Raw genomic sequence first — 131,344 nt, 5'->3', positions numbered from 1 at the left:
TGCCCAGGAGTTGGAGAAGAGGACCTGCCACCCCCCATGAGAGGCTCCTGTGGCTGTCCCTTGGCCTCAGGTCTGTTCAACAGCCTCCCTCCACACCGCCCCCGTGCCAGTAGGCCAGCCCCCAGGTGGAAGGCGTTGGGAATATTGACGGTATTGGGTGATCATAGCTGTATTTATAGGGCTTGGAGGAGATAAAAATAAAGTGAGGAGGAGCCCGCTGAGTCACGGCAGCATTAGCAATGTGGTCTCCATCTCTCGTCTGATGTTGAGTCTTGGCCAGGATGGGGTGTGGGGGCCAGGGAAAGAAGATCTGCCGGTGTAGCTATGTGCTCCAGCAGCAAGCACCCACAAAGCACCGAGCAGAGTCAAAACCAGCCCCTCTGTCCCTCAGGCCTAAGTTCCCTATACAAAGGCCTGTGCCTGTGGGATTCCAGTGACTTCGGACTCTGTGTGTGAACAGGATCAGGGCTCAGTGTGACCAGGCTCAGGATTCAGAGTGTGACCAGGGTTATGGATTCAGTATGGCACTAGGATCAGGCTCAGTGTGTGGCCAAGGTCAAGGCTCAGTATGTCACCAGAATCAGGGCTTAGTGCCTGAACAAGGACAAGGCTCAGAGTGTGACCAGGACCAAATCTCAGTGCGAGAGTCCCAGGTACAGTGTGCAGTGTGTCACCCAGATGGAGAAGGGTCAGGATTGATGAAGGTCAAGATTCTGTGTGAACAGGATCAGGGCTTAGCTTATGACCAGTGTGATCCTAGTCAAGTTTTCTGTGTTCAGGGCCAGGACTCATGTGCAATCAGGTTAGAATCCCATGACCAAAGTCAGTGCTCAGTGTGTGGCCAGGGTCAGAAATCAGTGCATTACCAGGTTCAAGTCTCCGTGTGTGATGAGGGCAAGGGCTCAGCACATAACCAGGGATGAGTCTCAGCCTGGTCCGGGAATGGGGTGCTCCTACAATCCTCTTCCCCAGGTAGGATTGATCCTTGGGTCCTTTGAAGTGTCCCTCCAAGCGCTCCCTTAGTGGGGACACATGCCTGTCATGGGGTTGTTGGGCTGGTTCTGTGCAATGCAAGGGCTGTTCCGACGCGGGGTGGCTCTCTCTCTGTGAAGAGGCCTTGCTGCGTCTGGAATTTTGCTGCTGTGAGGGGGGTCCCACTAGGGTGAGCAGAGCCCCTCCACTGACAGCTGCCTCCTGGGGGTCCTCAGGAGTTTCTCCCTCTGGCCGCAAGCCTGTCCCTGCCTTGGTCTTGGAGCTTCATGGGAAGTACAAGTCCTCGTCAAGCCAAGGTACCTGTCCTCAGCTCTCATGCATGTGCCTGCCCAAGCGAGTCCCTCTCTAGAAATGGCCTGTGATGAAAGGAACTTCTTCATCATCCCAGAGGACAGCCCAGCCCCGGATTGATTGGCCCTGCTCCCAAGCCCCTCACAGGTTGACGTGAGGCCTGAGGACTCAGCACCTATACTTCCGTGTCCTCCCCGCACTGACCCTGCCGGGAGCTGCCAGCCCAGCTTTCCCAATGAGCCAACAGGAAACAGCCCCCTCAGTACCTGCTTCCCCCAAACCATCTCCTGGCCTTTGGAGGGCCCTTCCAGATGCTCCCCTACCCTGGCCAGGCCTCCTCCCCTTTCATGCCTTGCTTTCTCTTGTCTGCTGCGCCATGGCCACAGTTGGGAAGGGTGAAAGTTGCCAGCCTGCCTGCCGCCAAGTGAGCTTGTCTGAGAGCTGGAGACTGAGGTGTGTTCAGTGGAAGGAACAGCTCACGGCCTCCCAGAAAGGCCCAGCCTGGGAGCTGGCTGCTTCAGGAGTTGGGGGTTCCTAGTCCCTGCTTGAGCTGGGTCCAGTCTGCCTGTGCTGTCTGAGCAGAGCTGTCGCCTCTGATCCCAGTGAACTTCCACCACCAGTGCTGAAGGTCTCTGTTTGGGGGAGGGATGTAAGCGACCCTTCCACCAGCTGGCCAGGGTCCCTTAGTGAGACCCCGTAGGAGAAATGTGACCACACCAGAGCTTGCTCAATAGCTCCTGGGTGGATCAGGAGCCCACAGGCTAGGTAGCACAGGTAGACCTGAGGGGGGCAGTGTGGAGCTGCAGAGGGCAAGGCAAGATGTAGGCACCCTCCAGGAAATGCCCCTTCTGTGTAGACCTCTGAGGCTGGCCCCTCATGCAGCTCCAGGCTCTAGACAGGATCTGACCACCTACACAGCTAAGAGAAAAGCGGAGTCCAGACATGGTGGTGCATGCCTTTAATCCCAGCACTTGGGAGGCAGAGGTAGAATTGTCATGAGTTCAAGGTCACCCTAAGACTCCATAGTGAATTCTAGGTCAGCTTGAGACTAGAGTAAGACCTTAACATGAAAAAAAATCAAGAAAGTAAAAGCAGATAATTAAAAAAAAAAAAAGAGGGGCTGGAGAGATACTTGTGCTTTAGGCACTTGCCTATGAAGTGTAAGGACCCAGGTTCAATTCTCCAGGACCCATGTAAGCCAGATGCACAAGGTGGTACATGCATCTGGAGTTCGTTTGCAGTGGCTAGAGAGCCTGGCATGCCGATTCTCTTCCTTTATCTCTCTCCCCTCTCTGTCTCTAATAAAATAATAAAAATAAACAAAAAAATTTAAAGTGAAGGACAGAGCTGCCCTGGCCCCAGGGCTTCCCCATTCCAGGCCATGAGTGCAGCCCCTCATCCCTGAAGCTCGTGCCAGCCCAGAACACCATTCTGTTGACAGACGCGCAGAGGCCAGTGGGCCAAGAGGTATGATTCCTTGAGCCCTTCAGCCGGCCCATCTCCCCTCTCCAGGCCTACCCACCCCTCAGGACAGTTCCTCTCCATGCCCTGTCCCTCATGCGCCTGCCACCAAGGGAGCTGTGGGGCTGGGTTGGTGGTGGAACACTGAGGAATGTTCTGAACTAGGTGTCCATACCTCTCCTACAAATGAAGACAACCGAGGCACAGAGAGGGAAGGGAGCTAGTAGCTGGAACCAGTGGAGCAAACTTCCTGGCTGTCTTGCTTCTCAGGAACTCGAATCTTCTGGACCCAGCCTCTACCAGCATGCCTTGCTCTCTGCAGGGAATGGGGGGGCGGGCAGGGGTTGGGAGCACTGGCCATGCCAAGGTGTGGCCACAGTTCCCTGCAGTGTGGACCACACCTGAGAGGTGAGAACTGAGCTGTGAGGTAGAGGAAGGGGGCCTCAGAGACATGGACCCAATTCAGACTCTAGACAGCCAAGGCAAGAAGACAGGAAGGGTTCTGGAGGGCCAGGGCTGGGAGGCAGAGCAGTTCCCCACACAGGTGGTACAGAGCCTGCAGAATCCTATTGCGCAGGGGAGACAATTTGGCCCCAGGGTTGGCTCCCAGGGCAGAATCACCATGGAAATGAACCTGCCCGCATGTTCATGAGGGAGTTTCTAATCAGGTTAATGGACGTGAGAAGACCCACCCTAACTGTGTGCAGCACCATCCATGGGTGGGGTCCTGGGCTGAATAAAAGGAGGAAGTGAGCTGAGCACCCGCTTTCCTCTCTCTCGGCTTCTGATCGTGGCTGGAATGTGACCATCTGGCATCCTGCTTCTGCTGTCATGCTGTCTCTGCTATAATGAAACACATCCCCCCAAAACTGGAAGCTAAAAGAAACCCTTTCCTTCCTTACGTTGCTTCCTGCTAGGTGTTTGTACACAGCAATGAGAAAGGCAGATAACAGAGGTATTACCCAACCCCCGCCACACACACACACACACACACACACACACACACACACGTGAAGACCCAGCCCCATCACCTTCCCAGTCATCTCACTAGGGCACGCTGGTCTGGAAGCTTCTTCAAGTGTCTGTTTTGCACACCAATTCCACAGAACTCCCACAGCTGTGACTAGACCACACCCATACCACCACCCTGGCTAGTGGCTTTGTGGCATGGCACAGAGATGGGGCTGGCCAGTCTTGGTTGGCAATTGGCTTGAGGCAAGATAAGGCCAAAACAAGATGGTAGGCACTGGCCTTGGATGGAGTCCTCTGGTCAACAGTGCTGGACTCCTGGACCCTAGGAAGATAGAAAGAGAAGTGATAGAGTGGACCTTGCCTCTTAAAGCTTTCTCCCTGACCCTAAAAAATTGAAGCAGAAAGAAGGGAAAATGTCTATTCAAAGTATTAGGGTCCCAGTCCTAAGTAAGCTGGTGCAAGCATACGCCACCCACCATTTCCCACTGAATGTGGCTGCAAAACTCAGAGAGAATGTGGGGAGAAGCCACATGAAAGCAAAGAAAGGAAGATACTGACATGAGGATAGAGCAACACTGGGAGGCAAAGCACTCCAAGCCAGCATGGGCCCCCCTTTCTTCTGGGAGCATCCAGCCAGGTTCAGGCAGCCTGTGGCTTGGATGTGGGTATCAACACCAACAGCGAGATGAAGACATCTTTCCAGCACTGGCTCAGAGGATAGGAAGAGAACTCCAGGTGCTCATAGAGAGAGATCTCCACTTGAGGTTCACTCTTCTCTTAGCTCCCAGCCCAGCCCCTGGGCCATCCACTGCAGAGGCCAGCATGATGAGGCATAGGGAACAGTGGCCCTAGGAGCTGGGAAGGAGGAATGTCCTCCTGATGTGTTCCCCACTCAGAGTTTGGTCAGCGTGGGAAGCGCTCAGAACTTGTGACAAGCCTTCTTGGGATCAGAGAACTAAAATGAGAAGTTCTGAGAAGACGGGGTACCTGAGGAGAGAAGGGAGGGCGCCTGGGAAAAGAAAGGGTGCCAAAGCTCTTTCCGGTCCTCTGCAGATGACCCCAGGGACATTCAGGGATGCTGTGGCAGTTTGAATGGATGGCCCCCAATATATTCAGTATTCAATACAGTTTATAATTTAGATCTGCAGCCGCCTGGCTGGAGGAGGGGTCACTGTGGGTGGATCCTTAAGGTGTGGGGTTGAATCTGGAATTCCAGTCTAAACAGATACAGAGACCTTGAGCTCTGCCTGGAGTTCCTGGAGTGTGTTTGCTTGCTGCTGGTGGCATGTGGCCTTCTCTTTCTCTTTCTCTCTGTCTCTCTCTCTCTCTCCCACCCTTCTTCCCTCTCTCCCTCTCTTCCTCTTTCCCTCTCTCCCTCCCTCCCTCCTTGGATGTGTGAAGGCAGGCCAGCTTCTGCCGTTATGGAACTTCTCCTGGACCTGTAGGCTTCAATAAATATCCCTTCCTCCATAACGGTGCCTGGTCTGGACTTCATCTCAGAGACTGAAGCTCTCTGTTACAGATGCTAAAGAGTGGAGCACACACGGGGGAGCACAGAAGATGAAGAGTGGAGCACACACTGGGGAGCACAGATGATGAAGAGTGGAGCACACACTGGGTAGTACCAACGCTAAAGAGTGGAGCACACACTGGGGAGCACCGACGCTAAAGAGTGGAGCACACACTGGGAAGCACCGACACTAAAGAGTGGAGCACACACTGGGGAGCACTGATCCCGAAGAGTGGAGCACACACTGGGGAGCACCGACGCTAAAGAGTGGAGCACACACTGGGGAGCACCGATGCTGAAGAGTGGAGCACACACTGGGGAGCACTGATGCCGAAGAGTGGAGCACACACGGGGGAGCACTGATGCTGAAGAGTGGAGCACACACGGAGGAGCACCGATGCTGAAGAGTGGAGCACACACGGGGGAGCACAGATGCTGAAGAGTGGAGCACACACATGGGGGAGCACCGATGCTGACAAGTGGAGCACTCACTGGGGACTGCAAAGTGTGGATGGTGTTTAGACAGTGACCTGGCACAGCCCACAAAATGCAGGTAGGCTGACTCCCGAGACCTGCCTGGGTCAGTAAACCAGGATTGCTTCTATCTCCATCACATTTAGACCAGATCCAGGTCCTTATAAAATAATGCTCAAATGTCTAGGGTACAATCCAGGATGAACTGGCATGGTGGGAAAGGAAAAGAACAAGTTAGGTTTTGTACAGAATAAAACAATGAAGAGAAGGTAACTTGGAGTGACATATGACATGGATGTTGGGCTTTAAATGCCTTCAAAGTGGCTGTTATAAAAAAAATGCTCCAATAAGCAAAGGCACCCCCCCCCCCGAAACAAAGGAAAACTTACACAGGCTGGGGGAAGGGTGCAGAGTCACACAGAAACATGAGAATCAAAACCACACAAGCAAGGGAAGGCACTCATGCTATGTACTTGAGAGCAGGGAAATCACTAGTAAGCAGGGTTCACAAGCAATGGCAAGTCCCACATGAACGACAGGAAAAAGGCAGCAACAAGAAAAGATCCTGCTGGGACCTGTGGGGCGATATTGAAAGTTCTCCCATTCATGAAATAGGAGTCTCAAAGGGATAAGAATACTGTGGTACAGAAAAAAAAAAATGAAGAAATCATGATTGAAATATCTCACATTTAGTAAACACATAAACCTACAGATTTAAGAACTCCAGCAAACCCCAGTCTAAATCTGAAGAAATGTATTCTCACATAGAAATTTAACTGCTAAAAACTAAAGGCAGAGAAATCCTCCAAGCAGTCAGAGAAAAACAGGCGCAACTCTGCAAAGTTTTGTGTGACGCCCAGCAAGAGAAGAGCGCTGCAGACCAGAGCCCCAGACCAGGCCAGCGTCCTTTAGAAAGGACAGCCGCCACAGCAGTGCCAGCTGACGCTCACCGCCGAGACGCCACTACTGGCTTTGCAACTTCCTGTGAGACTGACTTGTCTTTGAAACAAAAAGGGGGAAAAAAGAGAACTAAAGACCTGGCCAGACTCTGCACCAAAGGAGACATTGGGAAGACACCCAGCATCCTTAGTCATTAAAGACGATCTGGATTCCAGCCACGATGAGACCCAATCTTACACCGATTAGAAAGACTGAAATAAAGACATGCCGAGCTGCAGGCTCTAGTGAGAACTCCGAACAGCTGGAAATCTCGCACACTACAGTGGAAGTGCAAAACAGACCAGCTACTGTAGAAAATAGCTAGGCAGTCTCGCCCGAGGTGAGGCCATGGGACCCAGGAACGCTACAAGTACGCTTTGCTGCGTGAGACGAGACGGCACCTGTATTCACAGAAACCTGCACACGGGCCTCCCCAGCACCTTCCTCGGCTACAGCCCCACAATGGAAACGGCTGTAATCTCCACGCAGGTCAGTGGCTACAGGGAACAACCAAGCGGCGTCCTAGGGCAAGAGCCCCAGGGGCAGAGATACTGACTGGCTATACAAGAGCAAGGCAGGTAGCCTGCAGGAGAATGCTGAGTAGGAGGCAGCCCTTTGCATGGTCTTCACAGTCTGGAGCACAAAACTAGCTCAGGACAGAGGTGTCGGTGGGCCAGGGAGGACTGAGAAGGTGGCCACAGGTGAGTGGCACATGGGAGGAGGGCTGAGGGTGACAGAGGTCTTCTGTATCCTGACCGTGCTGACAGTCGCATATGAACATACCAGGATGGGCTGGAGAGACGGCTCAGCAGCTGTTGCAGTCAGGTTCGCACTGCTGGCAGGAATCACTGGACCAAGAGCAGCCTGTGGGAGAAAGAGAGGTTTATTTTGGCTTACAGGCTTGAGGGGGAAGCTCCATGATGGCAGGGGAAAATGATGGCACAAGCAGAGGGTGGACATCACCTCCTCACCAACATCAGGTGGACGACAGCAACAGGAGAGTGTGCCCAACATTGGCAAAAAGAAACTGGCTCTAATGCCCTTAAGCTTCCCCCAACAAAACACTCCCTCCAGGAGGCGTTAATTCCCAAATCTCCATCAGCTGGGAACCTGCATTCAGATCACCTAAGTTTATGGGGGACACTTGAATCAAACCACCACAGCGGTTAAAGCACTTTCCTGTGGAGCCTAAAATTGCTCATTCAAATCTCCAGGTGCATTGTAGCCAGACACATGGTGACACAAACACACAATATTGCACGAGTACCACAAGGGGCACACATATCTGGAGTTCATTCACAGTGGCTGAAAAGCCCTGAGGTCCTCTCTCTCTCTCTCTCTCAAAAATAAAATTTAAAAATATATAGAAAAACCCACAGAACATCATGCTATAGTTTTGCTACAAGGTGCCACTGAAAAGCTTTATGTGTTTGGTCCCACATGGTAATGTATTCACAGGGCCTGGATTAAGGGGGCGCTATCTTCATGAGGGGGCTAATCCACTGATGAGCTCATAGCCAAATGGACCGTTAGAAGGTGGGGCCCATCTGGTGAAAGTAAGTCAGCTGGGAGTATGCCTTTGAGGTTGTGCCCTGGCCCCTTGTCTCTGTCTCTCTCTGCTCCTGTCCTCCTCCAGGAGCTTTGCTCAGCGCCATGACAGTGTGCCTCACCATGGGAGCACAGACCAACACCCCCGTGATGCTGAGCAAGCAAACATCTCTTCCCTTCACTTGTTACTTAAGTATGTGGCCACAGGGCTGAAACTCAACTTACACACTGCCACATGGGAATCAAATTGTTTAAACCACCTGAGATGAGCTCAGTGCTTAAAGAGACCTAATTACAGGCTGGAGAAATTGCTTAGTGGTTACGGCACATGCCTGCAAAGCCAAAGGACCCAAGTTCGATTCTCCAGGTCCCACGTTAAGCCAGATACACAAGGTGGCACATGCATCTGGAGTTCGTTTGCAGTGGCTAGCAGCCCTGGAGTGCCCATTCTCTCTCCCTCTCTCTGTCTCCAATAAATAAATGAAAAATAAAATGTTTAAAAAAAGAGCTGGGTGTGGTGGCGCATGCCTTTAATCCCAGCACTTGGGAGACAGAGGTAGGAGGATCACTGTGAGTTCCAGGCCACCCTGAGACTCCATAGTGAATTCCAGGTCAGCCTGGAACAGAGTGAAACTCTACCTCAAAAAACAAAACAAAACAAAAAGATACCTAATTGCAAAGCCCTCTAGTTCTAGGTTCAATTCCCCAGTACCCTGTGCAAACCCAGATGTGTATAAAGTGGAGCATATGTGTGGCATTAATTTGCAATGTCAAGAAGCACTAGTATGTACACACACATTCACACGCACACACATATATATGTATAATTTCTTTTAAAAAAAGAAAGAAAAAGAGTACCTGAGGTGTGGAGAGATGGCTCAGCAGTTAAGGTGTTTGCCTACAAAGGCTAACAACCAGGGTTCGATTCCCCAGTACCCATGTAAGCCAGGTGCACAAAGTGGTGCTTGTATCTGGAATTCATTGCAGTGGCTAGCATGCTCATTCTCCTTTCTCTTTCTCTCTCTCCCTCCTTCTCTCTCTCTCTCCTTGAAAAATAACTAAATAAAGTATAAAATAGAAGACCTGAATTTTTTAAAAAATGAATAAACTGCCTTAGTTGATGGCCTCAGTCCCAGGAAGTCCTGGAATCCAGGGTGCTGAGTTCTGCAGTGTCCCTGGATGTAGGAAAGGAGACAACGGAGGTTTTATCATGATGGCACCATGGGAGCCAATGCTGACCCAGCTACACTGATGCCACCTATACCGTACAACATTCTTTCTTCTTGTCCACCTTTTTGTCCCGCTGGTGTGAAGGAAAAGAGTTCATTTGTGGTGGCTGGAGGCTGTGGAACATCCATTCTCTCCCCCGCCTTCTGTCAAATAAATTAATTAAATAAAAATATTTTAATAAATTAATTACATAAAAATATTTTAAAAAGAGATGGAGACTGGTGTTTAATGAGCAGTTCCTGCCCTCCAGGAGCCTTCATGCCATTGCCTCACTGACTTACGGAGCCCCTGAAGTGATTGTCGCTGTGCTTCCTGGAGGAGCTGGGCCTGGCCGAACGCTGAGACAGGCGTGGAGGGACCAATGGCTTTGAACACAGAGTTCGCCGTTTCTCTAGGAGCATGTAACACCTCTCCTCAGACCTAGGCCAGGTCTCCACCCATCACCCACTCTGGCCACTTCTGCTGAGGTAGGGGGCCAGGGCCAAGGGACAACCAGCGAAGCTGGTGGGAGAGAGAAACTGAGGCAGGAGTTCCACCAGTCAGGAGCCCCCGGGGGGGATAGCTTTTGCTGTGGGCAGGCTCCTTTCTGCCAGGGGCTCGTGAGTAATGGTCAAACCAGGTTGTGGTGCCGTAGCAGAGGACTTGCTAATGAGTTAAATGACACTTTGGCATCCTGCATGGCCAGGGATCAGAGGGCAGTATGATTGTAAGGCTGAGCCTGGCCCTCCCTGCTGGCCTCCTGGTCACTTGGTGGACACACTGGCTTATCCTGCACATTTTGTCTATTGAAGACCACCGTCCTCTCCTCCTGACAATATCCTGGAGCTACTATTGAAGGGCAGCCACTGAGGGTTCTGTCCAGCATAGCATGAGCCAAACTTGGGATGGTCCTGTCTGGGTCTGCCATGCCTCTTCTGCCCAGAGCATCTGCATGACCCTTAGCTCCCATCCCCAATATCCTCATGACCCCTGCTTTGTCTTCACCTCACCCAACTGGGCTGATAGAGGACAGACAGTGTCTGGGCTACCTGTGTCTGCCACTCTTACCGTATGTTAGGAAAGGGCACCGAGGCCCTGCACCCACCCTCCTAAGGCCCAAACAGCCTCAGGGGACATGTCTGAAGCAAGAGCTACTAGTCCTCACTACCTTGTCCTCAAGGGCAGAACCTGACAGAATGAAAATTTCACTTCCAAGGCTGTCAATGAGAATCATGGGAAGTGATGTGTGCATCTGCTGGGAAGGACCTTCTAGAGCAGTATGGACCTTCTCTTCTGCTGCTTTCTAGTAGCCAGAAGATAGATGGGACAGCCAGAACGCCAGCAGCCTTGTGGGGTCATGAGGTACAAGACACAGGATGAAGAAGGGACATGTGGAGTTCAGGTGACAGCCAGGAGCTCTGGCGCCATCCTGCTCCAGGATGGGAGCCATTATGAAGACAACCTCAACACTGGAGCTTCGCCCGAAGCCCACAGCAGCCCAGGCTGGCTGTTTACAAGGCCAGTGGCTCCCTCAGTAATAAGCCGGCTTGAGTTGAGTTTTCTGCCGGAGGCCAAAGGCGCAGGTGCCGTGAGGCATGCTGCTCAGTGGTCCTGGTAGGCGTAGGAAGGTCCTTGAGTGGAAAGGAGCCCGGGGCTTACAAGGAAGGCTCCTGTGGACCAGGAACACCTGGTGGATGACAGCAGGGACCTGTCGGTCAGGTCCTGAGCACATCGTGAACATGCAGATTCTTGGCATGCTTTCCCACACAAACTGGCATGGGACTGAGCACCAGGCAGCCTGAGGGTCCCAGGCTCAGGCCCCTCTGTCTCCACCTGGCACCATCCCTGGAGCAGAGAGTGGCCCCGCTTGGCTTCTACAATCTTTAATGTTTGTCCTGCCTCGAGTGGCCCAGCCTGGCCTCTACAAGCCTTAGGAGTGGTCATCACGCCTACAGTCTCTCTGGGAAGCAGTTCCTTCCAAAACGCCCCCCTGTGGCTACACACATGCACAAGACACACATCCCCATGTGCGTGGGCCTGTGTGAGCATAGTGTGCACATCAGGCGTTCACACACACACATGCATGTGTTTCCATGTGCCCGCACATGTGGTAGGCATGTACACACATTTATACACAAAGGCCTTCATATGTACACACACGAGTGGTGGGTGCAAAGATGTACCTCAGGATTTTGTTCAGGTGTGGACGTGTGTGCCTAAGCCCACGTGGACATGTGCTACCCACACGTGCGGTACACGTGCAGGCCCATTCCAGCACACACTTCTCTTCCTAAAGATTCAGAAGAGTGAAGCCCTGGAGGTGGGAGAATGGGGGTGATCCAGGGCCTGGCCAGAGCTGAGGAGACCAGCCAACACAGGAGGGGTGTGGTACTTTCAATGGATAATGGATGGCCCCCAATAGATTCAGGAGTTTACTGAAGACTTTCACTTGGTGTCACTGTGAGTGGATCTTAGGGTCCAACCCTAAGGTGTGTTTGGAGGCGGATCTGAATTCCAGCCCAAGGAATGCAGAGCGCTTGCTGGTGGTGCTGCTGGGGTGTTTTTCTCTGCATGGATCTGTGAAAGGGGGGCCAGCTTCTTAAGTCACTGTGCAACTTCCCTAGGTCTGTAAGCTTCAAGTAAATCTCATTTCTCCTGTAAATTGTATCTGGTTTGAGGGTTCCTCCCGGCGACCTGAAGCTGACCACCACAGGGATGAGAAGTAGTGGGGCCCACTTTGGGCTCTGGCACACTGGGCCTTGCTAGGATCACCTCAAGGGCCCGGCCTACGAACAGCACCTCACTCTTCCTCTTGGGCTCTGGGAAGACCAGAGGTGCGATGTGGGTGAAGCCTGAGACACCGTTTGGTTTGGGGAAGCTCTTCTCTGCTCCTGCCCTCACCCCACCTGGTTCTGTTCTGTGCTGGATTCTGACTCGAGACTTCCAGAGGACTGGACTTGCGTGTCACAGGCAGGCCAGACCACAGGCATTTGTGGGCTCTTGAGGTGGTCTGACCTATTGCCAAAGCACCAGGGACTCCAGTGCAGTGCCAGTCTGGAGCTCAGACTGTGTCAGAGGTCAGGTGGCTTCTTCCTGTGTCTGAAGGGACCTTGGCCCCAGGTTGGGTCCCTGCCAGCCACACCCTCCTCTCTAAGGAAGCGAAGACCTGCCTCTTGGTCAGGTGACTTGTCAGCGATCCCATCATTAGTCCAGATCTGGGAGCCACCAAATGGGGTGAGTCCCAACCTGCACAGAGTGGGGGTGACAGAGTAAAAGCCAGTGACAAGAAGCCTCAGCTCCACAGGTCTAAGACACCAGGATGCCTGGATCATTGTCCCTGTCCTTCCTCCGTGGCCATGAACAGGATGGGGATGGATGAAACCAGTCTGGTGTCCTGTTCTCCCTTCCCTTCAGGCCAGTGGCTGCGCCCACCTTTTCAGGCCTGGGAAGCTGCTGTTCTTCGTGCCATCTAAATCTGGGACCAGCAGGTCATAGTGGCCGTGGGCACTAAGGAGGCCAGCCCAGGGGGACGACTTACACTAGCAAGGCCCCATTGCTGACCCACATCGCCTGCTCCCTTCAGGCTCTGCAGGGAGTCTCGCAGGGTGTGAGGCTGGGTTGCAGGTGTGGTATGTGGGGGCGTGTGAGAGGCTACACCTAAACGGGGACACGCTGGTCCTGACACGCCACCTATACAAAGACCGCCCCCCATCTCCTCACACCAGGCTCCTGTTGCCTGGGCCCTACCCAGGATCCTGAGTCATTTCCAAGCTGCCCTCTCTGGGACCCCACCTTGCCACCCCAGCTTACTTCCCACCTTGTCTGTGTGCCTTGTTCCCTGCCATCCACAGGCCTTCATATTCTTCCCTAAATGGGGCTTTTTCCGACTGTGTGGGATCTGAGGGAAGAAATCTCCAGAACCATGCAGGGGTTGGCCTGGCTTGTGGCCTTCAAAGGTTACGGCTGGAATTGGGGTGGAAAGCGAAGCTGCATGCGGAACCTGGTCACCGCAACCTCGGCACTGTGGCTGCATCACGCTTCCCCCCCCCGCCCCCCGCATATTCATATTCCCCTTCCTGACAGCCAACCACAGCCCCCAGCTGCAGCACCAGCTAGTATGAGCCCACACCGACACCTGTGTCTGCATGTCTGTCTGTCACCCTCAAGCATCCCAACCATGGGCAAAGGACTTACTGCCCCTCCTCCAAGCCTCCCCCACCAGCCTCCATCAGCTGCCAGCTCCACCCTCAGCTTCACCCCTGTATTGGCATTCTTAGCTCTTGGGGTCTGCGCTGGCATTGTCGGGATCAGGCTCGAGCGGCCACGCAGCACCAGCGTTAGGCATGGGTGTACAGTTCCCACCCCCGAGCCCCCAGCTGGCTCAGCTGCAGTTCCCCTCTTTGCTAATTCTCTAAATAAGCACTAATGGGAACTGCTCAGGCTGGCTGGGTTGAGTTTTGTTGCTTGTTTATGTATTTTTTTTCCTCTTTGCTTCTAACTCCTTTTTTTCTGCCCTCTAAATTGGCGCGGTGCAGGGAATTCACAATTCGCCCCCCTCGCTCCTCTTTCAGCATGCTCTCCTCTGCTGCCTTAATTATCTAATTTGTAATATTCCATTTCCCTCCCTTTCATCTCCCTCCAAACACCCGACCGGTTAAAATAAATATGTATTTTTAATTTCAAGGCACCTCATTTAATCTGGCAAGGAGCAGTCCCCACTCACCAGTAAGGCCCCCCGTGTGAGCCACAGTGCCAACCAACAGACCTGCCATCCTCCTGCCATCCTCCTGCTGTCCTGCCAGTGGACAAAGGCAGAAAGAGGGCTCACGTAGGCAGAAGGCTGAGGCCACGGGCCTGGGAAGTTGTCCCATGAAATCTACAGGCGGCTCCTGTCCTGAGCCTTGGGAGCCAGAGGTCTGTTCTCACTCTCCTCTTGTCTCCAGGGCCAGCCTCACTGTCCCGTTCTGCTGTCTCGCCAGGGCACATTGCAATGTACCTCTAAGCCCCTCTGCTACTTCAGCAAATGGCCCTAGCCCCGCTGTTCCTCACACACTAAAGGCTACTGCTATCCTCTCACCCGCATGCCACTGTGTGTGCACACGTGTGTGCATGTGTGCATTGGACAACACACGTCTGCATGCCTGTGTGTATGGACATCCCTGCCCTCTAGGAGTTGCAGCTCAGAGTGAACCAAGGAACCGAGGCCCTGCAGAATCAGCTCACTTTTCTGGGCTCAACTTCTGTTGAGGACAGGAATATGGATGAGACCTGGACTCTAGGCCACAGCTGTGGAGCTTGGGAGGGCTGCAGAGCACGGAGGGTTCTAAAAGGGTGGGGTGCTGTCTCTTATTTGCCAACGCTTTCCATGTTTGTACTCACCCATGTACTTATGAGCCCAGCAAGAAGCTGGGGCTTGGATAGATGCAGAGGAGTACTCTGGCCTGGCCAGGGACAGTGTTCCCCAGGGCATGTGGAGGTGAGTTCCCGGAGCTCCAGACTAGATCCAAGGATGGCAGACAGACCACAGATAGAATGACATGGGCATTAAAGAAGACGGTTCCTGTCTCTGCAGTTATCCAGGAGAGCAGCAGACACCCTCCTGCTCTGGCTTGTGAAGTCCTCCTAATCAGGCAGAGCATTGTTTCCAACACTGACAAAATCATTCTCATCATCACCATCTCCCAGAGCACCACTATTACCATCATCACCATCACCACCATCATAACCATCACCATTATTATTACAATCACCATGATTATCACCACTGTAATTACCATTACCACAATCACCACCATCATCACAATCACCATTATTATTACCATCACCATCATCACCAGCACCATCACCACCAACATCATCACCACCACCACCATCACCATTATTATCCCCATCATCACCATCACCACCCTCACCATCACCAACATCATCACTATTATCACCATCATTACCATCACCATCATTGCCATCACCATCACTGCCATTACCATCACCATCTTCACTATCATCACCATCACCATAACCATCACCATCACTGTCATTACCATCACCATCACTGTCATTACCATCACCATTATCACTATCATCACCATTATCACTATCACCATCATCACCATCACCATCAGTACTATCACCATCACCATCAATATCATCATCATTACCACCGCTATCATCACCATCATCAGTATCACCATCACCACCACCATCACCATCATCACCATCACTATCATCATCATTACCACCACTATCTATCATCACCATCACCATCATCACTATGCTCAACCATGACTCTGCTGTTGTCTCCCCTTGTAGGTTATAGACAGAAAGCTGTGTAGACCCAGTGAAGGCAGGTAGCTCACAGCACAGCCTATTAAGCAACTCTGGAAGGATAGAGGAATTGTCAGACTAGTTGATTTCCATGTGACCTGTACATGGATTGGCTATTTCTGAACCTGTGTCCCCATCTTCATGATGGAATTATGCTCTCCAAACTCTCGGCTTTCCACTGTTGTTCTGAAAGTGGAATAATCAGGAGTATTTGAACATGTTCTTTGACTTTTAGAGTGCCAGGAAAATACTCTGCACTATCATCACCATGGGAGGTCCATTCCCAGTGGTGCCCCTCAGCCCCTCCCAGCAGCCACAAATTTGCCAGGTCTTTGAGGGCTGCATTTCCTGGAATCAACCCCAGAAGTTAGCTGATTGATTCTGCTTTTGACTGGAATGCAAATAGTAGTCAAATGAGCATTCAAATTCCCCATGCTCCTTTGAGACATCTAAGCATAGTCTTCTGAGGTGGGCTGCCCTGCCTCTGGCAGGCAGACAGACAGAGAGAGAGAAAGAGAGAGAGAGAGAGAAAAAGAGAGAGAGAGAGAGTTATGTATAAAGGACTGCCTTGGGGAAATCAGAGGAGGAAGGAAAAGGCTTTGAAATACTGGCACTTGACTGAAAACTCAACCCCCGGGTTTGTAGAGCATCTACCATCCTCATAGAGACCTAAGCTGGCCCTCATGGTTTCCAGCGTCCTTTAATCCCTCCTTCTCCTACCTTTCCTCTTTCTCCCTCCCTTCCTCCTCCTCTTCTTACTTCTCCCCCACAGACTCATGTGCTGAAGGCTGACTCCCCCCGCAGTGCAGCAGTGTTCAGAGGTGAGGCTTTGGAGAAGTGACAGGGTTGTATAGGTTCTGACCTCTCACCAGTGGATTCGTTACTGATAGCATATCAATATTTTTTATTTATTTTATTTTTTCTCAATTTTTAAAAACATTTTCCATGATTATAAAAAATATCCCATGGTAATACCCTCTCTCCCCCCACTTTCCCCTTTGAAATTCCATTCTCCATCATATCCCCTCCCCATCTCAATAAGTCTCTCTTTTATTTTGATGTCGTGATCTTTCCCTCCTCTTATGAAGGTCTTGTGTAGGTAGTGTCAGGCACTACGAGGTCATGGATGTCCAGGCCATTTTATGTCAGGAGGGAGCACGTTGTAAGGAGTCCTACCCTTCCTTTGGCTCTTACATTCTTTCACCACCTCTTCTGCATTAGACCCTGAGCCTTGGAAAGTGTGATCGAGATGTTACTCAGTACTCTAGTCACTTCTTTCCAGCACCATGTTACCTTCTGAGTCGTCCCAAGGTCACTGCCATCTGAAAAGACAAAATTCTCTACCTAAAGTGAGAGTAGCATTAATATAAGGGTATGAATATTAAGAGAAGTGCTTACTGGGAAGTTTGATAACCATAGTCTATGCACTTATCCAGACATCAACAGATGTTACATCCCTAGGGATCATGATTACCTCTGCTTTAAGTTTTCAGTATCAGGGATGTATTCCCTCCCTTGGAGTGGGCCTCCAGTGCAGTTGGAGGGCAGTTGGTTTCCACCACGACAGATGTGCCACTATTGCTGCACCCATTGGCTCATTTGGCCTGGCTGGCCAATTATAAGGCTTGCAGTGACCACTGTTGAGTATCTTCACTGGTGATTTCTCTTTCCCATTGAACGGCATGTAGAATGGCTTCTTCCAGCTTTCTGTCAGCTGTTCTACATGGAGGAGGTTATCAACTTAGTTCCAGCAGGGTTTCTCAGGACCTTGCAGCCCAAGTATGTGGAGTCGTCAGCAATAGGGTCTTACCATCGATTTCTGGTAGGAAACCAAGAGCCTCGGCAGTGGCCTATAATGTTTTGGGGGCATCAGGGACCTCCCTGGCCAACAACTCACTGGAATGTATCCCATCCCTGGCACTGAAAATTTTCTGGCAATGATCTACGGCTCCTGGGTGTTCCATTGTCCAAAATCAGAGAATTCCATATGAGTTATTTATATCCTTTTAGATTTTGATTAGCCCTCCCTCCACCTTTCCTTAGCTCAATCTCCTCCCCTGACCTCACTTTGGGCCTTTTTACCCCAATTAATCTATTCTTCTACTTACATATATACAATACCAACCTATTAAGTACCCTCCTCCCTTCCTTTCTCTTCCCTTTGCATATCAATATTTTTGTCACTATCACAAAATACCTGATGTTAACAATTTAAGAGAGGAATCCATTTGTTTTGGCTCATATTTTCAGAGGCGTCAGTCCATCCTGCTGGAAGGCATGGTGAGGCAGAGAAGCTCACCTCATGGTGGTCCAGAAGTAGACTGAGAGTGTTCTGAGCTATTAGTTTTCTCTATTTGCCCTTTTTATTCAACCCAGCCTCCCTGTCCCCCTATTCCCCACCCCATTCATGGGATGGTATACCCATACTCAAGGTAGGTATTCCCTCTTAGTTAATCCTCTCTGGAAATGTCCTCCCAGATGCACCCAGAGGCATGCTTTACTAATCTTCTAGATACTTCTCAATCCTACATGGATGGATCAGTAATTTAATGGGCTATTGAGAGATGGTAAAAATAACAGTGGTAGTACCTAGTGAGAGAAGCAGACACCTGGGTTATGCTTTTGAAGGACATAGTGTGTCCTCAGCATTTTTCTTTTTTGGATGTATTACATATGTGGTGTACATGTGTGGGGGTGCATGTATGTGTGCATGTTGAATGTACATACAGAGGTCAGAGGATAACCTCAGGTGCTATGCTATCCTCAGGCATGCCACCCCCTTTCTTTAGAGACAAGGTCGCTCCTTGGTCTGAATCTCACCCATCAAGCTAGGCTAGATAGCCAGTGTGCTTCAGGGATCTCCCCGGCCTCTGCCTCCCCACAGCTGGGAGTACAGGAGTGAGCTGCCACGCCTAGCATTTGCATGAGTGCTGAGGCTAGAACTCAGGTCCTCATCCCGTGACAAGCACGTGACTGGCTGGGCCATCTGCCCAGTGCCATCCTCAGCATCTTGCTCCTGCTTTTCTGCTTCCCAGTCACCACAAGGTGAGCAGCGCCATGCCATTGCATGACACTCTGCTTTGCCTTGGGCCTGTCTGACTGTAGACTGGAGCCTGGGAAACCCCGAACAAATAAGCCTGTCCCACTTCAGGTTGGTTTCTCTCGGGTACCTCATCACAGCAACACAAAGCTGATAAGCACAAGTCATACAGGTCACTTCCGCCCACTGGTCAGTGTGGTCCCTCACCATCTTCCTTGGAGTAGCGTTAGCACCATTTTTGGAAGAAAGACACAATCTGCCAAATTTCCAGATACCCAAACTCCTGGCAGCTCTCCCTGCTACTCAACACCTTCTTGTCCCTGGACAAAGGGGTTTCTGGATGCCCTGCTCTCCTAGCATGGAGAGCACTCCCTCAGTGTCATTGCTGTTGTCTGCCTGGCTGAGGGTTACACCAGAATGCCCACACAGGGGCTGTATGGTTCCCCTAAGTGGAAGGAGCAACTCTCTCAAATGATTGGTCGCCCTTGATCATGTGACTCACTTCTGCCCAAACAGACTCATAGTCTCTGGGGGCTGTGGGCACAGAGACTGGGGGTTTAAAACCACAGAAACTCAGTACCTTACAGTTTGGGAGACGGGAAGTCTAAAGTCCTGGTTGCGGTACTGATAGGCTGGCTCTTTCTGGAGGTTGCAAAGGAGAGACCCCACTGGCAGTCTCCAGGGGGCCTCTGCTTGCAGACGAGTGTCTGCTCCACCTGGCACAGCCTTCTCCAGAGCACTCTGTCTCTTCTTTTAAGGAATATCCAGGAGCCACCTAGCTCTAGAGTGACTTCATCCCCTCTCTGCCCCATTTTCTTTCTTGTTCTTCTTTTTGGCTCACCTGCTAGTGTGTGCGCACACGCGTGCATGTGTGGCGTATGTGTGTGCGTGCATGTGCATGTGCTCGTGTAGGACTTCAGGCACTTACCTGTGCCAGGGTGTGCACACTGGACAGTTGGTGTCCTGTTCCTTGCTCTAACCTCCTGCTTATGTGGGTCCTTGGAATTGAACTTGAGTGGACTCTAGGACCTCCTCAACCCCTCCCACTCGCATAGGAAGTGCTCTTAACCACTGATCTATCGCTTCAGCTCCCCCCCTTCAGCGTGTTCGAGTGAGGTCACATCCTTAGTACTGTAAGTCAGGACCTCAGCTTGTGACGTTCAACTGTCACCTGGCACACTTGCCTGCTGCAGGCCCTGCGCTTCTAGGCCCTGTACCCTGCAGCCCCATTCCTGAGAAGCAAGAACTATGCACACAGCAAGTGGCCCGTCTCCAACTTCCTCCTTCTCTGGGGTGGGGTGGGAAGGTGAGATGCCACCACTGCCACTTGGGAACAAATGCAAAGGGACCAGAGCAGGAAGACCCTGGGGCCCCCACAGTGAAGCCTCCTCACTTCTTGTGTCAAACTTACAAAGCAGTCAAGTCTTTGAGAGTCACATCCTCCTGCCTGACATGTAGGAGCAGGCAGATGGCTGCTATCAAGGGAAGGGACAGAGTCTGGGGACAGGGCTGTAGGTTTCTCTCCCTGGACGGTGCCTCTGCGGGGATGGCTCCTTCCTCTGTGTCTCAGTGCCTTCCCTCATGGTTTCCTCTGACTCTTGGAATCCCTGAGTCTGCAGCTGTGTTGTTCCTGGTAACTCACACCCCTGTAAGACCCGTTCCAGAAGAGGCTTCCCTGAGTACAGGCTGTGGGGGAGGCAGAGGTCCAAACTCCAGAGCCAGCATTGAAGGCAGGGCACCTTCAGGCAAGTCGTTTGGTCAGTCTAGCCTCAGTTTCCATCTCGAACAGGGACAGATGACAGCCCCGGTGGGGAACTATCTGTCCACAGTGGGGCACATCTGTGTCCTGGTCATTAGTAAATGGAGCAGCCCTGATGAGGACCCAGGACCATCTCACCTGAGGCCTGCTGGGGCAGGGCAGATGGGAAGAGATGGCCACAAGTTGTCTGGGGGCAGGGACTGCCTGTAAGGCTTGGGGTGGTGGGGACACTCATTTGACCCAGGCCCTCCCTCTCACCCTTCCTCCCTCAGGTGACTTTCAGGCTTCTGCCCACAGTGGTACATCCCAGGGTCTGAGGCCTTCCTCTAAGAATCCCTGGAGTGGAGACTATGCCTACTACCTTCCTTATCTGCCCATGAGCACCCAGGCTAGGGTGCATCCTAAGATGCCTGGACAAATCCCTGCTGGGGACAGCCAAAGACAGCGCACTGTTCTGGTGGGCTGTGGGTGGGACATTAGTTTGGAGTGTGGGAGGCCACCTGGCTACCTGGGCAGTGTTGTAAGCAAGTGTCTTTAACTGCTGAGCCATTTTTTCCATCCCTCAGGTGATGTTGACAGTCTTTTGGTGATTCCCAGGGTCTCTGTAGGTAGGAGATAGAATTTCTGTGTCATTGAAGATCTGCTTGGGGCAGCCCAGGTTGGAGAGATCATAGCCTGCATGAGAAGAGAAGACTAACCAGTTCACATGCTTGGAGCCTGTCAAGTGCCAAGGCTGAACAGGCGAGTATGCAGAGCTGGCCAGACCCACCTCCAGCCTCAGTTCCTGGAGGCTCCAGCTCTCTTCCTGCTCATATTGATTTTCACTGTGCTGTTTATTAAATGCTTAATCTCCCTCCACTGAGGGCTGGCTTGGCATTCTGTATTCCTGAGGGCTTACTGAGCCCAGATGAGAGGCCTGGAGGGGAAGATAGGAAAGAGGCTTTTAGAGGCCATGAAGCCCATGGTCCCTGCTTTGAGAGCCAGGATGGTGATGCAAGGTTGGCTGGTGTGGACAAGGTGCCAGGTCTAAAGGAGAGCTCTGATAAATACTGGTTGGAAGATTGCAGTTGATGACCATCCTTGGACCATGACAAGAATATGAAAAGGGTTAGGGCTCAGTCTGTATTTATGGAGCATGGATGCAGGGCTCCATCGATGAACTACTCACTGTCAGAGCTCACCAGTGGTCAGTCAGAGTTGACTATTACTCAAGTCTGAGCTTACCAGTGGCCAGGAATCAGGGCTCAGTCTATGATCAGGGATCAACATTCACTCAGAGTCAGGGCTCACTAAGTGATCATAAATCAAGACTTAGTCTGTGAATAGGGATCAGAATCAGGGATTTGCATGTGATGAAGATCAGGGTTCAGATTGTGAAAAGGGACCCAAATTCTGTGATTTGGGCATGTGGCTTAGTGGTAGAATACTTGTCCAGTATGCTCAAACCCTGTGTTCCATTTTTAGCACCATGAGGGAGGAGGAGGTGGAAGGGCAGGGAGGAGAGCTCTCTTTGGAGATGATCAGGACCCTCTGAAGCACCCGTGCTTTCCACACTACTCCACCTCTCCTCTGGCAGTCTTAAAGGCCTCCTTCCAGGGACAAATCCACAACTCTGAGTGCAGGCTCTGGAGTTGTGGACCCTGGCTGTGTGATTTGGAGCAGTCACATCACCTCTCTGGCTACAGTGTTGGAAGCTTTGAAAGGGGCGCTGCCCTGCCACCTCTGGTATCACACAAGGGAAGGGCAGAGGGAGGCCAAGAATGGACTGGATGCGTGCACAGCTGTAGAAGGTACCTCCAGAAACGCAGATTCGCTCTCTGAGCCTACAGCACCCCCAACTCCACTGGGGCCACCTTGCCTCTCCCTGACCTGCATTCAGTCTGTCCTGGCCTGCAGGGTGTTAGGAAAACCCGCGGATCACACCTAGTTTGCACACTGAGAGTTGTGACAGAGTGGCTGGAAATAGCTCAAGTTTTCTCCACCCCTGGGAAGGCGGGGCAGGGTCCCCAGAAGTAAGCAGGGCCACTTGTATTGCCTAAGTACTTTGTGGCCAAGCTCCTCTAGGAAAGGCTGTGGAAGAGAGTGGGCACCTCCATGCCCTGACAGCCCTGGCCCTCTTGATAGAGTTTGGGCCCTGGCAGCCTCCCAGGCCTGGGCAGGGTCTGGGGGACACTTGTCTGAGCCTGTTGAAAGGCTGCTAACCTCACAGACCTTGCCAGTAGCCACCAGACTTGCTGGGAGAAAAGACCTGGTCTGAGTGTTGCCAACAGATGCCAGGGAAATGTCTCTTCCCTCTGCTTCCTTCCTGGCAGTGTGCGTGGTCCTAAGAGCAGTGGGCGCTGTGGGGCCCAGGCTAGCTCCTTCCCCTTCTAAACCTCTCCTGACAGAAGAAGGGACACCCCAGGCCCACCCCGAGAAGTCCTGGGCAGGACTAGGTATGCGCCCCAAGCCCCAACACTCCTTTCTATGCCCATCTCACAGCTAGCAGGTCAACTCTCCAGAAGCAAGCTGGTTCCTGAGTGCCCCACCTCTGGCACACCATGGAATCACTCAGGTCTGAGTCTTTCCAGGCCTGGTATACCTTGTGTCACCCCTGAATTCTCCACCTGAGAGGCCAGACAGTTGCATCAGAATTTGGGGTAAGCAACCCCAAGCTTCTCCAGCATTATGCCCACAGGAACAGATAGGGCACAGCTTGATTATCCCAGACTCCAGCAGAGGATTCGGATCATGAGGGGCCAGCTCCAGGGGGTCAGGGCCACGACAAGCTCGACCCCCCCCCCAGGGAATTCTTCCCTGCTCCTTGCTCCATCTGGGGAACACTTAGCTGACCATCTCTCAGGAGTGTGGCCCGTGAGGCTGGGTGGACACCAGGAGGACGGGCTCTGGAGGTAGAGGGAGGCAGGGGGCTCCAATTAAGCAAGTTGGGGAGAAGCTACTGGTGGCCTAAGGTCATTAGCTGCCACCATGTCTGCTGCCCAGTGGGTCAGCCCCATCCTGTGGAGACCTGCCTTTACCTGGAGCCCACATCTGGGCCAGGAAGCCAATCTGCTCACTTGGTCCAGACAAAGACCACATAAGAAGGTACCACTGCTGCTCACATCTTCAGATGGAACAGGACAAGTACAGAGGAGGTAAGTAACTCACCTGAGCTCACAGGACAGGAAGGCGGGGAACAAGGACGGCCCAGATGTCTACTTTACTCTGTTCTAAAGTGTCTCCCCATCACTTGGTAGCCCTGAGGGGGGAGGGGCAGTGTGGGCACCTCACCTGCCTAGGTACTTGGTGCCACAGGACTGCACTTGCTAGAGATGAGTTAGTAGTGTCCATGAAGATGGTGGGTTGTGAAGATGAAGCGGGAGGAGAGTCAATGAAACCAGGTTGCATTTAACTTGCCTTAATGAGACCGGAAATGCTGCTAAATATATCCATACACACACATATATGTTTCTCAAGATGCATTGTATATATTGATGTAGACTGTTAGTAAATTTATTTTAAAAAATAAAATATATTAAAAAGTTTGTTTTAGGGCTGGAGAGATGGCTTAGCAGTTAAGTGCTTGCCTGGGAAGCCTAAGGACCCTGGTTCAAGGCTCAATTCCCCAGGACCCAAATTAGCCAGATGCACAAGGGGGTGCATGCATCTGGAGTTCCTTTGCAGTGGCTAGAGGCCCTGGCACGCCCATTCTCTCTCTCTCTCTCTCTCTGCCTCTTTCTCTCTCTGTCTGTCACTTTCAAATAAGTAAATAAAATAATTTTTTTAAAAAGTTTGTTTTAAAAGGAAAGCATCACCATCCTCTGTCCAACAGCCCTTGGAGGAGAAAAGCCTTTGTGAGGTACCATGGCATCAGCTAGGTGGCACATGTAGCTAATTACATTTAAATTAACTAAAAGTCAGGAAAATGAAATTCAGACCCCAGATCACAAGCCACATGTCCACTTTCCACTGTGTAGCCACTGAGGGTCATGGGACATGCTGGGCAGAGTGGACACAGAGCACTGCCACCCCCACACAAAGGTCCCGGATACAACTACAGATGCTGCTGCTGGCACCCAAAGGTGAGCCTCCTACTCACCTGGGCAGGGGCTGAGAGCCTGGGACCTGGAGTCAGGGATTCCCACACGACTTCAAATGACCCCTCTCCTCCCACAGGATGGGTGATCCTGAGTGAAAAGAGAGGAAACACACAGGACCTGAGGTGTGCTTCCCAAAGCCTTGCTCTGGGGACTCCTTTCCCCATTCTTTTCTGATTCCCATTCCACAAAAACACCTGAGAAGCCACACACAGCCTCGTGGCCAGGCCTGGATACACAATATTGCTATGGGATCAGGGCTCAGCATGTGAGGATGATTAGGGTTTAGAACTAGATAGGGATTAGGCTTAGTGTATAGCCAGAATCAGGGATCAGCCTGTAACTAGGGACATTGTTCATTGTTCGGGATCAGGAACCAGACTGTGAGTAAAATCAAGGCTTAGCCTTTGAGCAGAAGGATTATGTGTTACCAGGATCAGGACTTGGTCTGTGACCAAAGTAAGGCTCAGTATGTGACAAGAGTCAGAGTTCAATCTGTAACTAGGGTTTGTGGTCAGTGGGCTCAATGTCATGGCTGAGTCTGTGGCTATCGTCAGGGGTTGCTTTTGATAATGGGTCCTACTTAGAAGATGCTGAGGGTCTCATTCCTTCTGGGCCGTGTGAAGACACTCAGCCTTGGGATCCAGCTGAATGTGTCCAGCCCAGCAAGAGACCATCAATTCTAAGCTCCTGGGCCTTCTCAGTAGGGTTTATGCCTCTTGAAGGAAATGAATATTGGTGTGGTATGATACTTATTAGGGCCAGGATATGAGGAGGTGTGGAAGAGAGGTTACTGGTTGTAAACTGGGACAAGTCCGCTGGTTTAAGGTTCTAGGATCCTGGAGAGTCTGGGCTGGAGGAAACTTAAAATCACTAAGTTGGATTGGAGAGATGACTAAAGGTGCTTGATTGCAAAGCCGACTGGCCTGTGTTCTATTCCTCAGTATACATGTAAAGCCAGATGCACAAAGTCATGAATGTGTCTAGAGTCAGTCTGCAGGGGTAAGCGGCCCTGACACACTCATACACACATGCTCTGTCTGTCTGTCTCCCTCCCAAAAATAAATAAACAAAAATATCTGGGGGCTTGAGAGATGGCTTAGCAGTTGAGGTGTTGGCCTGTGAAACCTAAGGATCCAGGTTCGATTCCTCAGCACCCACATTAGCCAGTTGCACACGGTGGTATATGTTTCTGCAGTTCGTGTGCCGTGGCTGGAAGCCCTGGTGCACTCATTCTCTCCCCCCACCCTGCATCTCTCAAATAAATAAAATACTTAAAGATAAAAATACAATTTTTTTTTGTTTTTCTGAGACAAGCAAGAGAGAATTGGTGTGCCAGGGCCTCCAGCCACTATAACTGAACTCCAGATACGTGCACCACCTTGTGTGCATGTATGACCTTGTGCATGCATTGCCTTGTGTGTCTGGCTTACATGGGATCTGGGGAATCAAACATGGGTCCTTCGGTTTCACAAGCAAGCACCTTATCCGCTAAGCAATCTCTCCAGCCCTAAAAATATTTTTAAAAATAAAATCATTAAGTCAAGACACCAAGAGGGTGTACCAAGAGGGACACTGAGGCTATAGTTAGGTCAGTGTGATACTGCTTCAGGGTAGATTGCCTTGCCTCTGACATTCCTCCCACCTTGGGAAGGGCATAGGGGTCCCAGTCTCTGGATCAGGAAGTGGGGTGAGGAGGAATTTTCTTAAAGGGGCAGCTCAGCAAGGCAATCAGGGAGTTCCTATGCAAAGAGAAGAAAGACATCCCCCTTCCCCTCCACCTGAGGCCCTAGTCTGGGAGAGGAGGCCACCTTGCTCTGGGTGGCACAGTCCAAGAGTGGGCAGGCTAGATCCCAAAGTCCAGCCTGAAAGATCTGCTACCCTCCCCCACCAGCTGGAAGCAGCAGCAGAGCCTGACTCAGAGCCTCTACGCTGCTTTGCTGCCTCTTGGCCTGATGTCAGACACCCCCTGGTGGCCAGAGACTGCTACTGCGGCAAGGAGCCAAAGCAAGGGAAGCGCCAAGATTATGGGATGGTCTCACTGGGGACATCAGAGGTGTCACTTGATATCATCTTCTTGTTGCGGGTCTCAAATGCTGGGGGAAAGAAAGTCTTTCTCCAAGAAGGTGAGGGACACATGGCCTTGTTGATCTGGGCACCCTAAAGATTCAGGCCACAGGCTGCCCTTACAGGAGTGACTGGATGTTGGACTGATGTAGGGACCGTACTGCCTGTGATGCCAATGGAGGGTGTTGATTGGAGGATATAGTGGTGACCACAAGACAGCAATGTAGGGTGGGTGCTGCCATTCAGGTGGAGAGTGGTGACAGTGAGTTTGTGTGGTGCTGAAGGTGACCCCAAGGGAGGGAGTCAAACAGACCAGATGCGGGCTTGGCTAGCACAGGCGGCGGCAGCCTAGTTAGACAAGTGTGGAAAGGAGCAGCCAGTTGTGCAAAGGGTCCTGCATTTAGGGTGAGCCAAGCAGGAGCAAGGAGCTTGAGACAGAGCATCCTGGTAGAGAAGAAGCCAAGGCAACATTCCTGAGGTCTGGCCTCCTGGAGGACGCTGGCTGTCGGTCTAAAGCGACCCTCCCTGTCAGGCGTCTGGCATAAGGCCCCAGGAGGACCTTAGGATGGAAGCAGAACAGCTCAAGGGGCCAGTCTTCATAAGCTGATGGAAACAAGATCCAGCTATGGGATGGGCAGGTCCCCACTGTCGCCAAGTGAAAGAGTATGATGGGAACAGGAGGGAAGGCCAGGGGACTGACACAAACGGTCACTTCCGAATCATCTCCTTTGGGTCTGGCCCAAGGCCACTACCTCAGGACATCCCCCTACCCTGGTCAAGGAAGACCTGCACCAACATGACCGAGCCTGAACAGTTCAGCGAGCCCCCACCTGTTCCTCTTGGATGGGCCCCAGCCCTGCCGCTGACTCCATCTTCTTGCCCATCACTCATGTACCCCACCCACCCACTCACCCACCTATTTATTCATGCATCATCCTTCCATCTGCATAACCCACCGTGTATGCAGCCCTCCCCCCGTGCCACCCACCAGTCCCCTTGTACCCCAGTTCTTTTTACCCTCCCCCACCTCCTTCCCCTTGTTGACACCCTTCTACCATGCCTAATCCCACCGACCCTAACCTGTTACCACCCATCATCCCACCCACCTTTGTCTACACGCACCTGCCTCCTCTGCCCTCGCACCTATAGATTTGGTCACAGCCCCTAGCCAATTCTCCAGCTATCCGTCTGCCCATCCATCCCTCCCTTCCCCCCTCCCCCTCCCCCCCCCCCCCGTCACCCAGAGGCAGCCACTCCCCTACTCGAGGAAGAGGCCGAGCCCAGACCCAACTCTCAGCTTTCGTGCCGCGTGGGGCCGGAGCTGGCTGTCCTAGGTGTGCGGGCCTGCACGCCTTAACCCCCCCCCCCCCCCGCTCAGGATATCGCTCTCTCCACCCCCGCCCCCCACGCGCGCTCCCCCCTAATGTGTGATCTGGAAGCTCTATAAAGCCTGATGTAATCCATAATGCAGTCTCTGGCTCCCGATTCGGGATCCAGTTTCAGAGAGCGAGAGATTGGGGAGCGCCGGCTGCCGGGCGGGGGAGCAGCTCGCCTCTCTCCTCCTCCTTCCCCGCGTCCTCGGCCTCCTCCTCCTCCCTGCGCCGCCCCGCCCCCGGTTCGGCTCGGCTCGCCCCCCCCCCCTCAGGAAGGGGGAAAAAAGGCGAGAAGAGCCGGGCGGGCGGGCGAGAGGAGCTGAGCGGAGCGGAGCGAGCGGCGCGGCCAGAGAGGGAGCGGCGGGCGCAGGCGGCGGCGGCGGCGGCGGGCGCGGCGTTGGCGGCGGCCCCGGTGGAGCCGGCGGAGCGGGCGAGCCGGCGGCACAGTCGGCCGCGCCGCGTCCTGGCCCGACCCGGGCCCGCGCGTCCCGCATCGCCCGCAGCGCGGCCGCCCGGACCCTCCGTGCGCCCGGGGGGGCTCAGCCAGGCGGGGGCGGGGAGGGCCTGCGAGCGCCCGCGAGTGAGCTCCGGGGGGCGTCTCGGCGGGACCCGGAGACGCCTGGGAACGGCCGTCACAGGAGCCCCGGCTCCGATCCGGCGCGCGGCTCGGCCGCTGGCGATGCGGGCGCTCCGGGGGATTCGCAAGTGGCCGGATCAAGTCCTCGCCCTCCCGCGGGCTCGCTGCTGCGGGGAAGGTAAGGAAGGCTCCGGCTGGAGGCCAGGGGTGCAGCGCGCTGGGAGGGGGCTGGGGAGGAGGACGGCCGTCCGGACTTCCCAACTTCGCCGTCTGGGGCTTCGCAGCTTCCAGGTTTGGGCTTGGAGCTTTGGAGTTTGAGCCCCTTCCCCCCAGTCCCCATTCCCCCTGCCCCCTTTCTCCGCCAGTGGCGGCGACGAAATCCGGCAGGTCCCTGCGCGCCCGCATTGGGCGGGCTGAGGAGGGGGCGCCCTGGACGTGGGAGAGGCTTCCCAGCGTCGCTCACCTCCCCCTCTTCCTCACCATACACAGCCCAGTGAGGCTGGCAGGGGACCCCTCCATCTCCGGCACAGGCTAGAGAAGGCGTTCCCGAGGTGCCCCGACACACGCTGGCAGGGGTCTGAGGGATCCCCGCCTGGGTCCCTACACGGACCCAGGGAGGGTCGGGAGAGACAGCCTACCCTAGTGTACCCCACTCTCCAATCACGCCCAGAGCCCCTTAATACATTATAGAGGCCCTCGACTCCCCTCCCCACACACACACGCAGAGCTGGAGGCGGGCAGCGAAGCCCCCAGATTCCCCTCGCAGCCCTCATCGACAGACCCAGCCATGGCCTAGACTCCAGGAGGCTCACCCCCCCAAATTCGAGAGGGCCGCCCTCTTGCCCCTCGCCATCACAGCTGACACGCGCAAACGCCCTCGCTCTTTCCCTCCTAGTGCTCCCTTTTATTCCGTGGCTCAGGCGGCGCGGATAAGCCGCTCTGAACTTTGGGTCGGCCCACTGCCCTGGGCTCGGAGCAGCAGGGCCCGGCGCCGCGCTGAGCACTCCCGGGTCCGGGTCCGTGGCCCCCGCGGGCAGAGGCCACCGGCCTCCGCTGAGCTCCTCGGAGCTGCGCGCCGCTGCCTCGCCAAGCGAGCCCGGCCGCCGCCCCCTCCCGGGAGGCTGGGGGCTCGGGGGATCCGGCCGGGAGCCCTTTTCCGTCGGTCCCCGCGGCCGCCTAAACGGGACCGCTAAGCAGCTCCAGCCTCGGGAGGAGGCGACAGAGCCGAGAATCGCTGCGAAGCGAGGTGGCGCGAGGGCTGATCCGCGGCTGCGGCTTTGAGCCCGGGTCCCTACGCCTTGCCGCCTGGCCGCGGTGGCTCCTGCTTGGTCACTCCCTGGCAACCCAGAGAGAGTCCTTCGGCCTGGCATTCCAGACTCGGGCCTGCTGGGCATCTTACCCTTACCACTTTTATTTGGGGCTTCCAAGTTTTTGGAGCGCCTGTACCCGGGCTAGGACCAAACCAGCCCTAACCCACTCCTTCAGAGCCCTTTCCCTCGGGAGGTCTCCATCACATTCCACCCCCCCCCCCCACGTCTAGGGCGCAGATCCCATCGCGGCAACTCCCAGAGAGTTGAAAGGCATGAAGGCATGTGGGTGGGCAGGGGGCGCGCACTCCCGCCTCAGAGGACCCGCTTGGCATACGTGTTGGGAAGGGGGCTGGGAGGTCTGCGCGTCTGCTCCACCCTGGGGACCCAAGGAGACCCTCGGTGCGCCTTCCTGGTAAACACAAATGCACGCCCCCTCTGAGAGAGCCGCGGCAGGGGCAGAAGCGGCGGGCGGAGGCGTGGAGGAGAACGGGAGGCTGGGGTCCTTTTTCGTCATCACCACAGAGGCTGTGTCTGGTGCTTTGGGTATGGGAAAGCTAATGTAACGTCTCCCAGAACCTTCAAGCCTTCCATTACTCCGCGACCCCCGCAGCGGCTGGAGCTGCAAGGGAGGTCGAGGAGAGAGCCGTTCCTCCTAGCCTGCGCTCGGCCACGAAACTCTGCGCTCGGATGCCGGGGTGCCGCGGGTCTGGCTTTGAGTACCCTAGCAAGGTCAAGCTGGTGAAGGAGGGGGAAGGGGCTCCTGGGCGCGCCCCCGCCTGCGCAGATTTGGGGCCTTGGAAGGGGGTGTGGGCAGCCCTCTGGTCAGTCCCGCGCGCCCGCCGCCCTCGCCTGGTCCCGGGAGGCGGACAGAGCAGGTTTCGGGATCCCGGAGCGCCAGGCGCCCCGCGCAGGGCCCTGCGCCCTCCCTCGCCTTGCTCGCCGCCGCTCGACACTGCTTTCAGACTTGTTGCGCCTGGATCTAGGGACGAGAAACTGGCTGGGGGAGCCCCCGAGCCCGGGAGGCTAGGGTCCGAGCTTCCAAGGCCCAGAGGATGCACCAGGGTGGCGCGCGGCTCCGCGCACTGGGATGCACTGGGGGCAGGAGCGGGGAGTTAGCTGCTGCCTCGGATCCGGGAGAAGGGCGCCTATCCCCGCGGTGGTCCTGCGCGGGGGCGGAGAGGCGGCGATTTCGTCGCCCTGGGCATCATGCCGCACTCCTCTGGCCCCAGGGTCGGGGAGGGGACGCCGCCAAGTTGCAGAGCCCTCCAAGTCCCTTCCTTTGCCCACAGGCTCCAATCCCTCTAGGGCCTTGGTGGCTGCGACCGCGAAATGGGGACGCGCATTATGCTGTCGGAGCCCTCTCAGCCCCGACCCATAGTGCGCACCCCGAGATCCAGTATTCTGGGTCTGCAACGTGCTGTGTTTGCGGCGTCCGGGCCGCCGGGTTCCCAGGCAGCTCTGCGCCTGCGGACACCGCTGGGAGGACGGGGGTGGAACGGGCCCCGAGCAGGGCCGGGCGAGTTGCCGGGGGCCGGGGAGCTTCCAGTGGTGCCCTCGTCTCCGGGCCACCTTCCTGGATGAGCCCTGCCTCCCAGAGCGAGCCTGGGGACCCGGAGTCCATCCCCCGGGGACGCCGCGGGCTCCAGGCCCAGGCGACCGGTGCGGGGCTGCGGCGGCGGTGGGGGCGGGGGACGGCGCGCTGCCGCGGACGGCCGGGAGAGGGCGCCGGTGCCGCGCCGCGCCGCCCTGCCCGCCCCTTCCGTCTCCTCCGCCGCCGCCGCGGGCTCGCGCTCCGGCCCCATCTTGGGCAGCCCCTGGCCGCCCTCCTTCCTTCATTCACTCCCACCGCCAGAGCCAGTGACGCACCTGGTGTCTCAGCTGAGCTTCATCACGGACCCTTCTTAAACTCGCCCGGCCTTGGTGTGGCGTGAGCGCGCGCGCGCGCGCTGGTGCACGTTTACATGTGTGTGCCCTGCATGCACGTGCTTGTGGGTCAGTTTACAGGCGTGCGTGCGTGTGCTTGTGTGTATGTATGTGCAGGCATGAAGGCTTCCACATTAGGTGCGGGACATGATAGGACCACGTTTCACCAGCTGCCAATGGGCAGGACCTGTGCCTCTGGGTGCCCCGTCTGCATGGGAGGGGTTTTAGAACCCTCGAAGGAAGTAGGGACCTGAGGGGTTCTGTGAAACCTCTCATGCCGGAAAGCCCGCCTTCTCTTTGCTCTCCTGCTGCCTGGGCTGCGGGGCACGCTGGCACAGAGTTGGGTGGGCATAGGGCCTGGGATACATTGTGCACAACACATGCACACACAGGAACTGACACACGGCAAACGTGGCAGCGCCTGCCCGCTGGACAAGTTGGTACTGGCAGCACGGTAATGGGCAAGGCCTGTTCCTCTCAAGGGCTGGGGCTAGAGGAGAGCCCCTCACAAGCTCCTGCAGGCGGCAAGAGCTCGGAGAGGCCGCTCCTCCGGAGACCCCTGGAGGAAGCAAAACTCAATGGGTTCACAGCAGCGGTAGAGGGGTTCAGAAGGTCTGAGCAGAGGGACCGGATGTACAAAGGCCCTGCGCATGTGAGGACTGGATGGGACTTGAGGAAGGAAGGTATTGAGGCGCAGAACCCAGGGATCCTCCAGTCTTTGTTTCGTGCTCCAGGGCCGTGGGGAAGCGCCTGAAGGTCACGGTTGGTGTCTTGGTCTATTTGACATGCCAAAAAGATGGTGGGCAATCCTTTGGGCAGCTGGTCACAGGGCTACCAGTCAGAAGGCAAAATGCACATCCCAGTTGTGTAGGGTTGCCCCCCGCTAGCCGACCAGGGCCACACAGGAGACAGGCACACTCACGATGGGAGAGCTCCCAGGCCTGCCGTGAGCCAAGGCCCAGGCATGCCAGTGTGTACTGCAGACACATGCCCAGGCGGGGCCACACGCATGTCCCACACAGATGCACCGAGGCCCACATACCACTGCCCTGGGCGCTGTGTAGCTCATGGGGACACACGCCAGCACAAGCACATGAAAAATGCACATGGTGCACACATGCTTGTGTTTGTGTGTCTACACGTATGGGAGGGAGGGGCACGCTGCCGGCTCCCAGGGGCACCTGTGGATGGTCAGGTCCTGCCCACTGGGGTGCAGGCAAGTGCCCGCAGACGTCAGTTCTCATGGGACCCTTTGTGTCCCCGTGCTAGCCTTCTCCTGCCTCAGGACTGGGGTGAGGAATTGCCTTGGGGACACAAAGGGCAAAGGTCACCAAGGAGGGGATCCTCCCAGTGCCCTCACACATGCTCCCTTCTTCACATTACCTGGTTCTTAGTGAGAAAGAGACAGTGGGGTCACATGGAAAGGGCAGCATGCAAGGGCGCCTCATCCCTGCACCCACACCAAATGTGGGGGTGGCCGCTGGACAAGCTTGGACTGGCAGAACTGTAATGGGCGAGGCCTGTCCCTCCAAGCGCTGGGGCCAGTGGGACTGGAGAGGAAGGGGGCCCAACAAGCTCCCAGAGCCTGTGGGAGCTCAGCAAGGTGGACCCCCAGGACACCCCCAGGAGGGAGCAAAAATCAGCTGGTGCCCCCAGCAGGGATCGAGGGGAGATGGGCTCAGACTCTTTGCTAGAGCCCCCCCCCCAAACACACACAGCTGGTGGCATTCTGTGGTCCTGCCAGCACACCCCCGAGCCCCACACGTGTCCAATCTTTGAATAGCTTAGACAGATGCAAGGTCTTGCCCACAACTCTCCCTTGTTCCTGCCCCTGGGCCACCCTTCCCTGTGACGGACCTCTGTGGCCGCCCTTGGCCCCTCTCAGCTTCCCTTCTTCGCATATATCCACACACACGCTTCCTGCCATCCTCATTCTTTGCTTATCACTCCCAACTCCTATCATGCTACTCTGGGGCGCCACCATGCCCACTTCCGCCACTCCATCTCATCCCACCCTTATTGCCCCCACCACCCCATGATCACCCAGCAGTACACCCCACCACCACCCTACAGCTTCACTCCTCTGCCCCTCCCTCAGCACTGTCCACCACCCATCTTCCCACTGCCAGAGGTCTGGGAATTGGGGCATGATGGGGAGCCTCACACAGGCCTGCAGCTACAGTGCTCCCTGGAAAGGAGCTGGCAGGAGACTCATCCCTCTGGTCTTCACCAGTGACTGTGACATGCTGGTTCAGCCAGGCCAATTCCCGGGAGCTCAGAGGCAGCGCTGGGTGGTAAGATGAGCACAGGCCTCTGGTCGGCCTCATCCAGCTGCTGGCCACTTTGGGGTTCTGACTAAGCTGGAATGCTGGGTGGAGGGGCCTGTGAGGTGAGACAAAGGCAGAGGAAAGGTCTTGAAGCAGGGGTCTCGGGGACTCCGTGGGGTAAAGGACCACACAGAGGTGGCTGGGCCCTCATGGAGCCAAGCTTGGATGCCATGGGGGTACAAAAGGAGGGGCATCTCAGGACCCCCCTGATGCCCCTCCCCTGTCCTTCCCAGGCACCCCAGTGGGTCATATGTCACATAGAACTGAATCTCACCCTGCTTGCTGGCAAGGGTGACTTTGGGCTGGTCACCATCCTGTTGTGATGGGAGGGCAGGGTGCTGGCCCAAGGGAGCATGCCAAAGCATGAACGTGCAGTGCGCCCAAGGTGGGGATGAGGGTAGGCTTGGCATGTGCCCTGGGAACTCACGTGACCCTGACTTCCCTAAGGGGAAAGGACGGATTCAGTGATGGGGAGATGGGCCTCTGTGCCCCATGCCCAGCCCTCTGCATGGCTCTGGCTCTCTGCCAGAGATGCCTCCTTTAGTGGCCCAGGCCACCATGCGGGCAGATCCTATAGTGGGGTCCTGTTGCCATAGCACACTAACCCCACGGCCACACCCTCTCCCTCACCGCCTCCACGCCTTGCACACTTGGCACACTGGCCATTCATTCTTATACTGTGCACACAATGCCATGTGCACACTGTACCGTGCCACACTCACACACTGTCACCCACAGGAACACAAACACCCTGCACCGTCATGCACACTGCTCCCTATAGCTGGCCTCCCCCCTTTCTTGGGCCACGAGGACTGCTGGTCTCAGCTCAGAGAAGCTTCCTCTCGCCTTCCATCCGGGCCTTTGTGGTGCTGACTGTGTGATAAAGCCAGCCTCCGAGGGGCTCAGTCCTGCCCTGGGGCATCGGGGAGCCAAGGGCAACTGAGCAGGAGGCACCGTGCGGGCTGTGGGCACAGGCTGTGTGGCTGGGGCCTATGGAGTGTCTTCAGGTCTCACCGGTGTGATGGATCCCAGGCAGGAGGGACAGTAGTAAAGTAAGGATAAAGGTACAAGGAGCAGTGGGTAGGATGAAGGATGGTGCCATCGTCGCTGGGTCTGTCTGCGGTGGAGGTGACGGTCATGCTGCCCTCTGTGAGGGGCTGACACCAGGACTGAGCAGAGCCCCAGTGGTCACCCCCAGAGCGGCCCCACGTTCTGCCTAGCCTTTCTTTCTTCCCAGCAGCTCAGCCTGGTTTTCAGCCAGTTTCTCATGGCAGCCATTGTGCCCAGGTGGGCGGTGGACAGGGGGCCACGGCTTGCTGTGGAGCTGGGCCCAGCAGGCCTGATGAATGAATTCGTCCCCACCTGCATGCAGGGGTGTTCCCGTCCCATGTTCCCTAGTGAGACTGACACATCAGTGAGCCAGCCACCCTGGTCCCCCTCTCTGCCAGGGGTGGAGCCTCACAGCTGTGCAAGGACAGGCTTGTGCTGGGAAGGTTCTGAGAGGTGGTGCTGGCATGGGACATGCCAGGCATGTCTGGAGGCCGAGGGCTGGAGCACAGGCTCCGCAGGAACCCCCTCCTTGGCTCTGCGCCTCGAGTTTGGCCTGTGGAAGACTCTTGGCCCCCTTTGGCTCTGAGCCTTCAGACTGCCACACAGGTTGTCCTGGGCCCCGTCAGAGACCCTACCAGGGCTCACAAGCGGGCAGCAGGCCACCTCTGTGTCTGGTGACGGAGACCTGGGAGGTCTGCTGTCCTAGGGCACTCTGAGAGAGAGAAGGACCCCCACCCCCATCCTCCAGGCAGTCCTCAGTGCCCAGGGTGCCCACCCCTCCCCCAGCCCAGCCTCTTCTAGGACACAGGCAGGCACTGTTCAGAGGCCGCAGGACTACAGAGTGGCTTTTGTGGCTGGTGTCTGGGATGCCATTGGTGGCCTGGGGTGGGTGGGGAGGGGATGCGGGGCCCAGGCCCTGCGTTGGGTGGGTTACTGAGGACTATCCTGGGGCCTTAAGGAGGAAGGCCTCTCATAGCATCCCACCATTCCCATGGACACTGGGGAAACTAAAACATGAGGCCTGGCCTGATAGTGTGTGTGTGTGTGTGTGTGTGTGTTACACAGGTGTGCATGTTTCCCAGGCTGGGGTGGAACTACAAGGGAACTGCTCATTTGTGGGTGTGGCCTGCAGTAGTCGTTCTCTCAGACAGTAAACACTTGCCAAAGACTGGCAAGTCAGGAGGGGGCCATGCCTGTTCCTGCCTGCAGGTGGTGCCCTGGAGCCCCATGGCCAGCAGTGCCTATTCTGCCATGATTCCAGCTCTCCACCCCACTCTGTTACTCTGCCTACGGACTGCCAGTCTCAAAGTCACCCGGATGTGGCCCTGCAGGCCCTAGGGCTGTGCTACACAGAGGCTGGCTAGCCTCCTCTGTGGAGGAATGGCGGCTAGACTTGTAGAATTTTCTGGAAGTGTGACCATTTGACCCTGGAAAAGGTGCCAGGAGAGGCAGGAGCTTTGTCAGTAATTGTTCACTGTCCTTGGGAACCAGAAGGGGTAGAGGGTCACAGGAGCTGCCGGGAGTCATAGAGGTCCAGAGATGGAGACTCTGTAGCAGAGAGGTGACGGGAGACTGGGAAGGTAGCTACGCTCACCACTACGTGACCAGTGCAGATGATCTGGAGGGATGGAGGCATCACCTCTTTCCCCAGTAAGAGGGCCATGGAGGGCCTTGTCATTAAGCTGGGAGCCCTTAGCCAGAGGGGCCCCTAGCACCCAACATGGGGGCCATGAGCCTCCTCCAGCCTGAAGGCTCCAGACATCTGTGGGCCAGGAGTCAGCCAGCCAGGGCTGCTGGGCCAGACCAGGCTGTGGCTCCCTTGGGGTTCCTATCTGATGTGTAGAACTTCGAGGAAAGAGACTGGCAAGCTGCTGCCAGAGCTGCCCAGGGCCTACAGAGTGAAGCTGGAGCTATGGGGCCTCTAGTGGCCTAACCCAGGCCTCAGGGACCCCAGGTGTCCTCCAAAGAGCCTCCTGCCCAGGCGGGAACCTCCTTTCTCAGCCCAGCTCTGGTCCAGCTGCCCCTGGACAGCCCAGTGAGGGTGACTCTGAGCCTGGGCTCATGGCGTAAGTACACCATGTGTGTGTACATATACATGTGTACACATCTACACACAGCATGTACACAGACGTGTACACACATGGCTTACACGTCTGCTTCACCTCCCTCTCCTCAGCAAGGGCCATTGCTGGTCTCCACTTGCCTGCCTGACATTACCTGTGTCCCTCTGTCCCTACTGATTAAGATCTCCTCGTCTCCCCTGCAGTCACTGGGCCCTCACAGATAGACCAGAGGAGGCAGGAACCCCCACTTACCCTCGGGAGCCCACTGGACATTACCCTACAAGAGGCCCAAGCCTTAGTCAGCCTTGGCATTCACGGAGCCCCAGGAGGTGGTCTCTCAGCCTCTGTTCTACACTGAAGGGCCTGTTTGGGCTGAGAAGGCTAAAAGGGTTCTTTTTTTAAAAAAAGATATCATTTATTTATTTATGAGGGAGGGAAAGAATGGGCATGCCAGGGTCTCCAGCCACTGCAAATGAACTCCAGACACATGCCACCATGTGCATCTGGCTTATGTGGGACCTGGAGAATCGAACTTGGGTCCTTGGGCTTTGCAGACATGCACCTTAACTGCTAAGCCATCCCTCCAGCTCTGAAAGGGAAGGGCTAGGCAGGTAGGTCTGGAGGTCTCTGCTGAAGTACCCTGGGCTGCTGTTGGCGAGCGGGGAGACAGGTGGTGTGCTGGCTCCCTGGCCTCTGCCTAGCCCTGTCCTGAGAGGGCACAGCCAGGCCCTGTTGTGGCCGTCACACATACCGGATGCATTGCCTCTGAGCCAGCAAGGCCTTTTCCAAGGTGGGTGGCAAGTCCAAGTCCACGAGAGGATGCCAGGGAACCAGAAGGGTACCCTCCCAAGCCCTCCTGGCCTCTCTTGTGATGATCCCATAGAAACATCCCAGAAACCCTGTTTCAGAACCCCATAGATGGTATTTGTTGAAAGCCTCGGGGTCTCCAGGGTACGGATGCTTGACGGGACACTGAGCATTGCCGTCACCTGTCCTTTCTTCTGTCTCCCTCATGGGGACCTCTTACATCTTTAACCATCAGGCCAGAAATCTCTCCTCTTGGTCCCTTACTCCAATGGGTCTGTCCCCAGAGCCATTCTTAACTTCCCGTGTCTTCTGTAACCATACCTATTTCCCACCCCATGAGTTAGCCCAGGACTGCCCGGTGACCCTTCTAAAGGGCAGTTCTGTGGGTGAGGCACACCAGAAACCCACACCTTTGGCTAATGCTCAAGGAGTGGGGTGGCTGTGACACACAGGGTGGCCAGCAGGGCCCTGGGAGGGCCTGTGCTCTGCCAGTCCCTGAGAGTCCTGGGCAGTGGCAGGTGAAGGCAGGGGTGGCACATCTGTGGGCCTCAGTGACTGTCCGTGAAGTGGAGTCACAGCAGGTGCCCTTGGGTTGCTGTTGCGATGTGCGGCTCACATCCATGAGCTGAGATGGGATTTCCTGTGTCTCTCACCAAGCTGGCCCTCAGAGGTCAGCATTGTCCACCCACTGCTGGTGCCCCATGCTACACGACAGGGATGGGCTGACAGAGGCCTGGGAGGCTCCTGTGCCCGACCGCAGGTCTACAGGCTGGGGCTTGTATATCTGGGTCCCACCGAACCAACACCCTCCACAGCTGTGGCAATAGGACCTAGGGGACAGTGCTAACATGGAGCCGTGAAGGCCTCTCTGGGGAGAAGGTAGATTTGGGGTGACCCTGGCAAAGGGTCAGGACTCTCAGGATTGCGTGGACCTCCTGCACACCATGACTGGGTGGGGGGGGAAGCGGGGGGGGGTAATGCAAGACTAGCTGGCTTGTGATGGGTGGCGGTGGTGGGTGCCAGGCTGTGCGGTTTCCTGCAGGGTTGTCAACATTCTCCGGGCCTGGGATTGGCCTCTGATTTTCCTGGGGCATTGGGGGAGTCCGTCCCTGGGCTGGGAACTCCCTGGCCATGGCCTCTCTGGCTTTGTAGATAAGGAAGCCGTATTGGAGGCAATCCCTAAGGGCATCTATCTCAGGGCTGGCACAGATAGGACAATGTGCAGTGATCTGGGACACAGAGGTGTCAGGAGACAGCTGGCAATATGGGTTTGGACTTTCTAAAGGGGTTGGGGGAGCCCTTCTGTGGAGCCCAGAGCCTCAGGCTCCTGCCATGGTACTTCCTAAGCTTCCACTGCTGAAATCCCCCTGAGACCTGGCTCTGACTCTCCTGCTGGGGCTCTGTGAGGACTGTCAGCCTCAGGCACCCAGCTCCCATCAGCTCAGAGCTTTGGCTCAGGCTGGAGCTGGGCTTGGAAACAGTGGCTCACCTGGGAGGCCAGTGCAGGAAAGATGCCGGGACGGTATGCAGAGCCATGGCCCATCTTGAGTCACTGGCCATTTGGGACCTGACTGTCCCTAGGGGCAGGAGGCTGCACACACTGGGTCTGCAGAGCCAAGGCCTCAGTGCCAGGGAGGCCCAGTGGGCTTGGTGGGAGGGGCCTGGCTTAGCTTCTGAGTGGATGACTGGTGTGGCCAGGGCCTTGGGGATGGTGGGAAAACTGAGGTCAACATCAAGGCAGGTCCAGTATGGGTAGCACCCAGCGTTCTGAGCCCAGACCTGCTCTTAGGGTCCTTGCCTTCAGAGGCGTGGGGTCGATCACAGATCAGGGCCCTCTCCTGTGGCTGGGAGGTGTCCCGCAGACACCTGTTGGGGTCAGAGCAGGATTCAGAGCCGGCTGCTTCCACCTGCTCCCTGTGACCTTGAGGAGGAAGCCAGTATCCTCTATGCCTCAGCTTCCTCCTCCTGAGTTGCAGGGTAACTGTTTAGCCTCATGGAAGGGGTGAAAAGGGAGAACCCTGGAAGGAGTGCACAGTCAGGGCGGGCACAGTCCCAGAAGCACCATGCTTGATGCATGTCACCTCCATGTTCCTCCTGCCTGCCATGGGGGGATCTGCATCCATGCCCACTCTAGTAGACCAGGTTTGGGGTGTGCTGAGAGCCCTAAGAATGCCATGGGACTCTCTCCTCCTACCCACTTCCCTGTCAGGTTGGCAAATTTTTCCCCAGCAAGAAGGAAGGTCATGGAGGAAGGGCTGAAGGTCAGAGAAGAGGGTCTGAGGGGAGTCAGGCCTCTACTGGAGGGGAGCCAGGGCCAGGGAGCAGGTCTAGGCCACACCGTCAGTCAGTCTGGCGGGGCAGAGAGGTCAGAGGGGCACAGTCAGCTCTGCCTGTTCAGCAGGGGAGAGGAGGTGGGATGACACGCCCCCCACCTTGCTAGACGGACCCCTTATCCTGCAGGTCCACCCTTGTGAGGACAGAGAGGCAGGTGGACAGAGCAGGTGCCTAGGAGAACACCACTGCCTCCGTGCCACCCAAAAGCCTCCCGTGTGGCTAGATCAGCTGAGCTGCCCCTATCTTAGACTCCTGAACAGGCCCAGAGTCCAGGTCTCTCTCCAAAGACTCACATTTTGTCCCCTCCGCTCTTTCTTTTCCAGCTGTCACTGGTGACCACGGACAGTAACCAGGGTCTTGGACATTAGGAGCCCTCACTGCCCTCTTTGTCGCCTGAAAACTGCCCTGTCCCCATCTCGCCCTTGCTGGGGCCCCTGCCTGCGGGACCCCTGGCCCTGGACGGCACCGCCTGCCGCCGAACCCTGGCATGTCAAGGCCTGGCCCGCGCCTGCCTGCCCAGCCCGCGGAACCCCGGCGGCCCCCCGAGCTAGGATGAGGGGCCAGGCCGCCGCCCCGGGCCCCATCTGGATCTTCGCTCCGCTCCTGCTGCTGCTGCTGCTGCTGGGGCGCAGGGCGCGCGCTGCCGCCGCCGGGGCGGACGCGGGCCCCGGGGCCGAGCCGTGCGCCACGCTGGTGCAGGGCAAGTTCTTCGGGTACTTCTCGGCGGCGGCCGTGTTCCCCGCCAACGCCTCGCGCTGCTCCTGGACCCTGCGCAACCCCGACCCCCGGCGCTACACGCTCTACATGAAGGTGGCCAAGGCGCCCGCCCCGTGCGGCGGCCCGGGCCGTGTGCGCACCTACCAGTTCGACTCCTTCCTGGAGTCCACGCGCACCTACCTGGGCGTGGAGAGCTTCGACGAGGTGCTACGGCTCTGCGACGCCTCCGCGCCGCTCGCCTTCCTGCAGGCCAGCAAGCAGTTCCTGGAGATGCAACGCCAGCAGCCGCCCCAGGAAGGCGACCTCGGGCCCCTGGGCGGGCCTTCGGGCTCCGGCGACGACTTCTCTGTGGAGTACCTGGTCGTGGGCAATCGCAACCCCAGCCGAGCCGCCTGCCAGATGCTGTGCCGCTGGCTGGACGCCTGTCTGGCGGGCAGCCGCAGCTCGCACCCCTGCGGCATCATGCAGACCCCCTGTGCCTGCCTGGGTGGTGACGCAGGAGACCCCGCCGCCAGCCCCCTGGTGCCCCGTGGGGACGTCTGCTTGCGGGACGGCGTGGCTGGTGGTCCCGAGAACTGCCTCACCAGCTTGACCCAGGACCGGAGTGGTCACGGTGTAGCAGGTTAGTGACGGGTGTGGAGAGGACCCCGGGGTGGCTCTGAGGCTGATGAAGTGGGGTTCAGGAGGGTTTTCGGGGGCTGGAGTCTGGCCAGCAGTTCTGTCCAGGTTGGGCAGCAGTGTGTAGAGTTCAAGTTCACTGCCGCCTCTCTGCTCCCTGGATAGGAAGCCGGGCCCACAACCACTCAGCCCCTGGAGTTGGTGAGAGGAGCCATAAGCAGCGCAATGTCCTCAGGGGCTGCTGGGATAGGACCCTTTCTTTTCCTCAGCAAGGACAGTTCCGACTTCCAGTCAGTGGTTAGAGCCTGTAGGGGCGTCTTAGGGTTGTTGGCCATACTGGCGGAGGGTCACAGTGTGCAGTGACAGAGTGAGCAGGCTGGACTCTTGGAGATGCTGCTGTCTGCTCAGGGCCATAGAGGTCTTTTGCACTGTAGAACCTGGTCTGAGGTTCTGGGAGGCGTGAGAGGGTGCTAGGACAGATTCCCAACAGAGCCATGACAGAGGCCCTAGGCTGAGGTGGAGGGATGTGCTCAAAGGCTTGTCACAGACTCCTTCCTGCCCATGACTAGAGTTTGGGTGTCCCTGCTGCATGGGACCTGCAGGGAAAGAAGGAGCAGACGGCACCCAGAACTTTGGCCCATGAGCTGGTTGTGGTCTGGTGTGAGAGACCCCACTAGCTCTGCAGGCCCGAGGTGGGGTTGGGCACCCAGTGCTTGGAGGGCTGGTGAGGGGCCATGGTATGTGAGCGCCCACAAGTTTCCAAGGAATGTACCTGCTTGGGGACCCAGGTCAGAACCCCTGTGAGGTGGAGGCTGAGCCAATCTCGCCAGTAGCCACAGAGGAAATACTGTGTGATCACCGTGGCAGGGGCCACCATCAGCAGGAAGGGCTCCAGGACTGGCCTTCCTTCTAGGCAGATTGGAGGTCAACATGACCTTGGCGAGGTCAGCTTTTGGGGTGTGGCACGGATGGAAGTGGGCCCAAGGACACCCCAGGAAGAATGGAGGGGGGACATGGCGTGATTACCAGAAAAGCAGAGAGTGGGCCTGTGGCTTGTTCGGGGGTGGGAGGACACAGGAGGACAGGGCCAGCTGTCACTCCCCATCATTTAGCTGCCGAGCCTTTGTCCCTTCATCTGTGAAACGCTTCTCTGGGTCGCTCCGTCACTCTGACAGGTCTCAGAGGCCGGGCGCATGATCACACCCCATAGGCAGGATCCCGCCCTTAGTAGCATCGTAGGGCAGCCACTGTGCCAGGAAGCTAAGTGTTGCTCAGAGCACTGTGGCACTGTGTGCCAGAGGCCAGGCCCGCTAGGGCTGGGCATGACTGATGCCTGGGCTCCAGTGGAGGTCTGGCAGGCCCATGGGATGGCGGTGCTGGACGAACCCTGTGGTCGTACACTTTTGCTGAGTGCCAACTGTACGCGGCCTGTCACAGAAGCTGTGTGCGCGCTGGCTGGCCCCCGTGGGGAGTGTGCGGGTGACCTTTGAGAACTGGCGGACCTTGGAGCAACAGAGTGATGCACTTAGGCTGCAAGAGCAGAATGAGGCCGGGGCATCTAGTAGGATCGGGGACAGGGAGGTGGCTGGGCAGGTGTCCGGGAGGTGGCTGCCGTTGACCTGGTCAGGAGAGGGGGAAGGAAGAGGAGGGCCTTGCGTGGAGTGATGTGGATAAAAGAATGGGGCACGGAGACAGGTCCATGATGTGGTCAGGGATGAGGACGTCACGGGAGTGGGAGGGAGATGCAGCAGGAGGAAGAGCGAGAGGCCACGGTGCCACCTGAGGATGAGATGTATGTGAAGTGGGTCTCGGGGAAGTGGGGAGACATGTGCACCAGGACAGGGCCAGGCTGGGGCCGTGGCCCGGAGCCCCAGCATGCATCCTGGGGCCCGACCTCTATTTCTCACTCCTGGACACCTCCTCCCTCAAACAGCAAGAGTCAGAATCCCTTCTTTCTTAGGCTGCCTCGGATAATGAGCAGTGGGGTGAAGCGTGGCTGAGCAGAGAGGTGATAGCAGAGCCTTCACTTAGTGTCAGGCGGAGGCACGCGCTGCAGGGACGTGTGCCAGGACAGTTGGGCAGGTTGGGGCGGGTGCAGCTTCTGGCGAAGAGTGCTGGCAAGTGGCGCTCAGACGCGGGCAGGAGGCGTGTGTGTACAGGTGTGTGCACATATGCAATGCTGTGTGTTTGTGCATGTATGCATGGTGGATGAATGAATGATCGTGTGTGGTGGATGCAACCATACGGGTGGGGAGCATATTATGCCTACATGTTCATGCACGTGTGGGCATATATGACACATACAAGCCTGGCGTATGTTCCATGCATTGAGTGTGTGGCTAATTGTGCATACATGTGCACATGCTCATTCATGCATACATGCGCCAGTACTGAGTGAGCCCACACATGTGTATGCATGTGCCAGTGTGTGGCACATCGTGTCTATGCATGCACACATGCAGCAAATTATGACTGTATGTACTGTGTGCAGATGGTACATTTTGCTTATATGTGCATCCGTGGGTGTTTGTGTGTGGCATGTGTGTGCCATGCAGTGTGCATGTGTGCTGACGTATGCGTGTGTGCACACCACTTGAGGGATCTGCTCAGCTGTGACCATGTCATCTAGGGCTCCCAGTCTATGGGAAAGCAGTTAGGAAAGCACACTGGCCAGGCCCGGCCTGTGAAGCAGGAAGTATGTCCTCATGGGTGGGGAGGGGGGCAACATGGTTACCCAGGTGCCTGTGCTCTCACACAGGCGGCGTTTCAGCTTCCTAGACCCTGGGAGGGCATGGGGGCTTAGGCGCGTTGGCAGCAGCTGGTTACGGAACAAAGCGCTGAGCTTCCTTTCCACGCGGTCACGAGACAGGCCCCTGTTGAAGCCTCCTCCACTTAGCTCAGGCCCTCGCCTGGCTGTCCACGCAGGCCGGAAGGGCAGCTCCCAGGAGTCCTGCTTGCATGTCTCCTGCCCTGTGGGGCACTCTGCCCCTTCTGTCTTCCTCTTCCCCAACACGGTCACCTCGGAGCATGCCCTGTTGCTCCCACGGTATCCCTTGCTTACTGTCTGTCTGTGCTAAGATGTGAACAGCGTCACTCTGTGATGCTTCCCTGCAGCGGGCTCTCGGTAAGTGCTTGCGGAGTGAAGTCAGGCACAGAGATGGTAAGGCAGTGGTTAGGGTCACACAGCTGGCAAGGGGCGGGCTGATAACAGAGCCTGACCCCACTTCCTGTGGCAGCTCTGCTCAGGATGGGAGCAGGGCTCTGGGCCAGAGGTCAAGAAGCAGTTCAGCAGACAGGCAGCTGCGTCTGGACGGGCCTGCACCCAGAGGCTCTGCTCTCATTACCATCCGAGGGCTCAGGCTGGCACGCTCACCCCTCCCAGGGTGGGCAGCCTGTGGCAGAGCTGCAGCGCCAGCAGGAGTCCAGCTAGCTCATGGCCCATTTTCAGCCCTGCCCCCATCACGTCTGTCCCAATGCCACATGGCCATGTCACGCGTCAGATTCTTCAAACACTCCTTAGGCCAGAGCAACTGTCCCTTCCTCCTCCCTGGCACCTTGGAGACTGCCAGGCCATGGCACCCACCAAGAGTCTCATGCCGTCTCTTCCTTCCTGTGTCTCCGCCCATCTCTCTCCCATGTCTGCCTCTGGTGAGCTGGACCATTTCTCTCAAGGGTGGTTTTAAATATTCATGTTTTAATTAAAGAATTTTATTGCAGAAGTGACATGTAGGATAATGGAAAAGTAGCATCCTGGGGATGGGAGTGTGTGTGTCCCCGTGTGTGGCCCTATGCGTGCCGTGCGTCGGTACTTAGGCGTATCCTTGTGTGTGCCCCTCTGCCCGTGAGTGTCCTAATGCGGGTGTGCTCGGTAACCCTGTGCTGTGCGTGGTCTGCTCTGGTCTGCACGTCAGGGTGTATATGTACACACGTGCACCGGCCTGTGGGTTCTGGAGGGGTGAGGGGCTGTGACTGGCCTGTAGCGTGGAGCTCAGCCTCCTGGTACCAGCTCTGGTGCCAACTGATGGGTGATACATTCTGTTACCACTGCTCGGTTCACTCCCTAGAACCCTCACCACATCCTGGGATGACTGGGGTGGCACTCACTGGGGGCTGCAGGCCCAGGAGGCAGTGTGAGGAGGCAAAGGCTCCTGGTTAGGAGGACTGGGGAATGATTTGGGCTGGGGTGGAGTTCTGGGGGTAATGGGGAGAAGTGGACCCCAGGGCCTACTGTGGAAATACTGACATCATGTAAGGGAGTGTGTATGTGTGGGGGAGTGCAATTTGGAAGAATCTAGAAAAACAAGACTTTAGTGCCCTTCATAGACAATGCCCCTTCCAGAAGGAAAGAGAAAGGCAGGGCCTTGTGGGGATACCAAACACGTGGGCACTGCCACCCATGCCCAAGGCCCTTCGCACATCGCTTGTTTCTGCTCAGAGCTAGAGGTGCCCTTGCTTGATTGGCTGTCAGAGGCCATTGTGGCCTGAACTTGGGTTTTGCTTCCCACAAAGATGAGAGGAGGGACATTAGCCTTTGCCCCCCTCTCCCATCTGACAACTGAGGGGTGCACAGGGAGGGACAGCCTCTTGTCCAGAGGCCCTAGCATCAACCGAGCTTTGGGGCTGGTAAACAGAACACAGGGCAGGGAACACCAGCCAGACCCAGAGAAAGAACAAAAAACCCCTCACACTCCTTAGTTTCCCTCTGTGAATGAGGGAAACGAGACAGCAGTTGCCTGAGGCTCAAAGGAGATGGTGGTTCCTTGAGTTCAAGGGAGGCCAGTGCTCCACTGGGAAGAAGGTGGTGTACTGGCCTCTCAGCTTGTCCTAGGATGCGACTGCCCCTCTGTAGCTCTGAACAAAGCTGCCAGCCCAGAGGGTCCGCTGCGTCAGGATGGACTGGGCAAGGGGCTGTGGAGGAGTTGGGTGGAAAGGGGCCTCCAGGGAGCTCCCTGCCCTGTTCTTGGTAGTCCTTCTTGCTCCTAGTCCAGGGACTCTAGACCTAACTGTCAATGTTAGAGTCTGGGCACCTCAGGACAGGCCCCCACTAGGTCACAGAGGAGGCAGGGGCCCTAAGCAGGATAGTCCCTGGTCCTTGTCATGATTATCTGGAGACTTGGGTGGGGACATGTGGGAGCTGACCTACAGAACCAGGTACTACCCCACCTGCTGGACTTGGGAGCCCTCTGCTGGAAGATCGTGGTAATGTATGATTCCCTTGCTCCAAACGGGATCCCGGAAACTGGGATGGCCCGCTGGTGGCGGACTCCTTCCTGCCAGTTCCAGCCCATTTGTGTTGCAGGATCTGGGAAGCCCACCACCCCAAGGTCAGGGCATCAGGGTGAGAAGGGCATCAGAGCCACCTCACCATACACTCGCTCTTGGGTGGCCGGCCTGCCTGGAGGCCGATAATTGGCTCTATTCATGCCCGTAATGAGATGGAAATGAGGCTGCCAGACAGAGGGAGCATTGAGCCGGGAAGAATGGCGGCTTCTTTCCGGGCCTGGAGAGGCAGCCCACCCCTCAGCCAGCCTGCTCCTCCACTGCCCCCTTACGGCTCACCAGGCCTTGATGCACCTCTGTGTCCCCCCTGCCCTGAACGATGGCCCCAGGAGCACTTCCTGCAAAACCCCCTGTGTGGCGCGGATGGTTCAGTCTCAACAAACATCGATACGGTCAGCTGTGTGTGAGGACACACACTAAACACAGAAATGATAATTAAAATAGCAGTTAGCATTTTCTGAGCATTCATTAGTGGCGTGAGTGGTCAAGGCTAGACCAACCTGAGACAGATCTGGTGTCGTGATGGGGAACCAGGAATCCAATGCACAGGATCATAGATCGGCTTATAATAAGGATCAGTGTGAGTAGTCAGAAACTGGTCTGAGACCAAGGTCAGGAATCAGTGTATGTTTAGGATGAGGGCTTAGAATGAAGCCAGGACTAGGGTCAAGAATTAGTGTGTGACCTGGATGAGTCAGGGCTGGGGCTGGTGGGGGTCCATCCTCAGAGCCAATGTCCCCTCTCCTCAGCTTCCAATGTGCCCTCTTTTCCCCTCCCCTTTTCTCTCCCTCACCACCTGGGTCACCAAGGTAACCAGCCCCGAAATAGTGGGTGTTTTGGCAGCGGAGGCCTAACCTGGGTCTATCCTGAAAGGCTGCATGCTGCAGTGGTTGCCATGGGAACTGAGTGGCATCCTCCGATTAGCCGGCTTGGACACCCTCTCTCTTTGCCACCCACTGACACATCACTCAGGCTTCCTCATGGGGGCTGGGCTGGGGTGGCACAGGGGGCATGGGCAGGAAGTACCCCCCTGACCCCATCGCAAGCCATGTCTGGAATCATGGAAAAGGGATGGTTGTGACAGGTGATACCCCCAGGCTGGGAGGCCAGAGCATGGTACTGGTGGCACTGTGGGATTTAGAATCAGATCTGGTTCACGATCTGGAATTTGACCTCATTGAGTGCAGCTCCTGCTTGTCCTGAGTCAGGACATGTGACCGGCAGCCTCCGAGCGGCCACCTGGGCCTATTCTGTGGACAGCTGCTGTCCTGTCCTGTCCTGCCCATTTCGCTTGTGAGGTCTTGCTGGCACTGCCTGACCTCAACCACTAGTTTTGGGGGTGAGAAGATGGCAGTGTGCTCGACTATGCCTGTGCCCGACCCCTGTGGCCACCCCTCAACTTGCAGGTTAAGAGGAAGTGGTGTTTTCCTAGCATCATCCACATTTATAGCTTTTACTTAGAACTTGAGACCCTAACACCCCCACCCCCAGGGCTCTGCACTTCATCAAAGCGGATCTTGGGCTCTGCAACGGTGGTGGGGGCAGGAAGAGCCCTCCCAGACTCATGACTCTTTACATGTGCCGCCCAGTCACTCCCCTGGATCCTGGCGCCCTCTGCTGGTTCAGCGGAGGTCGGGCGAGGCAAAGCTGGCTTGCCATCCTTTCCCAACCTTAGTTTGGTGGTTTACTCTCCTGCTGATGTAGCCAGCAAGCCCACTCTACTGGAGCACCTGATAGGCCACGGTGGTGGTCCATGGGCCACTGGGTGGGACTGTACAACATCTGTCATCTCCCACTGTGCAATTCTCAGTGCCGGAGTTACAGCCTCCACAGGGAAGGCCCAGCAGAGAAGGGGCTGGGTGCTACAGGCCATGCCTGGCTCTGAGGTGCCTGGATAGCTTTATCCTGGGCTTCCTTGACATGTGGTCATCTCTCTAGTCTAAGGGAGGGTTTCTGGGCCATCAGGTGTGGAGTAGCCCACAGGCTACCCCTGGGGGCAGGAATGTGGTGGCCTCAACAGGCGTCCTCCCATGGGCAGAGAGGGCTATAGCTAAGGAGGCCAGAAACTGGATTGTGGGTGATGGGGAAGCTGGTTCCAGGTATGTCTAATGGTTAGCAGGCTGGCCAGTACCCACGCGGTCACCAAGACCCGGCTGTATGAGGCAGCATTGGGGCGGGGGGGGGGGGGAACTTCACTCCAGAAGCCTGCCTTGTATGTCTGTCCCATGCTGGGAATCTCCTAGCTTAGAACTGACCTCCCCCCTCCCCTGCCCACCAGCTCTTCAGAGGGTGCCCAGCAGCCTGGGGCCACAGGTACCCAAGGCCTGCCCACCCGAACTGGCCTGTGCTTAACCTGTCCAAACGCACAGCTTCTCCATCTGGCCCTGCCTGGTCCCCAAGGCCTCCCCTGACCCTGGCTCTTGGCTCCCGCAGGCGGCTGGAAGCTGTGGTCCCTGTGGGGCGAGTGCACGCGAGACTGCGGGGGAGGTCTACAGACACGCACCCGCACCTGCCTGCCAGCCCCAGGCGTGGAAGGCGGCGGCTGCGAGGGTGTCCTGGAGGAAGGCCGGCTGTGTAACCGCAAAGCCTGTGGCCGTGAGTGCTGCGGGGCGGGGCAGGGGCGTGGTCAGGGCGGGGCTGCAGGGGAAGCTGAAAAGGCCTAGGCCTTGAGGAGCAGATCCAGGTTGGGTCGTGGGGGTGGAGCCTAGCCAAAAGGGCCAGGCAGGGCCCAGTGAAGGCCTGGGCCGGGGAGGAGGCTGGGGGGCTTGCAGGCGTCCTTCTCAGCTGTGTGCTGGGACTTTGTGGTAGCCTCCTCTTGCCCCACCAGGAAGCCGCAGTCAGGCCAGCCAGCTTCCAGCGGGGTAGACCTCTAGGATGGATTTCTGTAATAAGGGTCTCTAATGACTTCATGAATTTTTTAGCTGCTTCCATAAAGTTAAATCAAGTTCTAATGAGACTGACATTCTTTGGGTGGTTATTTCTTGAACTTTCCTGGGGAGACAACTTGTCTCAGGAACCTGGGAAGGTCCCTATGCATGGGGCAGGGGTGGCAGGGGCAGAGGCTGTGTGGGTGTGGAGCAGGAGGGTCCCCCACCCCCCGCCATTCCGGAGAGATGTCCTACAGAGACGGCCCTGTGGGGAGGAGGAACAGGACCCACGGAAGACGGTGCTCAGGGCTGGGGCTCGTAACTGCCCTCCCCCCACCCCCCGGGGACTAGGCAGCTCTAGTGGTGGCTAGGGGCCAGCTGTGGCCGAGGACAGAGAGGTTCTTGCAGGGACGCTGACCTGAGCCCATCCCGCAGCCGCTGGGCGCACCAGCTCGCGGAGCCAGTCCCTGCGGTCCACGGATGCCCGGCGGCGCGAGGAGGTGGGGGACGAGCTGCAGCAGTTTGGGTTTCCGTCGCCCCAGACTGGTGAGCTGGTGGGCTTGCTGGGCAGGGCTGGCACACAACGCCAGCTGAGAACGGGGAGGGCTGCTGGCTGGGGCCAGGTATTCCGTCAATCACTGCTGCTGCTGGTAACCCGGGAAACTTGCTATAAGTAGACTCTTGCCTGTAGTCGAACTGGCTTTAGGGGAGCTGGTAAGAAAGAATAGGCCTTGTTTGGCCACACCCAGTCTGGGGGCCTTCGGGCTTCCAGGCAGTGGGGAAGCGAGCAGACCCCAGACCTTCCCTCAGAAAGTCCCATCCCGTGGTCTGCTGCCCAGAAGCCAGGTCCGGGTTGGGGGCAGGCAAGAGGCGAGCAGGCCCGTGATGCTGCAGGGCTGGCTGGGCCCACAGGTGACCCTGCGGCCGAGGAGTGGTCCCCGTGGAGCGTGTGCTCCAGCACGTGCGGCGAGGGCTGGCAGACTCGCACGCGCTTCTGCGTGTCGTCCTCCTACAGCACGCAGTGCAGCGGACCCCTGCGGGAGCAGCGGCTGTGCAACAACTCGGCGGTGTGCCCAGGTGGGCGGGGCCCGGGAGGGGCGGGGCTTCGGGGGCGGGGCCTCCGGGCTAGGGGCGAGGCTTCGTGTGCGGGGCGGGGCCTGCGGGCGCACCTGCAGCGGGTGCCTTTCTGCCCCTCCACAGTGCATGGTGCCTGGGATGAGTGGTCACCCTGGAGCCTCTGCTCCAGCACCTGTGGCCGCGGTTTCCGGGACCGCACGCGCACCTGCAGGCCCCCTCAGTTTGGAGGCAACCCCTGTGAGGGTCCTGAGAAACAAACCAAGTTTTGCAACATCGCCCTGTGCCCTGGTAGGTGAGAGGGAGCCGCTGGGGGGCGGGGAGTGAGTCCAGTAGGTCACTGATCCGTCAGGAACCCAACTTAGCCTACCCCAGGCCCACCCCAGGGTGCTCAAGGTGAGACCCTTAGGTCATGCCCAGGTATGAGGTTGAGATGAGATCCTCGGAGCATTCTCTCCCCAGTCCCAAATGGGGTGTTGCATGGTGGCCCCCAGGGTGTTCTTGACTGTGCCCCTGGACCTTGAGGTGCTGGGTATTCATGCTAGCTTCCTGTCCCCTTCTCCCCCCGGGCCGGGCAGTGGATGGAAACTGGAATGAGTGGTCCAGCTGGAGCGCCTGCTCCGCCAGCTGCTCCCAGGGCCGCCAGCAGCGCACACGGGAGTGCAATGGGCCTTCGTACGGGGGCGCAGAGTGCCAGGGCCACTGGGTGGAGACGCGCGACTGCTTCCTGCAGCAGTGCCCAGGTCAGGGTCCCAGCCTTGGGCTCCAGAGAGGACAGCCCCACTGTAGAGGGTTGGTGTATTGTGGTGGGGGCAGGGCTGGGGTGTGGGGTGGTGTGGTGGGGTTGACTGCAAGGTGGGATTGACGTGCAGGGTGGGGGCAGTGGGGTCGGGCACAGGCTGGAGGTGGCAGGGCCTAGCTGCACAAAATGCTTGTGGTGTTGAGTCAAGCTGATTTCAGGCTTCCTCTGTGGGCTTCGATTTCCTGTCTCCTTGGCCCCTGCCCTGTCTCTCTGGGTCTCTGAGTCATCTGGATTCCTGTTTCTCTGTGCCCCATCTCTCTCTCTCTGCTTCCCCGGCCCCTGTGCTGTGCCTGCAGTGGATGGCAAGTGGCAGGCCTGGGCATCATGGGGCAGCTGCAGCGTCACGTGTGGCGGTGGCAGCCAGCGACGAGAGCGGATTTGCTCCGGACCCTTTTTCGGGGGAGCAGCCTGCCAGGGCCCCCAGGATGAGTTCCGGCAGTGTGGCACCCAGAGGTGTCCTGGTGAGTTTCCGTTCGTATGGCACTGGTTCAGGAGAGGTTGTGAGCAGCTGAGTGGCTTGGGCTTAATCCTGACAGGAGGCATCCTGGAGGGGTCTCAGCTTCCCAAGACACCGGCCCCGCCAAGCCCCCCATCCACCTACCCACCTTACTGTGTCGGCCGCTTACAGAGCCACATGAGATCTGTGACGAAGACAACTTTGGGACCATAGTCTGGAAGGAGACCCCAGCTGGAGAAGTGGCTGCGGTTCGGTGTCCCCGCAATGCCACAGGTGAGAGTGGTGGCGTGGGGAGAAGCTGTCCTGTGCACAGTCGTCCTCATAGACCCTGTCCTGAGACCCAAAGCCCAGGCAGCTGTGTGTGTGTTGATGTCAGATGGTAGGGCTGGGAGTTTGTGACCTCACTGTGGGAACAGCATCAGACACCATGTGCTGAGTTCACTTAGGGCAGAGCCTACGCCAAGCCGTCTTTGTGGAGAGGCCCTTTTGAGCCTGCGCAACTCCATGAGCTTGCCACCACTGACCACTTACCGGCAGGGGATGGAGGCAAGGAACATCACCACATTAGTCTGGGCTTGCAGTCTGCACAGGAGAAGTCACCTTTGAACACCAGCAGTCATAATCTTCACATTGGCACTGAGGAGTGACGGCGGGGGGCGGGGGGCGCAGTCTTTAATAGGGTGTGTAAAGCAAGGTGGGCTCCATGGGAGGGTTTGCTCACATCAGGAGTGGTTTTCAGTCCTGCGAGGTGGGCTCCACGGGAGGGCATGCTCACACCAGGAGTGGTTTTCAGCCCTGCAGCAGGCAGTGAAGCCGGGAACCTAGTTTAAACCCGGCACTTGCCCTTGTTTGCTGGGTGCCCCTCAAGAAGTTAACTTAACAGAGCCTGTTTGCTCATCTGTAAGATGAAGGCCTTAGGCATTCCTCCTTGTAGGGTTGTTGTGGGCAGTGCATGTGGTGGCCCACTGGGCCAGGGAGGTGGTGGGTTGTGTGTATTGCCAGCCAGTCTTGGTTGCATGTCTTTGCTGACAAACTGAAAATCCAGAGAGAAAACGAAGGCTGACTGCACAGTGGTGTCTCTCCTGGCCTTTCGTTTACATGTATGATCACACTTCAGTGTCCCTCATTTTGTCCCTGTCTAAGTCCATAGCCCGAGTTTCTGCATCATGCTTCCCTGAGGGGAAGGGACCTGTGATTCCCCAGGCCAGTGAGGCCCCTTCCACTCTCCAGACATGCCAGGGCTGACCCCAAGGCTCTGCATTGAGAGGCGCTCCAAGAGCCCTGGCTGAGCCAAGAAGCTCACCCCACTCCTCAAACGAGGACGTCACCTGCACACAGTGGGTTGCTGCATTTGGGGCAGAGTCATAGGAGCAGCCTGGCCTGTGCCTGGATCCTGGGGACCCAGGGCAGAGAGTGCCCCTGCCTGAGAGCTGTGAGTGGGACCCCAGCACTCCCAAATGAGCTGCCATCTGAGGAGTGGGAGGTCTCTCTAGGCCTTATTCTACGAAGATGTGAGCTGGACGAGGAAGGCATCGCCTACTGGGAGCCCCCCACCTACATTCGCTGTGTTTCCATTGACTATCGGAACATCCAGATGATGGTGAGGCTAGCCCCGAGGGCTCCAGGAAACTGCCCCCACCCTTTGGACAGGAGGCTGGGGGCTGCAGGGCACTCCAGGCATCGGAGGTCCCTGGCCCCCACCTGGTTGTGACCTGCAGCAGTGACAGCGTCCAGCCCTGTCCATCCTCCCCAGACCCGCGAGCACCTGGCCAAGGCTCAGCGTGGGCTGCCGGGGGAGGGGGTCTCGGAGGTCATCCAGACGCTGCTGGAGATCTCACAGGATGGCACCAGCTACAGCGGGGACCTGCTCTCCACCATCGACGTCCTGAGAAACATGACTGAGATCTTCCGGAGGGCCTACTACAGCCCCACTCCTGGGGACGTGCAGGTGGCTCCTGAGGACACCCTTGAGGGCGGAAGGCTGGGAAGGTGGCAGGGGAGCCATCCTGGGCCCCAGTCTGAGGCTAAATCCTGGCCTTGGGCATAGGTGGGGCTGTCACCCCACAATAACAATGGGCCTCAGGCCTGGTTACACACCAAGCCCTGACCCTTGTCACATCTTGTAGTAGTTACCTTTTTTGTCGCTGGGAAAAAAAAAAACCTGACTAGAAGCAGCTTAGGGGAGGAAAGGGTTTATTTCGGGCTTCCAGTCTCAAGGGGAAGTTTGATCATGGGTAAGAAAGCATGGCGGCTGGCTCACATCAGACATCCACTGTAGAGAGCATCAGAGCTAGCTTTGAGTACCTGTGGGCTAATCTACCCCAAGGCTCTCCCAAGTGATTTCTCCAGCTAGGCTCCACCTCTCAAAGGCTCTGCCTGCTGGGGACTAGGGAGGAGGCTTCCTCACAAACATGTGAGGCTAAGAGCCCTGAACTGGTCATCCACAGAAGCCTGACTCTGGTCATACTTGAAGCCCTGACCCTGGTAGCACACTGATTCTAGTCAGAGGCCGAGCCATGGCCCTGGTCACACACTGACGCTTTGTTCCCTTTTGCTGTCCCTTCTTGTGTCAGAACTTTGTCCAGATCATCAGCAACCTGCTGGCCGAGGAGAACCGGGACAAGTGGGAGGAGGCGCAGCTGGTACGCCTGGCGCTCTGGGGCCCTGTGGTCTGCGTGTGGTGAGGATGGAGTGAGCCTCTCCGATGCCTTCCTCTGTCCTGGGACAGATGGTATTAGGCTGACTCCCAGGACAGCTTTCCACCTAAACCACCTTCTCTCCCCATCTGAGGAAGGACAGTAGCTTACCCCAGGCGGAGTGAGGACAGCTGGACACTGAGTGGGAAATGCATGTCTAGAGAGGATGGGGCGTAGTGGGTCTTCCTCGTCCGCACATTGGTCAGCTCTCTTCCTCCCAGCTGTCCATCTGCTGGGCAGTAACTGCGTGGGAGTATTTCAGGCCATCTCCCCCGCCCCAGTTGCAGGCCCTGTGGAGAGCAGATAGCTGCTGGGCCCCCCAGTGATGTTGTTCACAAGATGTGAGTCAGAGGCCGACAGCCCCTGCTGCACTAGGAAGTGACCCGCAGGGACAGAATAAAACAGCAGACGCGGGAAGGAGGTGGGAGGCCAAGGGAGGCTGGGGATCCCCAGCTAGGGCACCTCCCCCAGCTTGGCTGCTCCCCCAGATGGGCCCCAATGCCAAGGAGCTCTTCAGGCTGGTGGAGGACTTTGTGGATGTCATTGGCTTCCGTATGAAGGACTTGAGGGACGCGTACCAGGTGACAGACAATCTGGGTAAGCCCCCCTCCTTCACTGGCCCCTCTATAGCCTGAACCTGTGGCCCCGGGCGGAGCTTCTGCCTGTTTCCTCATCTGTAATGAGCCAGTGTCCATGCTTATATTTGGCCTCTGGGCCAGCATCTCGGATTGGCTCTGGGCTTCCTTTGTGTTGTAAGGGTTAATGTCAGAAGCCCAGAGAGACCTCAGGCCCTGATGGAGATCCTCCTGCCAAGGATACTTACCAGAGCTCAGCCGCCTCCGGGGCTGGGGCTGGCTTCTGCCTGTCACCCAGAGCTTCTTGCAGTCCCTGAGCACCTGGGTGGGGTTGTGTGCTATTTCCAGTTTATGATTTCCTCCTTATGGGGTGGGTCATGACCGTGTCCACCTCACAGGAATGTAGACAGTGGACCTGGGGACGAATGGTAACTGTCACCACAGACATATACCAGCACCCATAAGGCCCCTCTGCCTAGGTTCCACTGCTGTGGGCCCTGGAGGATGTGGCTTCCAGCTCCCCTGCCCACCTTCACTGAGACTCTGCCAGCACCCGTATTCACCTTTCACCTCTTCCCTTGCCCATTGCCTCCCACCAAGCCAGTGCCCAGCCGCTGCTCTTCATCAGGGTCATTGTCACGTCCCCCCACCTAACCCTGTGTCTGGCTTTGGGAACCACACTCCACCCTAGGTAGCACTTGACCTCTGACCTCTTGACCCCTCGGCTCCTTTCTCCTTTCCTTCATGACCTTCATTTAGTCACAGAACCCAAGAGTCACTTCATTGTGCCTGTGGGCAAGGCATCTGTTAGAGGGTCCCTGTCCCCTTCCCCACGCCTGTCCTCGTCTCCCTCCCTGTGCTCTGCCCCTTACTCTGCCTCTGCCCCTCTGCTGTGCCTGGGATGTGCCCTCAGGGCACACTCCTAAGTGGGTCATCCTCCAAGGGTACCTTAAGTCTCCTCTGCAGAGAGGCTATCCCTGCCATCCTGTCGGGGAATGTCCTCCATCCTTGTGGTCACCACTGCCAAGCAGCCACATGGCCTCTCCGTGTGTGCACCTGGAGCGCTATCTATGCTTTCTCGGCTCCCAGAAAAACGAGGCACACAGTCGGGCTCTGAACACATGCTTAGTGAGAGGGCGCACTGAGCACCGTGGGCTGGCTGGATGTGGAGTGCTGCCATCGAGAGAGGGCCAGTGCCCTACTGGATGCTGAAGGGCTCCTTGAGCCTCACACTTAAAGGAAGATAGGGCCAGGTTGGCGGGGGGGGGGGAGGTTCTGCTAAGCACAGTGGAGGAAGGAGAAGCTAGGCGGGACACGGAGCTGTGGAGATGGTCATAGTGTGCTTGGCAAAGATGGGAAAGGGTAGGGCCAGGCTGGCATGGGGGTGTGGTGTGGAGCTGAGCAGCTCAGTCCCTCCCCTTTCCACATGCAGACAGGCTCCAGGCTATGGGCACTGGTGAATGGGGAGGCAGTATCTGCCCAAGATAGGTGGCCAGGAGTGAAGGGGGACCTGAGGCATTGCTTCTCTCACAAGGGCCCTCCTTTCCCCAGCCCGTCCTCCTGGGTCTTCTGTCACTTGGTCTCCGTACATTTGGTGCTGGAGGGAGGTAGGGTGACTCCTCTAGGGTGTCCCCTGAGGATGGGGAGGGACTGTCCTGCTGAGGTCAAAGCCAGGCTGAGCGGTCTTGGGTTATCTGGGCGGGACGGGCTAGGAAGCACCGTGACAGGTCCTCTGGTAGGCTGGCCTGGCTGGGCTGCAGGGTGGAAGGGTTCCCACTGGCCATCCTTCCCTGGTCGCTCCCCCAGACCTGCTGCCCCTCTCCAACCAGGGAGCAGGAAGCTCAGTAACCCCACTCCTACCTCCTCCTCCCACGGCACCCGCCTTACCACAGGAGAGGGGAGATCAGGTCACAGAGCTGGGAGATAGCAAGAGGCCACGCAGGAGTGAGGCCTGCAGAGGGACCAGTGAGGGTGCAGCTGGAGTCTGCATGCTGGGCACATGTTACCTGGCAGCAGCCTGGCTTCACGGCTCCACCCACTCCCAGTCTCTGGCACCTTGTGCCATTGCCCTGTGCCACAGCCTGCTGCATGGGTCCCAGCTGACTCCCTAGGAGGCTGACCCTCTGTCCTGTCCGTCCTGCCTCAGTGCTCAGCATCCACAAGCTCCCGGCCAGCGGGGCCACGGACATCAGCTTCCCCATGAAGGGCTGGCGTGCCACAGGGGACTGGGCCAAGGTGCCAGAAGACAGGGTCACCGTGTCCAAGAGTGTGTTCTCGACAGGGCTGGCAGGTGAGGCCCAGGACCCCTCTCCCCTGGAGCTGGGTCGGAGGGCTGTGAGCTCACCCTGGTACGCTCCTTCAACATCAGGGCCCATCCCTGCTAATTCTAGGGGTCCTCAAAGCCATTCCACTCCAGGGACTTATCCCTGCCCTCTCTTGGGGAAAGCCCAGGGGTTGCCCTGGGCATGTGGGCTGAGCAGAGTATATGGTCGGCCAGCATGATTCAGGGAGAAGGGGCTGGCTGGACCATGCAGTAGTGAAGGTACCAGAGAGAGAAACATAACCAGGCTGCCTACAGCCCTCCAGGGTCCCTGAAAAAGATCAGCTCCCTACCTCCCCACCCAGGCAGCTTCCCCAGCTCCCAGCTGCAGCACTGTGTCTGTGAATGGGCTGGGCCTCCCCTCGCCAGGACTGTGGACAGGTTGATGGGGGCCAGCGGGTGGGGTCGAGGCTAGTGGGCTCTGACACGGTTGGGGTGACATGCATGCTGCCTTCCAGAAGCTGATGACTCCTCTGTGTTTGTGGTTGGCACCGTGCTCTACCGAAACCTGGGCAGCTTCCTGGCCCTGCAGAGGTGGGTGATATGAAGAGAAGACGGGCCAGGCCCCACAGGAGGCCAGGCGGTGTGGGCGGACTGGGCACGGGATGACCAGGGTGTAGAATTATTGGGGCACAGGAGCCCAGCAAGGCTGAGGCTGGAGCTCACTCTTTGCTATCCTGCATCCCTAACAGCCTCTACTGCTTTGGTGTCCCCCAGGAACACGACAGTCCTGAACTCCAAGGTCATCTCAGTGACCGTGAAGCCCCCGCCTCGCTCGCTGCTCACACCCTTGGAGATCGAGTTTGCCCACATGTACAACGTGAGTGCTATACATGTGATCATGTGTGTGATGAGGGCTTCATCTGGTCACATGAGGTCTGGATACCCCTTTCTCAGACACAATCTGTCAAGGTCACAACAGCCTTACCAGAGCTGCTTTTGCCTCTGAATTCCAGGTGGAGAAACAAGGTTTAGAAGGGCAGGGACTTGCTCAGGGTCGCATAGCAGATTAACGTGGGTACTGGGGGCCAATCATGTGTGACCCACCGCCCATCCATCCCAGGACTCTAAAGGTGATCCCTCTGATGTTTCCTCAGGAGGGCAGCCGTTGTCTTTCCAGGCATGCCCTGTGCTCATGGCCCTGCATCACGGGAGAAGTGTAGCAAGCCACCCACCCCCACCAGCGCCCCATCTCCTTGGGATGACCAATCTCTTCCATGTCCAAAGTTCCCATGCTAGGAGTGTGAGGGTTGCCATCTTCCAGAGTCATGGCTATGACGACAGTACCAAGAGCATCCTGCTAGAACACTCTGGAACAAGTGCCTGAAGTCTAGGCCACTGCTGCCATGTGTGGGAGCCAGAGAAGCAAGGCTGCCCGCCTAGGCACCAGGAAACCTTGGGTGCTGTTGCTCCTCATCCAGGGCTCCATGGAGGTGATAACTGAAGCTCCCACAGCCCACTGGGAAATGCACCCAGGTCACCCAGCTGAGACAGGAAAATACCAGTCCACAGACCTTAGGCCAGGGCATGGGGAAGCCTGGGAAGAACCTAGCCCAGCCCTGCCCTTTCCAGCTCCATGATCTAAGGGAGTCGCTTCACCTCTCTGCCCTTTGTCTCCCTCTCTCATCAAATGGGAGCAAGTCATTCCATGAACAATCAGGGTCTGTGGCTGCTGTGAATGTGGACAAACTCCACTGTGGCCACTCCCATCTCTCTAGCTCTGGGCCCAGCAGACCTGCCCTGCTCTCTCTGGGGACCTGTTTTCAGGACCAAGGACAGCAGCTGGGTGTGTGTTTGTTGAGGCCCTTTCATGAGGATCATCCTTCTCCTCACTGGACATGACCTTTGTCCACATGGCCCAGCTGGACCATCAGACCTGGGCCAGCGGGCACAGGAGCTGTCTATAGCCACGTGGTGGATACTGGGTGGTCAAGCTCAGGCAGAGTGACATTGATCCAGTCCAGTCTCTGCTTTGTACATTGGTGTCTTCCTTACAAGTGCAGTTTCTTGGGGAATGGGCACCATGAGTGGATACAGCAGCAACCTGGGAGGGGACTGGGCAGGTGAGCGGCCCTGACTCCCTCTTCTCTCTCAGGGCACCACCAACCAGACCTGTATCCTGTGGGACGAGTCAGATGTGTAAGTTATCCTGGCCCTTGTGGCCTTAGGGCTCTGGGGTGAGGGAGGCTTACCTCTCTGGGAGGGACAGGTTTTAGGTGGTGGGTCCCCTGTCTTCTGGTTTCCTGTCCACTGCTGCACCTGCATGGTTCTGTCTGCTCCCTACCCAGGTCTTTCTCTGGAGCCTGTCAGCTGGCCCTCACACTCTCCTAGGGAAGTCAACAGCTCAGGGGAAGGGGGATTGAAAGTCTGCCCAGACCAGGTGTTGAGGCAAGATGGCCAACCCTGTCCCCTGCCCAGAGCCACCAGCTCTGGTGTTGGGGTTTGGACAGGCACTGAGAGTTGGCAGTATGGCTGTGTAAACTGAGAAAGCTTGGAGAAGGTTGTCATGAGAATTTAAGTAATCAGATGGGTCATAGACTATAGGGGTTCTCAGGAGCATAGGATCCTGAGCTCAGACTTTTTATCAAGTGCTAAGTGGGTACTGGCCTATGCCAAGCACAGCATGGAGCCTTGAGATTCGGGTGTGGATCCCTGATAGAGATAAAAGGGAAGCAAAGTGGAAGTTTGGAAGGCCAAAGAGCTTGGGATGGGGGACTCCATGCTGTGGTACAGGAGACTGAGGCCTGGATCTTGGTGGGTGCTGGGGAGGGTCTGGTAGGGAGCTGGGAGCAGAGGCCCTGTTTCCTCCCTTGGCTGAGTTAAATGTAAATGGGCCCCAGTGGCTCCACCTTCCTCCATCTTGTTAAGGAGAATGTGGAAAGAAACAAACGTATCCATATGGAATGTCAGGTTCTGCCCTGTGTCAACATAAGTTGAGGAGAATCTGGGGCAGGTAACACCATGCCTTTTAAGTAGGAAGACTCCATGGGGTTGTGATATCTGTTCAGGAGACAGGCGAGTTATACAAGGGCTATCTGTGGAAAATCAGAGCGGAAGGAGGAACATCTAGTACTGAGTCCCCGCACTGGGGAGGAGGACGAGGTCACACTCTGTCTGAGGCACAGCAGTGCTGTGTCACTGCACTAGTGTGTAAGACAAGGTCACGCTCTTATCGGAGGGATCCAGTGTGTGTGTGTGTGAGTGCTCACACTAGGAAAACATGCCTTGGATTTTGTCTGCTGTTTGGTTTCTTTAGGCTTTCGAAGCTGGGCCTTTTGTGCACCAGCAAATTCACTGCAGTTAGTGGGAGCCGAAAAGTGAGGCAAACAGTCCCATATTCCGGGTCCGCCGCTTGACCTTTGGGACTGTCTTGGGGAGTCTTGGAGCTTTGCTTGTTGTGGAGGGAAAATGGTGCCACTGCTGTGCTTCCCCTGTGGCCCGGCGCCTCCAGCACACACACAGCTCTGCTCGAGTGCTGAGGGAGAACGCAGCTGGTGGGGCCATCCTGCTTGCCCCATCTAGATGGCATCCCACAGAGCCCTCCATCCCCTACTGACCTGAATGCCAGTACAGTCAACCCCTGGCAGCAATGACCCCACCATCTGATTTAAAATCTGATTTAAGATCCCTGACCTCAGAGGCTGGGGTGAGAATTTAGCAGTTAAGAGCACTTGCTCCTTAAGTTTGAGGGCCCAAGACTACTGAGTTTGACTCCCTCGAACCCACCTCACAAACTGAGCATGGCCATACATACACATCTGTAACCCTACTTCCCTGGAGATAGAGGTGCGCAGAGATGAGAGAATCTCTGGGGCTTGTTGACCAAAGGCAGCTCCAGGTTGAGGCAGAGATCCTGTCTGGAAAAAGCGTATAGATGAGCAATATAGAAGGCACCCAGAGTTCTCTGGCCTCCATACGTACACACACATGTGGTTCAGGTACAACTTACACATGCATACGCCATGTATAACAAACCACACATAACACACACCGCTATACACAAAAAGTGAAAAAACCACTGCCCTATGCAGGCTGTGGCACAGGAGGCCATGATGGCTGGCTCTGGGCAGACTCCACCTCTAGGAGCTCATCTTCCTGTTCCTGGAGTCAGCAGCTCCCTGCAGTGGGGGGAGCCAGGCAGCTAAAGACCCACGAAGCTGTCAGGAGCTGCTCACCTCCCTCATCTCCCAGGTGTGGAGGATGCCCCTGACCTGCCCACAACCCACCACTAAGGCATACTCTAACCCAATCCTAGAGAACTGGGCTATCGAATATCAGGCCTCAGGTACAGCCTGATGGTGTCTGTGTGGTTGAGTGGCCCTAGGTCTGAGCAGAAGAGACACAGTGGTCTGTTCTGTCCTGGGCTGAGTGTACTATTCACTGTCTATGGTGAGCAGTGAGGCCTCCAGGGGATGTAGCCAGCCAAAAGACCACATGTTACTAAGGTGGCTTCTCAGAACAGGCACCAGGATCTGAGAGGGAGGCTGAAGAAACTGGTTTCTGCATCTTCCTCACACCCTCTGCTCTGGGTTGGGTGACTTCATGTCACAGACATTGGCCACTTCTTTCCCTGTGACTCTCAGAGCTAGATTTCCCCACTAACCTGAAATGTAGTTGAGGGGAATGGTGCTGTGTGCCCCAAGCCTTCCTGTGCTGATGTGGGCCTAATTGTGTATGGTCAATCAAGAAAGGTCCCTGAGATATGTGAGGGACTCTAGAATGGGCTGCTTTATAGAGGGAGGGGAGAAGAAGTGTCTGAAACTGCCACCTGACAGAGGGTGACTTCTTAACATCAGTGACTTAGTATCCCCTTACTGTAATTACAGTCAATCACCACTCTACATCTGAATCTAAGATAAAGCCCAGATCCCTTACTTAAACTAACCCTAAATACTGGACATGTGCTGAGTCTTGACACAGATCACATACAGAGTCCTAACCCTGGTGAGATGCTGTCCTATCATGATCACAGGCTGAACTCTGGCCCTGGATGCACACCGAGTCCATACCCTGATCCCAACCTGAAACCAGAGCCTAGTGGCACTCGGAGCCCTACTCCTAATGAGCGGCTTAGGAGCCCCAACTCTCCTCACACACTGAGTCCTGGTCCTACTCCTAGTGATCAGCTTGGGTCTCCATGCAAACCACAGTCCATCTTCCAAAGGCTCTTTCAGTCTATCAGGGCATCAGGCCCTGCCTCATGCTGCACCTCAGCAGCAGCTCCTGGAACCATGTGCAATTCACGAGCACTCCTCACATTTTTTGTGCTTCTGAAACCAGTACCACGTGTGCAGGAAACAGCCATATTCTTAATTCAGATACTGAAAAAATTGTAACCTTGAAAAGCAGGTTCATTCTCTAGTCAACTCATTCCAAAAGAGTTTGCATTTCTATGATAGCCCTTCCTCAGGCATCCTTTCCATTGCTTTTTTTGTTTTTGTTTTTGTTTTTTTATGGAGGAAGGGATATTTAATGATGCTTACAGATCCAGGGGAAGTTCCATAATGGCAGAAGAAGCTGGCCTGCCTTCACAGGCCCAAGCAGAGAGAAACACAAGCTTAAAGCCAAAAGCCACAGCACACTTCAGGAACTCCTGCTAGGCACACTTTGCCTATCTTTAGATTGAAATCTAAAACCCACTACCACACCTTAAGATGCACCCAGTGACATTGCTTCCAGTCAGGTGACTTCAGATGCAATCTACAAATAGCAAGAGTCTCTATACTGCTATGCTTGATAGAAATCATAAAAGAAGCCTGATTGTCCATTGTTTTAATGTAAAGTAGTTGGGACACCTTCCTTAAAATAGTGTGTTCGACAATAGCAGCTTCATAACCTAAGACCAGTCTCAGCGCCTGTAATTTTAACTTGCTTGAGGTTTTCTAACTTAAAATCTTAAATCTCTCAGTCCAATTATCTTAACCAAGCACACCAGACCTTTACAATTTTTTGTTTGTTTGTTTTTCAAGGTAGGGTTTCACTCTAGCCAAGGCTGACCTGGAATTCACTCTGTATTCTCAAGGTGACCTCAAACTCACAGCAATCCACCTAACTGCCTCCCAAGTGCTGGGATTAAAGGCGTGCACCCCCCCCCCCAAGCTCTATTACAAATTTAACCTTGATCAAACTCTCTGGACCTGGGCAGCAGAATGCAGCCAGCCCTTATGCCAGTAGTCCAGTTCCAAAAAACGTTCTCTGCAGTCTTTCCTTCCCCTTAGAAAGCTCATAAACCAAGCCTCGAAGTTCAATACTGTCTGCACTTAGCATTCTCAAACTCTCATCAGAATAGTCCTTAAAACTTGGCTTACTACTCCAGAAGCACCAAGTCCATGCCTATTCCTCCAAAACATTGGTTACAAAAGCCCAACATCCACATGGTCAGGTTCATCTCAGTCCACTCCTCAGTACGAACTTCTGTAGCAGACAGATTCGGGTCCACTGAGATGAACTTCTAGACCAGGCACAGTTATGGAGGAAGGGATATTTATTTAAGCTTACAGATCCAGGGGAAGTTCCATAATGGCAGAAGTTGACCTGATTTCTTGGGACCAAATACACAGAGAGAAGCACAAGCCAAAAGCCACACAGCACAGCTCACTTCAGGAACTTCAGCTGGGCACACTGCATATCTTTAGATTGAAATCTCAAACCCACCACCACACTTTAAGATCCTTTCAGTGACACTGCCTCCAGCCAGGTGGCTGCAGATGCAAACTACAAACTAATAAAACACTGAATATATTGGGGCCATTTATTCAAGCCACCACATTCTGCCCCTGGCCCCCCAATAGGTTCATAACCACCACAGAGCCCCAACCCTCACGACACACTGAGTCCTGGTCCTGTTCACGTATGGCCTACTCCTAGTGATTGGCTTAGGAACCCCAGCCCTTATCACACACAGAGTCTTGATCCTGGTTCACACAGACCCCTAACCTCTGGTCATACCCTAAGTCTGTTCTCATCACAGACTGAGCCCTAATCTTGGTCACATAATGAATCTTGACCCTGGTATCATGCTGAGTCTGACCATGGTCAAACACTGAGCTCTTAACCTGGTAACAACACTGAAATTTTAATTCTGGTCACATGCTGAGCCCTGACCCTAAGCACAGGTGGTATCCTGCCCCTTGTCTCATCTGGAGGCACTGTACCTGGCACCCTCTGTATGTGTCATATGCTTGGAAGATCCCCTCCTCCTCCTGCCACATGTGACAAGAACACTGTGACCTATTCACTTTGCAGAGAACAAGCTGGAGGCTTCCACCCACAGTGCAGACCCTTTGCCTGCCTCTTCTCCAGCTGCACACAGGTTCTGGCGTCCACCCTGGAGGTGTCCGTTCAGGCTCTGTAAACACTGGTCCAGAGCCTCTGGTGTGCACCTAACCCTTCAGGCCATATCTTAACCTGGTGCCCTCCCAGTCCAGTCCTCTGGATCAGCCGGTCCTGAACTCTGGGCTAGAAGCATGGCTGAAGAGCTCTGGGGCTGGGGAGATGGCTGAGCTGTTAGAGTGCTTGCTATGCAAGCACGAAACATGAGTCCATGTTTCCCATGTACAAAACCTGGCATGGTGGCACCGCCCCGTAACCCCAGTGCTGGGGACACAGAGCTAGGGGGTCCCTGGGTCTTGGGGCTAGCTAGGCTAAATTAGTGAGCTCTGGGTTCTGAGGTGAACTGTTGGGAAATGCACCTGATTTCCACCTCTGACGTCCTCTTGCCCATGCACATTGTGCGCCTGCACATACATGAATACACTAAACACACTACACACATGGCTCTGTCCCTGATGCCTGAAGAGGGGCTGGGAAGTGCGGTGGTGGGGGTCCTTGTCGGAACAGACCGCTCATGCTGTGCATACCCTGCCCAGTCCCCAGTTACGTGTGTCACCACAGTAGGGGGGGGCGGTTAGTGGCAGTCACGTCGACGTCATGTCTGTACCTCCAGTCTCATGCTGTCTGATGAGGATGAGGAAGGATCTGTGAGTGAGTAGACAGCTAGAACCAGGGCCAGGCGGGTTGTGGTGGGGAGTGCTGGGCAGGCAGTGAGCAGGGCACGGTGGCAAGCAGAGAAGCAGGGTGGGTACTGTGGGGACAGGTGGCAGCTGAGAAGGTGGAAGCTAGTGGTCAGGAGAGAAGGGGGCAGAGCGCTCTTGGGAAGGTCAGCTCCCTGTGGCCATGACAGGGCCACGGGTTACCACATAAGGGGGTCATTGTTGCAGAAGTCATTTTTCCCAGCTCTGGGGGCCAGAAATCAGAATGGCGTGCTGGCAAGGGTGTTCTGTAGAGGAAGGGCACCCTCCTGCCTCTCCCAGCCCTGGCGCCCTGGCGCCCTGGCTCTGGCAGCCTCACCCTGCCTCACCCTCCATCTTTGCATGGCTGGCCATCTCCTTTCTGTGTCCTGGTGTCTACTTTCAGCTTCAGGGGACACTAGCCCTGGATTGGTGACCCACTCTGTGTCCAGTATGATGTTATCTCCAGATCCTTACCTCAGTTATACCTGCGCAGCCATTTCCATATGAGATCATGGTCATGGGCTCTGGACAAGAGCATGTGCACATTTATTCTGGGGACCCTAATCACCCTGCTGTACACCAAGATGTTGAAAGAAATGGGTAGTTGATGGGTGGAGAGACAGATGTGCCTCGGGGCCTGGGATAAAAGGGAGTCCTGAGTGAGCCACCAAGCTCTATGCTCCTAAAAAGACTGTGCTCCGGAGCTTTGCCCAGGAGAATGGCAAACATTTTGCAGTTTTTCGTACTTCTTTAAAAAATACCAGTTTCAACCTCAAGTCAGAGCTGGCAAGATCCTCAAGAGCCTCTCTGCTGTACTCTCAAATGTGGTTCAACCAAGACCTAGTGTTTTGGGGTTGTCTGTAGGCCAGAGCACAGGTCTGAGACCCTGACAGGCTTTTCCAGGATTTGGGGGATGTTGCAATCAGGTTTGCATTGCTGGTAGAAATTACCCAACCAAGAACAGATTGTGGGAAAAAAAGAGGTTTATTTTGACTAATAGGTTCAAGGGGGAAGGTCCATGATGGCAGGAAAAATGATGGCATGAGCAGAGGGTGGACATCACCCCATGACCAACATAAGGTGGACAATAGGAACAGAAGAGTGTGCCAAACACTGGCATGGGGAAATTGGCTATTACACCCATAGGCCCACCCTCCAGCAATACACTGCCTCCAGGAGGTGTTAATTCCCAAATCTCCATCAGCTGGGAACCAAGCATTCAGAACACCTAAGTTTATGGGGGACACCTGAATCAAACCACCACATTCTGCTCCTGGCCCCCATAAACTGATAACCATCCATGATATAAAATACAATGCATTCAGTCCAACTTTCAAAGTCCCCACATTTTTATCAATCCTAATGATGTTCAAACATCCCCATAATACAAGGCCTTTTAACTGAGCTATAATCCAATTCCCCAAATACCCCCAAAACCCATAATGGCACAGAATAAACATTCACACTGCAAAAGAAGGCATTGGGTATAACAAATAAATATTAAACCAATACAAGATTTAAAACAACCAGGGCAAACATCAAACTGTAGCTTCAAGTCCAACAACTCTGGCCAGTGACAAATCTCCAAATCCAATAATTCTAACCAGCAACAAGCCTCTAGCATTCCAATTCCGCCCCTCCAGCTAGGCTACTCACAGTCCTAGAAAACTTCATCCAGGGCCAGCAGCATTCCCTAACAGCCATCTCATGGTCCTAGCATCTCCACTGGGTCTCCACTGCAACCCACGGTTCATCCTCATGGGGTCTTCATGCAGGCAACCAGCAAACCTGCTTCACACTGCCCATGGCCATTACCAAAACACAAGATGGTATTGCAAACCCAATGACACTCTCTTTTCTGCATTTGCTATACTCCACAATACCAGGTAGGGCGCCAATTTGTTAATCCAGGGGGAATAAAACAGACTTTGAAAAACAGGACACTCCTTGAGCACTCAGGCCCCTCCAAAAGAGTCTACATTCTTCCTGTTGCCCCAGTGCAGGTCAGCTGGCCCAGTCTCAAAGGTTGTAATCTCTCAATTGCAGCTGAATCGGCAGCAGTTCACCCAAAGATTTCATTTTTTCTGTGCCATATCCCTTTGCTCACACCAGTCTCTTTCTATGCAAAGTGACCCTGCACAAATTCTCAGGACATGGGCATAATAGCAAGCTTCTCACACAAAAGTTCAGGCAAAGCTCTTTCTCACCCTCCTAAGCCAAACCTCACAGTCCATAGTACTTCTGCATTCAGGTCTTTCAACTCTGCTTACAGCACTGCAAGGTATCTCTTAGGCCAAGGTTTCAATCCTTCCACATTCCTCTCGAAAATCAGCTCCAAAAGGCCAAAGCCACGCAGTCAGGTGTCCAGCAGCAATCCCACTCCTCGGTACCACTTTACTGTTGCAGTCAGGTTTGCGTTGCTGGTAGATATCACCCAACCAAGAGCAGCTTATGAGGAAAAGAAGAGGTGCTTATTTTGGCTTATTGGCTCAAGGGGGAAGCTCTTTGATGGCAGGGCAAATGATGGCATGAACAGAGGGTGGACATCACCCCATGGCCAATATCAGGTGGACAACAGGAACAGAAAAGTGTGCCAAATACTAGCAAGGGGACAGTGGCTATAATACCCATAAGCCTGCCCCCAATAATACACTGCCTCCAGGAGGTGGTAATTCCCAAATCTCCATCAGCTGGGAACCTAGCATTCAGATCACCTAAGTTTATGGGGGACACCCAAATCAAACCACCACAGGGGCTATTCTGCCAGATGTGCAAGCAGTTCCTCCTGTTTCTGGTTGATTCGCACATTGGCTATGAAGGCTTGAGAAGCTGGGCAGCAGCTCTTGTCTAACGACTTTGCTTCCCAGCTTGCCGGCTCTCTGCACCTTTCTGCCGGGCGGGCCCTGCATTGACCTGGCCAGTGGAACAGGGCTGCCAGCGGGCTGGAGGAGGGTGTGATCAGAAGAAAATCAATCCCTGGACTAACCTTTCCAGGTCCCACAAAGTCCCCCAAGTCATTAGAGAGCTTCCTTGCTGGCTTTTTTTTTTTTTTTTTTTGGTACCCTGAGTGCCCCTGATGAACCAGGTCTCCCCTTGGAGCATCTCAGTGGGTCTGCCAAGATACCAGGGAGATCTCTCAATACTCCCTGCCCAAGAACACTTCCTGGTCCCTTTAAGAGCCCAGCCCTCCTCTGAGTTGGTCTCCTTGGAGAGGGCAGAGATGGGGCAGGCAGGAAGCCATTGTAGGCAGGCTTGGCAGCCCCCCCCCCCCCCCCGGGCCTGTCACTTCTCCACAGGAATTGTTCCTGATGGGGCGGAGGAGGAAGGGGGGCAGGGGCCTCTCTGATGTCCTCTAAGGACCTGGGAGCCACTGTAGCAAGCACAGGGAACGGGGTCCTTGCTTGGTTCTCTCACCCTGGATGGGGGCTGAGGACAGAAGGGCCACCTTCTGCCCCTGCCTTTGTTGCTCCCTGGATGTGTCCCTCACTTGGCACTGGGATGGGTATAGGCCTGGTAGGGCCTACTATGCCATTATCCTGTGGTTTCCTTTCTCCTGAGATCTTGGGGTGAGCTGGAGAGCTGAGGGACTACACAACCAGGGACAAGCCCCCCCCCCCCCCGCAGGGTCATAGAACTTGGAGCAGGCTGTAAACATCTATCCCTGCACAGGCTGGTGGCTCGAACCCCTCAGCCCTCCAGACACCGCCCCCCCCCCCAGCTGAGACTGACCCCAGCTGTTTGTCTGGTTGCCACCTTCTCTCTTTCTGGAGCTTTCCTTAGAACTCTTGGGCCCTCTGGCCCAGGCTCTGAGCCCATATTGCCACAGGCCTTGTCTCCTGACCCCACCCCTTCTCTTCCTGGCAGTGACCCTAATCTATAGATTTCTGTCTCTAGGTCCCTTTTTCTGTTAGCTCCCATGGAGGGGCCCACACCTGGCTTTATCCCTGGCATCCGGAGGACACACAAGTGGGCTCATAGTAGGCATTATCCAAGAGTTGGAGAGTGCCCCATCTTAATGGAGTCACCCTCTTCCTGGGGACTAGAAATCTATTCAGAATGTATTCATTCACTCATTCATTCATTCCTTAAACATATGATCACAGTGACAAGGACTTTCAGCACAGTCTCCCCCTGAGGACACCCACCAGGATGTCTGGCCTTGGTGTAGACCTGCTTGGACATTGGTAGTGCCCCTTGGATGCCATCTGGACCCATGTGTCCTAATGGCTGGGGGTTTGGGAGTCCTTGGTTTTGCCCACACTGGCTGTGCAAGCCCAGATTTTGGATTTTCTATTGCATGATGGGATTAGAGGAGGATGAGAGACCCACCTTCAGGGCCACTGTAAGAGAAGGGCAGTGTCTGTCCCATAGTGTAGGGAGGTGTCTGTCAGGCTACGCCAGCCCTAACTGCCCACTCCACCTCCATGCTCCCTTCTCACACTCTCTTCCCTCTTTTGCCACGTGTGTGTGTGTGTGTGTGTGTGTGTGTGTGTGTATGTACATATGTATGTATGTATGTATGTATGTATTTGAGATAGGGGCTTACTCTATAACCCAGACTGGCCTAGAACTCATTATGTAGTCCAGGCTGGCCTCAAATTCCTGGCAATCCTCCTGCCTCAGCTTTCTGAGTGCTGGGGTTTGGGGTGTGAGCCACCATGTCTGCCTTCTCCTTTTTCTAGACAAGCTCTGATACATGGCCCACAGCTGCTCCCCTCAGATGCGGCTAGAGGGGGCTTCATGGTGGCAAAGGAGTCAGGGCTGGGACAACACATTGGGGCTCAGCCTATCCAGCTCCCCTGCGCATCTCCCGGGAGCCTGGCTTGCTTTGCAGGTCCCGACCTGCCCCAGCTGTGATGCACGCTGTCCCCGCCCACCCCCAACGCTGTGCCAATGTAGTGCTGGAGCTCAGCGTGCTCACTATAGGCAGCCCGAGCCCACTGCTGTACAGGGGCCTGTGCCTGACTACCTGTGGTGGGATGGAGCCTTCTGATACCTCGAGCCTTGGTTTCTGCAACTGTGAAATGGACTGTTGTCATGGTTGATGTCATGCTGGGTGTTGGGAGGGCTTCCCAGAGGACAGCAGCAAGCCTCACGCACCCAGCACCACCTCAGGGACCAGGGGATCATGCTGGCTGTGGGGGTGAGCTGGAGTGTTCCTGGCAGGAGGGCTTGGGACACCCAGGCCGATGCTCAGGGTGTTCAAAAGCCTGAGGGCAGAGCGCAACTAGAGTGAATGGCCCAAGGCGGGAGAGGTTGGCGTGAGGGCAGAGTATGAACAAGTAGACGGAGATGAGTGCTCAGGCCCAAGGGCCCGTGAGGTGCCCGCTCAAACCCCCACACCTTGATTTAGATGCAGGGATGGGGGCTTTCTCGCCGCAGAAGGGACTGAGCAGAGGTAAAATTGCGGTTGGTGGCTATTCCCAGAGAGCAAATAGGAAATATGGGAAGGTGGACAGAGGAACTCAAAGTCAGCAGGGCGGCCCAAGCGAGGGCCCTCATCTCTCCCTTGCCTCTAAGTGGTAGAACGAGAGCGACCGGAGGGGCTGTGGGAGCCAGTGGGCCGTGGAATACAGGGTGGGAACAGCTGGGGACAGAGGCTGCTATGGGTCAGCTGCCTGTTTCCTGACCTTGGTCCAGCAAGGAGTGTGGCCAGGCCCCAGTGAGAGGCTTTGCCCACGTTGTGCCAGACCCGGCAGGCTGAGAAGGGCTCTTTGAGCCAATCACAGTGCTGTATGAAGGGGGCAGAGTGATGTTGCTGCCAGGGTGGTGACATGATGCCCACGGGGAGCACACGGTCATTGCTGTCTGTGGAAGGAGTGGTCGCGATGGATGGGGCATGTTCACAATGCTGTCCTGCCTGGAGGCTGTGGCCATCGCTGACAGTGACAGCTTTGGTGAGTACTGACTGTGTTGTTGACAGTGCTGGGGCTGGTGAGGACTGAGGACGGTGACGGTGTCAGTCCTGTGCAGGTGGGGTCACTGGTGTGGGGGTTGAGGAGGTGCAGGGATCATGTGGTGTTGTCTACAGCTGTTGGGGGGGACAGTGGGGATGGAAGGGTGACGAGGGGTGCTGGCAGTTTGGTGGTGGCAGAGGTGAATGCAGTTGTATTATTTATGGTGGGGTCTGGTGATGCTGGTAGAGGAATGCAGAGGTGATGCTGGTGCAGTGTGTCTGTGGATGGCGGCGGTGGTGGTACTTCTGGTTGATGAGGGCAGTGCTGGTGAGGATGTGGTACTGACTGTATTGATCATGCAGAGGTGGTCATGGGGTGGTGAGGTGATGGCGTGGTCATGGCAGCCAGGTGGTGAAGGCTAACTGCAGAGGCTCTGGGCAGTGACTTGCTCGAGTGGTGTCTCAGTAGTGGCTTTGAAGGTAAAAGTTGCGGTGAAAGGGCTGCAGGATGTGGCCTGGGCTCTGAGGGGATTCGCAGCCCGCTGTGGGAACTGGGGTCCCATGGCACAAACTGCCAACCAACTACAGCAGCCGGTGCGAGTGCCATGGGAAGGGGGAGAGATGCTGGGCTTGTGCCTTGGGGAGATCTGTAACTGCCCGGGAACCCTGACTGAGTTGTGGAGGGCTAACCTGTCCGTCCTGGGGTCTTGTCTGGTCCCAGGTCCCCACTTCATTCAGCTGGCCAGGGTGAGGGTGAGCTATGGATTGGCTTGAGCTAGGGGCTTGCCTGCCAGAGTCCACTGGCCATCAAGTGCAGCTAGGCCAGGGAGTGCTTGTGGGTGGGTGAACTTCCAGTGGGCACCAGTATCTGAAACATGAGGGCTGTGATGTCTGGACAGTGGTCCCTTGGCTGGCAAGGGAGGTGACAGAGCAGGTGTTACATGACTGGAGGGGGGCCACAGGCCTAGATGCGGGACGGGCACCAGGAGCCCGCCTGAGCTGTGGCAGAGTCAGCAGAATCCTATGTCCAGGCCAGGTCACGCTCACTGGGACCCAGCATTCACTCTCCCCACACAGCCCTGGCCTCCGTGACCTGTCTGGGTGGCCTAGGAGAAGAGCCATTGGACACAGGAGAGACAGCTCAGAAGCCAAAAGCTGCGGTGCGGAGCACTGGCGCCGAGCAGAAGGGAGGAGATAGGCATCTGCTGTGGTGGGAACAGGAGCCGCCCCAAAGGCCGTCACACACCCGTGGTGTTGAGAGGGGCTCCGGTGGCGCCAGCCCTGTAGGCAAGGACACGGGATCCAAGGAGTCTGGGATCTCGGGGCCAGGTCAGGCAGATGTCCACACCCCAGGACTGGAGTCCCCGAAACAGAGCCCAGCAGAATTACCCGTACAGAACAGCGGGGTGCAGCCCTCAGGCCCTCGCAGCCAGAGCAGGTAGGAAGTGTGGTTGGCAGGCCTCTCAGATCGGGCGGGACCTAGGCTGGGAAGAGAGCACCTCTGCTTGGGGAAGTGTGTCCAGGTGGGGGCTGGAGACTGGACTGGAGACGGAGCAGGGGTGATGTCTGGGGTGCAGGCGGAAGCCCACTCAGAAGGGTCTTGACGGCGGAGCTGAGAAGCTCTTGCTGCAGAGGTATGAATCCCACCCCTGCTTGAGATCCCCGCTGGGGTGCGCTGTGCCCACTCCTAGCTGTTTTTTCGTGTGTGGGAGGACACTCTATGAGTCATTCACACTGGAGTGTGAATTAGCCCATCAGATCTTAGGGGACCCCGACAGTGCACAGTCTCATTATAGCACCCGCTCGTGGGCTGCACAGGAGGCATCGTGCTGCAGTGAGGGCCCTGGCTTGGTGAGCAGGAGGTGGGCTTGTGGCATTCTCTGCATACTGTCCCCTCATGTCCCTGGAGCACCCAGGTCGCAGAGGTTTCCACCACCCCAAGCAGGTGCAGGCGGGGCTCATGGCCCCTCCCTAGGTAGACAGCTGAGCTCTGGGTGATCAGGAATTCGAGCAAGGGTGGGGCCAAGTCTCTCTGCCCACTTCCCCTTTCTTGGGCTGGATTGGGGGCAGGTATGGGAGCCAGCAGGGGCCCCGAGGGCCGAGTCTGTCCAGCCGCGACACTGTGCCCTCAGCTCTCCAGTGCTCTTCATCCCGCCTGCCATGGACCTTGCGGGGGACTGGTGGGCAGCAGCTCATGGTGATGCTGACCCTGAGCCACCCTCCTTAGGACCTGGCGACGGGGTTGGAGCTCTCCCCTGGGAGCTGAGGCTGGAATGCGGTGCAGGCTGCGCTGCGAACTGTCTGGGGAGAGCTGTGGGACTTGAAGTACTTAGTTCCAGGGTGGCTGGGGTTTAGGAGGGTAGGTCCAGTCCCCAAGGGCCCTGTGGGGGCCTGGGAGCAGTATGTCCTTGAATCCCAGAGGCTTTTGTGCAGAGAATGGTGCAGGAAGGCCAGGCAGAGAGCAGGGGAGGCTGGCGTGGGGGCGGGAGGACTCACTTCCTGTGGCCAGAGCCCGTTGGTGGTGCCCAGCAGAGCCTTGCGCTACTTTACTCTCCCTTCCGACCCGGGGTCTGTGCCGAGATCCCGCCTCACAGGCCTATCTGCAAAGCAGGTGGTGACTTCAGGACTGAGGTTGGTCAGGACCTGTGCTTGGGGCCAGTGGGAGGAAGGAGTGACTCACGCCAGTGGATAAAGGGAGGTTAGGTGTTGGGACTGGAGATTGTCCCCTGGTGCTAACATGAAGGTCACTGGTCACCTTAGCGGGTGCCAAGTAGAAATGTCCCTATGGAGGGTCATTAGTGTCTTGCAGAGGGTAGGCAGCAGTGTCCGCATCCATCTTGAGACCCTGGGAAGGAGGCCTCGTCTGGGTCAGGGGGAACCCTGTGCAGTGTGAGGGGAAGTTTGGGCTTGGCCTGAGGCCCTGTCTGAGCGGGGAGGCCAGAGCTTGCCCTGAGGTCTTATCTGAGGGCTGGGTTGCCCTGCAGCCCTGTCTGAGTTGAGGAGAGCTAGCCTGTTCTGGGGCCTTCTCTGGGGGTTCCAGGTCCCCACCTCACTCGACGAGAGGTTCTGCTGTGATTGCGGGTCCCTGCTCATCCGATCCAGGGAGGTGTCACTGACTTGGCTCCTTCACTAGCCCTGGACTTGCTGGGGGCCGGGAGGGTGAGCAGTGGGGTGACCAACTCAGACTCCTCAGTTCTGGCCCAGGATGGGGACCTGGGTAGATGACCAGATAGTTCACACGGCTGAGGCTCAGAGAAGAGGTGGCGATGGTCTGCACTGTGGCGTGGCATAGCATACAAGAGAGTGGTCCGAGAAGAGCAGATGGCCCTACAGCAGGAAGGCTTTCAGTCAGACTTGAGGGCTACCAGCTGTTGGTCTTAAGTGGGTGCTTGTCGGACTGCAAGCTTGTTTGGCCTGTCCGGGTGGAGGTGTGTCTGCAGCGCCCTGAGTGTCCCCCAGGACAACCCCGCCACGCTCGCTGAAGCGCAGTCTCCCTCTGAAGTCGAGCTTGCAGGACGCTCCGTGCTTGTGCTTGCTTAGACTGCAGCTCCCTGCGTGGCCGGGCTGGGCCGGGCGAGTCAAGATTCTGCCTTGTCTCAAGGGCCTGCTCAGATCAGTGTTTCGTCTGGGTTCAGTTGGGGACGCCGGGGCAGCAGTGGAGGAGAGTGGGAATCTAGGCCCGCTGCTGTCCTGCTGTGTGGCCTCAGTCCACTGCGCCCCTCAGAGCTCCCTTTCAATGCCTACAAAGCTGACCTGGGGCTCCTGCTGAGACGGGAGATGAAACGCACCGGCTGCACGTGGGGTGGCAGCCATGCTCCTGGTACACACGTGGCTGACTGCTGGTGGGCAGGCTGAGGTAGCTAATGTGGCTCTCCAGACAGCTTACAGAGGCCAGCCTGCCCCTCCCCCTGTCAACGTGACCACTGGTTCTCTGGACCACAGGGGTGCCCCTCTTTAATCCATGATGGTCTGTACCTAGAGGGATGGGCCCTGGTGACCCTCGGCAGCCTCACCTCCTCAGTCCCTGGGGCGCAAAGCTAACATGCCACAGCAGAAGCTTCCGGGTGGCACCAGCTCCTTGGCTGGCGGTCTCCCAGGCGGTGGCTGGCAGCTGTCAGCCTGGCGCCCTGTGGACCTGCCAGGGCTGTTGGGAACCTGCCAGGCTGCTAGCCTCAGCCATCCTGGCTCCCCTTGCCCCACCTCAGGGTGTTGCTCCCTCAAAGTCCTCCCAGCACCCCTTAGGCAGGTGGGACAGCAGAGAGCCCAGAGTCCTTCTCATGTGATCAGCCATACGGTGGGAACTGTGGACAGGCCCATAGCTGCCCACTGGGGGCAGGTGGCCTGGTTGTCTGTTCTGGTCATCGCATCTAGTCAGGCTTGCAGGGTGGGGCTGTCCGCCCCAAGAGAGGGTCAAGTCACTAGGGCTCCCTGCTCTGGATGGATTGGGGACACAGAGATAGCCAGGGGGGCATGCCTGGCACGTGAGTGCAACCTTAGAAAGATTGGCAGGGAGTACAGAATCTGGGGTGTTGCTTGGAACTTGGGGCTTTCTAGGGACCCTGTGTTCCTTTCTCTGTGCCTGCAGCCTGTGGTCGGTGGTACCTCTGCAGTCTCGGGTGGGGAGAAGGGGGTTCTGTAGTGCTGGGGACACAGGGTGGCAGGCTGGGGGCAAAGTCACCTGAGCAGTTCAGATCCTCAGCTCCTATCCCAGAGTCTGGGGTCCTGCAGTTGGAGGCACTGTGGTGGTCCTTTGGTGTCTGTGAGCATTGGATGGGCCAGAGGTGTTCCTGGGAGCCAAACAGCCAGCAGAGTACGAGCCCTTTTGTAGCTTGTGTCTATTTCATATCCTCTTGGAGAGAGGGAGCCCTCAGGTGGAGGACTGTGGCCTCCAACCCCAGCCACCAAGGCCAGGGACACAGGGCTTCTGCTGCCCTGCATTTCAGTGTGAGCGGACAGGGCTCTGGAGTCAACTGCCCACAGCAACCCTGCAGAGCTCAGGCCAGCACCTGGGCCCTCCTCCTTGCCCCGCCTGTCACCTGGGGACACTGAAGGAGACCCAGATGCTAAGGGCTTTCTGGGGACTGTGACTCAGTGGGTCTTGCTGCTTTAGGGGCTGCTGAGAAGGGGAAAGAAAGCCAAGTGCTGCCACCACCACCCAGAGTCAAAGGAGACCTCAGGCTCTTGACCCTCCGAGTGGCCGTAGCTGGCAGCATGTGCTGCACCCCAGCCGTGGGCCTGGTGGGGGTCCAGCCGCTCTTTAGAGATGATCCAGTGCTGGTAGAATACTCCCGATGTGCCTGCTCAAGGGCCAGGCTTGTATGAGGCTCACTGGCTCTGCTGCAAGGCAGAGTACTCATTTAGAATGCAACCAGGACTTGATTCTGGGCTTCGGGGGTTCCCACTGGCACAGTAAAAGTGGGCTGGAGGAGGCCGCCACTGGGAGTGGGAGCTGAGCTTCAGCAGTCAAAAGTACCTGGGTTCAAAGAGCTGGCTTGGTCTCCTGAAGTTTTGGGCAACATTCTGGGTCTGAGGAATTGAAAGGCCTTGCCTGCCTTATGCTCAGGAGACTATACCCAGCTGTGGCTCCTGCAGGCTCACTTCTGGGACGCTTCTGCTCACGTCCACCCTCCAGCCCAGAGCCTTGGAGGATAGGGACTGAGCCCCAGAGAGGGGCTCCTTGACACTTTGCTTTCTGCAAGGCGGGCCCAGCTTCAGGGCTGGTGGGTTAGGAATGGACTCTGGGAAGTTTCTGGACAGAGGACTTGGCTGCCTGGCAGGCCCTGGGGGGATGTGGTTTGGTAGCAGCAGAAGGGGGAGGAGGAGTGGTTGGCGGAACTGTTCAGATCCAGCACACCGACAGCCTAGCCTGCACTTTGCTTAAATGAAATGGGGCCAATGGAGGCCCGAGGACAGCGGGAGGGGCCTGGGTCAGACCTCAGAGGGAAGTTTCCAGCGGCGCACCGCTCCCTTGCGGGGAGCGCGGCGTTTGTCCCCGATAGGAAAAGCCACCAGGGGTGGCCAGGCCGGGAGATGGAGCTGTCCCAAGGTCACCAGCTCTGAGGAGCCCTGGGCTGCGGGGCTGGGGCGCTCGGAAGCGGCCCCTCGCGCGCCCCCGCGCCGCCTTCCTGCGCTCAGGGCCTCGGACGGCGGCGCGGGCGGGCGATCGGCTGCCGGGCCCCGGGCCAGCTCCCGCCTCCCGCCGCCGCTCCCGCGCCCCGCGCTCCCGCGGGCTGGCTGCGCTCCGCGTCTCCGGCGCGCGGCGGGCGGTGCAGAGCGCGGCCATGGGCGCCGGGGCGGCGAGGCCTGGCGGCGGGGCGGGCGCGCGGCGGCGGCGGGCGCAGGGCCGGGCCGGGCGGGCGGGCGCGGGGCCCGGGCGCCGCCGCTGACGCTGTCTCCCGTCCCGCCGCCCGCAGACCCTCCTCCTCCGCCCCCCCGCAGCTCGGGCCCTGGTCGTGGCGCGGCTGCCGCACGGTGCCCCTCGACGCCCTCCGGACGCGCTGCCTGTGTGACCGGCTGTCCACCTTCGCCATCTTAGCCCAGCTCAGCGCCGACGCGGTGAGCCCCGGCGGGAGCGGGGCGGGGCGGGGGGCGGGCGGGGACGGGGCGCGCGTCGCATCGCGGGACTGCCGGCGGACCCTTCCTGACCCCCCGGGGTCCCAGCGCCCGGCCGGCCTAGAGATGGTGAGTGGGAGTGGGGCAGGTGGCGCTTGGAGTTGGGGACCCTTAGGAAGTGACTGATGGGTGGGTCCGCTCTCCACCCACTCTCCTTGGAGCCTGGGACCTTGGAGAGCTCCCGTTCCCTAAGCGAATCCTGCCTGGGTCTACTGGCCGGGACTGGGCCTGGCAGACCCCTCTACTTGTCCCTGGCTTGCCAGGAAGCAGGGGAAGGGTGAGATGCCACCATCTCCGCTTCAACCCGCACCCTGGTGGGGCCTGGGCTGCGGAGGTGGCTGCGTCCCCAGGCAGGGCTTTGGGGATGGCTGAGGCTGCTGGGCCTGGCCCAAGTCCCTAGGCAGGCCCCATGGTCTCAGGGGCCTCCTTTTTGTTCCTAGTGATTCTTGTGGGGGCTGCTGGTTTCTATGGCAACGGCATCTCGGGCCAACCTGCTGCCTGGGGCTCTGGGTGCTGGCCCAGCCCACTGTGCCGGTGGGCTCTGCCCCAGGGCCCCAAGGAAGGCCTGAGAGGAGGGTGCAGAGTCCCTGGTGGGGGGATGATCTGGACTCTGGCCCTCAGCCTGCCCCTCAGCCCTTAGGCCCCTGCCTCAGTGGAAGGGGCCAGGCGGGAATGGAGAGCTGGCTAGGGGCCTCAGCATTTCCTGGTGTTGGCAAGCGAATTTTGCCCCACTCAGGGCCCAGACTCCATCTAGACAAGGCTTGAGGCCTCTCAAAATGCCTGGCCACTCTTTCTACTCTGAAAAGTGGGGAGGACACATCTTGTCAGCTGGGGTCTCCCATAGGGTCACAGCCAGCCTGGACTTGAGTCACTGCTACCTCTTTATTAGGCTGGGAAACTGAGGCTTGGAAGGGGTTGGCTCAAAGTCCAGGGTGAATATGAGCTCTTGCCACTTGCCCCTGTGTGCTCTCCCACCAGGAAGCCCTCTCAGGTAGGACTGCCTGTGTTGCTGGGTCCGTAGGCAGGGTACAAGCAGCAGCCAAGGTTGCCCTGGGTCCGTAAGCAGGGTAGGAGCAGCGGCCAGGGTTGCCCTGGAGGCTTCCTGGAAGAGGTGGCCGTGCATTGAAGGCAGTGAACTGTTACTGCATGACCTTCTTTCTGGGGATTCTGGGTGCTGGCCTGGGCAGCACAGGTGGCCACTGTGCCTTAGAAGGTGTGGGCAGGACCAGAGCCAGGAATGACACTCCTGTTCTCCCGGCCATAAGAAGTCGGTGTGGGCTCCTGGGAGCCCAGGCTTGCCCCTTACACACAGTGTGACCCTTGGCCAGCCTTCTGTCTTCCAGAGACTCCCTTCCCCTTGTGAAATGGAAGGAGCCGTATATCCTGAGGGCAACTGCTGGTGTAGGCTGAGTCTTCCGAGCAGGCAAGGCTGAAGAGGGACGATCTTGAATCTGGGAGAGCAGATAGGACCTAGGGTCTGGGCCTTTCTAGAGTGGGAACAGTGAGGCCACCCTGGGGCAAACAGGCCACCAGGTCCCCATTTGGTGTGGTAGGGATCCATGACTGCCTGAGGACTTCTAGCATTAGGCAGTGGTCACCAAAGTAGGGTGCTGGCTGGCATTTCCAGGCACCCTGTGTCTGTACTCCCAGACAAGATACAGGCTGAGTGCTCAGACCCTGGAACTGAAGGCAGGCAGTGCCTCTCAGAGCCTCAGTTTCCCTGTCTGTGTGATGGGACAGCAGTGGGCCCTGCCTGATCTCAGGACTGACCTCAGGACTCCTGCAAAGGCTGTCTGTGTCTAGCTTGTAGCCCTGCCCCCTCTCCTTTCCACCTGACCGCTCACCTGCCCACACTCACTGCTTGGGGGTGAGCGCTCACCCAAGGCTCTGAGTGGAGAGGGGCTAGAACTTCAGGTGAGACTGTGTTACGTGCTGCTGGTCATTACCCTGTCCTGTACCCTGTGCCCAGGCCACAGGGATTCCAGCATGAGTAAGGACAGGGCAGGATCATTGGTTCCTGGGGCTGGAGGCTTAGGCAGGCCTTAGTGGTATCCTCCAGTCCTGGGCTTAAGTGTTCAGATGGTCCAGCAGCCAGGCCGGAAGAGGAGAGGCTGGGGCAGGGGGTTTGGGAGCAGGCAGCATTTTTTCCCCCTTGGGTCTGGGTGTGGGTCTGGGTGGAGTGTGGGAGGAAGAGGTTTGGAACTGGGTCCTTAGGGGTGCACATGGGTTTACCAGCTGAGCTTTGTGGGGAGGGAGGAATGACAGCTATTCCAGTGAGGTGAGAAAGGTGGGAGCTGCGGGAGGACATGGAGCATGGGAGAGACAGGTGTGGGGCTGAGGGCCGGAGAAGCAGAAGCAGACAGGGTAAGGTTAGCAATGAACTTCATCTCAGGTGGGAGGAATGGGCTGAGGCTGGCAGCAGGACCAGAGGCCACAGGGACTCCAGCATGGGTAAGGACACGGCAGGACAGCCCAGTTGGCTGCAGGAAGGTGGCCAGGGCTGAGTTAGGTGGCTGTGGAGAAAGACGGGTCCTCCTCTCCTTAGCCGTCAGGGCTGTGCTGGCACGTGGCTGTTTGGAAGGTAGTGCAGCATGGGCAGAGGACGTGCGCCCAGGACACAACAGCATCAAGGGACTTCTGTCCAAACAGGGACTTGAGGTGTTGGTGGAGATGGGGTACATGGCACCCAGCAGCTGGGGTGATGAACTGGGCGGGATGTGCAGTGAGGGAGACAGACTCGGGGCCCAGGCACTGGCCCGGAGCCAGGGTGTGGGCGCAGCTGCCTCTGGGCTGTGGCTGTGGCTGTGGCTGTGGGAGGTGAGTAACTGCTCTGAGTCACACCTGTGCGTGGGATGAGCCACCTGCCCTGAGCTGTGGTGGGAATGGTCGCGCAGCGTAGCCGGGCCGTAGTAGTAAAGTCTATGAAGCCAGTCTGTGCTGTTGCTTCTGTGACATGAACCAGATTATTAGTCATTGGTGGCCACGGCCAGTCCTGAGTGTGACCAGGGTTGGGGCTCCGTGTGTAACTGGGATCAGAATCAGAATGTGGCCACCATTGTCCCTCTGTAGGTCCAAGGTCAGGATGCAGGTTATGGTTGGAATTCAGGTTGGGAGTATGTTTGGGATCAAGGCTTAGCACGTAACATAGGTCAAGGTTTAGCCTGTGACTGGGTGCAAGTCAAATTGTGGCAGGGTCCACAGAGCTTGGGGTCAGGGATGTCAACCTCTTGACATTGTATCATGACATGGTCATCTACACAGGCATTTGGGCACACTCGTAGTTATCTTGAGGCCATGTGTGACCCGCAGGGCAGATTGGACACACCTTCAGGCTTAGTCAGGAGTCAGGGATTACTTCTGTGGGCATTTGGGAGCCATCGACGGCACTGGAGTAGGGACAGGACAGAGGTGGCATTGCGGGCAGGGCCACTCCAGGGGATGAGGTTGGCAGGATCTGAAGCTGGACTAAGGCGTTCACATGGTGGACGGGCCGCAGCTGTGGAAACAGCACTCTAGGAAAGACGTTGATGGGCGAGCCCACCAGTCTGGGGGCCCAAGGGAAGGTAACGGGCAGCAGAGGTCAGTTCACGTGGAGTTCGGAGAGAAGAGCCAGCCACACGAAAGTCACGGCAAGAACACTGGGCAAGAGGAGCAGCCAGGGCAAAGGCCCTGGGGCAAGCTGAGCTTGGCATAGGAGCTGGTCTTCCACAGTGGATAGTTTGGTCCTGTCTCCTGGGATTTGGAACCCAGCTCTGCTCTTGTCCTTGAGGTCTCCGGGGTGACCCTCCTGATGCAGCCTGGGGTTCTCTTAGCACCTTTGCTTCCAGGATGTTGCTGTCCCCTCCCAACAGCATGCAGAGATGGGCGAGGGCTGTCAGGAGTGGCCCTGAGCCAGTTGGGAGGGGCGGGCGGGTTGTGGTGGCTGCCAGGCCTAATGAGGGCAGACAAGGCAGATGGCCACAGAGGTCGGGAGAGAAGCCAGCCATGGCACGGGCATAGCCACTTGCTCTGCTTCCTGTGACCTGCCCAGAGCCTTGCAATGTTTGTCAGCACTGCCCCCATCTGTCCCTGGCGGCAGGCTTCATCGATAGAGTCGCAGCAGTGTGACTGTGATCCCAGAGGGCCTGGAGGACGGTGGGGGGGGGGTGCATTAGTGTATCCGCTTGCCCTCTTCAGGAGTGGTTTATGGGTGAGACCCTGTGGCTGGTCACCTGGGTCTCCAAAGGGCTCAAACGCCTAGAGTAACGTAAAGGCCTGCCTGGAGGCAGTGGCTTTCCAGCTTCACGCTGGAGGGAGGAGGAAGTGAGTCTCTTTGCATACGAGACATGGCTGGAGCCCAGGCACCCACCACAGCTGAGTGGGCTTGGTGGCAAAACCAGGGGCAAGTGCCTACCTGCTTATGCCGTAGGGGCATGTGACTTCATGTGTCTCAGGTAGAAGCGTGTCTGGGGATGTGTCTGGCATGTGGCCGATGTCACCCTGAGAGTAGACCCCCACCTCAGGTCTTCTTTGTACTTGGAAGCAAGAGGGGAGAGGGAAGGCCAGGAGGGGCAGGACGTGGGAGCAGAGCTTTAACACTCCTGTGCGGTGGCCTGGGACACCGTGTGGTTTGTGGTGCAGGCTGGGCACTGTGGCACTGCTCGGGGGGAGCACACCCCTGTGTCAGAAGCCTCCAGCCTGGCATCTTCGGGCTGGTGGTAGTGGCATCTGTGGGTCTTGAGAAGGAACAGGTAAGGCCAGGTGGTCAAGGCGCTGGCTGTGTGCACAGGAGGAGTCCTGTTTAGAGGGAACCCCACAAAGGCCCTGAGATAGAAACAGAAGGCAGCCCAGTGGCCTTTTTAGGGGGCTGAGGAGACTCAGCCCAGCAGGGAGGGGAACACCACGATGTGCGAGGTAAACTGAGCCATGTGCCAGGGCAGGAGAAGAGAGGAAAGAGCTATGGAGGGAGCGAGGGGAGGCAAGGGTGGAGGGAGGAGTTTCAGGGTGGGCACCAAGGGAGTTGGGGTGTGGGCACCAGGCTGGGGGCCTAACAGCTGACAGTGAGAAAGGGCTGGGTCCTGTGCCTCCCCAGCCCCGTCTGTGACGTGGGGATAGAGCTCCTGGAGCTGAGAGTCTACAAGTGACAGAGGCTTGTGACTTGTTGTCAGGCTTGGCCAGTGACTGTCATCATACAAGGGGGCCTGTCTTCAGAGAGGGACAGGAGCTGCCCCCAGGGATGGGCCAGCAGAGAGCGTCCTAGAGCTGGGTGAGAGCGGTCAGGAGTCTGCGGCTGTGCAGAACCTGGGCTGAGCTTTGGCCTGTGGGCCACTGCACGGTAGGCGTACTGGCCTGCGTTTCACTCCCATCTCTCCTCTCCTCAGAACATGGATAAGGCGGCTGTGCCATCTGTGACGCTCATAGTGGGCTGCGGCGTGTCCTCGCTCACCCTGCTCATGCTGGTCATCATTTACGTGTCCGTGTGGAGGTAGGTGCCCACCCCAGGCCGAGAGCTCCAGCCTGCTGTGCACCATCCCTCTACTTTTGGCATGGACGCCACACCCCTACCATGCCACCCTCTCTGCCAACCACCAGGGCCTGCATCCGCCACTTCATCCCACCTCATCCCCCATCTGTTCCAGGTTCCTGAATACTGCTGCCACAAGAGTTATGTTGCTGGTAGGGCTGCCAAGGAAGGGAGGGTGTGTGTGGCACACCACCACACAGGTCCCCATTTGTATTGTCCTCTGCACTCTGACGGATGCCAGCTCTGATCCCACGCCTCAGCATACTGAGAAGCTGTCTCTTGCCCACTTGGCATCCCTGAGGCTGTCTGATTTCTCCAGTGTCCTCACAGCTGGGCCTACAAGCCGCAGCTCCCCAGGGCCTGGGAGAAGTCACAGGGCCCAGCGCCTCTGCTCACCCTGCTGTGGACTCGAGGGCCCTGGCTTAGTAGGGACTCTCATGCACATTGCAGGCCCTGTCTCCCCATGTGTGGGCTGCAGGGCAGCAGAGACTGGCTAGCACCCACAGGAGGGCTGATACAGGATGTATCATGTATACTGAGAACATGCCTGAACCAGGCATGTCTGAACCAGGGGGTGCCTGTGGGAGCAGCAGGGACACACTTGGGTCAGAGTGTCAGGCCAGATGGCTTCAGATGTGTGTGGACACAGGAGCATGTGCAAATAGGGAGGCTCTCTCGCTGCCTACCTGTGTCCAGATCCACCTGGTAGCTTGCTAGAGGAGGTGAGCTGAAGGTCACTGCACAGGCAGAGATGAGCAGGCGCTCCTCCTGTGACCAGAGGTCAGGCAGGCGACCACATGATGGCAGTCGATAATCAGAACCGACTGCCGGGCTGCTGCTTCATATCCACAACCAGAGGTCGATGTGGCCAGTGGGGGAGGGGCGGCCTGTGCAGCTGCTAGCAGCAGGCGTCCTCTGTGTCCTGTCCAAGGGCAGAGCATCCAGTACACCTCCCACTGGGAACCATTGCCACCAGCCCCTGGGGACCCTACAGCATGTGGGGCTAGGGGCTCAGAGATGCCACCATTAGCGCTGACCTGGTATGGAGGCTTAGCATCTAATTTTCAATGCGCGTTATGTGAGCCCTCTTGTGCTAATGGTACCATGTGAACTGGAGATAGGGACCAGTAGCGTGTAAGGACATGGGGACCAGGCAGGGAACATGGGCTGCCTGCTCAAGGTTATGTAGTGCATCTAACTTGCCAAGGCCTCCAAGGTGCAGCCATGGACTGTTTATTCTCTGCCTGGCTGGCTCTCAGTTCCCGCGGCTACAGTTGTCATGGTGGCAACAGTGGTAATGATGGTGGTGATGGTGATGATGATGGAAATGGTTGTGTGATGTGGCAGTGAAACTTTTGGTGGAAATAGTGATAGTGGTGAAGGTGGCCATGGAAGAGATTAGCTATGGTGGTGATTGTAGATGTGGTGGTGAGTGTGGCTGTGGTGGTGAGTGTGGCAGTGGAGTTGAGTGTGGCCGTGGTGGTGGTGAGTGTGGCTGTGGTGGTGGTGAGTGTGGCCATGGTGGTGAGTGTGGCTGTGGTGGTGAGTGTGGCCGTGGTGGTGAGTGTGGCCGTGGTGGTGGTGAGTGTGGCCGTGGTGGTGGTGAGTGTGGCTGTGGTGGTGAGTGTGGCCGTGGTGGTGGTGAGTGTGGCTGTGGTGGTGGTGAGTGTGGCCGTGGTGGTGAGTGTGGCCGTGGTGGTGAGTGTGGCCATGGTGGTGGTGAGTGTGGCCGTGGTGGTGAGTGTGGCCATGGTGGTGGTGAGTGTGGCCGTGGTGGTGAGTGTGGCTGTGGTGGTGGTGAGTGTGGCCGTGGTGGTGAGTGTGGCCATGGTGGTGGTGAGTGTGGCCATGGTGGTGAGTGTGGCCGTGGTGGTGATTGTAGATGTGGTGGTAAGTGTGGCCGTGGTGGTGAGTGTGGCCGTGGTGGTGAGTGTGGCCGTGGTGGTGAGTGTGTCTGTGGTGGTGAGTGTGGCCGTGGTGGTGGTGAGTGTGGCCATGGTGGTGAGTGTGGCCGTGGTGGTGGTGAGTGTGGCCATGGTGGTGAGTGTGGCCGTGGTGGTGAGTGTGGCCGTGGTGGTGATTGTAGATGTGGTGGTAAGTGTGGCCGTGGTGGTGAGTGTGGCCGTGGTGGTAAGTGTGGCCGTGGTGGTGAGTGTGGCCGTGGTGGAGAGTGTGGCCGTGGTGGTGAGTGTGGCCATGGTGGTGGTGAGTGTGGCCATGGTGGTGAGTGTGGCCGTGGTGGTGGTGAGTGTGGCCGTGGTGGTGATTGTAGATGTGGTGGTAAGTGTGGCCGTGGTGGTGAGTGTGGCCGTGGTGGTGAGTGTGTCTGTGGTGGTGAGTGTGGCTGTGGTGGAGAGTGTGGCCGTGGTGGTGAGTGTGGCTGTGGTGGTGGTGAGTGTGGCCGTGGTGGTGGTGAGTGTGGCTGTGGTGGTGATTGTAGATGTGGTGGTGAGTGTGGCCGTGGTGGTGAGTGTGTCTGTGGTGGTGAGTGTGTCTGTGGTGGTGAGTGTGGCTGTGGTGGTGAGTGTGGCTGTGGTGGAGAGTGTGTCTGTGGTGGTGAGTGTGGCTGTGGTGGTGGTGAGTGTGGCCGTGGTGGTGGTGAGTGTGGCTGTGGTGGTGATTGTAGATGTGGTGGTGAGTGTGGCCGTGGTGGAGAGTGTGGCCGTGGTGGAGAGTGTGGCCGTGGTGGTGAGTGTGGCCGTGGTGGTGGTGAGTGTGTCTGTGGTGGTGAGTGTGGCCGTGGTGGTGAGTGTGGCCGTGGTGGAGAGTGTGTCTGTGGTGGTGGTGAGTGTGTCTGTGGTGGTGGTGAGTGTGGCCGTGGTGGTGGTGAGTGTGGCCGTGGTGGTGGTGAGTGTGGCTGTGGTGGTGAGTGTGGCTGTGGTGGTGAGTGTGGCCGTGGTGGTGGTGAGTGTGTCTGTGGTGGTGGAGAGTGTGGCCGTGGTGGTGGTGAGTGTGGCTGTGGTGGTGAGTGTGGCTGTGGTGGTGGTGAGTGTGGCCGTGGTGGAGAGTGTGGCCATGGTGGTGAGTGTGGCTGTGGTGGTGGAGAGTGTGGCCGTGGTGGTGAGTGTGGCTGTGGTGGTGGAGAGTGTGGCCGTGGTGGTGAGTGTGGCTGTGGTGGTGGAGAGTGTGGCCGTGGTGGTGGTGTGTGTGGCCGTGGTGGAGAGTGTGGCCGTGGTGGTGGTGAGTGTGGCTGTGGTGGTGAGTGTGGCCGTGGTGGTGAGTGTGGCCATGGTGGTGAGTGTGGCCGTGGTGGTGGTGAGTGTGGCTGTGGTGGAGAGTGTGGCCGTGGTGGTGAGTGTGGCTGTGGTGGTGGTGAGTGTGGCCGTGGTGGTGGTGAGTGTGGCCGTGGTGGTGAGTGTGGCCGTGGTGGTGGTGAGTGTGGCCGTGGTGGTGAGTGTGGCTGTGGTGGAGAGTGTGGCCGTGGTGGTGGTGAGTGTGTCTGTGGTGGTGAGTGTGGCCGTGGTGGTGGTGAGTGTGGCTGTGGTGGTGAGTGTGGCCGTGGTGGTGGTGAGTGTGGCCGTGGTGGTGAGTGTGGCCGTGGTGGTGGTGAGTGTGGCCGTGGTGGTGGTGAGTGTGGCCGTGGTGGAGAGTGTGGCCGTGGTGGTGAGTGTGGCCATGGTGGTGAGTGTGGCCGTGGTGGAGAGTGTGGCCGTGGTGGTGAGTGTGGCCGTGGTGGAGAGTGTGGCCGTGGTGGAGAGTGTGGCCGTGGTGGTGAGTGTGGCTGTGGTGGTGGTGAGTGTGGCTGTGGTGGTGGTGAGTGTGGCCGTGGTGGAGAGTTTGGCCATGGTGGTGATAATAGTTTGGCCATAGCAGTGCTGGCAGAGGTTTATTTGTTTTTAGTTAATTTCCTCATGCTGTGAAAATAGCATGACCATAGCAACTTAAGGAAGAGCCTACTTTGACTCAGTTTGAGGCTCTTGTCGACCATGGTGGCGAAGGCAGCTGGAATGTGAGATGGCTGCTCCCATTGTCTCTGCAGTCAGGAAGCAGAGAGGTGAATGCGAACATTCAGCTCACTTCCTCCTGTTATTCAGCCCCGGACCCTCATCCTTGGATGGTGCTGCTCACAGTTGGGGTGGGTCTTCTCATCATTAACCTGATTAGAAACTCCCTCACGAACATGCCAGAGGTTCTTTTCTAAGTCCCATGCAGTTGACAATGAAGAGTTGCCATCCTAATTCTACCCCTTATCCATTTGACACCTAATTACATCACTAAATCATGACATTCCACTCCCTCCCTGCAAAGCTTCATTTCATTTCATTTAGTCCATCTCTTAAGTCCCTGCAGTTTTTAACAATCCCAACACTGTTCAGAAGTCCAGTCTCCTTTGAAACAAAAAATAATTACTTTACCTAAAAGCCCCTATAAAATAAAAACGCATTACATTCTTCCAACGTATGATGAATAAAATTCCCAGGCATAGCAAGGAAATATGGGACTAAAGCTAGTCAGGGACCCAGCAGGGCCAACACTAACTTGCAGCTCCATGTCCAGCATCTGGGCTCATGGCGGAACCACTGGTCTTCACCACTTGGTTAACCCCACTCCTCCAGCAGCACTCAGAGCCTCGCTCGTGGGCCGGTTCTGCTGTGAGCCTCTGGCTTTCCTCAGCAGCCGTGCTGAGGTCCTGGCTTCTCCACCATTACAACTTGGGCTTCGCCTTCAAAGCTTCACACGTCGGCCTTCCTCGCCTCTTGCAGGGACTCCGACCCTGCCACACATTGCCTGGCCTTAGTGGCCTTCTGGAACCATGGCGTTCCATGACCCCGCGATCCTTCATCTCCTATGCCTGAGGCCAGTTTCCTGTGGGTGCTGCAGCCAAGTTCTGGTGCCAGCTTCCAAGGAGACTGGTCCTCTGGGAGCACTGCTGCATTAGCTTCTGTGAACCTTCTAGGTTGACCTGGGCACACATTTTCCTCATTAGTTGCTTCCAGCAGAGGGCCCTCCTCTCAGGGCCATTCCCAGGGTCAACTCCAGCCTGGACAAAGTTTTTCCACAGATTTGTCCCAGAGGCTTGTTTCGATGGTGATTCTAAATCTCACTGAATTGACAGTCAAGACGAGCCACCACAGTGCTCGGGGCAGCAATGGTGGCGAAGATGATGGCAGGAGGAAGTGGAGCTCTGGGCCTGGGCCAGTCCACGTGGCTGGTCTTTGTGGATACGAGGTCCCGTTGAGTGCTGACCTCAGGATCTGGCTTCTTCCTTAGGTACATCCGCTCAGAGCGATCCGTCATCCTCATCAACTTCTGTCTGTCCATCATCTCCTCGAATGCTCTCATCCTCATTGGACAGACCCAGACCCGCAACAAGGTAGGTGTCCTCCTGCCTGTCCTGCGCAGCCCCACATCTTCTGCTGGGGTGGGGGAGGTGCAGCCCGGCAGCGTCTCCCACCCTGGTCACCTGAGGACCTTGGGCACTTGCCCTCCCTGAGTACCTTCTTTTTATTGTTCCCATTTCGTGGTCTCCACGTTCCACCCTGCCAGCTAGGGCCCAGAGTCCAGACTTTGCTTTCTCAAGGAGGCACCTTAATATATAGAATAAGAAAAGCTGGACCCCAGTACTCCTGTGTGCTGTGGGTGAACTTCCCCACCTCAGTGGGCTTGCCTGTGATTGCTGTGGGGCGTTGGGATGTGGCTTGCCTGCTCTGGGCCTCTCATTCACCCTTGCCAGCTGGCTGGGCCGGACCCAGGCTTCCGAGTTTGTGGGAGGCTGCGGGTGGTCATCCACCCTGGCAGTCTGAGTTACACAAGCACTCGCCCCTGACCTTGGCCTTCAGGGCAGGCACCTGGGTTGGGTTGCTTCTTGCCTGGTGACTTGGCAGGTCACAGCAAGGACACTGGGCACTGGGTTTATCCCAGCTGCTTTTGGGCACTCATGGGGTGGGCACGGGCCAAGGAGAGTCTTCCTGTCCTTGCTTATCCGCCTCCGCAGGTGGTGTGCACTCTGGTGGCCGCCTTCCTGCACTTCTTCTTCCTGTCCTCCTTCTGCTGGGTGCTCACGGAGGCCTGGCAGTCCTACATGGCGGTGACCGGCCGCCTCCGGAGCCGGCTGGTCCGCAAGCGCTTCCTTTGCCTGGGCTGGGGTGAGCAGGGCAGTGGGGGCGAGGGTGGGCCTGGGTGAGGGGAACCAGGGCAGCGGGGAGTGGCTGGGTGGCCTGGGCCAAGGTGGGTGGCGGGCTGCTCTGCACCTCTTCACATCTTTGTCCCTGCCTGTTGCTTGCTCCTGTCTCCCTGGAGTCTCCATGAGCTCCCCAGAATCCTCCTTTCCCAGGGTCCCCAACCAGTGCTGTCAGTGCTTAGACAGTGGGTAACCGCACGCCCTGCCTAGTGCTTGGGATGTATTTGTGCTAAAAATGACCTGAGATTGAGTTGTAAGGGGCTCACCTGTGAATCTGCAGTCCTGTCCCCTTCTCCGAACCCCCCTTGTCCCACCTCTCCCCTCAGAGTGGCTCTCTGGGAGGGCTTCCCAGGTGCAGCCTGACCCTAGCCCACTGCAAGGCTGGGGTGGTGGGTGGGGCCAGCTCCCTTTCTTTTTTTCCTTTTTCCTTCTCCAGGGCTCCCTGCACTGGTGGTGGCCATTTCTGTGGGATTCACCAAGGCCAAGGGGTACAGCACCATGAACTAGTGAGTCAGGCTGGGGGGGGGGTGTGGGATAATGTTTCACAGCCCCGGGAGCTCCCCCATCTGGCCTACGTCATTAGCCAAGAATAAGATAATGGGCTTCAGGCTTCGGGCAGCCAGCTTCTGCCTAGCCACGGGCAGAGCAGAGTGGGGCGGAGGAGTGTCATGAGGCCGTGAGCGCCTCCTGCCTCTTTGCTGGGACCTGAGCCTCTCAAGCACCCATGAGCCCATGTGGGCGAGGTGTTGATGAGGGGGACCCAGCGCAGCAGGTGTACTCTGGGGCATGGCAGGAACAGGTTCATTTTACAGATGAGGCCCCTTCTTGGCTAGTGCCTGGAATCCTTGAGTGCTGAGCCAGGACACTTGGGATTGTCCTTCAGAGTGAGGTCCCCAGGTGGAGAGAGGATGTGGAGCTCCAATGGGGCTTGGGAGGAGAATAAGTACCCGTGGGGCTGAGTGGATGGCATGAGTGGGGAGCCAGCCACGTGGTGGGGAGGTGGCTGAGATCAGCTGAGTGAGGGGTCAGAGCAAGCCTGATCCACTGTGGAACCCCAATAGGACATCTAGTGCGACCTGAGAGCCCTCACATCTGGGCCATGCTGAGACACTGGCATGTGCTTCTGAAGGACAAAGAGTATTGCTTTGGCCAGAGGGAACATGCTGACAGCCCACTTAAGTAGCCTCCCAGCATTGAGGCTTTTGTGGGCACCATGGCTAGGTCCTCAGGCTGGCAAGCTACAGAGGGTCTAGCCAGGCAGGGGGGCAAAGGTCCAGGAGCTGAGACTGTGGGGCCTCTGGTGTCATGTCAAGGAGGACCTAAGACCTCAAGTGACTGAGCAGAAAGGGTCCCTGCCCATCGAGGGGATCCCCAGAGCTCCTGAAGAGGCCTGCCTTCTCCTCTGCACTGGCTCTGCTTCTCATCTATAGGTGGGGCAGGGGTTGACCGCAGCTGCTAGAGAAGCCCAGAGGAGCCGAACCAACGAGGCACCTGGCTTCTTCTATTGTCATCCAGCTCATGCCCTTCCCTCTTGACACACTGGCTAGCCATGTCCACTCTCCTCCATCAGTGGGGGCAGTGGGCACTGATGTCCAGTCTCGTTTCCTCCCCAGTTGCTGGCTCTCCCTGGAGGGGGGACTGCTGTACGCCTTCGTGGGACCGGCTGCTGCTGTCGTACTGGTATTGACCTGTCCACATCCCTCTCGCCCAGCCCTGGCCCCTGGTGCCTGAGCCCCGGTTTCCTCACCTGCCCCAGGATGGCCTGTAGGTGCCTGTCGGGGTGCCTGGTTTCCAGGATGTGGTGGCTCTCACAACCCCACTCTGACCAGACCTCAGCATGGGCCTTCTTAACCCTGTGGGCACAGCTGGCCTGGCTACTGGGCACTGACTGTATACCAGCCACAAGGCCCGTGCAGGTCTGTTGAGTAGCAGGGTAGGCGAGGACAGATGCACAGACAGACAGACAGCACCAGGGCTAGGGGCCAGCGTTGCTCATCTTCTGATGTCACAGGACTCTTCTTTGCCGGGTCCTCCGAGAGTGTCCTGCCTCGGAAGAGAGGAGTACAAAACCACAGCTTGGGGTCAGCCCAGGGTTGTTAGCCTCCAGGGGGCCCAGCCAAACCTGATTCTAATTCTCGCCTCCAGAGCAGGAAGGACGCGGGAACATCAAGATCTGACCCTATCTGGGAGTATATGTGTATCTCTACCCTCATCTCCCAGTCCTTCCCTCTAGAGGGGCTTGGCACAAGCCCGGCATAGCAGATAGGTGGCAACTAAGTTGGTGACCATATATGGTGTGAGTGGTGAGCCTGGTGTGGGCAGGTGGAAACAGTGAGATGTATGTACGAGGGGCTTAGGCCTTCCCTGTAGTCGGGCTGCTGGAATCCTGCTCCTCAGCCCTCAGAGGTTCCAAGACAGGAGGCAGGTGAGACCAGGGAGGCAACACTGGTCAGTGCCTGTGTGTGGCCGTGGGGCCAGCAGCGATGGGCATCTAGGGGCTCCATGGGCCTGGGAGGGAGCTTGTGAGGCAGGAACCCCATCTCTAGAACCCTGAGCCCTGGCTTCCCCTCCTGTGACAGCTGAGCAGAACCTGCTGCAGGCAGAGAGTCAAGGCCAGGGCCACCCGCCACATAAGCCAGCAGACCTGGTGCTGGAGGATGCCTCCCTCCAGCAGGCTGGCTGTGTGGTGTGCAGAACCCTGGGACCAGAGCATCAGGAGTATGTCCTTCAGGGCCAACCTGAGTCCTTGGGGGTCCTAGCAACGTGTCTGCAGAAGGATGGCCCTAGGGGCCCTTGGGGATTCACTTGCATTTGGGGTGTGAAGTCTGAGCCATGTGTTGTCTTCTGCTCTGGCAGCTGATCAGAGAGAGGCAATGCCCTAGGCTAGGGTCCCCAGGAGGTGGGGGCTTAGGGGAAGTTCGAGAATACCTCTTTATTGGGGCAGTAGCTTGGCTGGAAGCACAGGGAACCCCCAGGTTCAGGTGCCCAGGGAGGTATGGTGTGATTGGGCAAGGCCACAGCAGCAGTCCGTCCCATGGATGGGCTATGAGGGTGTCCTGGTGCTGGGCTCAGAGCTTGCTGGCATCAAGGGGAAGGGCCTGGAGAACGTGTGCAGGTAGACACATGGAGTACAGGCTCTGCATGGGTTACTTCCAGGCCAGCATTGGGAGCTGTCCTGAGAGAACAGCAGGGCACCCTGGGCATGGCCACCACCGACCAGGGCACACATGGGCGCTGGCCCATTCCCGCCTCTGCCTGGCAGGTGAACATGGTGATCGGGATCCTGGTGTTCAACAAGCTGGTATCCAAGGACGGCATCACGGACAAGAAGCTGAAGGAGCGGGCAGGGTAGGCCCTGTGGCCCTGGCGCTCCCCACCTCCAGTTGGAAAGACCCAGAGCCCACCCACCCTTGAGTCCCGTCATCAATCCAACACTGCAGGGCTAGGGGCCTTGGAACAGGTGGGGAAACAGAGGCACAGGATATGAAGGCCTCTGACCAGTCAGTCGCTGCCTGTGCCTCAGTTTTTCCATCTGACCTATGATGAGGTGTAGCCCTGTAGAGCCCCAAGGAACAGTAAGGCTAATTGTACAGAGGCACTTCCTTGCTGGGTTCAGGCTAAGGGGAGGGCACCCTAAGCCCCTAGACCGGGAGCCCATTTTCATGGTCCTTACCCTCCACCACAAGGTTGTTACGTGACCCCCAAGGGAGAACCTTGCCTGTCTGGGGCCTTTGTCACAGGAAGACAGTTGAGACCAAGTGGGTCCCTGCTCCTCCCACAGGCCTCGGGGCACTAGCTCAGGTGGGAGTGAGGGAGCGCACTGGCTGGGGTCCTTGTTGCCTCAGCCCTGGTGACAAGTAGGGTCACAAAAGCTGGGGGAGGGATCCCTGTCCTGCCCTGTCCTATGAGCCCCCCTCCCTGCCCTCTGGGCCCCGCAGCTGGTGTCTGCGTGGGGGTTCCACCCTCCCCTTCCTCCCCTCTGTGCCAGTCTTGCTTAGTGTCTCTGTCTCTTTCTGTCTCTCTTCCTGGCTCCTCCTATTCTGCCAGTGACTTCCCTATGTGCCTGGTGGGCTTTGGCCCTGGTTAGAGCCCTTGAGTAGGCCAGGGAGCTCTGTGTGTGCGTCTTCTGTGGCTGCGGGGTGAACCCTGCGCTGCACGGAGCTAGACTGTGGTCTCACAGGGCAGTGGTTGCCCAGACGCTCTCCCTGCACCGGCCTGCTCAGTTTGTGCTTAGGACAGCTTTTGTAGTGACGTGGTTTTGTTCCCATCTCATAGCTGAGTACACTGAGGTTTAGCGAGGGTGAAAAGCTGATGGAGCTGGGGTCTGAGCCCAACAGTGGACATCCTGGGCCTGCCCTGTCCTGCAGCCTGTGCACACCTGTGCACATATAACCCCCCCCCAGGCACACACATGGGCATGTGTGGGCACACTCACCAGACCTGGCAGGAGACTTGACTCTTGGGCCAGCTCACAGAGATAGGCTCAGCCTGTCCACTTGCCCCTAGGTGACTGGACCGGACCCTCAAGAGGCCAGCAGGTGGATCCCTGCCTTGGCCTGGCCCATGTGGTGACGCAGCTAGATGGGCCTGTGTGGGGGGGGGGGGCAGCATGGCCTCCCCCGGGAGCTTGCTGTTCTGGAGAATGGGAAGTGCAGACTAGAAGGGCCATCACTGGCTAGCCTGGCGCCTTGCAGCCCCACTCACATCTTGCCCCCAGACCTGGGTTCCTTAGGTGGCCAAGAGCCTTGGGCTGTCTCTTCTCTGTTACCCCATGGTTTCGAGGGAACCTATTTGCTTTTGTTTCAGCCTTTGATTTCACTTGCAGTCAGCTGCCCGTGCCCCCCCTCGGGCGCGCCCTCACGTGTGCTGAGTGCGAAGTCCTCTCTGCGGCCGACACCACCTCCGACGCCACCAGTAATGCCATGTTAGTGCCTCACTGCCACCTTGGTCCAGTCCCGAGCGGGCGCTGCTCTCTCCCAAGTCACATTTATTTGTTCCATGTTTTTCTTTCACCTCCTTCGTTTCTGCCGTCCACTCTGGGTTGCTAAGGCAGTCCCGCCCCCTATCCGCTTCTGCCCACAGGGCCCGCAGTCATGCTGCGCACAGACAGGTGGGCGGCGGGCTGGGAGGCGGCAGGAGTGGTCAGGATGGGACCAGAGCCGTCCCTGTCATGCGGGAGGAGGAGCTGTCTGTCCCCTGTTGCTTCCTGAGGCTCCTCACCTTGCTGGCTCGGAGGACTGCGGCCCTGCCCCCACAGGACAGGTGGTGGGCACTGGAGCCCCGTGTGACTGCATGCTGAACCTGTGTGAGTGGGCAAGCACGTGAGTGTGACTGAGGACCTGCTCAGTGTGCAAGGGTACATGAAGGTGCCTGCGTGTAAGTGACTGGACATGTGAAAACATGCATGCATGTGTGAATTTGGAGGCATGTGAGTGTGGGCAAGTGCAGAAGTGTGCATGCAGGGATGCATCTATACAGCCGCATGCATGTCAGTGTGACTGAATATGTGCAAGGGTATGAATGCACACGTGTGTAAGTAGTATAAACGTATGAACGTGTTTATAAGTGTGAGTGTTTTCTGCCTGTGGACATGTGCTCAGGAACATGTGGAAGGAAGTGGGACATAGGCATGGCCCCTGGGGCAGGGTGCCAGGCCCGTGGTCTTAATAATGTGCCACCTACTGGCCGCACAAGGCCCAGAACAAGGCAAGGCTCTGTGGAGGGCAGGGCCACAATCACAGGTGAGCAGGGCTCCCCAGCCTCAGAAGCCATTCTGTCTACATCTGTCCCTGCCTCCTTCAGATCGCAGCTGTGACAGACGCCCCACACCCTAACCCATGCAGCCGCCCCCCATGCTCTGTCCCTGAGCTGGCACCGAACCCAGCAGCTTGGTGACTTGGGAACTACAGGGGTGCAGATGCAGGGCTCCGATTAGGCTGGGTGGGCAAGTCGCAGAGCCCAGCCAAACAGTGTGGCCTGCTCCGGTGCCAGGCCCCCATGCCCTCCTGCCTTTGAGAGGTCAGCTCTGAGAGCCCTTTCGTGGCCAGCACTCCTGCTGTGGTGAAGCCCCCGCAGCGGGGTGGGGGCGGGAGAGCTCTGCTCCAGTGTTAGCTAAGCAGCTGGGGTCCAGGACCTTGGAGGTCAGGAGTCAGCTAGAGGTGGTGACCCGGGGGCTTCAGGCCACCTGCCAGCCACACAGAGGCTGAGCCTGGAGTGCGTCCCCTGTGGGGAGACAGCAGAGCTGACTAGTGGGGGACTGGATCAAAGAGCATTCACTTTGAGAGCTTGCTTGGAGGTTCTAGCGGGGGAGCACAGCTACTTGTATATCCGTAACCCAAGACCAGTCCTCTGTTCGGGCGGGGAAGGGCGTGCATCTTCGGGAGAGACGCACATGGAGCGGTGAGGGAGGAAGCCAACCAGATCAGCTGAACCAACGCTGGCGATCAATGGGGTGACAGATGTCGCAGCCAGATCGCCTTGCATCCAGCATTCACTTTTGAATGAAGAAGAGAGTTTTTGTGTTCTCTGTGTGGTGCGGAAACAGGCTCAGAACTGTGTGACAGCGGGTCACTCGCTAGAAAGTCTGCTGTGCTGTGTGACAGCCACAGGGAAAGAAGGGGACTCACAACGGCAGGGAGGACCCTACTGCTTCCTGCAGCCACAGAAAGGCAAAGGGGCCCAGTGCTGTTAGGGTGTCCTCAAACATGGTCCTTAGCCACCGGAAGTGTGGACAGGGCCAGCAGGGGCCCAGCAGTTGGAGTTTTGTGCTTGCCTTGGGTTCCCTCTGAGAAGGGGCCATGAGAGACTGCACAGTTGGGTGGGGACAGGCAGGGAGGTCCTTACTAGGTCTGATTTGGAGCCCACACTGAGTTCAGGGGACAGCAGGATGGGCCATGAGGTGACTCCCGGCTTAGAACTGAACTGAGAATGGAGGCCCGATCCACAGATCTGAGTGGCACTGACTGGGCAGGGCTGAGGGTCCTGGACACCCTGGCTACGTGGTGGTTGCCATGTCCAGTCAGAGCTGCAGCTGGGGCCAGGCAGCTCGCTGGGGTCACCGCGGCTGGAGGAGGCAGGACGGGGTCTGGACATGGGACGGTGTGGCCTTGGAGGTGAGGACAGCTGTGTTCACAAGGGCCAGGTCCACACAGGTTCTCAGTGCTAGGCACAGCAGTGCTGCCCTGCAGGACGCCTGCCCAGGCTCTGCTGTCTCAGACCTTTTCCTCAACCTCAGAACCCCCAGACTCTCCCACTAACCTTGCTGCCCGAGATCCCACTGGAGGTTCTCTTGTCTCCCATCTGCTTTAAGGGGACAGCAGGCTGACCCCTGTGAGAGGAGGGACAAGTGATCTAACGTCAGCCCCAACCTCTGTTGACGACAGGGGCTCTATTCAGGCCACAGTGGCCCCTGGGAGTCACAGCAGGGCCGGGGCACTTTTCTCAAGTACTGTGTGTCTCACAGCTCTGAGGCAGCACCGTGCTCCCCCTGAGCACAGGGCGAGGCTTGGCCGGTGGGTAAGCCGGGTGGTGACAGAGCCGGGCAGCTTCCCCTGTCAGCTGGGTGCTCCCTGGTGGGGCTGAGGACCAAGGGGCAGGGACGGCTCAGGCTGAGCCTACAGGTGGGCACAGGGGCACAGGAGGGGTGGCTGCAGCCCAGGAGAGGAGGAACGCCCTTTGTCTCTGTTCTTAACTGTCTTGGTCTCTCCTCTGACCCTCTGGCCTTGTCCAGCTGTCGGCTGTCTGTCGTGTGTCTGCCCTTTCTCTGAGCGCCTCCTTCCCTCCCCACAGCCATCTTGTTCTGCTGTCCCTGCCCCAGGGCCTGCAAGATGGAGTTAGGGACCTCCGCGTAGTTCCCAGGGTCCCTGTGCCATTCCAGTCTGTCTTCCCTCCCCTGTCACCTCCTGAACAGGGTCCTGACTCGCTCCCAAAGAGCTCCCCCGCCGTGCTAGCTCCCTTCTGAGCCCTGGGGCCTGAGGGGTGGCCGAGGTGGGGCGGGGAGCGTCAGGAGAGGTGGAGCACCCATGGGCTGCCCTAACGCCCTCCGTCCCCAGGGCCTCCCTGTGGAGCTCCTGTGTGGTACTGCCGCTGCTGGCGCTCACCTGGATGTCCGCCGTGCTTGCCGTCACCGACCGTCGCTCCGCCCTCTTCCAGATACTCTTTGCCGTCTTCGACTCGCTGGAGGGTTTTGTCATCGTGATGGTGCACTGCATTCTGCGCCGAGAGGTGGGCGCCTGGGACCTGGGGACCCATAGGGTGCACCTGTGTCCTGAACCCAATGACTGCCCTGTTGTGTCCAGCGCCTAGCCAGAACTCCTGGGAGTGGCCCCTTCCTGTACAAGACGGCTTCCTCCCGGAGCCAACCCACGAGCTGTGGGATGGCTGAGGCAGCCAAGGCTCTGTGTGGGGGTCTGTAGACTGGGCGAACCAGTGTCAATGCTTGTGGGGTCTACAGACTGGGAGAACCAGTGCAAATGCTTGTGGCATTTTTGTATGTCTTTGCAAAAGGTGAACACACCAGGTTTCTAACTATTACGTCCTAGTGGCCACTGGCTGAGGGCAGGCATGAGGGTGGGTGACAGGTATGGACTTTGGAGAGGTTGAAATGTTGGCAGGTGTGCATCTGACTCCCAAGGGACCGACTCTTGCTCAGGTTGGAGCCAGGATGTGGCTGAGGGGCCAGGAGGGTCCCATCCTCTCCACTTCTCCCTGGAACCTCCTAGAATATGACCCAGGGATTTTTTCAAAAGCATGTGGATGTGAAGAGACAAAGCTCGCCATGGAACAGAGGTTGTGACCTCGGCCGGCTGAAGAGACCAGGCCACAGTGGCAGTGGGGAGACCCCAGGGAACCGAGGAGGGCCTCGGTTTGTCATGTGCATGCGGCGCCATCACCAGCCCTTCATCTGCCCACGACACTCAAGAGGTGCTGCTTGGCTGCAGGCCCCGTGACACGTGGGGGCCTGAGGCAGCTCATGGGGAGGCAGGAATTCCCAGGTCCCTTCCTACCACCCCAAGGGAAACACCACTCGCACTGGCCACCGGGTGGCAGCATGTGTCTTCCTAGAATCAGCTCGTGTCAGAATTCTCACCGTAGCCCCACCAGCGGGTACCATGGCCCCCAGCCTGTAGATAGTGAGGTGCAGCTATTTGAGGCTGCTGGTCTGCTTAGTGGTCCCACCACTACCTCTCACCCCGGCCTGGGTGACCTGGCTTCTGGAAACAAGCACTGTATCCTGGGAGAAAGGACCAAGAGTATCTGATGGTCGGCGGGAGCTTGAGAAAGAAACTGCACAGCCAGGCAGGCGAAGCCAGGCGTCTTCCACCAGGAGGTAGCATGGAGAGCGATTTCAAAATGGGAAGAAGCGTGTAGGCGGGCTGACCAAGCAGTGCACCGGAGAGACGGCAGGGAGGCGATGTCTGAGCAGAGTCTGGCCAACTATGGGGTCTGTATGTGATCGGCGGCCAGGAAACTCCGAACATGGTGAGGGGGCCCGCATCGGCCTCACATTCAGCGGAACGAGCACAGGAAGCCGGATCCCCGGTGGCCTCAGTGCTTCGCTGAGGATAGCCTGTGCTGCTTATCTTCCCCAGGCTGGCCCCCTGGTCACTTCCTCCTAGATGGGCCTTGGCCTTGCCTGCCCCGCCTGAGCTGTAAGGAGCAGACTCAGGACGCAGGCAGGATGATAAGGCTCGGGGATGTGGCCGGGCCTGAGGCCCACGCCCGCTTCAGGTTAGTGAGGGCATCACCCCTGGGACAGAGCCGAGGGCGAGGACGGCTGCGGCACCTTCTTAGCCTCTCAGGCCCGGAACTCCAAGTGTCTTCACTTTATGTGCACGAGTCACTTTGTCTTCTCTATCTAGCCACAGGCCACCCTTCCCGAGGTGCCCCATGGCTCTGGCTGCTCACTGATGCTCTCGCCTTCCTCCCTCGCCAGGTCCAGGATGCTGTGAAGTGCCGTGTGGTGGACCGGCAGGAGGAGGGCAACGGGGACTCGGGGGGCTCCTTCCAGAATGGCCACGCCCAGCTCATGGTAGGACTGAGAGCTTGGGACACAGGTACCCTCGGCGGGGTCTCCAGGTCTTCCCTCTGTTCCGAGCCCTGCTGGGCCCTAGCAGCCCCATTAGAGGAGCTCTGGGACAGCTTCAAGTTGGGGAAACTGAGGCTGGCCAAGGTGAAGTCCCTGCAGGGTTTTGAGGTGGGAAGGGCTGAGTTGAGTTTGGGAGGGGGCTGCCATCCACCCACATCCCTCGTTCCCTTTGCAAAGCTGGCTCCCACCCAGGGCAACGCACCGGCCCACTGTGAGGCCCCTGGGCTGGGACCCCAGAGCTCCAGTCTGGACTTGGGCTGCACTGTGCCCAAGGCTCGGCCGACCTTCCACCTCCTCCCCCACTGGTCCTGTCCAATAGGCTCTCGCCCACGCACCTGGGGCTAATGGTCGAGATGGTTCCAGGCCTCAGCCTTGGTAGACCCTGGGCTGCCCCAGAGCAGAGCCTTGGGTGCTGTACTGGTCTACCCTTTGCCCGTCTGGGATCCCCCACGTGTCACTCCAGGCATCCAGTCCCATTCCCTGTAGGTGTGCTCATGGGGGGTGGCACCTGGAGGTGGTCCCCACACAGGGCCAGACCCTCTGCGCCTCCTGGAGGGAACAGATGTCGGTGTGGACAGGTATTTTGTCACTTGGGAATGAAGCTTCCCCTCCCGATGCTGCTCTTGGCCTGACCTTTGACCTCAGGGGAAGCCTGTCAACTTCCCAAGAACCTGGTTCCTGTGTTTCAAGGAAGAGTCTCCAGTTTGAGATTAAGGGCCAGACTGTCCCCTGTGGCCTCTGGACAGGGCTGCTGGCTAAGCGCCCGAGGTGACCTCGGTTCCCGCACTGCTGTGCTCAGAGTTACAGGGGGGCCAGGTCTCTGTGCTCTAGGGGAGGCTGGTGCTGGCCCAGGTCTGTGTTGTCCCTTGCTATCTGTCTTGAGGGGGCCAGCTGTCCTGCCTCAGCCCCAGCGCCTGATGGGGCCTTTTGGGGGGTGGAATGAGGAGGTGTGAAGGCCCGAACAGCTGCATGGCAGGGTCAGGGAGCATAGCCAGAGCGACGGGCAGAGGCTACTCTTCCGTCGTGCCCTGGACGGGGAACGCGCCTGGTGCTTGTGTGTACACGCACGCACACACACACACACACACCCGTAAGCACCCAGGTGCGTACACTGCTCAGTCACAGACACATAGGCGGAAATAAACACTGATCCATGCACACACTCACTCTCTCAGATGTGCCCAGTAACCCCCATACACTCACGGAAGTGCACACACAGGCCTCACACCCACGAGGGCTCACACAGCAGTCATGTCACACGCGCGTGCGCTCACAGACACCGCCCTGGCACTTGCGCAGGTGAGCACACGCGAGGGACAGCTCCCTGTGTGGCCCGTGCATGTTCTGGTGTTCTTGGTTCTTGGTGGCAGCTTGTGACCTTGGAGATGCGGTTGTGGTTCTAAGGCCACCCTCCACCCTCACCCTGCCCTTGGTCCTGTCTTGCAGACTGACTTCGAGAAGGACGTGGACCTGGCCTGTAGATCAGGTGAGCGCCTGACAGGTGAGACCTACGGTGGCCAGTCAGCCCGCCTGCTTCTCTTTACTTCTATATCTGTGTGCCTCATCGTCCCTGTCCCGTGCCCGCCACCATGCTGGCCCAGCCTGGTCTCCAGCCTGGGCCCTGGCCACTCTCCCAAGGGCTACAAGAAGCCCGAGTGTAGCTGGGAAGCCCCAGAAACTGCCCTGGAACCCATGCTGGGCTGGAGCCCTCCTCAGCTCTCCTCCGCCCTCTGTCATCCCCTTTTCCTGCCATGGGGCAGGGAGGCTAGCCAGTCTGTGAGACCTAGGCCTTGGCCCCCCACCCCTTCACTCATGGTCTCCCCTTCTTCCTTTCTTCCCTCAAGCACTTACATTCTACATTGCCTGCATTTCTTCATTGTTAATCTGAGTGTGTGTGGGGGGGAGGCCGGCACAGGAGCTGGCGGAGGGCAGGGAGGAAGGTCAGTCCTGGGACCCGTGCTGCGCTTCCTGGAAACAAGTGCAAAAAATGAACCCAAGTGCCCGGTTCAGGAAGCGCTCTCGTTCCCCCCGGGTGTACGATCACAAAGGTCTCCTCCCCCATGGTTCCGTGATTCTTATGCCTGGTCACCTTTGGCTCTGAAGGGCCACCTGCACCTGGCCTGTGCTCCATCTGGTCACCTTCTCCAGATGGCCATGGTAGAGCGGGTAGGACACCTCAAAGGAGGAATACCAGCTATTGCCAGGTAGGCCCAGAGGAGGCTGTCTCGGGAGTGAGCAGAAAAATCTCTCCTGCCCCTTAGTCATCAGTGACCCAGCTCCCCAACTCCTCAAAAGAGGACTCCAACACTTGGGGTACTGGAGGGGTGTTACTTACTGCCCCTAAGTGCTCCTTGTGGCATAGTCCTGGTGGGCAGCTTGTGGGTACAGAGGGAGTGTCTGAATGTGGGTGCCCACAGGGGCAGAGGCCTTGCTCAGGAGGGGCCTGAGAAGAGCTGGTGGGACAGGGGAGGCACCCCGATTCTTAGCTCTGTGTGTGTGTGTGTGTGTGTGTGATGCACTGGTATAGGTGTGCGCACACGCGTGGGGAGGCCAGAGGTTGGCGTTTGGGGTCCTCTGAGATTGCTCTCCGCCATATTTACTGAGACTGGGTCCCGCACTTGAGCCTTCAGTTCACTGACTTGGCTAGACTAGCTAGCTGGCTTGCCTCAGGGGTCCTCTGCCGCCCTAGCACTGGGGCTACAAGCAAGCTGCCGTGCCATTTATTTGGGTGCCGCGGATCCAAACTGCTTCTCAGGTTCCTCACGGAGCCACTTCATCAGCCGCTAACCACACTGCTTGACGCTGCCTTTGCTTTCTGAGGACCAAGTGTGGCCGTGTGAGATGGGAGCCCCTGGCCTGTCGGGGTGTAGGATGGATCAGGGTTGTCTGGGCCACGTGCTCCCATGTCCCTGCGATAGTCTTGGCCCTCGGGAGGGCCTGTAGGGTGATGGGGAAACCGGCCTTCCACTGTTGAGGTGTTGGGGAGGGGTCAGAGGAGGAGGAGGACGGCACAGGGTGGTGACTTGGTGACAGCAAGAGGACCAAGAAAAGAGAGGCAGGAGGGGGAGTTGCCCCCCACTAGGAGCTTGTGGGTGACCCAAGGCTTCGGTTTCAGGCAGCTCTAGTGGGCACTGGGGCTGGGCTAGGTGCAGCGTGGAGTCCATGCAGCAGCCAGCCCGGGTAGGATGCTGGCCTGGGTCAGGCTTTCTGGGGAAGGATCTAGTCTGGATCTGAACAGTGGAGTCACTGGGGAGGAGTGAGTCGTGGCTCTGGCTCTGCTGCCCAGTGAGATCGGAGAGACAGGCGTTGTGGCCAGCTAGTGTTCAAGTCGGAGGTCCCAAGATAGCTGACCAGGAGAGGGGTTCTGGACTTGCTTCTTGGGACCAGGCGTCCCTCAGAGGAGTGGGCTCTTGCTAGACACAGGTGTGTGGCTAAAGCAGGAGGGCACTGTGCCCCTGGGAGCTGAGGTTGAGCCCACATACCAAGCCTCACAATCTTTGCGGAGCTGTTTGCCCTGGCCTGGCATACCCCACATTGACTGGGCCTGAGCTGTGGGTAGTGTGAGTTCTGGCAGGCAGTGTGGGGGGAGTCTTCCTAGAACAAGCTATTATGCCCACTTAGAGGTGACATGTCCCTGCAGTTCTGGCCAGAAGACATTTGCTTTCAGCTGCCAGGAAGGGCTGTGTATGGTTGATGGACATTGGTTATCTTAGGAGAGAGGGACCTCTTCAGACCAGCTTTTTTTGGAGAAGTCAAAGAAAGTTCAGCTGCCCAAGTGATTGGCACAGGTCTGAGATGGGTATTAGGGTCATTTAGTGGGTCAGGACTTGGGTTTAGCAGCACCGGCCAGGCTGGGCCCTACTACTGGGGACGGGCTTGACCACCCTGACCCCCTCTTCCTGTCTGCTGTCTCTCCTGCTGCCCCCATAGTGCTAAACAAGGACATCACAGCCTGCCGCACAGCCACCATCACGGGCACCCTGAAGCGGCCATCGCTGCCCGAGGAGGAGAAGCTTAAGCTGGCCAAGGGCCCCCCTCCCACCTTCAACAGCCTGCCGGCCAATGTGTCCAAGCTGCACCTGCACGGCTCACCCCGCTACCCTGGGGGGCCGCTGCCGGACTTCCCCAAGCACTCCCTGACCCTCAAGAAGGACAAGGCACCTAAGTCCTCCTTCATTGGTGATGGGGACATCTTCAAGAAGCTGGACTCGGAGCTCAGCCGGGCCCAGGAGAAGGCTCTGGACACGAGCTACGTGATCCTGCCCACCGCCACGGCCACGCTCCGGCCCAAGCCCAAGGAGGAGCCCAAGTACAGCATCAACATTGACCAGATGCCCCAGACGCGCCTCATCCACCTCAGCATGGCGCCCGACGCCGGCTTCCCCACCCGCAGCCCACCCGCCCGCGAGCCCCCTGAGGCGCCCCCTGCCCAGCCCCCCCCGCCCCCACCCCCTCCACCCCCTCCGCCCCAGCAGCCCCTGCCCCCACCGCCCACCCTGGAGCCAGCACCCCCCAGCCTGGGGGACACAGGCGAGCCTGCCGCCCAGCCAGGACCCAGCTCGGGGGCTGGGCCCAAAACCGAGAATGTTGCTACACTGTCCGTGAGCTCCTTGGAGGTGAGGGCGGTCCAGGGACCGCAAAGACAGGGCGAGTGGACACCTGGCAGAGGGTGAAAGGCCCATATGGAGATAGCTGGCTTTGGCCATGCTCAGTCCTGGCAGTTTTGAGGTTGGGCAACCACGGGTACTGTCTCTGCTTAAGTCAACTGGGACATGAGCTGCCCCCAGACTCACAGGCTGCAAGATGTGGGACTGAGGCAGGATAGGGCCTTCAAGGAACCCTCCCGGACGTGTCCACTGCCAGGCTGTAGGTCCCTGGGAGTGTAGCCAGCACCCTGAGTTCCCTGCTCAGCGGGAGGGGGGGGAGGAGCAGCCTTAAGGCCAGGTCCCCTTGACCCTAGGTGGCCTAGGCGGGGGTGTCAGTGCTGGACGCTGCAGAAAGGAGGCTGCCCCAGGGGGCTGGCTGGGGCAGGCCTGCAGCTGGGAGAGGAGCTTGGTGGCATGCTCACAAGGAGCTGGGTCGGGCAGCCCCCGGGTAAGGACAGGGTCCTGAGGGTTGGGCTCTGACTGGTGTTTGGGAGCAGCGTGCTCACAAGCACAACCCTCCTTTTCCCTCCAGCGGCGGAAATCGCGGTATGCAGAGCTGGACTTTGAGGTGAGTGTGGGTGCCCTCACCAGCCGCGAGGGGCAGGCACTGTGGTGATGGTGGTCCAGGTGGGGCAGAAAGAGGGGGGCAGGATCCTCCTGGCTCAGGACTTGTGGCCCCACCCTGCAGAAGATCATGCATACGCGGAAGCGACACCAGGACATGTTCCAAGACCTGAACCGGAAGCTGCAGCACGCAGCAGAGAAGGACAAGGAGGCGCCTGGTGCTGAGGGCAAGGTCTGGAGGGAGGGCCCCTGCAGCCCCCATGGCTCCTGCCCTCCTGCTTCATAGTCACTATGGGGTCTTGTGCCTTGCTCTCTGTTGCCTTTTCCCCCTCTGGGGTGTGCTGAAGGCAGGGCAAGAGGACCACAGTAGAGCCAGGCCAAGCCTGGAAGGTTCCAGGCTGCCCTTCCCCAGGACCCATCATCTTAGGAGCTAGAGCTCATGGCCTCTGGGGCTGTGGGGTGGTTGGTTCGCTGCTCCTTGTGGATGTCCCTCCCTAAGAGCTCTCCTCTGTCTTCTCTCCCCTCTCCCATGACGTGCTTCCCCTGGGCCCTGGCCTTCCTGCACCACTGGCCTCGAGCAGCCAGAAAAGCAGCAGACGCCCAACAAGCGGGCCTGGGAGAGCCTGCGCAAGCCACACGGGACCCCTGCCTGGGTGAGGAAGGAGCTGGAGCCACTGCCTCCGTCACCGCTGGAGCTGCGGAGCGTGGAGTGGGAGAAGGCCGGCGCCACCATCCCGCTGGTGGGCCAGGACATCATCGACCTCCAGACCGAGGTCTGAGCGGGCGGGCGGCCCCGTGCCGGGCCTCGAGGAGGGATGCTGCTCTGCCCGCTGCAGCCGCAGGACGGGCACAGACACGCTCGCAGCTGCGGGCCAGGCCCGGCCCGGGCCTCAGGGCGCTCGGAGGCGGCCAGGCAGAGGGCCCGCGGTGCTGGGACCAGAGCCAGACGCAGGACAGGAGGTGGCATGGCCGAGCGGGCACAGGGCTCCAGAGGCCAGAAGGTGCCTCAGACTCTGACCTCCTCGGGCGAGCCCCGGCAGTAGGCGGGCGGGCAGGCAGGTGGCTGTGGACATGGACAGGCCTGGTGCGGTCAGCGTCCCCAGGATGCCTGCGTCAGCCTCGCCTGCAGAGGACTGCCTGTGGCCCGCCAGCCTGGCTCCGTTTTTTAGACACCCCCACCCCTTGGGAAGCAGCCAGACCCCCTACTCTCTTCCAGGGTCCTGGGCCCCTTCCAGGCCCAGGCGGAGAGCGCAGCCCTGACCCCAGGCGCTAGGGGCAGGACTAAGGCCACTCCAGGAAGAAGTAGGGTGGGGAATCTATTTTTTCTCTCCTTTTCTTTTCTTCAATAAAAAGAATTAAAAACACAGCTTTCTGTGTGAGGCTTTTCTGTGGCAACCTGGCCCCCCTCAGTGGCTGGGTGACAAGCTTTTACCCTGGCCTGGATGCCTAGCCATGGACTCTGGTCATGGTTCTTCTCTGCCCTGGGCTCTCTGTCTGCTTCAAGCTCCATCCCCAGCACTGTGTCCTGCCTCCACACAGTCCCCAGTCATCTGTCATCAGCCGGAACATGACTCCCTGGTTCCTGAGTCATTTGGGAGGGACAGAGTCAACAGACAATAACTTAAAAAATAACCTGGAATGGTGAAAGAAGAAAAGTACAGGGAGGATTGGGGGCCAGCTGAGGCCTCAGCCCAGGTCCCTGAGCTGCTCAGAGCTGGGACCAGGGTCTTTCTCCCCTCCCTCCAGCATCTTCCCTTCGTATTGGATCTGCATAGTGAGGCAGGACACCACCGCAGTCCTGAGCCCTTTGTCCATCACCAGGTGTTCTTTGTCCCACCCACCCATCCAGGGAGTGAGCCTAGAAGGCAAATAAATGTGAGCCCCTTCCCTGCTTGGAAGAGCATTTCTCTGATTCTCCAGCAGGGGGCAGCCGACACCGCTCTGGTAGCCTGGCTGCCAAGCAGGGAGCGTTTCCATGGCTCTCCACCCTGTGCTGGCCTGCACTGCACAGAACCTGAGTCTCAGCCGGAAGAGGACAGAACCCTCATTCTTCCTCAAGACCCAACCCGAGCTGAGCTCCAGATGCCCGCCACAGGCCCTGAGGAGCAAGGGTGCAAAGTGCACCATGTGGAGTCTGTGACCCCAAATCTCATCCAAATGAGAAGCCATGCTGAGTGGGAAAAGGGGTACAAACTCCCACTGTACTGGCTCCCTCACACTGGGGAACCCATTCCGACAACCCTCACCATGGGCGGGTGGGTCTGTGGCCTGAGTGTCCTCGCCCGCTGTTGGGGACTGGTGCTTCTTGGGTATGATGATGGTGTACGTTGATTGTCAGTTGGACAGGACTAACCATCCCCTGTGAAGGATTGGCTGGATTAGGCGAGCCTCTGTATGACTGAGGGACGGTCTCGATTAGGTTAACTGAGGTGGGAAGACCCACTTTGTCTGTGGGTGGCACCAGTCCATGGGCTGGAGTCCTGAACTGTATAAAAGGAAAGAATGGCTGATCAGCATTCGTCCCTCTCTGTATCGGAGTGCTTGCAGCTTAGGAAAATCCTTGAACCCTAAACTCTAGGTTCGGGTCTACTTTTAATCAAAGAATTGAATAAAATAAGACCAAGAAGCTATTTAGTAAGTTACTTATTTAGGGAAGTATGGAACCAAGGAAAGGCATCCATGTGGCTTGAGAGCCCACGTGGAGGGCCTAGGGAAACTGTGGAGAGACAAAATAAAGAAAATTCTAAGATCTCCTGCCATGTGGGGAGCTTGAGGGGGAAAAGAGCTCAGTTGGAGAGTACCTCAGCTGGCCCCCAATCTTCCCTGTACTTTCCTAAGCTGCTGGGCTGGGGGTTCTCCCCACAGCTGGGTCTGCTGAGGAGGAACTCACCACCAGCTGGAAGCTCAGCAGAGGTTAGGCAGCACAGAGAACGTGCCCCACCCCCACCCCCTTGCAAATGTACTTACAACCTCGTGATGGTGGGCCCTACCTCGGCTCACCTGAGGGACAGCTGATTGGTCTGGGCTAGGGGCTGTCTCAGGAAGAAGCTAGTCATGACAAGTTCTGGGTGCTGAACTTGACCAACCACAGTGTTAGAGCTAGACACTAAATCCTAGAAGAGACCTCCCTCCCAGGAAGCCCCAGGTTGTTTGTAGATAAACAGATCTAGAGAAGAGATAAGAATTCAGGGCTGGAGAGATTGCTTAGTGGTTAAGGCACTTGCTTGCAAAAGCCAAAGGACCCAGGTTCTATTCCCAAGGACCCACATAAGGCAGATGTACAAGGTGGTGCATGTGTCTGGAGTTCATTTTCAGTGGCTAGAGGCCCTGGCACACCCATATTCTCTTCTCTGTCTCTCTCAAAAAAAAAATTGTTTTTTAAGTTCCATTAAAAAAAAAAATCCAGATCATCCTTGGATCTGTAGCAAGTGCAAACTGCAAGGATACTTTCAGGGGCCCCGTCACCCTAACTGCCTGACCCTCTCTTGTCTAAGCTTCCTCACTGACACTGAGTGTGGCCAGCGGCCTCCAGCTGCTGCCACTATGCCTTCCCTGACACCCTGGGCCGCAGGTTGAAACTGCAAGTTGAAATCAACCTGCCCTTCCTTACACTGACCTTTGTCAGACCCTTGGCTTTTGTGCCAGCAATGAGAAAGATAACGAACACAGGTACAGTGGCCAGTGAGAACAGGTCATGGGGACACGAATGCCGACGAGTTCCCCAGGTGGGTGAATGGCAAGTGAGCAGGCAGGGAGGGCAGAATGCCCACAGGTGCCCAGGTGAGGGTGTGCACAGCCCAGCATAGTCCCCAGCCACAGAGCGGCACACTGGCAGAGAGTAGGATCCACTAACGTTCTAGTGAGATTTGGCAACAAAACATGATCCAAACCAGAGCATACCTCTGTGCATGGGAACCTCTGTGCGCCCGTGTGCACACGTTCTGGGCAAGGAAGTTTCTGTGCCCTCACGTGGCCGCTCCTGGAGCCCAGACCCACAGAGGTCTACTTTCCACACCTTTCTGGTTGGGGGGCTTCCTGGGTGCTGAGGGGCTTGGTCTGGGTTCCCTTCTTCATTCCCAGCTGCTAAGGAAGGAAGCTGGGAGGGGCCATAGGAAACTAAGCCCTTCATGCACTCCTTGTGAGGAGAGTACCCAGCATGTGGCCAGCAGCAGGCAGCCTGGGCCTGGGGCCAGAGAGCTGGGCTCTGCTCAAGCTTACCACTGTCCTTGCAGCCGGCTCCTGATCTCCCGCCACCCTTCTTACCCAGCACCACCTTAGCAAAACACAAGACGACCAGGAGTGCTCAAACCTCTCCCACCCTCCGTATGAAGGGGACAACTCAGGACTCACAGGGCCCCCTGGGATCAGGGCCCCGTGGGCCCCATCAGTATGCAGCCAGTGTCCAGAGTCTGCTTTCTCCTCGGCAGACCCTCCCCCAGAGGGCTGTCCAGTTCCAGAAGAGGCCACATTCCGTGTCCTGCCTTGGCCCCCGGGCTCACGTTGGCTCAGGGCCTCTCCTCCTCCTGTGGTGACTCATCACGGAAATTGATGTCTGCTGCTGGCCGGAAGGAAGGAAGCTGACCAATGAAGAAGACCACAGAACTCATCAGTATGCAGGGCCTTGCTCCAGCAGGCTCGCTTCAGTGGTCCCAAAGCACATTCTGGGGTGAACCCTGTGGTGGGTGTAGCCTTGTCCCAGACCCTGTGATGCTCAAAGCAGGGCCTCTTCTCAGTCTTCTGCCAGTCTCTCTGTACTTCTTCCAGCTCTTCAAAGTGCTATGCCCCTGACAATTGGCGAGCAGTGTTGTGATCGTGCTATCGTGGGGCCACCAGACTGAGGGTGGCTAGGGTATACACCAGAGTCCCACAGGCCAAAAGGGGCTGCGCCTAGAGCTCAGCTCTCCTGGCTCCAGTTCCTGGACCCTTCCCAAGTGGGTGCCTTTCCCAGAGACACCAGCACCATTCCTCTCTGCTGACCCCACCTGAAGGAAGCCTTTACTATGGCTCCTGATCTGTCTTGGTCACCAGGAAGACCTTCCTGGGCCCTCCTTGCATGCCCTTGGTCGTCCTGCCCTCTCTGTATCTAGATCTCCTCAGCAGCCTGCCACCACCTGTCACCACCAGCACGACCCTGCCATGAAGATAGTGTGGGGCTCACAATCATGGTGGTGACCATGGTGCCAGGAACATTGTGGAGACCAGTGTCGTGGCTGGAGACTTTGCTGGTGATGGTGGTAATGACTGCAATGGTGGTGGTGCTGGTGGTGGTGATGGTGTTAATAGTGTTGGTGTTTATAGTGCTGCTGCTGGGGGTGGTGATGATGGTGGTGATGGAGGTGGTGGTAACAATGTGGTAATGGTGGTGACAATGATGGTGATGGTGATGGTGGTAGTGGTAATGATGATGGTGATGTTGCGATGATGGTAAGAATGATGGTGATGGTGATGATGGTGGTGGTAATAGTGCTGGTGATGGTGATGGTGGTTGTGGTGGTGTTAATAGTGGTTGTAGTGGTGGTGACGGTGGTGGTGGTAACAATGATGGTGATGGTGGTGATGGTAGTGGTAACAATGGTGGTGATGATGTTGGTGGTTATAATGGTGGTGGTGGTGGTAGTAACAATGATGGTGGTGGTGGCAACAATGGTGGTGATGGAGGTGGTTGGAAACGATGGTGGTGGTGGTAACATTGATGGTGGTGATGATGGTGGTAACAATGATGGTGATGGTGGTGGTGGTAACAATGATAGTGGTGGTGGCAACAATGGTGATGATAGTGGTGGTGGCAATAATGGTGGTGATGGAGGTGGTTGGAAACAATGATGGTGATGGTGGTGGTGGTAACAATGATGGTGGTGGTGATAACGATGGTGATGGTGGTGGTGGTAATAGTGCTGCTAGTGGTGATCATGGTGATGGTGATGGTGGTGCTGTAAGTACTGGTGCTGGTGATGGTGACAGACAGTAGTTACAGTCATGATGATGGTCATGGATATGGCCATGAGTGACTTTCGTGCTGGTGTTGTCTCCACAGCTCTTGATGGCATTGGTGGGATTGGGAATGAGAATGTCACCAGTGTCTCCAGCTCCTGTGGGAACCTGGAGGATGGGTGGGTGGAAGGAAGAGCACATGAGGACAGTGACTAGAGTCTCTGAGTCAGCTGGGGATGCAGCTGTCAGGAGCAGCCACCGCCAGGCACTGTTCCTTCATCAGCACCCACACTGCTGGGATCCGGAGGAAGCTTCTTACCTGTTGTCATCTGCCTGTCCCCCTGTCACCAAGGTCAACACTGCTGGAAGGGGCCCTGAAGTGCTCAGCCCCTTTCCAGAGTGGCCTTGCCATAGACAGCTTGGGGCCTTTGTGGCAAAGTCCCTTACAACTACCTTTCCTCTCCTTTCAGACCCCAAACGTCCAACAGACTTGCAGATAGCAAGTCTCTCCTCTTATATAACCCGTGTTCCTTTTTCAACAGTATGAGTGTCCACCTTCAATCTTCCCTTCCCTCCCCTCCACCCTGACAGACCGCCCCTTACTACTATCTGGGCCATGAGCATGGGGGCAGGGGAAGCCCACCTCCTGGCTCTGTCGGTCTCACTCAAGGTCAAGGTGATGAGGCCAGGGAAAGCCACCCACTTCACCAGGCTCTGCTTCCTATGCTGCTGGCCTCTAGAAGGGAGAAGATGTACAATGTGATTCTGGCTTTTAGGACTTGTTCCAGAATGTTCTGCTAGCCAAAAGTGCCCTGGTTTAGCCCACCCTCATCTTCCTAGGTTAGAAACCGTGAAACCTAGAGGGCTGCCAGCTCTGTATGGCTTCCCGAGTGCAGCTGGTGGCTCACTGCCACCCTTTCATGAGTTTGACCAGCCTTGCCCTGGGGACCAGGGTCTGCAGTGGCCAGGCAGCCCTTACCTGACAGCTTCAAAGTACTGTGGACTTGCTTGTCCCCATTCCCAGGTCTCTCTGAGTGCCTTGGCACTAAGGTATTGGCCCTCCTGCTGGGGTGGGATAATCAAGGACCTCATAAAGGAGTCCCCAGACCTGGCCTCAGAGCACTCTATCCACAGGGCATCTGTGTCCCACTGGGTTTGCTAAGAGGTGTGGGGCAGTGTGGTCCTGCCATGCATGTCCCCTGCTGCCTCACCAGCCAGAGTAGAGGCCAATCCTGTTTCACTATGCCTCAGTTTCTCCACTAAGGAAATGTGGGAGCAGGGCTCCCAGGCCAGGGTCTGAGACTCTCTAGTTCCTTGAGAACTTGGGCAGTGTTGCCTCCCCTTTGTTGGGCCCTAAAAATAACCAGAGGGAGGGACTCTGAAGCAGCCAGTGTGCCAGCCACCCCACGCAGCGGAAATACCTCCCAATAAGGCCTGGGCAGAAAGCATAGCGGAAGCCGGCACGCAAGCCTGTCACTGCGCACGTCACCGGAGGGTTCCAGAGTCTTCTCTCTCAGCACCCATGTCTCCCCGAGAGGCTGGCCATGGGTCAGAGGTGTGGGGAGTCCAGCTTGCTCCAGGTGCTTTGAGCCCACCAGGCAATGACAGCTGTCTGCATTTAGAGTCCTGAAACTTCCAGTAGTGGGATATGAGAATCTGCTGGCTAAACCAGAAACCTGAATCTAATATAAGTCATCTTAGGTCAGTCACCATCCCCAGCCTCAGCAGACATAGGGTGGACTCCACACAAGAGCCATGGAGTGCGGGGGGGCTTCCCTTCTTACCTGTGCTCTTGGGGAAATGCGAGCAGCTTGGGGTAAGGGGGCTGCTGTGGGGGGGGGCATGGCACCCAGCTGTCCCAGAGGCGGAGGAGGTGTTGCTGGGCTCAATATGGCTTCCTGAGAACACCATATGGATCTCAACCAGGGAGGGAGGAGGCCGGAGGCAACACCCTCATTTGCAGCTTTCTATACTTCCTCTCTAGGGTTCCTGGCAGAAAGAAGTATGGGTGGCAGCGTGCAGGCCAAGACTCCCGACAGCTCAGGAGCTGGTGCCCTCTGGGGCCATCCCTTACTGCGATCACAAGAGGCACCCGGCTGGGGTGCCATGCCCCACCCTCCAGTGTCTGCCAGTACCTGCCTCTGCTCATCAAGCCCATGCTGAGTCTCAGGGACCCCATCATTACAGGGTCCCAAGCCAGTCTCTCCATAGGATAGGATCCTCCTTGGTGTGCAAGTCTGGGCCCCAGGACATGACGGGATAGACAGAAGGTAGATGGGGCCTGGGAGATAGCCAGCAGAGTGAGGAGGAGATGGGGTGCAGAGCAAGGATGCGACCCTCCCCCTGTGGCAGGAACAGACCGAGCCTGGAGGTAGGGGGAGTCAGCATCTGGGAGGGGCTGGCCTCAAAGCATCCAGAGTGGACACGGAAGGCCGCGAGGAGGGTGCTCTCTAAGGGTGCCTGTCCTCACAGGGCTCGGGGGCTGGTTCTGGCTTTCTCTACTTCCAGGTTATGACCTGCTTGGCCACAGAAAGAGGCCCAGACCTTGGGCTTTACCTCCAAGGGCATTCCAGGCCATAGAAGGGGTCCTGTACCACCTCACGATTCCAAAGTTCACAAGAAGGAGCCTGTCGTCTGAGACACATGGCACAAGCCTGGACACTGGCCCCCTCTATTCTCAGTCCTGGCCCCCAAGCCCAGGTCTACCTCCCTGTGGGTCACCGTGGGCTTGTGTCATCCGCCAGCACGCAACCCTGTCTTCCTGGCTTGGCCAGGCCCCAGTAAGGTCAGGAGCATCTTCAGCCTCGTTCCGCCAAAGCTACACACTGTCACAAGGACAGGCCACCATTGTCCTGCTCTGAGCCCAGCGCCCACTCTGCCCTGCACCCATCCCCCGCCCCAGCTGCCTGCTCCGCCGCCCAATCAAACCCTCCTCAGTGACGAATTACAGAGCCATGCAGGCTTTCTGGGTTTGTTTGTTTTTTTGGTTTTTCGAGGTAAGGTCTCACTCTAGCCCAGGCTGACCTGGAATTCACTATGGAGTCTCAGGGTGGCCTCGAACTCACAGGTGATCCTCCTACCTCTGCCTCCCGAATGCTGGGATTAAAGGCGTGCACCACCACCCCTGGCATCTGGGTTTGTTTTTTTTGAGGGGGAAGGGGGCCGAGTCACTTTTCATAGTTATTTCTTTGGGAATCTATTTCAATTACATTTCAAGTGGATAGTACTGCATTGTCCACAATGCCCTCATTATCTTTAAGTTTTCTCATGTGCCTTTGGCTGGGTCCCCTGGGCCCCCTGGCATTAGCATGAACGTCCTCTCTTCTTGCTCAGCATGGTTATCTGGGCCATTGCTCCCAGGACTGCATGTCTGACTGTGGTTTGTGCCCTTCACCAATTCCGTATTTGTTGCCCTTCTTTTTCTCAGGCTGGAATGAATGCAACTAACCAGCTTCTAGCTAGGAATCCCCCCCCCCCATGGAATTTCTCGCTTTTCCTGGTGTCTAATGCAAACATTAAGGCTATTCATCCCCCTCAAAGCGCTATTGTGGTTCCCCACTCCTAGTTTCTATGTTTCATTTTTATTATCATTTGGCTGTAATTATTTCTGAATTTCCCTTGTGAAAACCTCTTTGTATATGTTATTTTACATATGTTTTAGAAGTTCTAAACTCTGGGATTTTAAAGGCTTATTATTTTATGATTTTTTTTTTGAACAGGGTCTTTCTTGCTATGCAGCTCAGGCTGTGTCTCTCCTCCTACCTCCACCTCAAAGTACTGGGTTTGCAGGCGTGAGCCGTCACCCCCACCTGTGATTCCTAATTTAATTATAATGCTGTGGGAAAATGTAGTTTCTGTTGCATAAGACCCAACCATTTTATAAATACTCCATTTGCACTTCCTCAATGCCGAGGGCAGAGTCATTTATAGACTCACTAACTCAAGATGGTCAATTTTATTCCCTTTGTGAGCTTTCAAAATCAGTCCCATCTCTGCCTTTTGATGCACACACTTTGCTCCTAAAACTTTTGGAATCTCAAGATCAATGAGTGTCTTTTGTGAGCCAATGGGATGACAAATAGCTGGGGGAGGTGGGTCCCTAGGCAGCTTGAGGATGGGGGAGCGAATTACAAGAATGACCAAGGCAGGACTTTACGGTAGATACTTCCGGGAAGAGGGGAAGGACTGAAGCTTAAATGATTATGGATTTTTTTTTTGTCTCTTTGTGTGAGGCAGAGTCTAATTCTATCCCAAGCTGACCTGGAACTCACTTGTCGCCCAGGCTGATCTCACACTCATGGCAATACTACCTCAGCCTCCTGAGTAGTGAGATTATAGCATGACCCACCATCCCCAGCTTTGAGGATCAAGTTGATCATGATGATCTGGGCAATGCGTTTTTACACTATAAACATTTATTTTCTCGCAGTTCTGGAGGCCAAAGTCCAAGATCAAGGCATGGCCCCTCTCCTTGGCTTCCTGTGTTCTTATGTGTCTTCCCTCTGGCCTAGTGTTGCAGTCGGTTTGCATCATTGGCAAAAATCACCCGATCAGGAGCAGCTTTTGGGAAAAAAGGGTTTATTTTGGTTTACAGACTTGAGGGGAAGCTCCATAATGGCAGGAGAAAATGATAGCATGTGGACAACAGGAGAAGGAGAGTATGCCAAACAATGGCAAGGGAACACTGCCTATAACACCCAAAAGCCCACCTGCAATAGCATACAGCCTCCAGGAGGTGTTAATTCCCAAATTTCCATCAGCTGGGAACTTCACATTCAGAACACCTAAGTTTATGGGAGACACCTGAATCGAACCACCACACCTGGACAATGACACAATTGACCAGGCCTCCATGCAACACCCCCCCCCCACCCAAAGACAGAGCTCATCAAGCTTCCAGATGACCAAACACACAGACTTCCTGAGTGTACTGCACCCAGGAAGGCCTGGGAGCTCTGGGCCCCTCTTACGTGCTTACATCAGCCTGGAGATGGAGGCTCAGAAGTTCTAGAGCACTTTTTATTAGCATCTGAAGCAGGGCAGTTTTGAAGGACAGAACCCTCAACTGGGTAGATGTGAGACACAGTTAAAATGAGGGGCACCATGCTGTGCCTGCTACAGACACCCACGTCTGACCCCAGAAGTGACCAGGCAGCAGGAAACACTTCCCTCTGATTTCCTCATAGCTTCAGTTATCTGTGTCTGTTCAGCCAGTCAGTAACCACAGAAGACATGAGGAAAATTTCCACTGTGATAGTGGAAAATTCCTTGCCATCCTGTATAATGCTGCTTTGTTTTGAGGAATATACAAGCTTAGGACTGTTATATCTTCCTCAAAAATGGGATCATTTTTAAATAGTCCTCTAGCCATACAATGCTTTTTGTTTTTGACTTTGAGTCTATCCTGTCTGAAGCTCGAGCTGGCCTTCATTAGTCTTGTCATAGGGTTATAGATATATAACTGTATTTCATATCCGGCCACACTAACTTGTAAATTCCTTAGCTAGCGTTACTAATGTCTTGTGCTTTCCCCCTCCACATTAGCTCTCTGGGATTGTCCTGCTTTTGTGATTGCTTCAAGAAGACTTCCCTTTCCTAATTTTTAAGTGATTACATTTTGAATTTACTTATTTCTATTTCACCTTTATTATTATTTTCACTTGTCTATTTTGTTTTGATTGCACACTTTAACACCCTACTGGTCATTTAAGGAAAGCAGATCTAAAATATGCCGGTGCGTCGTATGGGCCTGACACTTTCTGGCAACACAAGAGCTCAGGACATGGAGCTCTCCCCCACGCCCACTCTGGGATGTGTTGCTGTGAACTCCAAAAGGAGACATTCTCGTTCTGATTCTCCAGGCAGTGACTTGTGACCTTCATTCTGTGTGTCAGTGCCCACTGATATGCCACATCTAGGTCCCGGAGCCCACTACCCAGCCTGCGGTGAGTGGCTGTTTGCCGGGGCGCCCTCCCCCCGCCCGCGTCTTGCCATAGGAGACTAGAGTGATCCCATCCCGCTCACGGTCCATGTCACCTGACACCTGCAAGAAACCCCAGCTCGTTACTGATCTGTGTGTGTTCTCACAGCCCTGGGCACCTGCTGTCACTTAGTTGAAGGGCAGCTTCTGCTTCAAGGGTTGTCTTTGCATTTTCGTGACCATCCTGGGCACAGAGGAGGAGACCAAGCGGCTGCTCCCACCACCTCTTACATAAAGCAGGGCGCCAATCAGCGCGTACACTTGCTTCAGTGAGATTGCTTCAGATCACAATCCGTATCTTAAACTTTTCCACCAGGAGCATTTTAAAAACATCCATCTGGTTGCTATTGTGTCTCCAGTCTGCTTTTTCCGTTTCCCTTTCTCAACATGGGTTCTTTTAATATTTTGGTACTTGAATTTGTAGTGCAGATTACATGAAGCGCTATACGTAGCGGTGCATGGAAATGAGCCGCCGCCAGTCCTTGGATTTTACCATTTCATTCAGCTTTACTGAGGGACCATGTCAACGTGGATGACAAGAGTCTCACATTTTAAGTGCTCAGTGAGTTTTGTCACATGGCAATGCCAGGAGGCCATCGCAGCCCTGATGCTCCACAGCTCTGGGAGTTGGACTGGGGTAACTGTCACATTGGGCAGGACACAGAATAGCACCCCAGGCCCCCAACTCCTCCTTTTCATCAAATGCTTCCTCAGTCTCCATGGCAACAAGGACTCTTGAGTTTTTAGTTTTCTGGTTCTGGGGTTGAACCTAGGACCCTGTGTGTGCTAGGCAAATGCTCTACCACTGAGCCATCCCCCAGTGGCTTTTTTTAAATTAATTAGTTTTGTATCCAGCAAATAACTTTGGTACCATTATTAGGCTCATCCGTGACCTATCCCCTCCCCTTGGCCCCTCCTTGTTGAGGTATGTGGGTCTGCATTGTGGAGTTAGCCCTCAGTTATGGGTAGGATAAATGTCTCTGCATATCATGACCCAACATGTGGCTCTGACATACTTTCCGCCCAGTGGCTTTCTTGATTTCACTTTGAGTCAGGCTTTTGCAAAGATTCCCAGGTTGGCCTGGAACAAGCCACTGTCTCCTCTCGGCCTCGTAGCAGCTGGGACCCCACACCACATGGAACTCCAGGCTGTTTTACTACTTCGAGGTGACGTCAGCGTCAAGAGGACTGGCTGCACTTCATGGCAGGCTCGTTATCTTCAGTGACAATGGCCATTGTCTGAAAGCGCCCCAGGCCGTTCACCTTCCTACTGAAAAGTGGTGATTGCTCCTGATTTGGGACAGGTGTGAAGAATGCTGCCATCAGCCTCCACACACGGGTCTGTGGGACTCTAAGTCTCCACCTCCTTTGGATGAAAGTGTTGGACTGTGGTGTCCAGAGCAGGCAGTTCCCCAAGAGACAGCTCTGTTCTTCCTTCCCACCAGCAGTGAGTTCCCGGTGCCCCACACCCGTCCCAGCATTTGGCTCTGTGGGCGTTGCCTTGGATTTTGCTTGGTTCTAGCCATTCTAATACACATGTGGTGCTGGTACTGCCTGAACTTGCAATTTCCCAAGGAAACAGTCAAGCACCCCTTCAAGTGTAAACTTGCCATCTGTTTATCTTCCTTGTGAGGGGCCTGTTAAGATCTTTTGCCCATTTTTATTTAAGTTGTTTCTGTATTGTTGAGTTTTAAGCATTCTTTATATATCTGGACAGCAGTCCTTTTTTTTTTAATATTTTTTGTTCATATTTTATTTATTTGAGAGCGACAGACACAGGGAGAAAGACAGAGAGAGAGAGAATGGGTGCACCAGGGCTTCCAGCCACTGCAAACGAACTCCAGATGCGTGCGCCCCCTTGTGCATCTGGCTAACGTGGGACCTGGGGAACCGAGCCTTGAACCGGGGTCCTTAGGCTTCACAGGCAAGCGCTTAACCGCTAAGCCATCTCTCCAGCCCGACAGCAGTCCTTTCTAGACAGGTGTTTTACAAGTCCTGCCTCCCAGCCTGTGTTTCCCCCCTCCCCTTCCTTATCTAAGCAATGTAGAGCAGGAGGTTTTAATTTTGAAAACGCCTGACATTAGTCTTTCTTGCCTAGTTGAGTTTTTGTTGTTGAATCTAAGAACTCATTGTCAAATTCAAGGCCATCTAGATGTTTCCTGTTGTTTTAAAAATATTTTATTTTTATTTATTTACTTGAGAGAGGGAGAGAGAGAATGGGCACACTAGGGCCTCCAGCCACTGCAAACAAACTCCAGACACATGCACCACCTTGTGCATCTGGCTTACGTGGATCCTGGGGAATTAAGCCTGGGTCCTTTGGCTTTGCAGGTAAGTGCCTTAACTGCTAAACCATGGCTCTTTACAAGTTTTTAGTTTTGTGTTCTCTAAGGACCATTCTGATGATTTTTTTTGTTTTGTTTTTGAGATATGGTCTTAATCTTTATCTCAGGCTGGCCTTGAACTTGTAGCAATCCTCCTGCCTCTGCCTCCTGAGTGCTGGACTACAGATGTGAGTTGTCACTTGTGCCCAGCCATTCTGCTAAGTCTGACGCAGGGTGGGCGGGAAGACTGTGTTTGCTGTGTGTGTCACGGTGCGGTGCCTTTGCTCCCCGGTCAGAGCGCAGTGGACAGCATCTGAGGGGCTCTTTCCTGGCTCTGCTGTGTGCTGGGATCCATTTCATGTCCGTTCAGCTACGTCTCACAACCTTGGGCTTTCACTGCCCCTCTGTTCTCTGTTGGGATGTTCTACTTCTTGGAGCATTGTTAGAGACCTGTGCCCGAAAGAACAGTTCCTCTCTGCACGTCTCTTCAACCTTCTTTCTTACAAAAAACACCCAATTTTCCCAACAAGAGCTGCTCAGGGAAGGAAGGGTTTATAATGGCTCACAGTTTGCCGGCACAGCCCTTCACGGTAGCAGCACAACGGCAGGAGCAGGAAGTGGCTGGTTTGGAAGTTAGGAGGCAGAAAGATGAATGCTGATGCTCAGCTTGCTTTCTTTTAAAAATATATTTACTTATGGGCTGGAGAGATGGCTTAGCAGTTAAGCGCTTGCCTGTGAAGCCTGAGGACCCCGGTTCAAGGCTCAGTTCCCCAGGACTCACATTAGCCAGATGCACAAGGGGGCGCACACGTCTGGAGTTCGTTTGCAGATGCTGGAAGCCCTGGTGCGCCCATTCTCTCTCTCTCCCTCTATCTGCCTTTCTTTCTGTGTCTGTCGCTCTCAAATAAATAAATAAAAAATGAACAAAAAATATTTTTTAAAAAAATATATTTACTTATTAGAGAGAGAGAAGGTAGGTGGTGGGGGGGAGAGATTCAGAGAAAGAGAATGTATGTAATGGCACACCAGAGCCTCTTGCAAACACACTCCAGATGCATGTGCCACATTGTGTATTTGGCTTTACGTGGGTACTGAGGAATTGAACTGTCGGGGGGGGGGTCAGCAGTCTTTGGTCAGTAAGTGCCTTTGATCACGGAGGCATCTCCCTAGGTTCAGCTTTCTCTTTTCTTAGAAGTCTAGAACCTAGCCCATGGAACAATCCTTCTTGAAGAGGTCTTTCCTCTTCAGTTACTATTTAAGTTTACTACCATGATCTCATCCTATGCCTTAAAATTTAAGATTTTCTGTGTGTGTGTGTTGCTGGGGATAGAACGCACATCTCCTAGACAAGTGCTCTACCATTAAAGCTGCGCCCCGGCTCACTGTATCTTAGGGCAAGAACTTGCCATAAAGCCCAGGCGTGCCTCCTCCAGCCTCAGCCTCCTAAGTGCCACTGTTGTCATTGGCGTGTTTGTACTTGTGTTTCCTGGTGCCTCCATGTTTCTGCTGACGAGTGCTTTGGGTGCCGCTGTTTTGCGGTCACACGCAGACGCCATCTTGGCAGCATGTCACTGGTTCAGGAGCTGAAAAGTATTTTGTCTTCCTGCTTGAAAGTTCATGTGGCTGGGCTCACCATCCTAGCTGGCAGTCAGGAAGGGTTACTGTACTCTCCCCGATCTGTCATTGTTCAGAAATCTGCTTTCTGTCGATCATTCCTATGGTGAGGGGAAGCTCTTTCGATTTATAAAACATTTCTTATACTCATCACATTATATCTACATGTGGAATTCTGCCTTATATTGCTCTGTGACTGTGATTTCATGTCTTTCATCTCCATTGCAGAATTTCCCATATTCTCTTTGGCTGTTTCAGCTATTCTGATTTGGCCATGGAGACTTAATTATAATTGCACTAGTTTACATGGTTCTTGAATGGGCATTTTGACTACTCTACTGTTCATCTGGTATTTCCAGGAGCCTGGACATGCCAAGGCGTCTTTCCTAGCTCTCACAGCAGGGCTCTTGGTCACCGCGAGCTTTGCTCTAGGGCTCAGGTGTGGTTTAACTCCGTCTGGGTGCGTGCAGAGAGCTTTGGGTGGGGGCGCCTTCCTATTGAGCACCTCTGCTCCTGCTTCTACTTGGAATAGGTGGGGGCTTCTGTCCTGGGCCTTGAAAGTTCTGGCCAGTGTAGGCAAGCTTGTCTTCTACCCCTGCTCCTGCCTTATTTATTCCAGTGGCTATGGATCTCCTGCAGACTTCTCTCACCACTGGCACCAGCCCACTGCTTTGGAATCAATTGTTGTGAAGCCAATATAATTTTCCAGCAGTACATTAAGTATGCAGTGACTGTAATTTAACCCAAACTGAGGCTAATGGTTGTGTCTTAGAGGGTAGGGTCTTTGAATCAGCGAACCCACATATAGTAAAGGCTAAGGACTCACCCAGACTCTGTCCCTTCCTATCCCTGAAGGGACATGGACTTTCTCCTTCCTCGACCCAGCCTCTCTGAGACATCCTACCTAGCCGAAGAGCTGTCCTTTTCTATGGCATCTCCACTCTTGGCTCTTGTGGCAGATTATTGCCTCAGCTTTTTCCTTTTGCTCTAGCTGCCAATCTTGAGCCTCCTCTGAGGTGTCATCTTCCATCCACTCAGAAACATGGAACTCCTCAAGATGCTCTCTGTGTCTTCCTGTCCCCAGGCATGTCCACCACACCAGGAGCCTGCAGCCCCTCCCCTGCCAGGCCCCTCTGTGGCCCTTGGCTTCTTCAGCCAGACAACCTGTGTCCTGCCCTTGACACTTCTGGCCCACAGCACTTAGCCGGGCTGGCTGGGTTCTAAAGGGAAGTCACTGTCTGACCTTGGGCCTTGGCCTGCCTTGTCTTTCTAGACACGGGGGTCCTGAACCTGTCATTCAGAACTTCTCCTCAGCTAGGGCACAGACAGGCCCTCACCCCTCACCCCATCTTCAGTCTCTGCAACTGGCATAAACCTCCTGCTCCTGATTTGTTGTCATGCCTGTTGACCGCCCCCCCAAGCCCAGGTCCCACCTTCACCATGGCCCTCCCTCCTGGGGACGCGCCTGAGAGGTACTGTCTGGTGATTTCTGGGCATCTGTTATGACCCTTTAGCCCTTCCTTGGACAGCTGCTCTGTGTATTGGAGCATCCCCAGGGAGGTGTGACATCCTTATAGATCCTTTAAGATGCTGGCTCTGTCTGCATTTGATTTTTTTTTTTTTTTTTTTTTTTTTTTTTAGTTTTTCAATGTAGGGTCTTGCTCTAGCCTGGGCTGACCTGGAATTCACTATGTAGTCTCAGGGTGACTTTGAACTCACATTGATTTCTCCTGCTTCTGCTTCCTGAGTGGGGTTAAAAGCGTGCACCACCACGTGTAGGTTGCATTTTTTTTTTTTCTTGGTTTTTCAAGGTAGGGTTTCACTCTAGCTCAGGCTGACCTTGAATAGTCTCAGGGTGGCCTCGAACTCACAGCGATCCTCCTATCTCTGCCTCTTGAGTGCTGGGATTAAAGGTGTGCGCCACCACACCAGGCTGCATTTGATTTTTTTTTAATTTTTATTTATTTATTTATTTGAGTGCGACAGGCACAGAGAGAAAGACAAATAGAGGGAGAGAGAGAGAATGGGCGTGCCAGGGCTTCCAGCCTCTGCAAATGAACTCCAGATGTGTGCGCCCCCTTGTGCATCTGGCTAACGTGGGACCTGGGGAACCGAGCCTCGAATCGGGGTCCTTAGGCTTCACAGGCAAGTGCTTAACCGCTAAGCCATCTCTCTAGCCCCTGCGTTTGATTTTTGATCACTGAATTATGGCCATCAACCAGAAGTGGCCTGAGGACATCAGACTCCCTCTGGCAGCCACCATGATGTCCTCATACCTCCATGTGAAGCAAGGACTCCAGGCACAGATGAACAGCCTGGCTGGGCTTGGGGAGGGCGGACTTCCTACTGGAGGGTGGGTACCCAGAGAGGACCCACACAGAGGAGCAGCAACCACGCTTTCCAAGGGTGTCTCCCAAAGCCTGGGAGCACCACCAAGGCCTGGGTGCCAACTTCAGCAAAGGGCCTGAGCAAGAGTAAGAGGGGCCCATTGGCCATGGGAGAGTTGATCAGTGAGTGGGCAGATGTCAGAAGTCCTCAGCCTATGTTCCATCCACACATCCTACACAGGTGGCAAGGTAGATGTTGGTTGAAAAATGGGTGGGCTGGGCAAGGAGGTGGGCATCCTAAACCAAATGGGCACACGGGCTGCTTGGAGACCATGCCATGGCTTCTGGGGTTGGGGTGAAAGGGAGAGCTTGCTGGGCCCTTTGCACACGCACAGGGAAGACGTGGGGTAGACAGAACATGAGAGGCCACAGCATACTCCATGGCCATTTAATAAAGAAAGGTCTTGACAAGGACAAAAAGGGTTGGGGACAAGGACGGTGGGGTGGACAGGCTGAGCCCTGCCACTCAGGTCATGTACTTGTACAGCTCTGTGACGTCGTCCCAGTGGTTCAGGTAGAACCCGCGGCTCGTGGGGTCCTGCTCCTGGCCAAGGGTCTCCAAGCCTAGGGCAGAGGCCCCGCGCCCATCAGGTGGCCTGCCGTGGAGCAGGGCACCCAGCGCAGGCCCAGTTGTCCCCAGACCCTCAGTCTGGAGGAGATAGTGAGCCCCCCTCTTGGCAAGGCACTTCCCCATCAGAGGGCTCCCTAAAGTGTCAGGGAAGATAGGTCTCAGCCACCCCAGGGTGCTAGGTCTCCGCTCGCTCACGGTTCTTGAGGAACTTTACGTCGCTTTTCTTCAGGTAGAAGCACAGGTCACCGAAGCAGTCCTGAAGCAGGCCCCCTGCAAGGTGGGCCGGGCGGGTAAGTGGAAGGCAGGGGCATGCTTTCCCTCGGAGACGGAGACGTGGGCCAGCAGCGCCCTGTCCATCCATTGGCCCAGAGCCACTGCCCCCATGGCAGACTCTGGAGACACGAGCCAGGCCATCCATTGTGAGTGTGCTGGGGAGAGGGGCACTGGCTCAGTACCCACCGATGAACTTCATGGCTGCTAGCTTCAGAGTCTTGTGAGGGCTGTCCAGGTAGGTCAGGGCCTCCTTGAGAAATTGCTGGTAGTTACCAAAACTGCTCTCTACCTGGGGAGAAGAAAGAAGAGCTGTGGCCAGACTGGGGCCAACATGGCACTTAGACTGGGACATGGATTGCCTGAGTATCCCCCCCAAAGCACTGAACCCCACCTCTAGTACCTACCAAGGGCCTGAAAGTGAGGAGGGCAGGCACTCCAGGCTGGGCCCAGAGCCCCATGTATATATGACACAAGCTCAGTTCCTTCATTCAGCCTAACTCTGTGGGGAGTCCATGCCAAGGAGCCAGGAGCCCCCCAGTCTGCAGCGCGTTCCACACAGATGGGGTGATGGGATGCAGGGCGTGTCAGTCCATTGTGTGAGGCAGCATCTACAGGACTGGCTGGGGTGGGCTAGCATGTGGGGACATGCGTGGCTCCAGAGGCCGATCCACTAAGAGGAGAGCCAGCCTAGGACAGGGGCTGCCCTGGAGCCCCGAGTGTGAAGCTAGCTTGCAGGGTATGAAACCGCGGGTGTGGGCTTCTGTGACAAGGGCCTCAAAGGCGCATTAGTTTTATAACCAGTTCAGTTTCTCTTCTTCTCTCTCTTCTTAAAAGCTTTTCAGTAATGCTGAGGCTTGAACTCAGGGCCTTGTGCATTCTAGCCAAGCACTCTGCCACTGAGCCATAGCCCTGGCCCTCATCTCACTATCTGTGCCGATTTAATTGGCTTTTTTTTTTTTTTTTTTTTTTTTGCTATCAGCACTACTGAGAATTCCAATGGGTTGATCACTTAGGTATTCAACCCCTAGGGCAGCCTCCCCACACTCCTCATAGATAACCAGGTGAGAGGGAGTCAGGTAGCTTTGTTAGGTGGTTTAGGGTGACTGATCTGCGAAAGTAAAAGCAGAAATGTCCTTAAGTCTGCCCTTGCGATCTCCACTTTATTAGAGACTACTTTACTAGACAAGGTGACCCCTGTTCAAGATCGCACATGTGCACAAGGTGGCGCATGCATCTGGAGTTTGATTACAGTGGCTGGAGGCCCTGGCACACCAATTTTCTCTCTCTCTCTTTACTACTGCTACTAGGGATCAGACAGGGATCTGTCCTTTCCTTATCTCTTGGCTAAAGGAGTTCCCTAGACCTGTTTTTCCATAAACAACCTGAGCCCCTCCTGGGAGGGAGTTTGCCTTTCCTAGAATTTAAATCTGATCCTGACGTTGTGGTTGTTAAGCTCAGCCTCCAAACTTCTTCATGGCTGGCCTGTTCTTGAGCCAGCCCCTAGCCCAGACCTGGATAAGATGAAACATTTTATAAATTTTCCTTCTCACTCTGGTGTATACATTTCTTTGGTTAAAAACAGACAGGAATTCAGGGTTTAGAGGTCAAGAACTTTTCCTGAACCCCAATTCCCTGTTACAGGGCCATCTTTATGTGCTTCTGGGTGGCTGCCAAAACCGAGATACTTGTACCTACTCAAGCTGGGTCCCACCAAAGAGCCCCCCTGACTGGGCCGCCACAGGGGTGTGGCCATGGCCAGTAAGGCACAGCGATTGAGCTCTGCCAGCCTGCCAGGCTCTGTTCCATTCATCTTCAACACAGAAAAACATCTTGGGGGCTGGAGAGATGGCTTGGTGGTTAAGGCGCTTGCCTGGGAAGCCTAAAGACCCATGTTCAACTCCCCTGGTCCCACAGAAGCCAGACACACGAGGTGGCACACGCAGCTGGAATTCAATTACAGTGGCCAGAGGCCCTAGCACACCAGTCCTCTCTCTCTTCCTCTTACTCTTGCTGTCTCTCATTAAAAAGGCCAGTCTGTTGGGCTTGCCTCAAAAAATAAAAATAAAGAAAGAAAAGCATCTTGACGCTTAGCCACCCAAGTTCTCGGGTAAACGCTTCCCTCCTCTCCGTGCACTCAGCTAGTGGACAGAGGTTAGCCACTGCCAAACTCAGGTCCAGCCCGTCGTGGTTCTCTGCTCAAAGCCAGCAGGCCCCCTTCCGGCATTGAGAGTAGAGGAAAGATGCCCCATGGTCTTTGGGCTCCATCTACTTCACTGCCACTTGGTGAACAGAATTTCCCTGGAAGGGGCATCTCCTGGGCAGTTACTTCAGTTCGTTCACCATCTAGTGCAGACATGGCCTAAGCTGTTGCACCGTGCATGGGGCTCCTGTAACCCTCCATTCTCCAGGGTCCTCTCCAGGATTAAATGGTCACCTGCTTGTCTTCACTGCTGCCCTCTATTCTCTAAACGTGTCATCCTGAGTGCCCATGATTGCCAGATGTTTAGCGTCAGGACAGTGGGGAGGCGACAATGGGCATCAGCCCTGTCTCCAGAGGGCCCTGCTTCTGCTGTGACAGCCATCAGCTGGGTCACAAGGCGACATGTGGCATTCCTACATGCAGGGGGTGAGCTGCTGCCGCCCCAGCTGGGAGGTCACCACCCCTGCCGGGCCTCTGCCCCGCCCACCGAGGTCTCTGCAGAGCATGGCCCACACCTGTCCCCATGCCAGTGCTCACAGACAGGTGCCAAGGCACTAGCATACAGCACAGCCAGAGGTGCCAGGGGCAAAGTGGACAGTGGAACCACCAGCTGCAAAGCCGTGTGCTACACGCGTGGTGGCCAGGCTCCGTTGGAGCAAATGAGCAATCCGTGCACAAACATGTTATCATGGGAGACCCTGATTGAATAGCTGAGCACTGCAACTAGCTCCTGAATGACCGAGTCCTTCCCTAGAAGAGGACACTGCCTTCCTCTCTGGCGGCTGGCAGGAAGCCCTCCTGAACTGCTCCTGTGCCTGGGGGCCTGGCCATGTTCACACTTGAACTGCAAGCCGGTCACACACACACTCAGCCTGCTCAGAGTGCCAGGCCACACTGGATAGCCAGTATCCCAGGATGGTTCATGCTATTTCCCCTCATTGCACCTTTTCAGCACTCCATCTTCAAGCAGTATGGTAGTTTGAATAGATGGCCCCCAATGTATTCAGTGTTTTATTAGTCTGTAGTTTGCATCTGCAGCCACCTGGCTGGAGGCAGTGTCACTGGGTGGATCTTAAGGTGTGGTGGTGGGTTTGAGATTTCAGTCTAAAGATATGCAAAGTGTGCCTAGTTGGAGTTTCTGAAGTGTGCTGTGCTGTGTGGCTTTTGGCTGGTGTTTCTGCTCTCTCTGCTTGGTCCTGGGAAAGCAGGCCAGCTTCTTCTGCCATTATGGAACTTCCCCTGGATCTGTAGGCTTCAATAAATATCCCTTCCTCCATAACTGTGCCTGGTCTGGAAGTTCATCTCAGCGAACCTGAAGCTGTCTGTTACAAGCAGCAAATGCAGGAGTCCTGAGGCCCACCACCAAAGGGAGGCAATGTCACCAGCTCAAGGGTCCTGCTTGCTGCAGCAGGACCCATCGAGGACTGAAGACACTGCCCACCTGTGGACATTGGACCTGCTCAAATCTGGGACTGTGGTCCTGGAAGTCTGGCCCCCTGGTAAGGCAGAAGAAGCTGGGGTCAGATGTCAAACTGGCTGCTGGACAGCAGAGGTAGCATTTGCTGCAAGTCCCCCACTTCTGGGCTCAGGAACTTCTAAGGGCCAAGGCTGGGCTCCTTCCACCTCAAATCTGCATTATAACACCAGGGGGCACTGGAGGACCCCAATCGGACCCACTCGGGGCACACAGTGGAGACCCCCTTGGCCTCCTTCCCCAGTGCTCCCTGACACCTGCAAAGCCACCTTTCTTCCTGGATACCAACCTTCCTCGGGGAGGGAGCCCACACCTTACCGTGTAGATAAAAACGTCATTCTCAGCACCCAGTCCATGGCCCCACGCTAGCTTGCCAAACAGCTCCTTCCGGAACTCCCACTTCAGCAAGATGGCACAGCGCAGGAAGGCAAATTTGGCCTTCTAGGGATGCAGAGTAGACAGGTCACCCAAAGGTGTCCCTGCCTCCACCTTTCTTCACTCTCCTCCTGGCCAGACCCCCGAGAGGAAGTTTCCTTCCCAGGACACCTCAGGTTCCAGGCCGTTTACATAAACCATCCCTCAAGGCCGCTTCCACCAAAGGAAAGGCTCTCCCTTCCCCTGAGCCCAGTGTCGGGTTATGGTTTATTAAACCTTCCAGAGAGGCCGGTGGTCCCCTTGGCTGCTTTAACTGCCTCCCCAAAGAACCGGCTTGGGGCACTAGCCTCGTGAGGAGATCCTACTCCTTCTAAGTTTGGGAAAGTGACATGATGGTGGAGACGGGCCGGATCAAATTCTGATGATGAGACAATGGGAGAGGCAGTGCCCAGGGCCAGCAGATGCCAAACCTGGCCTGTGTGTGGCGGTGAGGGAAGGGGGGAGGGGGAGTCCAGACAAGGCCTGCAGGAAGAAGCAGGGCGGTTTCAGGGGGACCAGAGTGCCTTCCAAAGGCAGACCCCACAAAGCCCAAGGCCTTGAGATCAGAGCAGGAGCCGCAGAAGAACCCCCCATTCTGGTATCATTTGCACACAGCACCCTCCCGCGGGTGTGGCACCGGGCAGACAGGATACCAGTGGGTGGCCTTGTGAGACACCATTACACCACCGGAAGGGGAAGTGAGGGGAAGTGAAGGTAGAAGGTTCCTGAGGCCGCATTTGGGTGGTGGACTGGGGGCGGGGTCCAGACCTAGTGGATGGTTCCAAGGACCTGGACCAATGGGGTGAGAGGGAATGGAGACACTAAAGCAAGTGGCCGAATGAACCACACCAGCAGGGCGCTTGGCCTTCATCCCAGCAGCGGAGTGGCCTGAAAGCGCAGGCCCAGCCTCCCGGTCACTCAGGAGGCCTCTCCAGGACGGCAGCCAGGTTTGGTTCTCCAGAGTCCCCCAGCCGTGCTACGCGAGGGTCCCCCCCATCTGCTTCTCCTGGCTGGGGTGCAGCCCACTCACCGTGACCACCTCAGGGCAGGGGTCAGCCATGTGGAAGAACAGGGGCACCACAGCGTTGGATGCCACGGTCTTGAGCTCCTGTCCCAACTTCTTTCCGCCACCGTGGATGACATCCGCAAACAGGAAGATGGCGCCTCCGCGCACCTCCGCCCTCTCCTGGGGGGACGGGCAGGCTTTCTGCTCAGGCCCGCAGTGGGCCGGGCTCCCAGCCGCAGCCCCTGCCCTCCCTCTCTGCGCCTGCCTTGCTCTTGCCCCGCTTCAGGCCTGTGCGGCTCAGGACATCGCCTCTGGCCCTACAGCACCCTGCAGCAGCGGAATCCCTCCACTGCCGCGGCCCTTTCCCGCCGCCACCTTCCCCCTTTCTCCCAGTTTTCCCCACTCTATTTGCCACTGGTGTTATTCCGTAGCCTTCCCCTGATCTGTTCTTCCTGGTTTCTTGCCTCTCAGTTTCTCTGTAGGTTTCTGGGGTGGCAACAACCACACCCCTATTCCCTGGCTGCCAGATCTATCCTGTTGTGTTTTAGCTCCTCTCCTGGGCAAGGCTCCTTCCCTGTGTCCCTGCTTCCCTTTCTGTAATCTGCTGGTAACAACAGTGCCTTCGTCCTTAGGGAGGCAAGGGTTGAGCCCAGCGCCCACAGCAGGGCTTACTAAAACCAGCCTTGCCCTTTCTTTTTTGTTTGTTTCTTTAAAGATTTATTTATTTATTTAAGACAGAAAGGGACAGAGAGAGAGAGAGAGAGAGAGAGAGAGAGAGAGAGAGAGGGAGAATGGGCCTGCCAGGGCCTCTAGCTGCTGCAAATGAACTCCAGACACATGAGCCACCATGGGCATCTGGCTAACATGGGACCTGGAGAATCAAACGGGGTCCTTAGGCTTCACAGTCATGCTAAGCCATCTCTCCAGCCCAGCCTTGTCATTTTTATAGCCCTCACTCCTGAATCTAGCTATGGACCCTGTCCTTGAAAGGCAGAGCCATCCACTGCCCCGAACTGACCACTGACCTCTTGCTTGCTCCCTTGCACTTGCCACCAGCCCACCCTAACTGGCACTTGGCCCCTGATTCTAGCCCACCCCAGTGGCACCTTGCAGAGGTCTTCCTGGCTTGAACCTCTGCCAGTCTCAAGCCTTCCTCACTTGTGACTCCATGAAACCATTTGACCCTGACCTCTGCAGTGCAGAGCACACTCAGTTCTCATTTGTTCTTCCCTACAGCCCAGGAGGCGGGAGGTCTCTACCCAGCACCACAACAAACATTGTCACTTGGAGGGACCTCCCTTCCCTGGTGGGAGTCTTAGAGCCTGGGAGCAGGTGGGGGAACCTCAGGGCACCACAGGACTGGCTCCTGATTGGTGGCAACAGCCTTGCCTGCCCAACCCCATCTCAGGCCAGCTCACGTCCTTGAACAGGCTCAGCAGGTGCTGGGCAATCTTGAGATGGACAAGGCCCAACTTCTTGACCCTCAGGTAGTGCAGGAGGTCGCCGAGGATCTCCATCAGACCCACAAGATCCTGCGACGGCTCAGGCTTCAGAAAGCTGTCAAGGAGCTCCAACAGCTGATTTCGAAGCAGGTACACCTGAGGGCGACACACGGGCTGTATGTGGGACCTCCGGTTAGTGTAGGGAGAAAGCCTGAAAAGGGATGGCCTCTGGCTGCTGGTCACAGTACTAGGGAGGTGCGGGAAAATGTGGCCCCCTAATAAGGTGAAAGGTGCTTGACTCTGACCAGGCCAGAAGGAATAAGACTGAGGAAAGTTGGTGCCACTGCCTGCTTCACCTACAATTCCACTGCACCCCTAACCTACAGACCTGCTTGGCAAAACCCCAACAGTCGCAGAGCCCAAATGCTCTACCGGCACCCTCCTCCCATACACA

At 56.5% G+C, this 131,344-nt stretch overlaps 2 protein-coding genes across 8 annotated transcripts in view; one reads left to right on the top strand and one right to left on the bottom strand.

Moving 5' to 3' along the window:
- Positions 1 to 40,979: 40,979 nt before the first annotated feature.
- Positions 40,980 to 106,637, top strand: Adgrb1 (adhesion G protein-coupled receptor B1). Of its 7 annotated transcripts, none has more exons than XM_045143578.1 (31): positions 40,980 to 41,766; positions 49,476 to 49,637; positions 50,345 to 50,455; positions 50,822 to 50,986; positions 51,110 to 51,274; positions 51,562 to 51,726; positions 52,082 to 52,246; positions 52,414 to 52,515; positions 53,736 to 53,842; positions 53,996 to 54,190; positions 54,816 to 54,884; positions 55,427 to 55,535; positions 57,660 to 57,803; positions 58,292 to 58,367; positions 58,551 to 58,653; positions 59,929 to 59,972; positions 78,155 to 78,296; positions 83,714 to 83,817; positions 89,068 to 89,170; positions 89,792 to 89,942; positions 90,414 to 90,483; positions 91,591 to 91,657; positions 93,240 to 93,325; positions 94,803 to 94,901; positions 98,029 to 98,200; positions 99,912 to 100,007; positions 101,511 to 101,565; positions 103,995 to 104,680; positions 105,243 to 105,278; positions 105,399 to 105,506; positions 105,856 to 106,637. In XM_045143578.1, exons 1-31 carry the CDS (start codon positions 40,980 to 40,982, stop codon positions 106,051 to 106,053), a joined length of 4,842 nt encoding a protein of 1,613 aa, XP_044999513.1. In that variant the 3' UTR covers positions 106,054 to 106,637. The 7 variants fall into 7 exon arrangements, with proteins under 7 accessions (XP_044999513.1, XP_044999512.1, XP_044999514.1 ...); XM_045143577.1 differs by having other exon boundaries at positions 51,553 to 51,726; positions 58,295 to 58,367; XM_045143579.1 differs by having other exon boundaries at positions 51,553 to 51,726; positions 101,511 to 101,550.
- A 17,012-nt stretch (positions 106,638 to 123,649) lies between these two features.
- Positions 123,650 to 131,344, bottom strand: part of LOC101617528 (maestro heat-like repeat family member 5) — a 48,372-nt gene continuing 40,677 nt past the window's right edge. The window contains 6 exon segments of the mRNA XM_045143561.1: positions 123,650 to 124,074; positions 124,277 to 124,351; positions 124,541 to 124,643; positions 128,347 to 128,469; positions 129,473 to 129,628; positions 130,867 to 131,046. Coding sequence (XP_044999496.1) covers positions 123,977 to 124,074; positions 124,277 to 124,351; positions 124,541 to 124,643; positions 128,347 to 128,469; positions 129,473 to 129,628; positions 130,867 to 131,046 — 735 coding nt within the window. The 3' untranslated portion in view covers positions 123,650 to 123,976.

The sequence above is a fragment of the Jaculus jaculus genome, chromosome 2, assembly GCF_020740685.1.
Source record: "Jaculus jaculus isolate mJacJac1 chromosome 2, mJacJac1.mat.Y.cur, whole genome shotgun sequence".
Lineage (NCBI taxonomy): Eukaryota > Metazoa > Chordata > Mammalia > Rodentia > Dipodidae > Jaculus > Jaculus jaculus.
Note: the sequence above shows the minus strand (reverse complement) of the source record. Positions and strands in the feature narration are given on the sequence as shown.

Excerpts from the sequence above, each read along its gene's own strand:
- Adgrb1 (XM_045143576.1), top strand. The coding sequence starts at position 40,980 with ATGAGGGGCCAGGCCGCCGCCCCGGGCCCCATCTGGATCTTCGCTCCG. Across the intron at positions 49,638-50,344 it reads TAACCGCAAAGCCTGTGGCC|CCGCTGGGCGCACCAGCTCG; the intron begins GTGAGTGCTGCG and ends CCCATCCCGCAG. Across the intron at positions 59,973-78,154 it reads CTGTGGGACGAGTCAGATGT|ACCCTCCTCCTCCGCCCCCC; the intron begins GTAAGTTATCCT and ends CGCCGCCCGCAG.